The 144179-nt window shown below is 34.6% G+C and overlaps 4 protein-coding genes and 2 long non-coding RNA genes across 6 annotated transcripts in view; all 6 read left to right on the forward strand.

Annotated features, from left to right (window-relative positions):
- Positions 1-3274: 3274 nt before the first annotated feature.
- LOC129255435 (glycerol-3-phosphate dehydrogenase [NAD(+)], cytoplasmic-like) lies at positions 3275-17735 on the forward strand. The gene is made up of 4 exons (XM_064096043.1): positions 3275-3408; positions 9386-9563; positions 11244-11384; positions 17703-17735. The coding sequence occupies exons 1-4, from the start codon at positions 3275-3277 to the stop codon at positions 17712-17714; spliced, it is 465 nt and encodes a 154-aa protein (XP_063952113.1). The 3' UTR covers positions 17715-17735.
- A 5667-nt stretch (positions 17736-23402) lies between these two features.
- LOC129255434 (glycerol-3-phosphate dehydrogenase 1-like protein) lies at positions 23403-40376 on the forward strand. The gene is made up of 6 exons (XM_054893788.2): positions 23403-23551; positions 24814-24926; positions 25433-25663; positions 26516-26622; positions 32304-32396; positions 37301-40376. The coding sequence occupies exons 1-6, from the start codon at positions 23452-23454 to the stop codon at positions 37332-37334; spliced, it is 678 nt and encodes a 225-aa protein (XP_054749763.2). The 5' UTR covers positions 23403-23451; the 3' UTR covers positions 37335-40376.
- A 3721-nt stretch (positions 40377-44097) lies between these two features.
- On the forward strand, positions 44098-75797 carry LOC129256846 (transmembrane protein 245-like). The gene is made up of 15 exons (XM_054895039.2): positions 44098-44788; positions 50500-50716; positions 53902-54287; positions 54795-54905; positions 55232-55336; positions 61076-61158; positions 61754-61844; positions 62703-62792; positions 63639-63809; positions 64339-64461; positions 64973-65112; positions 65865-65965; positions 66285-66456; positions 66825-67043; positions 71694-75797. The coding sequence occupies exons 1-15, from the start codon at positions 44291-44293 to the stop codon at positions 71707-71709; spliced, it is 2523 nt and encodes an 840-aa protein (XP_054751014.1). The 5' UTR covers positions 44098-44290; the 3' UTR covers positions 71710-75797.
- A 1192-nt stretch (positions 75798-76989) lies between these two features.
- On the forward strand, positions 76990-95540 carry LOC129256845 (dnaJ homolog subfamily A member 1-like). The gene is made up of 6 exons (XM_054895037.2): positions 76990-77256; positions 85096-85286; positions 85600-85885; positions 86555-86782; positions 87539-87772; positions 89530-95540. Exons 2-6 carry the CDS (start codon positions 85155-85157, stop codon positions 89853-89855), a joined length of 1206 nt encoding a protein of 401 aa, XP_054751012.1. The 5' UTR covers positions 76990-77256; positions 85096-85154; the 3' UTR covers positions 89856-95540.
- A 1779-nt stretch (positions 95541-97319) lies between these two features.
- LOC135153770 (uncharacterized) lies at positions 97320-110717 on the forward strand. Its single transcript, XR_010293276.1, has 3 exons — positions 97320-97488; positions 107113-107191; positions 108017-110717. It is a non-coding gene; the product is annotated as an uncharacterized LOC135153770 (long non-coding RNA).
- Positions 110718-142539: 31822 nt separating this feature from the next.
- The window catches only part of LOC129256171 (uncharacterized), a 13416-nt gene continuing 11776 nt past the window's right edge, over positions 142540-144179 (forward strand). The window contains exons 1-2 of the long non-coding RNA XR_008583940.2: positions 142540-142679; positions 143819-144007. This is a non-coding gene — a long non-coding RNA (uncharacterized LOC129256171). The remainder of the gene's footprint in view (positions 142680-143818; positions 144008-144179) is intronic.

A 144179-nucleotide genomic window follows, 5' to 3' on the forward strand; every position in this document is an offset into this window, starting at 1 on the left:
TTGTCCAACATTACTGGCCCCTCCCCCTATCATGACCTTATTTTTTTTTTAGCTACCTTGACCTTTGTCCAACCCTACCGGCCCCTTGCCCCCCCCCCCCATCCCGACCCCATTTTTTTTAAATTTTATTTTTTAGGTACCTTGACCTTTGTCCACTCCTACCGGCCCCTGGCCCCCCCATCCCGACCCCATTTTTTTTTTTTTTTTTTTGTAGAGCTACCTTGACCTTTGTCCAACCCATTCTGCATGAGCGGCAGACATTTTTGTCTCACCTGCATAGCAGAGTGAGACTATAGGCGCCGCTTTTCCGACGGCGGCGGCGACGGGGTCAACACCAAATCTTAACCTGAGGTTAAGTTTTTGAAATGACAGCATAACTTAGAAAGTATATGGACCTAGTTCATGAAACTTGGCCATAAGGTTAATCAAGTATTACTGAACATCCTGCCTGAGTTTCATGTCACATGACCAAGGTCAAAGGTCATTTAGGGTCAATGAACTTAGACCATGTTGGGGGAATCAACATCAAAATCTTAACCTAAGGTTAAGTTTTTGAAATGTCATCATAACTTAGAAAATATATGGACCTAGTTCAGGAAACTTATACATAAGGTTAATCAAGTATCACTGAACATCCTGCATGAGTTTCACGTCACATGACCAAGGTCAAAGGTCATTTAGGGTCAATGAACTTTGGCCGAATTGGGGGTATCTGTTGAATTACCATCATATAACTTTGAAAGTTTATGGATCTGATTCATGAAACTTGGACATAATAGTAATCAAGTATTACTGAACATCCTGTGCAAGTTTCAGGTCACATGATCAAGGTCAAAGGTCATTTAGGGTCAATGAACTTTGGCCAAATTGGGGTATTTGTTGAATTACAGCCATAAATTTGAAAGTGTGTTGGTCTAGTTCATAAAACTTGGACATAATAGTAATCAAGTATCACTGAACATCCTGTGCGAGTTTCAGGTCACATGATCAAGGTCAAAGGTCATGTAAGGTCAAAGAACTTTGGCCACGTTGGGGGTATTTGTTGAATTGCCATCATATCTCTATTTAAGTGTATTGGTCTAGTTCATAAAACGTGGAAATAAGAGTAACCAAGTATCACTGAACATCTTGTGCGAGTTATAGTAGTTTTCAAAATCAGCACTGCTGCTATATTGAATCGCGTGATGCAGGTGAGACGGCCAGAGGCATTCCACTTGTTAATGATATGCGTGCATATGTAATTAGATATTTGCCTAATTTGCATAAATTAAGAAAAAACGTAGTCTTATTGCGAAGAGCAGGTCAAAAGCTTCAAAATGAATGGTCACAACATATGTATACAGTAAATATTTTAAAATGATGTGGCGTCGCTAGCATAGGTAGGGAGTTCGCAGACCAAAAGCTTCGGTCTCTGTTAATTGTTCAGCTGAACTCCGTTGGCTTCACTCACCAAATACAGAGACCGAAGTTCTAACGCGATCTGTACAGGGGACTCAATGGCCATATATTTATGTACTACTAAGTCTAAGTTCGTATAAAACATGGAAGTAAAGTTGCGTGACAGCCGAGGTAAGTCACTGTTTTTGTTCCTTTTAACTTGATTTTTTCTCTGTTTTTTGGCAATTAATGCCAAGAGGGAATTTTAATTTGCATTTCGGTCGCATTAATTTTCAAAAGTTTGATTCATTAAAGACAAAAATTGAAGAGCCCCGACGGGGGGATTTGGCATTGTTAGTCCCCTAAGTGGCTGCACGATAGCGAGCCGTCTGTGTACGAGGAGAAATTTTAAAAAAAATTAAAAACTCCTCGAAACAGACGGCTGCCAGCTGTCTAGGGAGTTCGGTGACTTTTTTGAAATCTAAAAGGAATCCCAACAAATTTGATATCATTGGAAAGCTTGTGAAATAAGAAAAATAATGGTGCTTCAATCATTACTTCAATCAACTCATTGTCTGATATATTGACGGAGATATTCCAATTTACAGGGGAAAATATGCAGATTTTGTTCTGTCAAAAAAAACATTAAGGCTGGTTTGAGTGGGGGAGACTGGCTTTTTAAAATCTTGAAGGAATCCCAACAAATTTGGTACCATTGGAAAGCTTGTGAAATAAGAAAATGAATGGTGCATAAATCAACTCATGATATTTCTGTTTAAAGGGGAGTATGTGCAGATTTTTTTTACAGCAAAAGTAGATTTTCATAACTTACATAAAATGCAATGAATGGGACTGTGTAATACTTTTTTTAAAAGTGCAAATCGCTGCTATGCGCGGCAAGGCATGCCCTTGAATTATACATAATTCTATCCATAAAACTTCAAAGTTTCTCATGGTATAGCTTTCGATAGGGTTTTTCCTCCTTTAATGGATTCATACTTGTTTTATACATGGGTGCACAGACAGATACAAATTCAGAAAGTGGCATTTCAGCGAACTCCCTAATAAGGGCGCGCTCTTTTTGCTGACTCAAAATCGGGCATGGAAAAGTGTGATGAAATTTGTTGCATGACACTGCATCAAAATTTGCTTGCTGCTCTCTGTCCTTTCCCCTCGGTGATCGGGTGTCGTCATTTTCTAAAAATAGATCATTGGCCGGTTCTGTCGATACCAAACACACTCGGCGATGTAACCCAGGTAGCGCCTGCCCGCAAAGCGGGCCGGCGCCCAGGAGCTCACCTTGTATTTACCCATACTCACGGGACAAGGGTAGATTATGGTCAAAATATCTAGCAAGATAAATTGTGAAAACATAAATTATGCACTTACCAGTGTTGAAATTACTTTTTATTTTTAGGGAGCCATTTTTAAAAATAAGAGAGCCACTTTTCATTTTACGAGAGCCATTTTCAGTTTTCGAGAGCCATTTAAAAAAAAATGATTCAGCGCATGGTTTCGCATCGCTTTTTTTCCTGCTTGTTTACAAATTTATTTAATGTTGAACATTGTTTATTTAATTGCTATTTACTTTTTCTTCATTGTTATTAATTGTTGAATTATTATTTTCTTTATTGTTGTCCATTTACATGTAGATCTAATGTTTATTGTTTGTATCTCATTACTTCTCGTATATTAAATTAAATGGACGTTTGTCGTTCTAACCTCTTTTTTTTAATATACAATTTTGTCCATCAAATTGAAAAGGATGAAGCTTATCAAATTTGAACAGAATTTGTATTCAGAGGAATCATTTTCATAAATACTTTTTGACTAAAACTCACTTAAAAATTAGTTAATGAAATATTGAACGCATCACAGCCTGACAGCTAACGTCACCATGTCAACTATTTCTCAAGCTAGGCTACGCTATGCCTACGCTAGCGCAGCTCAGCCACTGAACATAGCATGGCGCTCAGTCAATGATGACAGCAACACACAGCTCACAGTCAATCATCACCGCAACACAGGCGGGTATGAAACTGCATTAGCGCCAATACATGTATACACTCGGGCACTGACCGTTACTCGCCAAAAATCCCCACAGAAAATGGTAATTTCGGTCTGAAAATTTTGGGATCTGCGCCAAATTTCCAGAGCACCAAGTGGCTTAGTTCAGATTTGAGAAGTGGAGTCCCCGAAAATTACTCTAAAATAAAAAAACTGTGATTTTCTTCAGAGCTCACGATCTTATTTTCTTGCAAATTTAGGATGGTATCTTATAAAATTAATCCAATAGAAAAGGAATTTTTTTGCTATCAAAGTTACGGCGAGACCTGGTGCCGCGCAGCGTTTTGAAAAATAGTACAAGGGATATCGAGAGTTTGAAACTCGATACGCATTTTTCTGAAGCGCCGCGCCAGTGATTCTACAAAATCTACTCAGTTACACGTCAAAATGCGACGATGCATGTAAGTAAAAACTGCTGCTACGCTGACCTGGCTGTCTGACTGCTAATACATGTATATGCAGTCGTAAATGGGAGACTGGATGGGCGTGGACGGGAGCGATTTTCATGTTGGGAGTCGCTTGGTACTTGGCAGTTTTAGGCAGTTGCGAGAGCGATTCCAAAGCACACGAGGGCGGAATCGCTCGTCGCTCCCGTGTATTTTCAACCCTGGCACTTACCACGATTATATGGATGAAGGTCTATCGAGTGGTAGAATCCTGACATAGAGGCACAGACTGGAACCTCAAAAAACCGAAAAGTTCTCTCCTTCTACCCCAGTCTTGATCGGCCATTTTGTTATGATTCATAACAAAAATGGCCGATCCAGATTAGGCCTACTCTATAATTGTATTCCCCAACAGGTGATACTGGACAATACTTTAGGTTCTGCATAGTCACGCTGCTACGTCATATTGTCATCAAATTTGGTACCCACAGGCAAAATGTAGGCAGGGTCATTGTCGCCATGATAATTGTATTTATTTGTCAAATTTCTGTGTGAGCTCTATCGCAATGACGGATGATGCGGTGGGTTCGGGGGATACATGTGCTCTGCCGCGCGACCCGCCGAGCATCTCTAGTTTTATTTGTATTTTTTACTCACCCATGAAATACCCGGTAATGATCATGAGCGTGAGAAATGTTTCTAGTCATTCATACATGTATATAATGAATACTTAACACAAATTTTGTTGTTCTTATCAGTTACGATTTAAAATATGTTTTGAAAGTAGCTCGGCAGGTAAGCAGAATTCTTTATACATACTACACTGATGTACCAAATTACAGCATGTGTGAAAGAGGGGGGGGGGGGGGGTCGAAGGGAGAGAGCAAAGGGGGTGGGGGTCATTGGCAATGAATAGGGGAGGGGGTGTTGAGTTATAGTAGTTGAGATCGTGGGGAAAATTGATGAAAAGTTAGAAGCGAATGAAATCAATGTTAGAAGGGAATGAAATCAATACCGGTACATATTTATGGATATGTCTACTGCTGATTTTCATGATGACAGAATAATCTTTCTTTTCATGTTATTTTGGCGATTTAAAAAATGTTTTCTTTGCACCATGGGTATGGAGAGTAGTGCTATAGCCAAACTGCTGAACGGAAGTTCGCCGAACTTGGCCAGGGGTATTTCTAAAGTACCATTAATCAAAAATTACTTTCAATTGGGACTCCATATATTTAAATATAAAATAAAAAATTTTATTGGTTAGTGATTAGAATGCCATACAAAATATGTTTTGAATTTAATACGAAAGCATCGGCCTCGTCTTTGATACAAATCTTATCAATTTCAAAAATTTTATAAACATGAATTAATTTTTTGTTCTTCATAAAATGGGAGGACATTGGAAACTAAACTCGGTATACAAGTGTGGGTGAATACGTATGGCCATAATCGATCGTAGTTGTAATCAGTCATAATGGTTAATTCTAAATAACAGAAAAGATACTATGATCGCGTTAGGGAAATAGTTGATCTGGAAAGTTGAAACAAAACACCTGCACTCAGCTGCTGTTATACTGGTAAAATTCATATTCTGAATATGAAGTGTTCTTCCAAAGTCAATATTTTCTGGTTTAATCTTGTCAATTACTAAAAAGTAAAAGATAAATCATGAGTTCCGTCTTGGTCCTGAATGATCGACGCCTGGTGATTTCACACCAAAATACTCAGTACAGTCCCATGTACTCATTTTCGTGTTTGAAATAAGTTTGAAGCCACTTTAGGTAGTGTCAATCTTTTAGGACCAAGAATGGACTGATAATTTATCTTTTTAGTTTAATCAGCTGACCATATTAATCCACTTTTAAGAAAATATGGACTTTTCATGTTCTTTGGAATATGAATTTTACCAGTTTAATAGCAGTTGAGTGGAGGTTGTCTGTCTTGTGTTTCAACATTCCAGATCAACACTCTCTGATCGGGGTAGCTGTGTTTTTTGACGTAATTGATTACATGAAATAATCCTGAAAAACTATTCTGTTCAACAAAATTCTGTTCCTGTTCTCATCTCATTTCCATTTTTTTTTTCTTTGGTAATTGTTATTTTATTTAATTTGAAATGAAGAGAGAAAGAAAGTTAAGTAAAAGAAATTTATACAACATTTTTATAACCATTCTTTTTAAAAACAAATTTGTTTCAATGTAACAAACATTGGTTATGACGAATGTTACGTGGTTCAGGGCTAGTGATCTTTTTTATTATAGTGTTTTTGTAATTTATTTAGTCGTACATTGCCGAACCCTGAACCAAACCAAAGTTCAGAAAAAAATTCTCGAACTCTACCGAGCCGAACCAAACTCGAACATGCCGCCTGACTTGCAGCACTAGGGGATATGTACGTGATTCAATAAATTTCAATAGAAGTCCAGTTTTAATGTTATAGAATTTCATAAACAGATTATTTAAAATGAAAAAGGGGGTGAGTCCGAAAGATTTGAATTTATAGCCCCCCCCCCCCTTCCAGCGGAATCAAAATGGAGAAAATTTGAGGTTACAAAATCATGAAGCTGATTCGAACTCAACAGGTTTACAGGTCATGCATGTGGCACACACCGAGCAAGGGCAGGGATTCACGGAAACCCATTTTCAAGCACAATGATTGGCTCTTCCAGGGAATTAGGAGTAATTTGATCATGTACCACCGGTTTGGGGCGTTCTCATTCACATTCCAACTCTTTTTATAATTAGGCCGACTTCGTTGTAAAGGATAACTCTTTATGAAGCATAATTCCAATTGATATAAAATATATAAATTGAAATTGAACAATATTTTATTTATCCAACGATATTCAAATAATATTGATTTCGACTCATGTGGACGTGAACAAACGAAATACATCCTCCAAAACGTTCAAACAATCAACTTTAACCGCCATATATTATTTGTAGTTTTGAAATGAATATCTTCGGATGGATTGTTCAATTATATTTGTACAATGTATCAGAACTATGTTTCATAAATGTTGATTGTGTACTTCTATTGAAATCTATTGAATCACGTACCCCTCCCAACCTAAGGTGTATTTCCCAATCGCCATAAAGAAAGATTATTCAGCCACCATCACATTAGCAGTAGACCCATCCATCCATCAATATTAATTTAATTCGCTCTGAATATTTGACTTCTTTTCGCCAATACCAACCCCCCCCCCACACACACACACACACAAATAAAGGGTTAAGGACTAAGGAATGATGTGTTCGATGATATATTTAATGTACAAATAAAATCACTTTTAATTTTTTGAGAAAATTGCATTTTGGGGAAGCAATATATGGTCACATGACCGATGGAGGAGCTGCTCGAGTGCTCGTACATGTACACATATGTGATGTCATAAGATCAAATTTAAAAGAAAATCATGACTTTTCTTTTATGGATTTTCATCAAACCTTCAATATTTTTTTCTTTTTTTTCTTTTATTAAAACCAACTTATAGTCGGGATTCAATTTCCCCTTTAAAACTAAATTTTGCAGTTAAATATTTGAAGTCTACTTCATGACCATTGCTACATGTATTTGCCGTTTGATCACAAACCTGTGTGTTACGACGCCCTGCTGTTTTAAACTTGAGTATGTTTTTTTTTTTTGGGGGGGGGTGGGCAAATTATTGTTGGCTATTACAATGTAGGTGGACAGTCACATACATAGAATTGTACATAATTAGATTAACAGATCTATAGCAGTGACATGATAAAAAATAAAAACTCATTACAACACTTCAAATTAACATTGTTTCTAAAGGCTTAAAATTTCACCCATCTCAAACAAAAAATGGACGTTACATGTAAAATTTTCATCTTTGAGTAAAATATCTTTTGGAAATCTTTTCTAAATTTCTCTGTTTGAATCTGAAAACTACTATTATTTTGTATTCTGTTGCTCTGGAAACAGTTGTGCCCGGGGATCAAAGCAAAATATTTCCAGGACCCCACTGGTTTCAAGTCTGTCATTGGTTAATGCTATTTATGCCATCTCCTGTCGATCACCCCCCCCCCCCTCTCTTTCTACCATGTCTACAGGTAATTCAGTTTGTCTTGTATTTAGTTTTGAAGAAGTTTGTTTCCTTTGAAAAAGGTAGGATGAAAAAAAAGGAATTAGTAGGCCTAGTGTTATTGAGTACTGTACATGTAGGTGTTATAGTTAATACAGTCTTGTTATCTTTAAATAATGTTCTCTGGGCCATTGAACAAAACATTTTTTTTAATTGTGTGTTTGCGATACAAGTTAGAGTAAATCGGATTTTCTTTAGCATTCCTGGTATTGTGATTATGAATGAAACAGTTCGAAGTGAACAAGCGATTATAATGTTTGGTAAAAAAGTTATGAGATGTACATGTACATGTAGATTGAACTGCATGAACATTGCTGTTCACGTTCATTGTGAAAATATCTTTTATCTTGTTCTGTCTATTCTGATAATATGCAATAAAACTATGAGACACTACATGTACATATCTATTACATACATGTACATGTATGTCATTCCATCCATGATTCCTTGGATTTCTGCTACATTATAGGTCAGATAGTTTGTAATTGTATGCAATAATTTAATATTTTGATGTACAATATTCTTATATCTTGTCTTGATCTAGAATTTCAAATTCCTGGTTGGATGGTTGAAAAGTCTTGAGTACAGTATACATGTTCAAAGGGGTGGTTTCATGCAATTTGCTGATGTCATTAACAAGTGTTATTTATATTTCAGAGTTTATTGCATTCTATTTTTCTCATCACTTTAATTTTTCATTGAATATTTTTGGTAATTTATACCTATTTTCAATGATTGTGGAGATTTGAATTGCAATGATATGAAGTTACCTGAGATGTCAAGGTAGTTTAATACATCTCCCAGATCTTTAAAGGTCAAGTCCACCCCAGGGAAATGCTGACTTTAATAAATAGAGAAAAATCAAACTAGCATAGTGCTGAAAATTTCATCAAAATCGGATGTAAAATAGAAAGTTATGACATTTTAAAGTTTCGCTTATTTTTCACAAACAGTGATATGCACAACTAGGTGAGTCAGTCGATGATGTCCATCACTCACTATTTCTTTTGTTTTTTATTGTTTGAATTATACAATATTTCATTTTTTATAGATTTGACAATAAGGACCAACTTGACTAAACCATATAGTATTAAGCAATGCTGATTCCACATGTTCAGGGAGGAAATAATTGTTGTATCACTTGACAATGAGGAGAAAATTACAATACCGGTATTTCATATTTCATATAATAAAATCCAAAAGAAATAGTGAGTGGATGACGTCAGAGTCTCCTCATTTGCATACCAGCCAGGATGTGCATATAACTGATTTGTGAAATCAAGCAACACTTTAAAATGTCATAACTTTTTTATTTTACATCCGATTTTGATGAAATTTTCAGTGTTATGCTTGTTGGATTTTTCTCTTTTTATTCAAATCAACTTTTTGTTGGGGTGGACTTGTCCTTTAATATTTCAATGATGTCTATTTTGTTATAGGGGCTCAGCCATTGCCAGGATTGTTGGTAAGAATGCTAAGAAGCATCCTGAGTTTGAAGATGTTGTCTCTATGTGGGTATTTGAAGAGATGGTGAATGGAAAAAAATTGACAGAGATCATCAATACTACCCATGTTAATGAGAAATATCTTCCAGGCCACACTCTGCCAGATAATGTGGTAAGTGGAAACACTTCAAGAACATATCAGATTTGAATACATGTATGTACATCATGAAATGTACCTGTCCCCCTCCTTCCCACCCTCCCCCCCCCAAAAAAAAAAAAAAAAAAACAATCATGATCTTCATTACATGTATGATACCTATCTTTTTTAATGACAACAAGTAACTCCAAGTTTTTACTGGGGAATTATTTTATGAATTAAACCAGTGACTTCGGGAATAGAAGCCGTGATTGTGAACTAGTAAACAGCACTTTCATCATTGAGTACCTTTAAATGTAATTGATTATTCGTGTTGGCATCCATGGGTTAGTAGTTTCAGGTTACATTGTAAGCAAACATGTACATGTACATGTGTAGGCATGTGCATGAACATATTGTGGGAGCTACATGTATTTCATCAAATATAGAAAAAATAATATGAAGATACACAAGGTTGATTGCCATAGTTTGATTCCAGATAACCTTTTCAATCTTTTTGATAACTTCACATGCATGCATGTACATACTAACCCTTTTTCAGATATGTATGACCAGTTATCTCTTGATATATCTACCCATACATGTATATCTGTTATGAATGATTGATGTACAGCCTGTGTGTATTGAAGGCATGTTGTAGTCAAAACATAGAGACTACATATGTATATGATCTTTTATTTCAAAGTACTGGTATATTGATACTGTCAGACTTCTGGATCAGTGGCCAATTTTCTAGCCAGTGTTTTCAAAAAGAGAACTGAACTTGTCTTTATTCAAAATAAATTAATGTTGATTTTAGCAGCATGATAGAATAAGTCCCTGCATAGTCATAGTAGATCAGGGATTGTATTCAGATTTTTTGGTAAAACTAAAGGTCAAAGTCAGATATTTTGATTTATTTGTGAGAGGCTTTTTTTTAAATTATTTATGAATGATTTGTTCATTACAACTCCACATTTACTTTTAAGTTTTTACTGTTTTTTTATTTCTTATTACAATAACTTCCGTTGATATTAATTGTACATTTTGCAGCACAAGCTCAAATACTGCCTATAATAGAGACAGGGGTTTTACTGTATGAAGAGTCATCAATGGCGGTATAAAGCCAGAATAATACCCCCCACAAAAAAAATCTTCACTTGTCTCACTGTTAAAGATAAATGCATGTATTTTTGTGGAGCAGTTTAACAGTAACACAAAAAAGGACTAGAAACTTTGCAGATAAATTACTTACTGCTGACATCAATGTAATTTGTAAACTACATGTAAACAACTGACAGTTCATAAAAGTTACTTTTTCATAAACTTACTTAAATTAATTAGTTTTATTACAAGGAACACCATCCAATTTACCTGACCTATCAGACATTTCTATGGATTTTTCATATAGTCAGGTTACATGATTTCCCAATTATTCATTTCAAGTAAGACATAGGAAAGCTTTTATTAATGCTATAGCCTAAACAGCCAAAAAGTTGTACATTTGAACAAGATGACGAGAAGCTTAATGTCCTCCTTGAGGTACACGAATATAGAGGATCAATGCCTTAATAAGTGACACAAATTTTTGGACTCTGATTACAAAACTATTGCCCCACCTCCTGAATCAAATGTGTATCTCATAGCGATAAAAGAAATATGTGTTTTATTTCATTAAAAAATTTTGTTCTCCATTTCTTTTCTCATCATTATTAGGTTGCTATTCCTGAAGTAGCTGAAGCGGCCAAGGGAGCCAGGTTACTAATCTTTGTACTACCTCATCAATTTGTACCTAAAGTTTGTGAGTCATTGAAGGGGAAGATAGACCCAGATACCATTGCAATCTCTCTTATTAAGGTGAGTCAGTTTTTTTTATACGCCGTCCTACGGGAAGTATTGGAGACTAAGCCTGAGTCATATCGATTATTTTGAAAACCGGTGTTCGACAGCTTTAATTCGATCGAACATCGATGAATCAAATTTTGAAGGCGCGGCGGGAAAATCGAGTCCATATTTTTTTTGATCCGGCCGTCGCGTCAATGCGCTATGCACGCATTGCATGCACTGACGGTATGCGCTGGCTGGGTGAGCGTTGCACAAGCAGATGACAGAGCAAAGTTCGTTTGTATTTTCCATGATCACAAAACACAAAAAAGCCGGGGACCAATGCAGAATTCTTCGCAAAATATCATCAACAATGATATTTGCAGATGACAATATATAAGTTTAAAATGAAACAATATCAAAGACATGAATCACGCAGAGTCGATCCGAACGATTTTCGGTCAACTAGCATTCGCGGTCCAGACTCGCACACACCAGCCCCGCCCGCAGCCCCGGCCAGCGCCAGCAAAAAAGTGCAACCAGCGGGAGCACTGTAACTTGCCTGAGATTGTGTAGTTATAGATCCAAAATGAGCTCCAAATTGACGGGAATAAATACGTAATTTTCTATGGATGGTCATTTGAATTGGTATTCAATGCTGATATAACGATTGTGAGGAAAGATTGTGGAATATGAATAATGACGATGTTCGAGAATTAATCCTGATATGATAATCCATAGTTTCTTAATTTTAGACACAAGACAAGATCAGAGCATGCGATCGAAATAAATATGTCTCGGATCGAGCACTAAATTCATATTAATTATTATTGGATGTTAAATAATTACGATTTAATAAGATTTTATGGCCATACAATGTCAGCAAAGCATGTCATGTTCATATGTATTTATAAGTATAAGTATTTATAGTATTATACTGGCATTATTTTTTATTTTTATTCCATCTCTGGCCTGGACGTCTCTGGAGCTAGCTAGCTCCGAGAAAAAGAAGCACAATGCGCATGCGCGTTCGTTGACGTAGGACATATTTTCCATTCATGAAAATCAGAGCCCGAAGTTGGGCACAAAATTAGCTTCAAATTGATGGAAAAAAATATCACGCAATTTACTCTGTTTTGTCATGTAAAATGTTATTATATGGAGATATTACGATCTTGAAAAAGTTTCTGCATGTTGACAATGTTCGAGAATCAATCCTGACGTGATAATTTTTTTTTTTAGACCAGTGCACTCGCTCAAGTTGATCGTCATGTGATGTCCATCATTGAAAATTGAAACAAAATACAAACGTTTCACATCAAGCTCTAAATTCATATTAATGATTATCATATGCAAATTATTGTCAAATATTACGATTAAATAATGTTCTATGGTCATGATATTAATATTGTTCATGACAGCAAGGTTTATTTTATGTTGATTGCGTCAATTTTCCGGCCATTTTCTGTTTTGATTAAAGCACAGTACAGCGCATGTGCTGCACGATCGATGACTTCCATTCATGAATTCATCGTGCATAAATTATCTCGGCACGAGCAGACGAGTAAGACTCGAACTATGATCGAAATAAACTTCAAATTAATGGTGAATAGGCATCATAATTACACAATCGGTTTCATTTTGGGGGGAATACAAATCAAGTAAGTAGTAGTCAAGTTGGACATTTCTGTTTATTTTGATGATTGATTGTGGGATCCAAACGAATCGGCCGGCCGACGTATTTTTATTATTTTTTTTCGATGCACCGATTTTGCAAAATCTGCACTGGCGCTCGATGACATCGATCGAACACCGATTTTAAAATCGATTCGACTCAGGCTTATTGGAGACCTTTCGTTTTCTATGACGAGCCATGTGGACGTACGAGATTAAGGAATTTTGGGAGCGCTGCGCATGCGCGAAGTAATCTGTGACGAGCCTTCTCGTTAACTGCCCAAATTTGTGACTCGTATTTGAGGGTTTTGACGTTCGGTGTCATAGTGCTCGAACGAGCGCTAGTTCGTACATGATGACGTCATCCAAGCTTAGCAAAAATGAATGAAGCCGCATCAACATTCGAGTTTTGTTGATTCAGCAGGGCTGTTAAACTGCAAATTACTGCTTGTTAGTGTTACCAGCTTTTCCATTACATTTAGTGTGTCCTGTTTTCAGACACTACATATCCGATAGGTAATTGATGTTCTATTTCCAAACAACTGTGTTTTTTTTTTTTTGCTTTTTGCGCAAGAGTGCAAATGTTGCACCCACAGTCGCCCCACTGGTTCGTACGTGATGCTACGCCTGATTCTCCGGCCGAGCATTGGCCCACGGCCCGCTCGCTATCACGCTGGTATTATGCTGTGGCCTGGTACGGGTACGTCGACTTAAATCGAAACTGTTTTCATCAATGTACGAACGTGATACTGAACGAGCGGTGTCACCACTTCCGGTGAACTAGGACTACGTTGCAGTCGCAGACAATCGCGAAAGCTCCTTATTGTATCATGCTCGGTGTCCGTCCGTTCATCTGTCCGTTAACTTTTCCTTGTAAACGCAGAGCTGCCAAGTAGTACGATTTTTGTCTCGCCTGCATAGCAGAGCGAGACTATAGGCGCCACTTTTCCGACGGCGACGGCGTCAACATCAAATCTTAACCTAAGGTTAAGTTTTTGAAATGACATCATAACTTAGAAAGTATATGGACCTAGTTCATGAAACTTGGACATAAGGTTAATCAAGTATTACTGAACATCCTGCCTGAGTTTCAGGTCACATGACCAAGGTCAAAGGTCATTTAGGGTCAATGAACTTAGACCATGTTGGGAAAATTATTTTCAAAATCTTAACCGAAGGTTAAGTTTTTAAATGACATCATAACTTAGAAAGTATATGGACCTAGTTCATGAAACTTAGGCATAAGGTTAATCAAGTATTAGTGAACATCCTGCCTGAGTTTCAGGTCACATGGCCAAGGTCAAAAGTCATTTAGGGTCAATGAACTTTGGCCAAGTTGGGGGTATTTGTTGAATTACCATCATAACTTTGAAAGTTTATGGATCTAGTTCATAAAACTTGGGATATAAGAGTAATCAAGCATCACTGAACATCCCCTGTGAGTTTCAGGTCACAGAACCAAGTCAAAGGTCAGTTAAGGTCAATAAACTTAGGCCATGTTGGGGTAATTGTTGAAGTGCCATCATAACTTTGAAAGTTTATGGATAGAGTGAATGAAATGTGGACATGGGTGTAGTTGACAGTCTTAAGTCTCCGTTCAAATGTCATTTATGGTCAATGAACGTGGTATTATGTCATTATATGAATGATGTTTTTGTGAATGATTATTTTATAGTAGTTTTCAAAGTTAGCACTGCTGCTATATTAAATTGCGTAATGCAGGCGAGACTGCCAGAGGCGTTCCACTTGTTCCGTATTTAGTACGTTTTTGCAACCAAAATACGGCAGTACGTTTTTTCTTTAAAAAATACGTTTTTTGTATTTAAAAAAAAAAAAAAAAAAATCAAAATTTATTGAGAAAATCATCTCTATATGTCTCTATTTCATAAAACGTACACAAATATGGTTATTAGATCAATGTAATTTCAGGTAACTTGTTTTTTTTTCAATCATTTTGTAAAAACCAGGGTGAGATATACACAAGTTTCAATGTTTTTTTTTTTTTTCATCTGCAAGAGCAGTGCACATTTTAGCTTGCATGCAGCTTGAGCGCCGTGATGGGCGAGTGCGCCAAGCATTTTATTATGAAATACACTTTTTCGGAGAAAAATACAAAATATTTATCTCACACGGTAAAAATACTGATTTTTTTGTCAAAATACCGATTTTTGGGGATAAGAATACTGAAAATGCAAAATACAACTTGGCAGCTCTGTTAAAACGCAATAACTACAGTTTGACTTAATAAAGCTCATATAATTCAGTGTGTATGATACTAGCATGGATCCCAGGAAGCCTATTGACAAAATCATATAGATTTTTTCATTTTAGTGCATTTTTTGGCAACCCCGCTTTTTAAATCTGAAGTAAGCCACCGCATGCTCTTGAAATAGGGCACTGATCCCGCAATTTGAAGAGTGAAATTAGGGTTTTCAGCTGGGATTTTTGGTGAGTGACAGTGCCTGAGTATATTGTATTTGGTGCGTGTTGTAGTGGTAATTGACTGTGCTGCACTCAGTGGCTGTGCTAGCGTGCTTGACGTTAGCTGTCGGGCTGCGATGCATTCAAATTTTCATAAAATAATTTTTAGTGAGTTTTTGTCTCACCCACCAGAGGTGAAGGCGAGACTTAGGGATCCAAATGTCGTCCGTCGTCCGTCTGTCACAAACCTTATGACACATAACTCCACAACCGTAAGTCGCTTTTCAACCAAACTTGGATGGTAGATGGACTTGGGGGACCTGCATGTTATGCTGCAGTCGGAGGTCACAGGGTAAGGTCAAAGGTCATTTTCAGGTCAACGTTAAAGTTTACATGCAAGACTCTCTTATGACACCTAACTCCGTAACCATAAGTCACTTTTCAACCAAACTTGGATGGTAGATGGACTTGGGGGACCTGCATGTTAGGCTGCAGTCAGAGGTCACATGGTAAGGTCATAGGTCATTTTCAGGTCAACGTTAAAGTTTACATGCAAGACTCTTATGACACCTAACTCCGCAACCGTAAGTCACTTTTCAACCAAACTTGGATGGTAGATGGACTTAGGCGACCTGCATGTTATGCTGCAGTCGGAGGTCACATGGTAAGGTCAAAGGTCATTTTCAGGTCAACATTAAAGTTTACGTGCAAGGCTCTTATGACAAGTGTTATTCCATCCCAGTCATTTCACAATGAAGTTTCGATACAATTCTGTTGCGTGCCCTCGCAAATCACAATATTTCTGGTTATTTTCATAAGTGGACGAGACACAAAATCGCTTTTGCCTTGTTATCAAATAAAAATTTAAAATAGAAATTATGAAAAGGATTCTTAAGTACAATTTTTTTTTCAAATTTGATAAATTACATCCTGCCTTATAAAGCTCTTCAATTTGATGGACAAAATTAATGTCCAGTTAAGTTAATACCTGAGATACAATTTAGACAATAAGCATTAAATGACCAATAATCATTTAACAATAACAATGAAGAAAAATAAATAGCAATTGAATAAACAATGTTAAACATTGAATTAATTTGTAAATAAGCAGGACAAACTGCGATGCAAAACCATGTGCTGAATCATAAAAAAAAATGGCTCTTGAAAACTGAAAATAGCTCTGGTAAAATGAAAAATGGCTCTCAAATTTGTTTTCAAAATGGCTCCCTGAAAATAAAAAGTAATTTCAGCACTGATCTGCCAGGGTAAAAAATAGTCAACAAGTAACATCTTAAGAATACTCTGGGAAGAATTTTCCACTTTCCCTGAAACTGGTGATATGTGATTCTTAGTATTAATTTGAAATATATGTATTGTAAAGAAAATGCTAAAAAGTACTGAGTTTTATACCAGATAAAGTGTTTTCACATTTCTCAGAGGGCTGTACAGGACTTCAATTAATCCAAGGCCATCAAAAGCCATGATCGTTGATTTTCTTTTGATTGACCTCATTGTCTCTCTTATTGGCCTTTGAATTTTTTTTTTTTCAATTACTACTATAATCAAGAAATGTGGAAAAGTGGCCTTATAAATCCTAAAAGTAGTGATAGTTAAGGCCATCTCTGTGGTGTTATTTTCAGGGTCTAATGCCCCCTGATAATTCAGACACAGAAATCATCATGGAGGTCAATTTAATACTGTACAGGAATTATTACCCCATGGAATGTATTTTTTTTTAGATTCATAGACACTTACTACATGTATCTAATTCTGCAGTGTTTTTCAACTCTGAGAAGAAAAAAAGAATGCATTACAAATAAACATTATACAGTAGGTTTCAAAGTGAATCATTTTGTAATTTAAATTGCTGTTCATTGTTTTCATGGGTATTCCATTCATGTATGTTATAGGATGAACATATTTGTTGAAGAAAAGCTTATATCATGAATGATATGGGGGGGGGGGGTGTGTCATTATGAAATTTTATAATAGTACAAGCTCTCAAACTTGTACTCATATGCATATTTTCTTGGAGGTATATTTTCCTTGAATATGGATGCTCATGTCCATAATCCAACAATTGCTTTAAGAGCTAAAATGGACTTCAGACTTGCATACAAAGTTATAATTATCATTTTAGCATACTCTGATTTTCCATTATTTGACTTTGATCACATCTGTTGGTACCATATTCACACAAACAAATATGCATAATGGTTTTGTCTGTTTTATTTTTCCTTTACATGTGTTCTGCAGATGATAATTTGAAATGAAAAAGTGAAAAAACAGGTACTCCATAGCATTCATATGGTGTTTTGTTTGTTTTTTGTTTTTTTTACATGAAAATAATTCATACATGTAGGTTGGTTATAATAAACTCCATCTGCAAGTTGAATCTTTTGTATGAATCAATCCATTGACTTCATGAAATTAGATAAATTAGAAACTCAGTTAAAGTCAGTGAATATATTGATAAACATTTCTTGCATACATCATTACCATTAGCAGTATTTATGTAGTACTTAGCCAGTTTAAATCCTTTGAAAATGGAAGTAAGGCACTATGACATTCTTTACATTTTAAAAGAGAAAAAAAAATCAGAAGTAGGCCCATGTAATTATTTTTCTAATAAATTGTACACTTGCATAATATGAAAGCACTGAGTGGAAAGTTTGATTTACATGTAATACTTCATGTAAAATGCAAGGAAATTGACATTATGTTCAAGTAAAACATATATACATATATGTTGATATTATGGGAGTAGAATATTGTCATTCATGAATTTTAGGAAGTGTATTTGAAGTAATGATAACTTTGATAGTTGATGTTTGGGTTTTATATGGGCATTTTCACGGTAACTGACATTACACGGCACAATGTTTTCACACCTTTCATTGTGTGTATCTCTAAAACAACAAATGATGGGAGTTTGCTTTTGATAGAGTTAATAAAGTGAACCTTGCTGTTAAGCCTGAGTCATATCGATTATTTTGAAAACCGGTGTTTGACAGCTTTAATTCGATCGAACATCGATGCATCGAAATTTGAAGGCGGGGAAAATCGAGTCATTTTTTTTGCTCCGGCCGGCCGTCGATGCATGCGCTATGCATGCACTACATGCACTGACAGTCTGCGCTGGCCGCGCCGGGTGAGCGTTGCAAAAGCAGATGACAGAGCAAAGTTCGTTTGTATTTTCCATGATCACAAAACACAAAAAAGGCCGGGGGCAATGCAGAATTCTTCCCAAAATATCTTCAACAATGATATTTGCAGATGATAACATATAAGTTTAAAATGAAACAATATTAAAGACATGAATCACGCAGAGTCGATCCGAATGATTTTCGGTCAACTAGCATTCGCAGTCCAGCCTCGCACAAACCAGCCCCGTCCGCAGCCCCGTTCACTCACTCTCCCGAAACGACAGGCATGCTTGCCAGCGCCATCTAACAAGTGCAAACAGCGGGGAGAGCGCTGTAACTTGCCTGAGATTGTGTAGTTGGCGGGGTAGTTGGATCCAAAATTAGCTCCAAATAAATTGATGGAAATAAATACGTAATTTTCTCTGGATGGTCATTTGAATTGGTATTCAATGCTGATATATAACGATTGTGAGGAAAGATTGGAAAATATGAGTTCTGACGATGTTCGAGACTTAATCCTGATAATGATAATCCATTTATTTTAGACACAAGAGCTTGTGATCGAAATAAATACGAATGTCTCGAATCGAGCTCTAACTTCATATAAATTATTATTGGATGTAAAATAATTACGATTTAATAAGATTTTATGGCCATACTAAAAATATTGACGATGTCAGCAAAGTATGTTATGTTCATATGGAAGAATTAATAGTATTATACTGGCATTTTTATTTTTTATTCCATCTCTGGACGTCTCCGAGCTCCGAGAAAAGAAGCACAATGCGCATGCGCGTTCGATGACGTCTGACATATTTTCCATTCATGAAATCAGAGCCCAAAGTTGGGCACAAACAAGCTTCAAATTGATGGGAAAAAATATCAAATGTAATTTTTCTCTGTTGTGTCATGTTAAATATTATTATATGGTGATATTACGATCATCAAAAGAGTTTCTACATGTTGACAATGTTCGATAATCAATCCTGACGTGTAATTATTTTTTTAGGCAAGTGCGATTCCACTCACTCAAGTCGATCGTCATGTGATGTCCGCCATTGAAAATTGAAACGAAATACAAACGTTTCACATCAAGCTCTAAATTCATATTAATGATTATCATATGCAAATTATTGTTAAATATTACGATTAAATCATGTTCTATGGTCATGATATTAATATTGTTCATGAAAGCAAGATTTACTTTTATACGTTGATCGCATCCATTTTCCGGCCATTTTCTGATTTGATTAAAGCACAGTATAGTACTGCGCATGCACGAACAATGGCGACTTCCATTCATAAATTCATCGTGCATAAATTATCTCGGCACGAGCAGACGAGCCGTGCAGACGAGTAAGACTCGAACTATGATCGAAATAAACTTCAAATTAATGGTGAATAGGCATCATAATTACACAATCCGTTTCATTTTGGGGGCAATATAAATGAAGTAAGTAGTAGTCGAGACGGATATTACTGTTTATTTTGATGTTTGACTGTGTGAACCAAATGAATCGGCCGGCCGACGTATTTTTATTTTTTTTCGATGCACCGATTTTGCAAAATCTGCATCGGCGTTCGATGACATCGATCGAAAACCGATTTTAAAATCGATTCGACTCAGGCTTACTTGCTGTATAACCTGATACTAAGTTTTCCTATGTAACCACATATTTTTACGCATCAGCAAGCAAAAATGTGTCGGTAACTGACATTACGCAAAAGGACATGCAATTTCAGGGTGTTCATTAAAATTGAAATATCTCATGTCCCTGAGTAGATAGAGTAATAATTTGAATATGTAAATATACCTCTGTTAATACTAGGTTAAGATGTGTCAAAATATTAAACAATTCGTTTTTGTTTTTTGGGGGCTATGATAATTTTTCCACAACCATGCTGGTAACTGACATTACACTTAATTTGCCATAGAGATAACACATGGAAGTCAAATGTGTGGAATCATTGCATTGTATCTTCTGTGCAGAGCTTCACATGAAAGTGAGCTTGATGTGGAAGTATACCAGAGTTTCTAGGAACATTTCAATGAAAAAACTTTTTCTTTTTCTTAATTCCTTTCTTTGATTTGAACATTTTTATCATTACTTGTCGGTAACTGACAATACACATTAACATTTACCAGTGCTATATGATTTTCAAAGGCATAATTTTCTTGGTACTTATATGTAAGGCTTTTTAAAATCATAAAAGTTTCATAATACTTCACATTTTTAATTATCAAAAGATAAGAAATGTATGTTTTACTTACTCGGGGGGGGGGGGGGGGGGTCATAGCAGCTACATGTTTTCCTTTATTTTATAATAATTTAATATTGCATTGACTGTACACATGGATTTTTCTGACTATACACCCATAATATATTCATCAGTTTTATATTGACTTTTTAAACCTTTTCCTTCTTCAACCTCCCCCTCCCCTCAAAAAAGGCAAAATGAATAAGGGTCTCCTCCCCTAGGCTACATGTACCCCTCCCCTGAATCTCATGCAGCCATGTAGTTTTATTGATTTCTATTCTGGTCAGTGCAAGCGATGCTTGTTCATATCTGTCGGATTTCAATTCTCTTCATAATTTGTTTAATCATTTTCTTTGCTAATTTCTTTTTTAAGCTGTCCACAAAAAATAAACTCCAGCTTCTAAACTGAAACTGAACTATTTGTAAATTAGAAAAAAAAAAAAAGTTTTAGTAGATCCATGCAACATTGATCAGAACTGTCAAATTTCACTTTTCATCTATACTTGTAAACCAAAAACAAAATTGTATCACACATCTACACTACTACTGTAACAGGTATAAAAACCAGGAATTTACTTTTAGCGAGGCAATGCTCAAAAGAATCCTAGAAACTAAAAAAAGGGACCCTGGAAATCCCCTTCATCACAATGTTAAGCTTATAAAATGTTGCAGATTTAAGCAATAGGTTGGGAAAAGTACCCCCTACCCCCCCCCCCCCCCCCCGAAAACCAAACAAAAAATTGTCTGATACAATTAGGTACTTGGTAAGTGCATGTAAAAAAAAATTTCATAGTAATTTTTTTTTGCCTGATGGGAATGCAACTTCCTTCATAATTTCATATAGTATTCCTTGTGAACTATACCTTTTAAAAGTCAATAGCAAGCTCCTTCTGGTGTGACTTTTAAAGTGAAAGACTTAAATAACAGGTATACAATATTTCTTCACCATAAAATTGACCACATATTTGCATTTCAATATTGGTAACCAACGTTTTATCATGGTAACTGACATTACATCTCGGTAACTGACATTACATTTTCCACTTGGTAACTGACATTACATATATTTATGCATCAACCCCGACCTGCTTACAAGCCAGGAGAATTACATTGGTAACCTATTGCCTAAATCTGCAACATTTTTTAAGCTTAACATTGTGATGAAGGGGATTTCCAGGGTCCCTTTTTTTAGTTTCTAGGATTCTTTTGAGCATTGCCTGAAATTGTCTGATACAATTAGGTACTTGGTAAGTGCATGTACAAAACAATTTCATAGTAATTTTTTTTTGCCTGATGGGAATGCAACTTCCTTCATAATTTCATATAGTATTCCTTGTGAACTATACCTTTTAAAAGTCAATAGCAAGCTCCTTCTGGTGTGACTTTTAAAGTGAAAGACTTAAATAACAAGTATACAATATTTCTTCACCATAAAATTGACCACATATTTGCATTTCAATATTGGTAACCAACGTTTTATCATGGTAACTGACATTACATCTCGGTAACTGACATTACATTTTCCACTTGGTAACTGATATTACATATATTTAATGGTACCCTATGGCTTCATTGTTAATTGGTAATCTTTAATTTTGGTGTAGAAGGGAGGGGTGTTACCTAGAGAGGAAATCTACCAAGTTTCATTTGATATATACTCTTTTCCAGGAAATTAGAAAAAAAAGTTCATGTTTTCGGTAACTGACATTACATACCATATCACATACTTCATCAATGTTTTTTTAGCAGATGAATGAATTAATGGTGTTCCTTTCTGTGGGATTTTAAAAAGTGTTATAATAGCAAGCTAAATCACAGGCGAAAACATCATGATCAAACCTGTTCTTTAAAAATCTGTCAAAACAAAATATGTATCAATATACTATTTTCAACACTAATTTGTATCCATACTTTGGCAGCCATTTTGAAATAAAAAATGGCTGCCAGAGTCGGAATTTTTTTTGTCTCGGAAACTTCAGGTCTTGTTTTATTAAAAAACATAAAGCATTTGACATGAATATCAACTTGATTTTTTTGCCTCTGTGTCCATCTGTGGTGAAAATGCCCATATGATGAAAAAACATAAATAACCATCTTTATTCCTTCCTGAATGGATCTATCCATCAACTAAGATTCAATTTTAATCATACATCCTACACCTGCATGTATGCAACTTTGGTTTTCAAATGAGCACTGTGCATTTCATTATTTTTTAGAAGAAATTTCTCTTAATGTGCAGTGACTTTCAATACATGCATGTGCATCTCTTGAAGAATATAAATTGTTTCATAATTACATTACATGTATGTGTGAGAAGTTAGGGTGCTTGAGATTCCAATGCCCCAATTATGTTTCTATTGGCTTTTTGTTAATAGATTTTTTTTTAATTCAATGGACATAAATTAACATTGGTGGAACAAATTCCTTAGTAAAAATTTGTTGAATTAAGACACTGTTACAATCAATTTCTATCCTAGGTATCTTATTTTCTTGTTAAATTTTAAATTTTTGAAAAATATAACTTTTACTATATTGATATATTTTCCACCTTTAATCAGGGTGTACATATCAAGGATAATGGATTAGAATTAATCTCAGAGATGATTTCATCCTACCTTGGAGGAGTAAATTGTCATGTTCTGATGGGAGCTAATCTGGCACCAGAGGTAGCTGCTGAGAAGTTCTGTGAGACAACAATTGGTAAGATGCACATGTATGATTGTATTATACATTATATCCACATTCCAGTTGGGACTCTGTTTAATATATTGTGTGGGTCACATCAAATTCATATTAAAGGGGTACTTAATGCTGAAACTATATGTATGTAAATGGATAGAGTTAAATTCACAGAGCAAAATGCTGAAAATTTCATCAAAATCTTATAACAAATAACAAAGTTATTGAATTTTAAATTTTAGCAATATTTTGTTAAAACAGTTTACATGCACATTGTCATGAATATTCATTGGATGGGCTGATGTCACATCCCCACTTTTCTTTTAACTCATGTTATTACATATCATGATTTTTCATATATTTAATGATTTGTCTCCCTTATGATAAAGTATGTTGCAGCAATGAATATCTAATGCATTATTTAGTTGTCAATCCAACATTTTTAGTTCAAGGGGGGGGGGGGGGGGTGGGGGATGTAATAAGCATAATTTCATATAATAAAATGCAAAAGAACAAGTGGGGATAGGACATCATCAGTTTGCTCATTGAATATTCATGAAGACATGCACAGAATTGTTTCACCGAAATAATGCAAATCTTTAACATGTCATAACTTTCTTATTCCTTGTCCGATTTTGATCAAATTTTCAATGCTTTGTCTGTCTGATTTTCTTTATCTGTTCAAATTATACCCCTTCAAGCTTACATTGACTAGGATTATTATATCCACAATGTGCATTATCATTGGGGCTTTTTCATAAAGCTGTAATTTTTCATGACTTTGTGGCTGACTTTGCTAAAGGAGATGACCAAAGTTTCTGTGGAGTTTTAAATCCTGATCAGATTTGGTTATATGATAAAACTTGCATCATAATACTCCTTATCAACAAGATCTTCACTCTGCAAAGATCACAATAATACAGAGAAGCCACTTAAAACAATTGTGAATAGGATTGCGTCAATGTGAACAGCTTTATTTACTACTAGAAGGCAGAATGGTATACTAACTTCAAGCCTTTGTCCAACCATGGGTGAAGGGTGACTCATTTCTAGGAGTTCCATTGCCATGAGGTATTACTACCAAATCAAAGATGATATTTTGGATGAATTCACTATTCATACATGTACTTCATCCTTCACCATGACACTTGTTCAGGGGAATACCGGTAGTTAAATTGTTATAAGGATTTCGATTAAATCATATCCCACCTTTGCTTACGGTACTCTTAATCTCCAATTGTCAGTAGAGCTAGAAAGATATTTTGTCTTTGTTATTGTCACAGGTTGCAAAGATAAAGCAAAGGGTATTCTGCTTAAGAAACTCTTTGAAGCAGATTATTTCAGAGTGGTAGTTGTGGAAGATGAAAACACAGTGGAACTGTGTGGAGCATTAAAGGTAAATAATCATTTTTAAATACAAATTATCTTCAATCTGATGAAAAGATTTTTCTTTAGAAAGGAGCTAGATAATTCCATTTTAACTAATTCTCAAGCATTGAATGGGGTGTTGGGAGTATAAATCAACTTCATAAACATTTCCTTCCTTTCTTCTCTGACATAGAAAACTAATTAAATGTAATTTTGCATACAATAATTGTGGTGTTGGTTGGTTTCATTAATATCAAGAATAAATTTAAAGGTCCGGGAGCCCAGCCTTCGAAAGGCCATTGGCCTGTGTGTGCTGGCTCCCCCACATTCTTATACCTCCTCGCTATATATCTTTCTTTATTTGTATACAGTGTATATTGATTTTCCAGTTTAGATTGTAATATGTTGTGTATTTAATGAGAATGTAAAACATGAATGAATGAGTGAATAATTAGTTTTGTTGATATATCTGCAAATATAATATCATTTTTGAAACCCAGAGGAAAATAAAGATAATCCTTTGTATTTTGGTAGAATATTGTAGCAGTAGGTGCTGGTATAATTGATGGTCTGAAGCTAGGTGATAACACTAAAGCTGCTATTATCCGTCTTGGTCTAATGGAGATGGTATCCTTTGCTGAGACGTTCTATAAAAATGTTGACAAGGCAACCTTCCTTGAAAGCTGTGGTGTTGCTGATCTCATTACAACATGCTATGGAGGCAGGAATAGAAGGGTTTCTGAAGCTTTTGTCTTGACAGGAAAGGTATTGAATCCACAACAAGATACTATTTATGCCATATCCTGTAGTATGTAAAGTTTCACAAATATTTCATGATTTTACTTTACAATTGGCGTGTTTTTACAGAGAATCGTTAAACGGTATTACCTGCGTAAGTATCAGTAATCCGGAAAACTTCCCTGTCTAAACAGACGCGAATATGGTTTATCATAACCACCTCTGGGAGGTGGTTGTTCCCGTGCTAATCCATTTATTTGTGACGCGGAATGTGAGTTAATCAGATTATTCGCTCTGTAGAAAAAGGTTGGTTTAAGGGCGAAACGGTTTTTCGATTCCAGAAGAGATAAACCATTTTTTACGATTCTCTGTAGAAACACGCCGAATGAGAAACCACAAGAGTCATTAACTTTATAGTATGGAATGAAGTAAACATTTTCCAGGTTTTTTAGTAAAAAAAAATTGTGAAAAATATCATGAAAATGTTTAGCTGATAGATTTCTTTTTGTTGATATCACTGACAAAAAATATAGGACTGAAGATGTCACTTGCAACATTTAGAGATATCATTTTGTTTGCAAATCTTTACATGTATTTTCTATGATGATTGTAAGAGATCAATTTTATATTTTTTATAGAAATATATCATCATTGAGTAAAACTTAGTCTGTATGAATGGTATGATGTTTTTTTAACTGCAGTGTAAGATTAAAACTTGCTCTTTCATTGGTATTATCACTGGAATAGAAAGACAATGTCCCATTAACTTTCAATATTCTTGATAAGTAGTAAAAATATTAGTATTCAAGAACCTTTATTTACTCTTTATATGATATTATGATATTGTTACTTTCTGATTTGTTCCTTTTCATTCTGCAGACAATCGAGGAGCTTGAGAAGGAGATGTTGAATGGTCAGAAGCTTCAAGGACCTCAAACAGCTTTTGAAGTTCATCAGATGCTGAAAGAAAAGAATCTAACCGACCAGTAAGTTTAGCCATGATTCTATGAGACAGGCAGTATATGAAATTCTAGTAGTTGGCTGTTTGAATGAAAGGAATGAGAAGACAGAACATGTGGGAAAATCAATATTTGAGAAACCTGTTGCCCTGTATTAAGATTGTAATATTATACATGACCAATATGATGTTGTCACTTCATAATTTATCCTTCCCAAGGATACCCAATATCTCTGCTGTAATGTTATATATTTAATTGTATTTAATTTAATAGATTTATTTAATTAATTGCAAATCATTTGGAAACAGGACTGACCTTTATAGTGCTTGGCAATATTTCATTATTCTGAAAAATGCAATATTCAATATTTAATAATATATGGAATATTCAATAATGGTTTCATTATTATGTTGATATATCCCAGTAACATTATATGCCCAAAGTATTGTTGATTATGAACAGTTAATCACTATTTATTGACCACAAATGCTGCTCTTTATTACTTTACACCAACTCAGAACTTTGTAAGTTGGTACCCAAATGCCAACATTTTATGGACAAGTACTAATGAAAGTCTTTCTGTCATATACCCCTTTCCTGCTCTACGGAATTGCAGCTTGTAATGATCGTATATATTTCAGACTCGATAGCCATAATCGACTCTTGAAATCAAATATAGACCAGTAGAACTTTTTGATCAATATATTGTTTGTATCTCATTTGTGTCCTACAGTTTTATGCTAAAATAATGTGGGTCCATTACAAAGTCTTCAATTTTCTGCAATCTGGAAAATCATGCTTAGCAAATTACTGTGAGACTTGGCAAACAAATTGTTTTTTTAGTGAACATGTGCAAAATATTTTTTTCTATTGTGACGGGTACTGTGTTGTCATTTTGATGACATATTCAGACCTGCCAACCAGTACAATTTTCCCGTATTTAGTACGATTTTTTAATTAAAATACGGGCATACGATTTTTCAAGTTAAAAAATATATGTTTTTTACGTTTTAAAAAAGATATTTGCGATTTTGGCTTTCCATACTATAAAGCGATTTCGAAGCTCAGTGACACTGGCATAGATCAGCACTTCCGCAAACTGACACGCAAAACGCCCCACAGTCCCTGACGCCGCAAATAAACGGTTTTGTGTCATAAAAACACACGTGGCTGCTGTAATTGTTGTTCCAACATAATGTATACGGCGATGCATTGTGGGATAACAAGATGGCGGATAATGGTGATCGAGGCGCGCACAATATCCATTCAATTAGATAAGACTTCAGTGGTTGAACGGGCGAAGCGTGAGTGCTGGTGCCCGGTGGCCTAGCGCTAGCAAGCGGGGGGCGCTGGCCTGGTGCTTCGTGTTTACGTTGTTCGCTATGGGCGGCCAAAAGTGCCAAAATTAACGGTTTGAGAAATAAAGACATTTTCAGAAATATAGGCAGCCATCAGAGAAATAAAGACAACCTCAGAACTGAAGAAAACTTCAGAAACATAAACAACAACAGAAATAAAGGCAACTTCAGAAATACAGACAACTGCAAAATTAAACAAAACGACTGAATGATAGTCCATCGCGAATAGCGCTAGCTCGTCAAAAATAGAGAACACATAAATTCTGTAGAGCACAGAAATTCTGTAGAGCTCAGAAATAAAGTACAGCTCGTCAAACAAACTGTTAATGAGTGGGCGAGATTTTTGGAAGTCAGCCGGGCACCCTGGACTGAACTTTAGGTGGTCATCACATGCATTATTGAAAATATTGTATCATGACAAATTGTAAAGTGTATCAACTCTGTATGTGTAAGTTTGCTGCAAAACACTACATTACTGGTGGAACCTTTCTGTGGATTAAAAAGGACAAACTCGAGCCTTTGTTTCAAAGGAGATAAAAAAAATTACTCATGATCCTTTCACAGAAAGAGTGGGAACAAAACCACAAGTGGCCAGTGGCTTAGATGAGGCAAAACATAAACAAGTGATCATGTCGTCGTCCATTCCCCAACATCACAAAATGTGTCCTCAATCACCAAATTACACACAAGCTCACCACACGTTGAATTTGATACTATAATGAAAGGACTTAACTTTATTCAAGTTCAATGGGCCGTGGGCTAGCCGAACCGTCAGTGGGTTGATCAACTTACATGCCGCGAAATAATGAAGGGTATTGAATATGCGGTCATATTGAGAGTGTACGGTAGTGCCGCACAATACCTAAGTGGTGGGATCACCAGTCTGTTGAATGATACCATATACCGCGGCATAAGAGTGTGTGCGTCATACACACAAAATTTACAAAACTAGGTACCAGTCTTGCTCAGTGTGTGCATGCACTTTTGATCACGGGAGTGAGATTGATTGCATGCGTGGGACTAGACTAAGTGTGACTGTCTTTGATGTGCGATGTGGATTGAATCTACAATGAAGTCGGGGAGAATTGTAAAAAGAATGGAATAATCAGTGCAGAATTCGTCTAAACGGATTTCGAAATTTCTAAACGTAAGCAACAAAATATAAGTTTAAACGCTCTGCATGAGAGAAGTTTCATTCGTTTTAGACCTACTCATTTTCGGTTTTCTACATTTATTTTTTCTGGTGGTCAGCCCCGGGCACTATTACCCGAATTTTAGGGTGCCCGACGGAGCTTTAGGCGGTCAATGGCCCCCGGACCGCCACCAATTTCGAGCCCTGCTAAGGGGGGGCAGGGGGCAGAATCCCCCCCCCCCCCCCTGACGAGTCACAAAGCAAAAAAAAGGAAAGAGAAAAGAAAAGAGAGAAAAAAGGGGAAGGGGAAAAAGAAGAAAGAGTTTAAGAGAAAGGGGAAATAAAAAACTGGACTGCAGACTGTCGGAAAAAATATTAAACTGTCGGGCACACGGGGCTGTTCCAACTGATTCGGTTTTTTAGTTCCATCATCTTTGTCGGTAAATGTCAATTGAACTGTACACTTTTATTGGTAAATTGTGATTTTTACGCAATGCGACTTTCACAGCTCTCTGTACCGATCGTGAGTACGGACTGGGCTGGCCAAGGACAGGAAAAAGGTACAGAACAACTTTTAGGTAATGTAATCAAAACAATAAAAATTTCGCTCGCGCTAAGCGCTCACATCAATTATTTAGTTGGATACCTAAAATAAATGTCTAGTTTTCAGGTTAAAATATTTAAAAAATTTCAGCGTGCTCTATGCGCTCGCATCAATTATTCAGTTATGAACCAATTTGTTCATGGTTACTAAAAGTGCTTAGAATATCAAGTTCTTAAGTCGGAAGTTTTAGCTCACAATTCGCGCCCGCACGACTATTCAGATACCTGTAAAACTGCTTAGAATGTCTAGTGTCCAGTTAGGAATATCACATTTTTTAGCTCGCGCTTCGCGCTCGCATAATTAAATAAGGAAGATACCAATCGTATTCATAAATAAGTGCACAAAATGTATCGTTTTAGGTCTAATTTTTAACTGATTTTAATGTCAATAACGTCTCCAAATCAGCAGAATTGGGAACATAATGTAAACACCTTTAAAAGAGGAATAAAAGAAGTATATTAATATAAACATTGCAATTACCACTTGATTAGAAAAATATCGATCACGATCCAATACATTTCATTTCTGGAATGAAATACAAAAACATAATTAATTTCGACAATTAAGTGCAATCGCCCGATAGCAAATATCAGTAGTAGCAAGATCCCAACTGTTTTATTGCGCACCCCCATGGTAACATTTCCCACCTTCAGTGCCACTGCCAGACCTACACATCCAAACGTGTATGGGGGGGGGGGGGGTGGGCTGCAAAATGCAGGGCAACGAGGACTGCGAGGTGCCCAAATATCCTCGTGTATTGGTAATTTTAATGACCGAATGTATAAGTTCTGCACGTTTCACATCATGTAAAAAGGCTAAATAATAGTTGGAAAAAAAAAATTAATTGGGCAATGATTATCAGCCCCCCTTGAAAAAAAAATGCCTATATACGTCCATGCCTACTATACCCCCCCCCCCACCTTGCTCATTCTTGTCGCTTACCCCCCCCCCCTGACGAAAAATACCACGCCACTGAGTATGGTACGGTATTCATCGCAGCGCTAGTTAAAGTTAGTACCTACTACTTACTTATACTTCAGTTTTCTACTGGAAGTTGAATTGCCAAGATGTCAAATGCACGAAGCCATATCGTAATTTTGTTACTACGCCCTCTCTCACCCTCTCATTAACAGTGTGTTTGACGTGCTGTACTTTATTTCTTAGCTCTACAGAATTTGTGTTCTCTATTTTTGACGAGCTAGCGCTTTTCGCGATGGACTAAAATTCAGTTGTTTTGTTTAATTTTGTGGTTGTCTGTATTTTTGAAGTTGCCTTTATTTCTGTTGTTGTTTATGTTTCTGAAGTTTTCTTTAGTTCTGAGGTTGTCTATATTTATGAGGTTGTCTTTATTTCTCTGATGGCTGCCTATATTTCTGAAAATGTCTTTATTTCTCAAACTGTTAATTTTTGCACTTTTGGCCGCCCATAGTTCGTGGTTCATGTGTGTGTGTGGTGCATTTAATTGCCGCGGAGTTTGCTTGAACTCTCGATATTTTCATCTCGGATAATGGATTCATACTATAGAAAAAGGAGAGTAACAGAGGCGATTCTTCCTCTGGACCATCCAAAAGATGGAGAATGAGTAGCGGTGATAAGTAAGTTTGTCAAAATGCAAACTCCCGGCCCAGCGGATTAGGCTCTTGGGGATGTGCCAGGCCGGCCGCGGCCTGCCCTGATGATCGCGCTGCACTGCACTGGCTCCGCGGCCATGTTGTGCATAAGTCTAGCGTAAGCTACATGTGGATCACAATTTATATGAAGGCAGTACTTGATTGACTCTTCAGAATATCTGAAAAATTTTCAAAAATCTTTTAAGTTTTTGAAATGTCATAACTTTGAAAGTAAAAAAGTTAGTTCTTTATTGGTTCATGAAACTTGGACATTATTACTATCAATTATCACTCATAATTTTGCACGAGTTTCAGGCCATCTGATTAAGGTCTAAGGATATTTTAAGGTCAATGAACTTATTATTTTTATTGTATGATATTATTATTAGTTTTTGATTGACATGTGTGGAAGAAATGACAAGACATGCAGGAAATGGCCCTTTTTCCAGCTTAAAAAAAAAGGTCCCTACTGTGGGAGGGGAGGACACCCCCCCCAACTTTGCGCGTTGCGCGCATTAAAAAAAATAGAATACAGTTTTTTGGGGGGAAACACAGTATTTGTTATCACAGAATACAATTTTTCATTTCCAGAGGTTGGCAGGTCTGCATATTATGACTATAAATTAGGGGATAATTTTGCAGGGCTATTCCTCAGTGTTCACCCAATACTCATGAGATTTGGTACACCCATTGGTTGTGTTGTGAAGACATGCAAGACACATTCGTTGCCATGTTAACTCCATATCATGGCTACAATTAAGGGTAAAACCTCTGAGCTATTTGATGAATATCTACCAAAATCTTCATTTAATTTAATACAAACTAACTTTTGGATTAAAAAAAAGTTTACCATACCTGGGTTCCACGTTTACATCCAAAAGATGAGGAATGATTCTTATGAAAGAAATTTGTGGGAGATTGGAATGGGGGATGTTCACAGCTTGTTTGAGTCACCTGTTGATATTGAGCTGTAATTAAATAAATCTTTTTCTGTTTTCTTGCAGATACCCTCTGTTTACCGCCATCTACAATATTTGTTACGAAGGCCTTTCAGCAACTAAGCTGATAGAATCTCTTCATGATCATCCAGAGCATATGTAATGATAATCACTATTCATAATTATTATCCACCTTATTTCATACCCCAAACCAGCTTTTATTCTTCAATCCATACCCATATCCTGACTAGTTTTGCCATTCAAAACAGACCTGCTTTTGTATTTCAAGTTCAGATATATTTCACACATGACATCAAGTAGAAAAAAAGAACTTCATTATATTGCTTCTCAAACAAGAATCTTTGAATGCAGCTAATTCCACAAGGTTTCACATGTGGTCCAGTTTTGCCATTTTCTGCTTTCATTTTCATTAAAGTGGGTACCATCAACATTTTAGAGAACAATAAAATTTGGGGATTATAGGCAGATGGCTTCCTGCTATAAATCAGGGTGTTTTTTTCTTCTTTTTGTCCCTTGCATTGGATTCCCCCTTTAATGATCTTTACAGTCTGTATTCATCATTAATCTGAATAGGATGACATAACAAATAGAACAGATAATTTTTTATTATTACTGAAATAGGGATTGGTGATGTTTTGAATAAATCACTAATTTAACAATTGTGTGAACATTTAAAGAGTAATTTACCTCCAAAGGAATTTGCTTCCCTCTACCCAACCCATTTAATGAACTTTCCACACATTTTTTTGGAGATTGTCTAATATTTAATGTTCACCTTTACTTGATTCTTTTCATTTGTAGTTAGAATACAAGAGGTGTAATTACACCTGGAAAGAATTTTAATCCTAAGGTGATGTTACACATAGTAATATTTATTCTTGAGAACGTGACAATCTGTAGTGACCGCACAGAAACGTTGTTAGCGCTAACAGAGGCTCTTTTACAATCGGTGATGTGGCAGTGATGCCTAATGTTACAACCATGCATTACTTTCACATTGAAATAAATGTTTTGACTTAACAATCTGAAATATGTGACTGGGCTTACTGTTAGCACTCTGTTAGTCTAACACCGTTTCTGTGCGGCCAGCACTGGTGTTTGGAATGTTTGTGGTGTTTTCCCATGGCCGACTAATGAATAGTAACAAGTCTTTATGAATCATCAACTGGTCTATATGTTTCTAGTTTGTGACTTTACTTTGAATCAGGAATTTTTTGATGGTAGAGTCATTGCAGTGAATACAGCATACCAGTATGTCAGATTCAAATCTCAAGATCACTGGTCACTAGATTCTATAATTAATTTTTTAATTTACATTAAACTTCTTTTTTTTTCCAGTATTATTTGTACTAAACAAATAAAGGATATTACTTGATATTTAGACATCTTAATTAAATAATTATGATTATAGGATCATTTATATAGTGCAGCTTTTATTCATTTACTCTACTGCGATTAATATGGTATGATAACATCTTGATATAAGGTAATGAAAATTTGGAAGATTACTTAATGAAATATTTTAATACCCTGACAAAAAGACACATTTGCTTATCGGGGGGGGGGGGGGCTGTTTTATCAGTGCAAGTTGAGTTTTTTTCCCTTTTTTATATTCTCTGATGCTAGCCATTGTGGATCCATATTGTGTGCAGTTATCATTCCTGTTAATGTATGAAGCATTATTTACCCCTCCTTCAGCTACCAGTGTATATGCAGTGTTTCATTTTTATCAGATCAGAAATACCCTTGTAATGGGAACTTAATAAAAAAACACCCTCAAATGTTATTTTATTCTTTTCAAAACATCAAACAGAGTTATGCCTTGCTTGTATGATGCTTTTGGAATTCGAATTCTGATGATATAATATTATATGTTCTTAAATATCCTTGTGAACCTTAAGATTTATTTGATATTTCCACTTTCCAGCATGTTGTTTTGTATTCACTGTGTTGCTATTTTTGTAATTTTAAAAACAAGTTACAAAGCTTTTGTAATCCATTACCAAAACTCTTTGTAAGTTATGGTACTCATTACTTTGAGAACAACTCGAATATGATCTTGTGCCCAAATTAGCCCAGGGGAGGTGTTTCACAAAGATTTAAGTATGACTTAGAGTCGCACTCAAATGTTGTTGTGGATACAATAGGAAACGCAAAATCTTATTTATCGATGCGCAGTAGTACGCATCCTTTTGGCATGATCAGACCAATGCGGTGATGCCTTCTATATCAATTGCAACTAGGCATTTAAGTCACACTCAACTATGTGAAACACCCCCTGGTTTTATAATTAAATAGCAAGAAGGATTGAATTTTGATAAATTTACATTAAATGCTTTATAACAATAATAATAATCTTCAAATATTCTAATACAACTTTAGCTGATGGAAATTAGATTAGAAAGAATGATCTTGTGGCAAAGAACATATTCCAGCTGTTTGTAAGGTCATGCAATGAAAAGTTATCAGGATGGAGTTTGCATGGCATTACTTTTTGCAGTACTGGTAGCCCTTTATAACCTTTCAGAAGATTCTGTCTTATGCACAAATACTTATTATGAAATTGAACTGTTTTATACGATTGTGAATGTGTGTATAAACAATACAATACAAGGTGACCAAATTAATTCATTTTGAAGGTTATATGTAAATCTCTGAAGAGTGATAAAGTTTGAACAATAATAACATTAGTTTTCATTTAAAGCAGAATATGCAATTTACAATGCAATTCTTCTCAAACTAGAAGATTCTTACTGATTCATATTGAATGTCTTTACGACTTTTATAAGTGTGAATTTTAAATGATTTTGTTTTTATTTGAAGTTCAATTCAGATGTGAAGACAGGTTGTTGGAGTTTTTCTCTGTCATCTTTTCCTTTAGCATGATTTTCCAATGGTTGCCATATATAGGTTTATCCCATTTAACTATGTAAATATTTAAAAAAATACGATATCTTCTAATTTGTTAAACAAGAATAATTATTCTTTGAAATTTAAAAGGGGATCATGCATTGTCAGTGGTAATCAGAGACACATTTGGAATCAAGATTGAACAAAAAATGAAAGCCATATTTATTAGAGGACTATAATTCTTCAAAACACATTGCAAATATCAAGAGTTGGAGACCATATCAATGTACTTCATTCAGCTACTGTCTCTATTTTTTTTACTGTCTATATGAAGTGTGTTTTTGTAACACAAAAGTGTGAAGAGTATTATTGGAGATAGAAACGAGTAATGCAAGTTTGATTAGTGTGAGTTGGAAGGCTTTTTAAATATCTTACTTAGAAATGATTTAAGTACCGGGTAATTTTTTTTACTGTTATTTTTTTTTTACTGATATTTCTAAAATTCTGAATCTTGTATGTAGTAACAGTTCAGTATCTTTAAGTTCAAAAAGTAAATTTATGGAAGAAACTTCCTGCTTATCGTAAGTAATTTTGTTTCCAAATTTAAATAATGATTTAAATTCATACCATGCTCTGAAAGAGCATACCTTGACATGATTTTGAAATTTTCACAGAATTTGTTAAACAAATTAGTGTGTTTCGAAATATGAATTGATTTATTTTGTACTGCTCATGGATAAATGATTTTTTTGAAATGTGTATTCATATTAGGAGACTTATGAATTAAAAGACACATTATGGTATGAATGAGACATGGGTGTTTTTATTTGTGGAGTCATTGTAAAATGATCACTAATTGTTCATATGACAATCGCACTGCAGTAATTCCTCACACTGTACTAACACACCCTTAGACCATTCATTAAATCTACTCTTAAACCTTACCATAACCCAAACTGATAGGTACATCATCATGACTGTAGTTTCGATTGTATGCCACCCTGACTATTTCTAGTTATCAGAGGATGTATGTGATCATTTGTTTGAATGAGATATTAACCATAAATCATTCTATCAAGGCTTGTAAAAGGCATGGAGTGATCATGTGATAAATATACATTATCAGGTAAGGCATATCTTTATATCAATTTTTCTTTCAGCAGAAATCAAATTTCACATTTGCATTTTGTAAATCTGCTCTTCAGCTGAAAATATGTCTTGTAATATCACTAGTTATTATTGCATGGCGACTTCCAAATCATGTCAAATTTCCAATATAACCATTCCTTATATGTGTGCCTTTCATTCCTTCACACCTTTACCCATTTCTTTTCATCTTTGTTTATATATCCTAATATCATTCAATATTCCATGTAAGTTATATTTTTTTCTTTCTTTCACTGGATATAATGTAACCATAATTTGCACTTGAAAGATAGAATTAATCTTTGTTTTTATTTATAAATTTGTGGTAATAGGTATTTACAGGCAAGGAAATAAACAATGACAAGTATTGAAATTGTTGTAGTAGCCCATAAAAAGCAGATCAATGGCCTGTTATATCATGAGCTTAGCTACCAAGCATTGTACTACATGTAGATTATGTGCATGGCAAATGATTTAAATTATCTAAAGGGTGTTTCTGTTTCACTGAGACAGGAAGTCTGAGGTCAAAAACACCTTGAGGATGGATAGTCCAGTAATAAAAGATAAATTATTAGTCAAGTAACTTGCAATGATCATAAATTCATGACTTTACAATAGGGAATTTTACCTTAATGTCTGAGAAAAGGAAATATAGGTAAATCACATGGACCATGATTTTTCTTCTTAAAATAGTACCATTTTCTCTCAGAAATATAGCAATAATAAACAAATTCCCTTTTTATTAATATGGGATTGTGCCTATAGAAATCAACATATTGCACTTTTCTGCAATTATAACAAGATATTGGCATGTCACATAATGCAAATCTGAGAAATCACAGCATGGATTGATGCTAGTGCATGCCTTCTTATAGGTATGCTAAGAGATTTGTGGGCTTTCATTTTGTTGGGTTGCTCTTATATCCTTGTCATTTTGGATATCCCTTCTCCCATTAGTATATATACAAGTATTTTAAAAATTACAAAAGTATAATTTAATTTTGACGCTAAAGTTTTTCTTTTTAATTTTTATTTGTGTTTGTTAGGTTTGAACCGAAGAAGTCTGGAGCTCGCCTGTAAAGCTGATGACAGACTCAAGCCACTTGTGCTTTCACTCAATAATTTTGGACACATTATATTGATCTCTATTTTTTTCTTCACTTGGAAGAACATATTAGTTGATTATTCTCAATGCGAATATGAGGTTATAGCAGTAAACCTGATGGTGAATTTTTTAGACAGGTATATTGAATGAGTAATGAGTGGTGTTCTTGTATCCATTTTAGAAAGTGAAAATAAAAACTGGTTCTGGAAAATTTGGTTAATCTTTGATTTTTCTTTATGTTTGAACTGAAATGTGTTGGTTTGGAAAAGAATAATATCAATAGATCTGTCTAGCAGATTGGATTTGATGAGATTAATAATGGATTGCTGTATTTTCTATATGAGGAAATATATACAAGCACGATGATTCCCATTATTCTATAGATTTTACTCACTTTAAGAAATGCAAAGATACTTTGCTTTTTTTATCTTTCAATAATTGCTCTTTGTTTATAGCTTTGATTACTCTTATTGTTATCTTTTTCTTTTTAGTCTTGTGTTTTGTCCTAATTTTCTGAGTGTTCTTGTATTCACTGGAGAATATGAATTATAATTTAAGGTTTTAATGTTGGTTGGTAGAGGGCATAAATCAGACTGCAACTGCACTCCAAAACCTTTCGTAGGATGATAGATATAAACTGAATGACATTAATGTTAACAATGTCCTCATTGTAAATTGGGATTTGTAACTAGGATTTCATTTACCCTTAAAACCAAACATAATCAGCATTCTACATTGTACATGAAATAACCAATATTTATTTTTTTAAATTATTGTTAATCAGTATTACCTCCCAGTCTTCCTGCAAGAGTAATAATATTGTAACTTCTGAATTCTGATCTTTAGAAAATTTATAAGAAAGGTAGATAGTTAGGGAATAAGATGATGATCATTCGATTTAAATTTTACATTGCTTTTGAAAACATGAAATATAATAAGTTTGAGTTTTGTTGAAAGTAGCTTGTATCGATATTTAGAAGAACAGCAATTATTTTATCAATATGAAATCAATATTGAACTCCTCAATTTATTTGATAAAATAATGGAATCCGTTAGTTATATACCAACTATAGTTACTGAAGGTTAACCAAGGGCAGCGTTACTTGGGTTAGGGCTCTCTACACATTCCCCTTTTTTTTCAAGAGATGAAAAAAAAAAGAGAAATTTGAAAGAAGAAGTATGCAAGAGATTTCCCTATTTCTTATTCCAACAAAAGGTAATCAGCTCACCTTTATGTCAAAAGTACAGTCTACTATAACTCGTATTTTATGAAGGCATAGCAGATATTAAGAATCATATCGAGTGTAAATACAATATCATGTCTCTTGATTAAGATAAAAAGTTATATTTCACAATGATTTCAGGTATTGGATAAAATATAATGAAATTTGTAAAGATGGTTGTCAAATGTTAAATCGGATCATTGTAGAATTACAGGTTGCATAGTCAAGGTCAACTGTCACTTTGTTATGGTCAATAAACTTTGATCTTGAAACGTCATTTCTAAAGTATATTATTAATTTTTAGATTCCATTGAAATTGTATATAAGCGCAATCAATATCAGAAACTAATATCCAGATCAAATTCAAAATGAAAGGTCATTTCAGGTGAAAGAAATATGATTATGTAATTTCTTGCAATGTGTATACAAGTGTGCACATGTAAATTTGAAGAAAAAAAACTTTTACAGAAGTGACTTTTTCTGTTTTATATTCATATTTAGTGCTCATGTTTCTCTTATTTGACTATTCATGTGCTCCAATAATTTTGGTGTTTGACCAAGCTTCTTTTATCTTTCAGCATTTCAAGAAACTAAATCATTTTCTTTGTGGTAATAACAATCGTTGTTAATACTAAACAAGTGAAGTAAAAATGGTTACATTTTCTTTTGTATTATTTCACTTTTTCATCTTCAGGGTATTCAATATATATTGAACATTTATTCATACACCATCTTTTAGGAATTTGTTGTAGTTATTTCCTTGATAATGGGGGGGGGGGGGACTGAAATTACATTACATTCATTCATAAAATATTGAATTATGTTACTGCAAGGAACAATACCCTAATTTCTGTATGGTGCCCTTTGTTGAAAGTGTACTCTATGTTGACAAAAAGCACAAACAATGCATGATTTAGAAAACTTTATCCAAAAGTTTATATATATGACATTTTAAGTGTTTTACTTATTAACAAAGGGTTTTACTTTTTTGTCGGAATAAGTTTGTATTCTTCATCCAACCTCATGGCAAAAAAAAATGTATTCACAAATTTCTAGAATTTTCATTTTTTATGACTAATAGTGTATAAATCAATTTCAAACAATATTTTTAATTATTTGTATATAATTACTCTATGATTTATAGATTTGACTTTTATAAGATTTGTAATTATTTTGATGTGATGTTTTCTTGCCAAAATTACAGACCATGATTATATTCCAATTCATAGAAGACATTGATTTGTATGATAGCATATGATTTCATTAAATAGTAGTGTGTGAACCATATATCCTGTGAAATCTGTCCTCCATCATGTGATGTACTTATGATTCAGATAGATATCTTGAATATTTTGTTGAATAATTGATTGGTTAATGGATGGGATAATGGAATGTTGATTGGTTGAATGTTGTATTGGTGTTTGATTAGATATTTTGTTGAATGTGTGATATTTGATTAAATATGTTGTTAAAGATAAATACCAGTTGTGGTAATGATCTCAAAATGAGTTTAAACAGATTCCAATAAAATGACCACCAAAGTGTTTGTATGTATATAAATAAAATATATGTGCCAAATCACTCGGGAAGAAAATGTGTAATTGCTGAGATATAAGCAAAGTAAGCACAGAATTTCATCAAATGTTGGGTATTTTTCCAAGCAATAGGTTTTCAGCTAAGATTTCATGATCTCACAAAGATCATCTTATTTCAATGTACCAGATCTATACCAATGAAAATATTGTGACAATATTGATTTTAATGTCTTTCTGATGAAATAAATGTTTGCTGCAACTACTTTCTTTTACCTTTAACTATTTATTTGAATGTTTGGTTAAATGTTAATTTGTCATGACGAAAAACCTCCATTTGAGAACACTATACCCCAGTTTCCCTTGCAATAAATTCTCTTCTCCAAGTACGACAAACCCTACTGCCCCAAGCATGCAATGTAAGTATCAAAACACCTGTTTCTTGACCTCGGTCCGAAGATAACACAACAGCCCGGCATATACAGTCACAGCAGGGGGCCACACACGATGGGATTCATGCGCAGCGCTGAGTGCGGACCCGATAAGCATGCCGTCATTTCTATTCGCTTACTTTCCTTATTTCGAGGTCGATTTTCTTCGTTCGAAATTAAAAATGGACTAACATTGAATTTCTGAATACAATATGCCTTTGAAAACGTGATTAAATATCGAATACAATAATTTCATTCAGAAGGTCCTACTACAGGCAGAGAAGTCTTATGTAATAGCACAGCTGTTGTTTATCATTTCGTCCTTGGCTCAACGCTCATAATCTGGCCTGTGGAGGTGAAATTGAGACAGCGGGTATTACCTGGCCAAGCGGGGTTGATCAGGCGGGTGTTTCATAAAGCTGTTCGTAAGTTAAGAGCGACTGGTGATCTTGTATTGCGGTAAATGGTACACACCATTGGCGATAATCACCAGTCACTCTTTAAGTCGCTCTTAACTTACGAACAGCTTTATGAAACGGCCCCCTGGGCTTGGAAATGATGTTTTAGATTTTCGTATGCAAAATGGGGTGAAATACCGCAGTTTGCAATCTGAACTGCGGTACGTTCTCAAACGGGGGTTTGACGTAATGTTAAATTGAATGTTAGAATGAATTTATGATTGATTGATTGAATTTTTTTTTTAAATTGGTTGATTGAATGTTTTTTTTATTTTTATTTTTGATTAGTTTATTGAATGATTGATTAAATATATTGATTGAATGTTTGGTTCAAATTGATCGCAATTTGTTTGAATGCATGTTGTACATTTGCCTGATGGACCCTATTTGTACACTGTAATTCACACTTGATAATAATACTCCTGCTTTGAATGATGGCTCAAGAAATGTGAAAAGAGAATAAGAGATTGATCCCCGGGATTGATCAGTCGTTATAGGACCTAATTATTTCATAATTATGTTCTTCACTATGTTTCCTATTTATGTTCATGCCAATTACATTTTGTTATGAATATTCAAGGGCCAGTTTGTAATTATTTTGTTGGTTCTCCTGAACAAAGTTCGGCAGGGACCTAGTAATCACTTTTCTTGTTGGTCTGTTACAAAAACTAAATGTTAAAGTTTTTGTTCAACTTGCTCTCATTTCTTTAGCTTTGCATCAATTATGTTCATACTTGGTACATATGACCCTTGGGTAATACCACATGTGAACCAATGAGAATGATAGGGTCAAAGGTCATCTAGGGATCAAATGGTATGAGGTCATGTCCATCCTATTATGAAGTTTTTGTGCAACTTGTTCCCATTTCTCTATTTCTGCATCAACTTCAATCACACTTGGTTCAAATGATCATTGGGTAATGCCACATGTGTGATGTTGAGGAGGGTGGGGTCAAAGGTCACCTAGGGATCAAAAGGTCAAGTTTTTGTTCAGACTGCTCTCATTTCTGTATCTGCATCAATTATGTTTACACTTGGTACAAATGATCCTTTCGTAATACCACATGTGTCTAATGAGGATGATGGGGTGAAATGATATGAGGTCATTTCCCATCCTTTTTTTTGTCTCCCCCACCAGAGGTGAAGGCGAGACTAAGGGATCCAAATGTCGTCCGTCCGTCACAAACATGACAAATAGCTCTGCAACCGTTTTAGTTACTTTTCAACCAAACTTGGTTGGTAGATGTACTTAGGGGACCTGCATGTAATGCTGCAGTCAGAGGTCATATGGTAAAGTCAGAGGTCATTTTCAGGTCAACGTTAAGTTTATGTGCAAGACTCTCTTATGACAAATAACTCCAAAACCGTAAGTCACTTTTCAACCAAACTTGGATGGTAGATGTAGTTAGGAGACCTGCACGTTATGCTGCAGTCGGAGGTCACATGGTAAGGTCATAGGTCATTTTCAGGTCAACGCTTAAGTTTACGTGCAAGACTTATGACACATAACTACGCAACCGTAATTCATTTTTCTCCCAAATGTCAACATTATATGTAAGACTCTTATGACACACAACCCTGCAACCGCAAGTCACTTTTTTACCCAAACTTGGGTTGCAGATGTACTTAGGAGACCTGTATATCATGGTGCAGTCAGAGATCACATGGTAAGGTCAACTTAGGGTCATTTTCAGGTTAACGTTACAGTTTACGTGCAAGACTTTTATGACGCATAACTCTGCAACCATAATTCATTTTTCACCAAACTTAAGTTGTAGATGAACCTAGGAGACCTGCATATCATGGCGCAATCAGAGATCATAAAGGTCATATTGAGGTCACTGTTATGACATAACTCCGCAACCGTCGGTCACTTTTGAACCTGCATGTTATTGTGTTCAGAGGTCACATGGTATAAATGAAGGTCAAAGGTCATTTTGAGATCAACATAAAAGTTTATGTGCAAGACTCTTATGTTATTCAATCCCAGTTATTTTATAATAAACTTTTGATACAATTCTGTTGCGTGCCCTCGCAAATCACAATATTTCTGGTTACTGTCACAAGTGGGCGAAGCAGTGCACAACATCCTTTATGCCTTGTTTCAACATTTTGTACAATTTGCTGTCATTTTTTTTATATCTGCAGCAATTGTGTTTAGGTTTGGGTAATTACACACATGTTCTTGAGGATGATAAGGTCAAAGATCATTTAGGGGTTAAAAGATCACATTTTATTATCAGACGAGACTTGTGGTTCATGACCACCATGTTATAATTATTTTGGGTTGAACCATATACTTTTATTTCTTCAAGATTGATGTTGATGTTGGAATCACAATTCTGATTGCATTTCCTAGCTGTATCTGATACCTGTGATGTGGCATGGACGTCCACGATCACGTCCATGACGCTTGTTTAGGGGGTCAATTCAGGGAATACTTGTCAAGGGTACCGTTCATTGTTTCCAATACTTCTAAGGGTAGGGTTTCACACGCCATACTTGTTAAGGGGTGCATTTTCAGAACATGGAAAATACTTGTTTAGGGTGCTTTTCGAAACCTCATGGTCACGCATGGTATCCACTCGTCAATGAAAGTGGCCCCCTGGGCAAAAAGTAGCAACATATAGCTAACTACATGGTGAGATTTTGTCCAAGGACCAGCATCATTATAAGATTGGTGCTATGTGCAGCTAGCTACACCAAAAGCTTCAGTCTCTGTACATTGGTCGTTTCACGGAAGTATATTATTAGCTATCCTTATTGGGGACCTTGTCTTGACAAGCCTAGCTTTTTTAAGGTCTCTCGATCTTACAAAATGTGAAATTTTGTGTAACTTTTGTCTCTGGAATCCTACTCTGTAAATGATATGATTTATGTAACATCCTCAATGTATGTTTAGCGCTGACTATCTATTTTTTTCATCTTGCTATTTATTTTATTATCATTTTTTATTGAACTACCATGTATGAATGTTTTTGTGAAAGGAAGAAATAAATGAACTATGAACTTATACACTGGAGATGATAGTAAAATGTCAGAAATTGTTTAATAAATCCCCAGAAAAGACATAAATTCCTTTCTACTGCTGGGCGTTGTGCAGGTGTAAGAATATCAATTTAACACCAATAACTAACTGTCAATACAGAGCATGAAATAACACAAAAACAGTATAGATGAGAAGCTGAAAAAATGACTAGTATCATTTACGGTACGCTATAAAATACAGACGTCTCGGATGCCCAGACTACGAGAAATGTAAACAAAGAATTTTGCTGCTCGGAAAGATGGCGACTCCCGGGGACCGATCTCCTCTGGATAGTGTGCTAAACTTTGTGCCCCAAGGCCATGAAAAGCACCTCAAGCAGGCTTTTTACAATGCTGCTACTTTTATTCTGATAGTTATCTTAGGAGCTGCTGTTGTTTCAGTTTATTATGTATTCGAAATCTTCATCAAACCTTTGATGTGGGCTACGCTATGCGGCACGGTTTTGTACCCGTTCAAATACACACTTCATAGCACCGCGGCCGGCTGGCTTCAGGGGTTGGAGGACTCCAGCACTCCGCTGATGGTCGGGGCGGTCGCAATCCCGTTGACGTTCCTGAACTTTGCTTCGGAGCAGCTGGGAAGTTTAATTTCTCGCCGATTTAAGATGCTGATCGCCGTCGGAGCTGGATTACCTGCAGCGTACGTCGTCTATTGGTTCCTTGATTACATATTTCCAGCTGTAAAATTGTTTTTTACTTCTTTGTACAATGGCCTGAATATTTTCAGTTCTTTGTGGGTAAGTTTTGATGCAACATTTATTTAAACAAGTCAAAGAAAAAGATTGTAAAAAGCCCAATATTCATTTGTATTTTTAGCACATTTTTCTGAAAATAAAGGGGGAAAAAGGAAATTAAAGAAAGAAGAAATTATAAAAAATAATGAGCGAAAGAAAGAATATTAAGAAAGGGAGGAAAAGAATGAATGAAACTTGAAAGAAGGAAGGGGGAAAAAAAAGAAGAATTAAAGTAGGCCTATACCTAGACAGCTGGCAGCCGTCCGTTTCGAGGAGTTTTTAAACTTTTTAAAAAAAAAAAATTTCCTCGTACACAGACGGCTCGCTAGCGTGCAGCCACCATTAGGGGACTTGCAATGCAAAATCCCCCCGTCGGGGCTCTTCAATTTTTGTCTTAAATGAATAAAAATTTTGAAAATTAAAGCGACCAAAATGCAAATTGATATTCCCTCTTGTCAGTAATTGCCAAAAAACGGAGAAAACTCAAGTTAAAAGGAACAAAAACAGTGACTTACCTCGGCTGTCGCGCAAATTCACTTCCCCGTTTTATCCGATCTTAAGTACATAAACATATTGCCATTAAGTCCCCTGTACAGATCGCGCTAGAACTTCGGTCTCTGTATTTGGTGAGTGAAGCCAACGGAGTTCAGCTGAACAACCAACATAACAGAGACCGAAGCTTTTGGTTTAGCCTATACCCAGTTGTGTGTCCGGACGATCAATTTTAGAAAGTCATTTGGAAAAAATTACAAGCGAAGTTTCATCAATTTTTGGTACAAAATGTTAAGAAATTTTATAAAGAACAAAATAGAAGATGATTACAAGTATTGAATTCATATTTTTAGTGTAATCCAAAGACAAAAAAGAAGGCTTCCAAAAGATAAACTGTCCGGACACCCGACCCCCCATCCTAGGGCCTAGCCCTAGATCTAAAGAAAAAAAAAAAAAAGGTGAATGGATGGATGGAAGGAGATGGATTATAATCCCCTTATTAATTACCAATGGCAAGAAATAATGCGGCCATCACCCTTTTAGTATGTTCCACAGTTAAAATGAAATCCATGTCATTTTCACCAAATTTATATCTAAGTAAAGCAAAGGTCTATTCCAGTTAAATGCAAAAATTAGCGTAGGTTCTTTGAATCCTTGATTTTTTTTGCTATCGAGTTTTGAAGTTCACCCATTTCAAAGATCTCGAGATCACAATGTAGACAGCTGGCAACCGTCTGTTTCAAGGAGTTTTTTTTAAACATTTTTAATTTTTTAAAGAATTTCTCTTGTATTTGGTGAGTGGAGCCAACGGAGTTCAGCGGAACAACCAACATAACAGACAGAAGCTTTTGGTCTATCACAATGTTGAGTTTATGCCTCTATTCTTCAGTCAAAATCCATCTAAATTTCACCAAATTTTACATTATAGACTAGACCTAGTTCAAATTTAAAGCAGTAGCCATCTGCAATTTTTGTCTCAGCTGCATAGCAGAGTGAGATTATAGGCGCCGCTTTTCCGACGGCGGCGGCGGCATCAACACCAAATCTTAACGAAGGTTAAGTTTTTTAAATGACAGCATAACTTAGAAAATATATGGACCTAGTTCATGAAACTTGGACATAAGAGTCATCAAGTATCACTGAACATCTCTTGGGAGTTTCAGGTCACATGACCAAAGTCAAAGGTCATTTAAGGTCATTGAACTTTGGCCATTTTAGAGGAATTATTAGATTGCTGTCATAACTTTCAAAGTTCATAGATATAGTGTATAAAATGTGGATATAGGGGTAATCAAGTATCACTGACAAGTTTTAGGTCACATGATCAAGGTCAAATGTCAATGAACGTAGTATTGTATCATTATATGAATGGTGTTTTTTGTGAATAATTATTTTATAGTAATTTTTCAAAGTCAGCACTGCTGCTATAACGAATCGCGTGATGCAGGTGAGACAGCCAGAGGCATTCCACTTGTTTTAAATATCAGGAGGTTCCTGGGGCTCTGCCCCAGACCAGTGGCGGCACCAAGGGGAAGGCACGGGGGGGGGGGGCATTTGTCCCCAGTGAGTTGGCCCCACCCTGAAATTTTGAAAAATAAAAGAATATAAAATGTCATTTATAAGCATCGTACTAAAGCTGCAAAGTTGGCCCCACCCTGAAATTTTGAAAAATAAAAGAATATAAAATGTCATTTATAAGCATCGTACTAAAGCTGCAAAGTGTTCCAAAACAGTTTTTTTGTTCTTTAAATTTTTAAATATTCTCATCAATTCACTGTTAGATCCCAACAATTTTTTTCACGAACATAAGTCTTTCAGGTCATTATATAAAATTCAAAATTTCGCTCGCGCTACGTGATCGCAGTATTAAACTGTTGACTAAGATAAGTAAATTATCTGTTCACATGGGGCTTAAAATTCCAATGTTCAAGTCAATATGCCTCGCGATTAAGAGATTTCATTATTCGTTTTAGCGAGAAACACTTCCTGCGTATTCATAATTTTCATAAATCAAAAATTTTCAGCTCGCGCTGTGCGCTCACATCAATTGTTTAGATTGATTAGATAGCCATCCAGTTCATGATTACAAAAAGTGTTTAGAACGTCCAGTTATCATCTCCGGATATCAAATATTTTCAGCTCGCACTTCGAGCTCGCATTATTTACTTGATGAGATAGGCCTATCATCTTTATGACCCAATGCAAATAACTAGTCCTTAACAGGTCCCTTTTCAAGTTAGTAAGTAGGGTCTATATAAAAATTAGCTCACGCTTCTTGCTCCATTTTGAGAAATAGGCAAAATATCTGTGTGTTGCCCCCCCCCCTCCCCCATGTTTTTTTGCCTCCCCCGAGTTTAAAAATCCTGGGGCCCGTTTCTCAACACATGGACATGTTAGTCATATCTTTATCCACCAACCACGGAGTTCCAATCTTACTAAACCTGTTTCTCGGAGGCTTCCTAACTAGAATACCTAGATATCGATACTATCGGGAAAAAGAGCAGACGAGACGTAGCCTTAGTCACAAAATAGCATAATATTAAAATTAAAAAAAATTATGACAAAATTACAAATATTGTGATAAATTGGGAAATAAATCTTTTCAAAATAATAGCACAGGTGAATTATGCATCATACATACTTAGACCATGAAGACTTGAGCATTCAATTGCAGAGAAAATTAAATTATAAAGTCAAAAAGGGGCCTAAGCTTTCGATCCTAGCAGAATCTTCGTCGGAGGCAAAATTAAATTATGAATAATTCATTTCATGACTAAAAAATCACTTGTGGACGTTGAGATTGGGTACCCCCGGGATATCCAATTTTAATAGTTTACGAAAGTAAACCATAACGGTTTTCTTTGTAAAATGATGATAATTATGCAGTCTTTTACGATTCCGAACGTCATCAAAATGTAGTTCAACGAAACATTTTTAACCATTGATACCGAAACATACGATATTTGACAAATTATATGCATAAATTAGAGATAGAATTTATCCAGCTGTTAATAGGGGTCTGAAAACAACAAATACGAGTTCAGTTATGGATGGCCTGACGTGGTAGAATATTTATCGATTAAATCATTTTACTATTTCAAAATGAATGGTTTTGTGGTGTTTTACCAATAGTTTTTATAGTTTCTTTGTATTACAATTATCATTGAATGCATTAACCCACTTGTTTTGTGATGTAATTTCAACCTCTATGATTGATTACGTAAGATTATAATTTTGCATGTCATAGTCTACCCACGTGATGCCACTACGTCATTAAGAAAGAAGTTATGTCAGGTTTGGAAGTGTCATAAATATTTAGTGAGGTTGTTGTACCCGATCTTGGTAAAGAGGGCTTCGTGAAACGGTTAGCGGACAAGTAGCTCACTATCTCCGATTTAGTCAAGAAGTTAGACTTATGACGGTGTTGAGAAACGGGCCCCTGGTGCCTCCATTGCCCCTGGACCCGATCCGCCCCAAAAGTTCTACAACCGAGAACAAAAAAGAAAAGATGAAAGAAAAGGAAGATGTAAGATATGACGTTATTTTCTTAATACCATGTCAAAATCAAACTTTGATTCTCATGAAATTGTGATTTTTTTTCTCGCTCGCTTCGTTCGCTCTGGACTTATATTAAGTAGCTTTTTGCTGCGTGCACCATGCTGTGCCCCTTCTTTTTTTACTTATCACGCAATATGCTTCGCCCTAATGCTCGGGTCACAATCATAAAAAAAAATCCTGTTCATACCATGATATGACCAGGAAATTTTTGGCTCTTGCCCCCCCCTGGCCATCGACCCCTGTTACGCCCCTGTGTGAAATCTGTAAAAATATTGTATAATTCAAACAATAGTGAGTGAGGGACATCATCGACTGTCTCATTTGCATGTCATTGAGTTGTGCATATCACTGTTTTGTGAAAAATAAGCAAAACTTTAATATAACTTTCTTATTTTACATCCAATTTTAATGAAATTTTCAGCATTATGCTAGTTTGATATTTCTCTATTTATTTGAATCAACATTTTTCTGGGGTGGACTTGACCTTTAAAGAGTAGCAGCAAGCACCTTCAATTTCAAAAATAAGTTGTAAAAGACGACAAAAGTTCTATTAAAAAAAAATCGAAATGTAGGCCTGTATAACAAATTTAAGAAGTACAATAATAAATGCTGCACTTTATTCAAAATCCAGGTCATTTTCACAAAATTTTGCATGGTTGTAGAGAAAGGTACAGATATGTACTAAAAAGGTGTGTACATTAAAAATTGGGGATTCAATGTGCTTGCTTTCAAACTGTCAGCACTTTTGTTGGAGCAAATGTTCTTTTAAAAACACTAGAAATGTGTTAAAGGCTTAAGGTTAACGTCTACATAAAGGAAAATGCTACACCACTATCCCATTCAATTAAACTCAAGGTCATATTTGTTATACTAGTACTTCGCAGTAGTGCAGAGTAAAGTATTGTGAAGAGGTAGAGGCATTTACAAATTTTGTCCAAACACTATTTTCTGCTAAAAGCTTTGTAAAATAGCACACCAAGATTTGGTAATGAGTACCGGTACTGATGAGTGGAAAATCAGCTGATATCTGTAGCTGATTAATCACCTGTTAGAATGGTGTAAATAATGCATAGATCCATGTGCACAATTATAAATTGGAAAAGTCCTTTAATAGTTTCCACTTTTATCAGATTTAAATTTCTTGGTTGTACATGTAGGTCTTGCCATTGTAAATAATAAATAGACCTATAATACATACCATGGAAGATAAGATAAAAGAAAATATTTTCAGAATACATTCATGCATACATCTATTAGTGCGCTGGATTGTTAAATTATTAGAAATTTACATGCTCAATATACGTTGTAAAGCTAGAAAAGATAGAAAAAATATATGAACATGTTTAAAATGCCAATTTGAGACTGTGATGTAGATGAGATCGCAACCTTTTCAGAATACCGCCCCTGAAGTATTCAATTAATTTCCATCTCCAGGCAGCATGTCCATTTGATTTTGTGTACAAAGTTTCACATTGTACCCATTTTTTTTTTCAGGAAGGGGACAGAAATCTAAACATCTGGAACTGATGTATAACAACAAGGCACTTAAAACATCTCTTTGATTGTATATCTTAAGAATTAAATACACTTTGGGTGTTTCAACAGTTTGTTGAATATAAGTTTGGTTAAATGCTTAATATGATTTGTATTTGTTTTTCTCTCAGGTATGGACAATCATTATTGCCTACATGTTAGCTTTGATCTTCTGGTGGACACCGCAGTCTCGTTCTCTACTAACAACCTTGTCGGTACCAGTCTGGATTCTTCTACTTCTACATCTCTCGACCGTTGCTGGCTGGTATCGTATCCCTATCTTCTTCCTCTTTGTTATCCTGGTTGCCCTTGGTTATACAACTCATCGCAAAGAACAGATTGCAAGGGGTAAAATATATTTTCCTAAATTTTTGTTTCAGGGCTATGTTATTGACGTTATTTATCCACAAAGCTCAAATGTATGAGTTTTCAATTTTTGTCCCAGGCCCTACGTGTATTTAGGTTCTTGATAACAGCTTTTATTTCAGAAGCTAGCTATGTTAAACAAATCTATTCTGTAAATTGGAGTATTCTATTCACATACCTGCCAACTACTACGATTTTGGTATAATTATTACGATTTTTGTTTTAAATTACGCCTTAAGCTTTTTATGTCACAAAATTACGATTTTCTGATATTCTGACTATTATATATAAAATGTCTACGATGACTGGACTTCAAGTCTAACAGCGCAGCCGATTTGTAATTCCAACGTTTGCCCTCTACATTCAACTAGTGCTTTTATCAAGGCTTTCCGATTAAAATTTTCGATATCCCGAACGCACATCTACAAGCATCTACAAGCGCAAAGCAGCGGCACAAATCGCGATATATAGCGACTGGTAAATATGTCTATAAGGATGATGACGTCATCCAAGATGGCAACTTACGTTGACCAACGAAAGGATCGAAGATGACTCTGTTTTGCTCATCATTTGAAAGGAAATAGCGGTAACTGCGGTCTAAGGTACAATATTTCTGAATTTTATATATATTTTTCGTAAACTTTATGTAATTTTTTTTATAATGTGACATTCTATGTCCAAAAAACGATCAGAAAATCAGGTTTCCGCCGAATGTTAGATCTAACGTTACTGCTCATACGTTGACTGTACGTACGGGCCAACAACTCTTCAGTCTATGTATTGGTGAGTGGAGCCAACGCAGTTCAGCGGAACAACCAAAATACAGAGACTGAAGCTTTTGGTCTATTTGACAAGAAGAATGGACCTGCAATCGAGGAACAAGCCATGCCATTCTACTGTGCACTCCAAGGAGCTACTCAAAAAAGCTAAACAGGCAACGTCCTCATGCCTTAGTGCTTGAGGCCTGATGGGTAGACTTTGTGCGATCAGTAAAGGTGAGGTGGAAAATCTGAGAGCGTTAAGTGTAATTATGTATGAATTAATTTTTCTCCTCAAGGGTCTATTTCATCAGAGGAATTTTTTAGCTTTTAGTCCTTGTTTTGGTTTGTTTTTTTGTGGAGGAGGGGTTGCATAAGTGTTGAAAAATGAGTTTAAAGTGAAGGAAAAGGGCATTCCTCCATGTTGAAAGTACCAAGAGCTCCGTACCGTGGGAGGGGGGATACCCCCTCCCACACCCATCCCCGCTCGGTCGCTTCGCTCCCTCAGTTCGGTGTACGCTCCCTCATAGTCCACATAAAAAAGGATTACTATTTTTAGTTTTCAAAGGTTGGCAGGTATGTATTCATTGATAAAGCAGTGGAATATCTTAAGATAACTTTGATAAAATGTTTAAAGTGATTTCTTCTACCTGATTAATTCTTTTTGTTTATAAGAGTCACTAATTCTAGTTTAGTTTTCTGTATGAACTGCCAAATGGATTACCTAATCAAATTGTAAATATAATATCAAGTTAGGTAGCATCATTGATTTAAAGTGGTTGAAGGTAAGGTTGATTTTTGTCTCGCCTGCGTAGCGGAGCGAGACATAGGTATCACTATGTCGGCGTTGTCGTCGTCAACAATTGTGTTGTACACCCAATAACTTTCTATATCTTCGAGGTGGGATCACCAAATTCATACCAGAGGTCCATCTCCTGAAGGCACAGGTCAAGTTCGAATATGAGTCGAAATGTGAATAAGGTCAAAGGTCAATGAACTTTCCATGACTGGCACTGTGCTGTGTTGTACACACAATAACTTTCTATAGCTTCGAGGTGGGATCACCAAATTCATACCAGAGGTCCATCTCCTGAAGGCACAGGTCAAGTTCGAATATGAGTCGAATGTGAATAAGGTCAAAGGTCAATGAACTTTCCATGACTGGCACTGTGCTGTGTTGTACACACAATAACTTTCTATAGCTTCGAGGTGGGATCACCAAATTCATACCAGAGGTCCATCTCCTGAAGGCACAGGTCAAGTTCGAATATGAGTCGAATGTGAATAAGGTCAAAGGTCAATGAACTTTCCATGACTGGCACTGTGCTGTGTTGTACACACAATAACTTTCTATAGCTTCGAGGTGGGATCGCCAAATTCATAACAGAGGTCCATCTCCTGAAGGCACAGGTCAAGTTCGAATATGAGTCGAATGTGAATAAGGTCAAAGGTCAATGAACTTTCCATGACTGGCACTGTGCTGTGTTGTACACACAATAACTTTCTATAGCTTCGAGGTAGGATTGCCAAATTCATAACAGGTCCATCTCTTGAAGGTGCAGGTCAAGTTCAAATGTGAGCCGAATTTGAATAAGGTCAAAGGTCAATGAACTTTCCATGACTGGCACTGTGCTGTGCTGTACACATCATAACTTTCTAAATCTTCGAGGTAGGATTGCCAAATTCATACAAGAGGTCCATCTTTTGAAGGTGCAGGTCAAGTTCGAATGTGAGTTGAATTTGATTAAGGTCAAAGGTCAATGAACTTTCCATGACTGGCACTGTGCTGTGTTGTACACATCATAACTTTTTATATCTTCGAGGTAGGATTGCCAAATTCATACAAGAGGTCCATCTCTTGAAGGTGCAGGTCAAGTTCAAATGTGAGTTGAATTTGATTAAGGTCAAAGGTCAATGAACTTTCCATGACTGGCACTGTGCTATTTTGTACACACAATAACTTTCTATAGCTTCGAGGTGGGATCGCCAAACTTGTAACAGAGGTCCATCTCTTGAAGGTGCAGGTCAGGTTCGAATGTGAGTTGAATTTGATTAAGGTCAAAGGTCAATGAACTTTCAAACTACTTTGTTCCTCTAGTGACATGAACTTTATAATTTTATACTTTTTAACACTAACATTTTACTTCAGAACTCAGTACTCTCTATACCTGAACCAGATTTTGTATTTTACTTGTTTATTCTTTAAAAACTGTTCTTGGCACCATTTATAATATTCACACAAATTTGCCAATGGTACAATAGAAAAGCTGTCAAAGTTTCTTAAATGTTACCCTTCAGATTTGACATGCAGTCTCTTCATGACTGCAATATGCAGGCGAGACAACGCTTGGCGTTTGCCTTGTTTTTACAAGAAAGATTAATTTGTATATTTTCTGCTCTTTCATACAGAGAGCATGTCCAGTAGTGACCTGGATTCATCTTCGACTAGAGATCAGTCAGAGACTACTGAACAAAGCACTTCATCACCCCCTGAAGCAGGTACTGACGATGCTGACATTGGGCGCCCTGCCCGTCTGGATGTCCCTCCCCTTAACATCCCCACAGCAACCTCTACCCCCCAGACAGGAGGAGGCGGAGGCTCTCGACGTAGAAGAGTCAGATCAGAGTCAGAGGAAGTCAGTGGGCAGAGTGTACGCTACATCTATGGTGTCATCTGGGCCTGTGTGGTGTTGAGGCTGTGGATTCATATGGGTCTCATCTTCAAGCTTGTTCCAATCTTTCTTGGTTTTTGGCTGATCAAGAAGGTTATGCAGCATATCGGAGCATGGGATCAGGTAAAGCTAGAAAAAGGTCACTTGAAACATACAGTGGTGCACAAAAGCTAGTGAACCCCACCAAAAAATGAACATATTCAAAGTGTTTTAATTCTGCCATGTTTTATATTTAATTGTGCAGTTAGGTGTAAAATATTACATTCAATAAAGTTTGTTTCTCTTGACTTGCCGAAATTTGTAGTGTTGTTGTCTACATTCAACACTCAGTATGAAGGAGTGTATTTTGTGTTGGGGTTCACTAACTTTTGAGCACAACTGTACATTATCATGATAAAAAGAAAGAAGTTATCAAGAACACACATTACACCAAATGAAAACTTGACTAATTTGAAAACCTACATGTAGATCAGAAAAAATGATAAAGGAAAATTTTGAATGGGACAGAAAATGTTATGAATTTAATTAATCTATGTTGGAAGAATGTATTTATTTTGTAGATTTGTTTGCAGTAACTGATTGAATCATGATAGACTTACATTTATTTCTGACCTTTTCTTTTAAATTCAGGTGAAATACAGATATAAGAGTGCCAATGAAGCTATCACTGGAAGAATGGATGCCCTCATTCCTTCTTACATCAGAGGACTGGGCAGTCTTTTCCTAGCTGGTGATCGCAAAGTATGTTGATCTATTATATACTGTGCATATTATCAAACTTTGATTATAATTTGCTTAGTCTAGAAAATTGCATGTTTTTTCTTTGCTGGGAATGGCAAGGTATGTTTATCAGTCATATGATGAGGGTATTCCGTTGTAATATTTTGAATTATTTTTACAGCATTTTAGGAAAGGATTTAAGTTTATTATTAATATCAATTTCTCATTTGTTTAGTGTTCTTTTTGTTTGTTCCGGATTTTAATGAATTACTGATAACTTCTGAAGCTAAAGCTTTTCACTCAGTTTAAATCATCATCTGTGCATTCTCTCCTTTCTTCCGTTGTAGGTTATTGGATGGTTAAAGAATTCTCTTGATATGGTGATCAGTGTCTTCATCATTCTGGCAATGTTTATAGCAATGATATCACTCACTGTCATGATGGCTGTTCAGGTAATTTATTCTTTTGATCAAATAATGTCATTTGTTTAAAGTTGAATTAAGAAGGGGGTGAGTTTCCATAAATATAGGTTCTACATACAATATATAGTATATATAAGTTGTTCAAACACATAGCATGTCACAATAATCCTCTGCCTTCTCGATATTTTGCTTTGAAAGTCTATGAAATTAGCCACCTGTCAGAGCCCGAGAGACGAGTGTACAGAAAAGTCACTCGGAGTGTGACGTCACCGGGGGGAATTTAGTATAAGAGGTGCCTGAATGTCATACAGAAATGCTATGCAGAGAGAGAAAGATATTTTACAATTTTTTTTCAAAGCAACTCAAATCAAATAAATAGGACTGATATGTACAAATCTTTACTTTCCCTGTATAAAAAACAGTATGAATAACCACCATGAACTCTTCAATCATGATGTAAGATAGCAAACAGTGAGTTATTGAATGATATTTTCACTATTTCTCATTTATTTTATCACGATGTTCAATCAAGTGAGTAGCTGGAAAGTAATTCCGGCGGCTAGCTCAGCGCACGCTGAACGCATAATACTAGTACACACAACACCCAGGCATTGAGTGTACTGTTATGGTCTGGTATGTCGACTTAGTTCATGGCCGTGCAGCGATCCCCTGGCGTTTTTGTCTCACCTGCATAGCAGAGTGAGACTATAGGCGCCGCTTTTCCGACGGCGACGGCGGCGGCGACGGCGGCGTCAACACCAAATCTTAACCTGAGGTTAAGTTTTTGAAATGACAGCATAACTTAGAAAGTATATGGACCTAGTTCATGAAACTTGGCCATAAGGTTAATCAAGTATTACTGAACATCCTGCCTGAGTTTCATGTCACATGACCGAGGTCAAAGGTCATTTAGGGTCAATGAACTTAGACCATGTTGGGGGAATCAACATCAAAATCTTAACCTAAGGTTAAGTTTTTGAAATGTCATCATAACTTAGAAAATATATGGACCTAGTTCATGAAACTTATACATAAGGTTAATCAAGTATCACTAAACATCCTGCATGAGTTTCACGTCACATGACCAAGGTCAAAGGTCATTTAGGGTCAATGAACTTTGGCCGAATTGGGGGTATCTGTTGAATTACCATCATAACTTTGAAAGTTTATGGATCTGATTCATGAAACTTGGCCATAATAGTAATCAAGTATTACTGAACACCCTGTGCAAGTTTCAGGTCACATGATCAAGGTCAAAGGTCATTTAGGGTCAATGAACTTTGGCCAAATTGGGGTATTTGTTGAATTACAGCCATAAATTTGAAAGTGTGTTGGTCTAGTTCATAAAACTTGGACATAAGAGTAATCAAGTATCACTGAACATCCTGTGCGAGTTTCAGGTCACATGATCAAGGTCAAAGGTCATGTAAGGTCAAAGAACTTTGGCCACGTTGGGGGTATTTGTTGAATTGCCATCATATCTCTATAAGTGTATTGGTCTAGTTCATAAAACGTGGAAATAAGAGTAACCAAGTATCACTGAACATCTTGTGCGAGTTATAGTAGTTTTCAAAATCAGCACTGCTGCTATATTGAATCGCGTGATGCAGGTGAGACGGCCAGAGGCATTCCACTTGTTTCTTCTTTTCTTTTGTCTTTGACTCCACTTTTATATCCTCTGGATCATTTCCACTCATAGCTCATTCCACAGAACAATCTTGAACCAAACGTATAGTATTCTTTCTCGGCCTTCTGAGTTGTTTTCTATATTTAATTACGCTAGGGGTCACCGTCACACATACAAACGCAATTCGGAAGTGAGTTGAAGACAGAAAGATATATAGTAATTAGTATACATCTCTATGGTTGAAGACAACAAGAACGGTACGGTAGCTCGACAGCTAGCTGCGCCGGAGCGGGCTGCCGGTCGGCACAAAGCAATTCCGCAACCAACTGTGTTTTTTTGCAAGAGCCGCGTCACACGCGGATAAATATGTCATAATAACACGTCTGCTACGTTATCGACTGGTGAGAAGATCTCGATCAAATTTCATATTATTCACCTTGAAATTATTCCTTTAGGGTCTATGGTATCATTCTGAGGGAATTCACATATTTGGAATAATAGTACGGCCACAAATATTTTAATCATTTCCTCTTTGCAAGTTCTATGGCTCGCAGATACAACTTCAACTGCAGTTATTCCATATGAAGGAGTACGTGCATAGTACACAAAACGGCACTGCCTTGATTACTACACCGGGACCGAATACCCCCCGGTGACGTCACACTCAAAGAACACCCGTCTCGGTAGGCATTGCAGGAGCGAACTCAGGGAAAATGGGTAGGGATAAATCGTTCAAATTCACTATTTTGAAAAAAGAAAATGGGGGGTCGAATCACCTATTAGTGTTTGGGGGGTTGTAAGGTTGCTATTAATGTAAATATCTCAATATTTGGAATCGTCTTCTTAATTCAACTTTAAAAACTGTATTTTGTTAAAGTTTGAATGTAGGCCTATGCTGAAATATTTAGGAAATATGATAATTAGTCTTTCTTTGTGGCAAGTCTAACTTTTATTTCAAGTCGGTGCTGCAATTTTAGGGAACCTTTTTTAAAGTAATTCTGCAGTGGGATTCTCTTGATATGGGGATCATTTCTGGTATCTGCAAACTGGGACCTGGCACATACAAAAGAATTATGTAAGTGTAAATCTTCAGCAACCTGAATGATAGTCCAGAATGTGTGCTTCTGATGGGCTGATAGTTATACTGGTATTATTGCATTATAAACACAAAATTTAGCAAAAGAACCCCAGGGGCCCGTTGCATAAAACTTTTTACCTGAGAAAACTCAGGTTGTTTTTACCGGAGTTTTTGCCCTGTGTTAAAGTCAATGGCAGAAATCAGACTAACCTTAGTTTCAATTTTTACCAGAGTTTTCTCAGGTAAAAAGTTTTATACAACAGGCCCCAGTTGTGAACTTGGCATACAATTTCTGGCTTTAAAATATTTATCACTTGCTTCTATAAAACCCACTCTACCAAAAAAAAAAAAAAAAAAAAAAAAAAAAATCATTTAACATTCACTAAGTTATCAGATTTTCATTGACATTTTTTAATATAAGTGTAAATTGCCATTGATATTTCAATTTAATCTTAAAAGGTGCATGTGAATAAAAATCTATTGTTTTGTTCACTTAATCTTCATTCAAGAAAAATAACCGATAAAATCACTAAAGAGTAAAAACAGTCTTGGATGGTATTCATAAACAAAGACACAAAAATCTGAGAGTAATAAAAGGACACACACATTTTATTAATCTGACATGATATGCAGGTATACACACAGGATTCGTTCCATTGTGGTATGGATTTTTATGATACATGCTTAGTAGTACTTTGTGTGTAATCAGGTATTACAGATAACATCAACATTATGCTGGTAGGGTCATCTACTGTACTTTTCTATGCTATAATAATGTGAAAAGGCTGTCGGCTGTCAAGATTGTGAACAGTAGTTCAATAATGATGATATACATTTTTGTCCTGAATATTGTCATATTCAAATTGTCTTTAAATGCAAGTGTATATACAATTATATCTCATAAATACTAAAAGCATTTGAATGCCATGCAGGGTGCGACCTAAGCGCCTTCCTGATTGCCCGGGGCAAGTAAAAGTTAGAGTCGGGCAAGTGTTTTGAAGTAAAGACAAAAACTACTTGCCCGAATCGGGCAAGCAAAATTCTCACTGTGAAATGAAATTTTACAAAGTTTCCCCATACTTCACATGCAAAAATACAGAAGAGAGAGAGATCAAACAAATCAATTCAAATTGCAAGCCAGTTTGCAACATTTTTTGTGATCTACACACAAAAACACACACACCATGCACACAGAGTCAGCATACATGTGGCTGGTGCGCCCAGCCTCCAGCCTGTGTGGCAGGCATGCATGGATCTCCATGCTGCTGTGCACACCCGTACTATCCCCGATCAAACTCCGAATCAAAGTGAACAAGCTCACATGAAAAATAGTTTTTCCAACAAAATAATCACAAAATCGGCGGGAATCTTTTTATACTTATATGGATTCTCATATTACTGATTTGGTGATGTGATCGGAGGAGCAAGTTATTGAGTTTTCATAACTAGTTTCAGCCGTTATTTTGAGTGTTGTTGTGATCGGTGTAGTGGGAAGAAAGATGCATGCAAGTCCACGATGCCGTGATGGTTCATTTGATGTTTGTCAATGTTTCTCTGTGAAATTTTATTCATTTCTAAAACATTTATTTTCCAACAATAAAAAAAAAAAAAAAAAATCAAAATATCAGCAAGATTTTTGTTAGATGATTGCATTTTTGTTTTGTTTCAAATTTGAGCTCTCTTACTTTCTTTTCCTTCCTTCTTTAATCCTTACTTGCTACCTTCTTTCCTTCCTTCTTCTCTATCCTTTCTTCATCCTTTTTTCTATCCTTTCTTCATCCTTTTTTCTATCTTTCCCGCTTGCCTTTTTTTGTTCCATCTATCTTTCGTTTCAATCTTTCCTAGCTTTCTTTCCTGATCTTTTTTTTCTCTCTCTCTCTGTTCATTTTTCTTTCTTTCCTTCGTTTTCTTACATGTATTTTCCTTTTTTTTTAACTTCTTCATTTTATTTTTCCTCAAAATTGTCTTCACTTCCTTCTCCCTTCGTCTCCTTTTTCTTTTTGTTCTTTCTTTCCTTCTTCCATTATTATTTTTTTTTTAATTTTCCCTTCACTTCATTCTTTCCTTCCACTAAAGTTTCATCCTTTCTTTCATTCTTTATTTTCTTCTTTCCTTCTCTTTTTCCAAATTCTTTCTTTGCTTTTTTGCTATTTCCTTCCTTCCTTGATCCTGTTTTCCCCCTTTCTTTCTTTATTTCTTTCTTTTCTTTTCTTTCAAAAAATGAAGGAAACCTTTTTTCTTCATTTTCTCTTTCATCCCTTTTTCTTACTTTTCCCCCTTTTTCATTTCTTTCAATTCTTTCTTTCACCCATAATTAATTTTTGCTTCCTTTCCTGTTCTTTTCTTTCCCTTTTTCTTTATTAATTTCAAAGAATGGAGGAAACCTTTTTTTTTCTTTCCTTTATTCTTTTTTTCTTCTCCATTCATCTCTTTTCTTTCCTTTTTTTTCTTTCTCTCCTTCATTCTTTCCTTCACCCATTCGTTCACCTTCCCTTTATCTTTCTTTCTTCCTTTCTTCCTTTCTTCCTTCCTTTCTTCCTTCCTTCCTTCCTTCCTTTCTTCCTTTCCTTCTTTCTTTAGTTATTTTCAGTGATTCCCCTTTTTATTTTGTGTCACAGTCATATACAAAAGCACATGAAAATATATGAGAGAGAAAATTAATCAAATGGCATATTAACACCAATTTCGGTCATAGGAGGTAAAATAACTTTGAAAAAAAAATATTACAAAGCACAATAGTTCACGTTAAAAGAGGGGAAAGGGGCAATGGTATATAACACCGTAGTACTTTTTTTTGAAGCGGTAAAACATTATTTTGAAGGAGTTTTTTATGGCGAGTGAAATGTATTTTCGGGCAAGTATTTTCCAACTATTTAGAAATTCACTTGCCCGACTGGGCAAGTACTTCTAAAAAGTTATATAGCACCCTGCTATGTATATGAATTTCACATTGCTGTGGATAAGAATCATTATTGTTAAAAGGTAATGAAATCAACATTTTAGCAATAAATCTTGAAATTTAATATATTTCTCCCCAATTTATTTTTAATTTTAATTCCTTAAGATCCAGTCTGAGAGTATGACTTTGATACAGGTAACGGGAGATCTTGTAAATGATACAGTATCACAGCATCCTGAACTACAAGAGTAAGTATTTCAATATCTTTTTATTAGTGAATTATAATAATAATTATATTAATTCACTTGCTTATATAGCACTTAATTTATCAGTAGTCTGCATTAAGTGCCCTACAGTTATGCAGCATAATTACCCTGGTTTTAGCGGAGCAGCTGTTATGCGCACTGCATTTCAAGGAATACATCCCTGCCAGGTACCAATTTACCTCACTTGGGTTTAGTGCAACACAATAATATTCTTGCTGAAGGAAATTTATGCCTGTCTGTGATATAGTTTGAACCAACAACCCTCAGATTAAGAGATGGTATGATAAATGGATCAAAATAGGAATAAAGTTTATCAATTACTATTGATATTTGATTTCAAATTCATTATTTCAAAGTATGATTTTAAATTTATGTTTGCATCATTGACTTAGTACAAATGCCTCCCACCATTTATTCTTCTTCAAACATGTTGTAATTTTATGTTTACAATTCTTATGTTGACTGATATAAACAGTTCTGCTTTGGTTGAATTGAAAAAAAGGACAACAAACAATACCCTGTAGTTTTGTTAATGACATTTGATTTCTATACAGTAGTTTGTTTTTCTTCCAAACAGGTGGCTTCCTGAAACAGATGAAATGCATGAAGCAATGAGTTCAATGTTAAACAATGCATATTTGTATGGACGAGAATGGTTGGCTGAACAGGTAAGGATTTGTACCTTCATCAGTAGAGATGAATCGGTTGTCTCACAATGTAGACAAACCGAAAACTTCTGAAAGTTGTGACATTTTGGCTGCTGTGCTGCTAGCCTTCATCAGTGCATGAGTTTCGAGTGCTGCTGCTCACATCCATATCCCTCCCGCCAACCGACGCAACCAAGGCATTTGATTGGCTTGTTGCACAGACTTTCCCTCAGAATATAGCAAATGCTTTAAAATGCACCTGTAGCAGTACTCTGTCAACATTGCCTGATGAAGTATAGCCACTTCGCATCTGAAACGTTTCACATTTGCTAAAATCGTGAAACAACTTTTCTATCACTTCTGATCTTCATCCAATCATCACAATGATTAACATCTCCTGCACTACAAAGCTAGTTCTCTTCAATTTTTTTTTATGTTTTTAATATTCCCAGATTAGTCACAGATAACGCTAGAATGGGTTAAAATTTTAGAGTAGCAACTTTAGCAACAATTCACAACATGTTTTATGGATGGGCTTGGAATTAAAGGGTGTTTGATCATATTCTTATCATCTTGAGCTATACTTCATTCCGTAAATAATGTTTTTAAAAACTTAAGTCAAAGGAGACATGAAAAGTCAGTCAAAAGTGTGTCTCCAGTTTACAGCCAAACACATTAAAAAATATTTGCAAATGGAATAAATGTTGCAATAGTTGCTTATGACCTGTTTTTGTGGGATAAGGTCTGACATAGTAGAAAGTGAAGGGGCTCTAGAATTTTTAGCCTGTTCATAATGTATTTGCTAAGGTATTTACTGCCAAGCTTTTAAAGCTTAATTTTTAAAATATGTGAGCGTCATCTGTTTTGTTTTATTCACAGATACGCAACACCATTGGTGGTGACAATGAGAATATAGAAAAGCAGGTTCTGGAGATTTGGGATCAGCTTTATGTGCAATGGGTCATAAAGGTAATAACATTCTCTGTTGTTTTTTTACCACATACACATTTTTAGGAAGATATTTATTAGTCTTAGCATCTATATGTAACATAGTCAATATTGAATTGCATTGCAGTATAAGATTAGTTAGCAGTTATTATTGAGATGAGCATGCATATTTATTAAGCAGAATCAATTCCCAGCATTACAGTATGGGATCAGATCGTTGAAAGCCAGAATTTAAAAGTGATTTCCCCACAAATAAACAATATTCAAACATCAAAGAGTAAATGAATTTTGATTTTTTTTTTTTTACATTTCTTTTTCAGTGCATTTATCTAATTGTGCAATAAGAAAATTGAAAGTAGGATCTTATATGTTTAATGAGAAACCACAGGGTTTATCTAGAAGATGTTGGAAACTTGTTTGATATCTTAATATCAATAGATTGTTGTACCATTTTTTTTTCTTGTGACATATTTTTATTGTTAGTCTTTCTACTCATTTATATCTGTCAATGAAAGGTGGTTTATATTTGTCACCAGTGCTATTTCATGCTTCATCATAGGTGTTGTTATTTCTCTGTCAAATTTCTAATTGAATTTTGTTTTCTTCACATGTAACCTTTCACCTCCCTTGGTCAAGTCAGAAAATTGTGATTGAAGTTAAAGGAACATGTGTACATGTGTTCCTAGAAAGGTCAAATCAGGTCACATCGATAGTATAAGGCTGCAGTAGATAGCCAAATATTTTTATATAATATATAATGTGTTGAGATAAAAAGTTGAATTCTAAATATAATCTAGCAATACTGAACTTCTTTCATGATTGTACAGGTATCATTAAAGTTTGATACTGTATCTATTGATGTTATAGAATGGAACAGAAGAAGACTCTCCTTTGATTGATTCTCATGAATCATTATCTCTGAGAAGCAATGTTAATCTATCAATGGACAGTGTATATGACATGCTTGGAAAAGTGGATGGTATCGACCTCTCTGGTTTTATGACAGCATTTCAAGAGAACATAGAGACTGTGAAATCAGTAAGTAGGTCCACTATTCTAACAAGATTTTTTAAAAGAGGTAGAGCTGCTATGCTGACTGATAGTGGTTTTAACAGCATTATGACAAGCAGAACAGTAATATAGTGACCAATGGAATCATGCACTCGTTCTCTCTTGTATAAGAAAATCCTTGTGTCATATTATATGATGTAAAACTTAAAACTGTTTCATGTTTTTTTCATGAGTAAATGAACTTTCAGTTTTCAGTAAATGAATGTGATAATTTGTAATTCCAATATTTGAGTTTTATGAAAGCAATTAGCACATTATTTACTGAATCACATATCTGATTTGAATTGATAGACCTGTAGACAAAAATATATTTCAAAAGGCATGAACATGTTTTTGAATCTTTTGTGAGGAATAAACAATTTTCTGAAAACAATAAAATCATTGAGTGCACTAGTTATTTTTGGAACATGATTATTCTATTAAATGTTCTTGTTTTATGTGAAGGAAATGAATATCTCCTAATTTGATGTATAAAATTATTCCATTTTACCCATAGATCCTAGAGTCTGTATGGCTAGTGTTGAAAGGAAATATGAATCTGATTGCATCTCTTTTGACTACAATTCTCTACATGATTCTCGAAGGAGGAACAGCCATTCTCAATTTTGTTATCTCATTTGTAAGTTTGTTTTCTAATTAGATATATGTAACATATATTGAGAATATCACATAGTTTTTCATGTGTTATTGATAATAACAATAGCATAAATGTATATAACAAAGAAAAAAATGTACAAATAAAATTATGGTGGAATACAATTGAAAGTTAGATAATTCTTTATCATTTAGTACACACAGGATGATTTGTGACTTGATAGCTAAAATATTTGAACTCTTATTTTGAATAACCTAGTTGTATAAAGAGAAAATATTTGATATAGGATTATAGTAATTTTAGTTGTTGAATTAAGTAAACATGATGTATCAACACTTATTTTCATCAACCTTTTAAAATGAATGTGTAGTGCAATTTGGTGATGAAATATTCTCATAAAGTGGAATGCAAGACTTATTGATTCTCTATAAATTTTACAAACTATTTTAGAAAAAATAAATGGTAAATATTATGTATTCATTTGGAGTATAAAATGTATGATTTGAAACTGAATGTTATTTTTGTATTTATATAGGTTGTGTTCATGACAACATTATTCTACTTGTTGAGTTTTAGTGATAAACAATATCTTCCAATGAAATGGATCTCTAGTCTTACACCTGTCAATGATTCTACATCCAACAAGTATGGCCAGGCTGTAGAAAATTCTATCAGGTTAGCAATTTGATTATCATATTTAGTTTCTACATGACATATATTTTATAAGAATTCTGAATTTGATTACCTGATGAACCTCCTTTTATATGAATGTGTGTTTGTATTCTTGTGTGAGATATGAGAGACATCTCACAGATGTAACAGTTTCCTTGACAAAGTTAACAAAATGAAACCATTGAAAGAGAATGAAACCCTTCAAACCAAATGTATTGTATAAAAAAGAAATTAAACAGATCATTGTAATTTTGAAAAAAAAATATATAAAAATGTCATTAGCATTGATTCTTCAGATATCTAATGCCATGGAGTTCCCTCCTTTCGTCATTAAGAACAAATTGATTGAAATGAAGTGGGAAAAAAATATATTTCTCAAATTTGAGTTTATTTATGTCCATTAAAAACATATAAAATCAAGATAAAATACACAAATAGCTATGACACAAATTTAATATATCATACCGTAGTTTACAACAGTTCTTGTAAAAAGGACAATTGGATGCCCTTATCAGCTGTATGCTCATGATGTTGGGTCACCTTGGAACATCAATAGACCCAATTTGTATTGTCATATTTGAATATTAATTGTATTGAGTTCACTTTACTTCAAATGTCAAAATGTCAAAGATATTAAACATTTTTCACCAGTATATATAGATATGAATTGATGAAAGGATTGTGTAGAAACATGCTAATCAACTTTGCAATTTCAAATAGTAATTTGCTTGTTATTTGTTTTTTTTCTCTGTTAGAGGTGTATTTGGTGCTTCAATTAAGATGTCTACATTCTATGGTCTATATACATGGCTTACTCATACCATCTTTGGATTACAGATTGTATATGTACCATCAGGTAAGCTAAAAAATTACTTGGCTTGTATTCAAAGATCTGAATTTATTGTTAGGCATGAATTCTAGAAAATGTTAAGAGTCTACATTCAAGAAAACTATTTTGGTCTTATTTACTCTATTTATCCCCTTCATTTTGTCTTGTGATTCTCTCGTTATATTGAAATGATGCCATGTTTACATCTGGTAATATTAACATGTTTTTTATAGATTTTTTTTTCTTTTTGAGAAACAAACTTCACAACATTTAATGTGATATTTCAATGTTAAATAATACTTGTAGCCAGTATGTAACCTTTTTTAGTTATTATTGTTATTTTCAGCCTTGGCTGCTCTCTTTGGTGCTATCCCATTTGTTGGAACTTACTGGGCAGCTGTACCAGGGGTCATTGAACTATTAGTCCATGGTGAAAAGGTGTTAGCTGTTATGCTGTTTGTTGTTCAGATGCTTCCAATGTATGTTGTGGATACTGCTATCTACAGTGATATCAAAGGGTTAGTTGTGTGTTATACTTCTTTGATTGCTAATAATCTGTATTCTTCAAGCAGATCTATAATACAGTTGTGATATCATGATTACTTACATGCAAGTATCAGTAGAAAATGTAAAAAAATAATAACTTGATTTTCCTGTTAAAAAACTGGAGTTCGCTGTAAGTTTCAATGATTCGATGTGTTCAACAAGGTCAAGGACAGCAAGCACACTATGTTTTTCCTTTGATAAAAATCCATTAAAATCTCAATAATTATGCATTTATGCTCTTGTTCTACATACATGGGCTTCTTTGTATATTAATATGTTTTTTTTTTGTTTTTTTTAATGAGAGATTGTATTGAAAATTGCATTATTTGTTATTGTGCAGAGGTGGTCACCCCTACTTGACTGGCTTAGCTGTTGCTGGAGGGATCTACTGCTATGGATTAGAGGGTGCTATCATTGGACCCATCTTACTATGTGTTCTCTTGGTAGCAGTGAATATCTTTAGTACTATGATACAAGGTACCAGAGCTCTTCCAGCTACCCCTGCCTCACCTCTTGGATTAAGATCACAGCCAAGAGAAAGGAGACTCAGGTTTGAAAGGTAAATTAAACAAAAACTAGTAATTTCTCAATATTGCATATTATGTCATTTGATAGCATTAGTAAAGTGTTGAAAGCTGGCATTTGTGTACCAAATAGCAACAGAACACAATTGATACACCAGTCTTGAGACATTTGAAGTCTTAAAACAATTTTTGCATAGTTTTTGCAAAGTTTTTGCTGATAAACTACAGCTATTCAACATGCGCGAAAGACACAAAAATGCGAATGTGATCACACAAACAATATCATAAATGTTCCAAGAACTAGATTTTGCAAACTTTATGTGATCTGATTAGGTGTTAACAAAAAAATTGCGAAGCGGTTGTGAATATCGCACACATTTTCAATGTTTGTGCGCATATGATAGGATGTGGAAATGTTCGCAAGAAGTTTCAGATTGTATTCAGAAAACTCCTGCGAGCGATTTGCAAGAAATTAAATGTGTGTTAGACTTTGCCATTTGTTACATTATTTCCTTTGCGAAATGTTTGTGAGCCCTATGAAAACGGCACTTCAAACATCTCAAGCATCCCTTAGACTGTTGAAGTTCCTGTTTGACACCACATTATGTTCATAGAGCTCAGTTTACTCTGGCATGCTATGTATGGTGTAACATTTTGCTGCTCATGTTATTAAGTGTTATTTCTGTCATTTGCCTTTTATTTAATTATTCAGCCCATATTGAGGAGGGAGATTAAATGAGTTAGTATATTTACATTAAATAGAAATATTTGATTGTATTTGGAGCTGACAAATTTTCTCTAAAGCACATTTAATCACACTAACATCTTTGAGTGGATTTTGCTATTTATGTCCAGTCTTTTAGAAAAGTGATATGAATTTATTAATTTACTAATCATCAAAACACATTTTGCTCTCTGATGGATATAAAGGATTCAATTTGGCCTCCCTTTCTGAAATGGAGCTTGGTTGTTACATTATACATATTGGTTTCAATACATTAAAAAAAAAATCCCTGTTAAAAAGATGAGTGAACGTAATATATATATGCACTTAGAGTATGATCAATTATTTTTTGGAAATATTAGCTAAACATTTTTTGACTATCTGCACTTACAAATCATTCCAGTAAAAAAAAAAAGAGATTTAAATTAGGAGAATATTTTCACACAGATTTTTTCATGATCATCCCTTCCCAATATTTGTGAGTTGTTGTATTAATGACTCTGATTCTGCTGTGATTGATATGAATATATATGGGTAATTTCATAAAATAATCAATCTTCATTAATATCTTGTTCTTACTCTTACTTCACTTCCTGAATTGCTCAAAACATGATTAAAGTTTTTACACTCTGTATTATCATTGATAATACAGAGTGTAAAAACATTGAAATGTTCTCTGTCAAGGAAAAAAAATAATGAACAAAATAATTGAAGTAAATTCAAAATCTAAAATTTCACTTTTAACTAGTTTTAATTGTCTCGCCTGCATAGCAGAGCGAGACTATAGGCGTCGCTTTTCCGACGGTGGCGTTGTCAATAGTGAAATCTTTACCAAGTTTAAGTTTTTGAAGTGTCATCATAACTTAGAAAGTATATGGACCTAGTTCATGAAACTTAGACATAAGGGAAATCAAGTATTACTAAACATCCTGCTTGATTTTCAGGTCACATGACCAAGGTCAAAAGTCATTAAGGGTCAATGAAGTTAGACCATGTTGGGGAATCATTATCGAAATCTTAACCAAGGTTAAGTTTTGGAAATGTCATAACTTAAAAAGTATATGGACCTACTACATGAAACTTAGACATAAGGGTAATACCCCCATCTCATTAGATGGCGATTCCACTGCGATCGTCAAAAATCGACAAAGCGTGGTATAACGTAGCTTGATCGTGCCTTGATCTTTTCAATCTTCTCCGTCGTACCTTGATCTTTTCTGAAGCGGCAAGGATCGCCACCATCTTTATGGTCGCCACAAAATTTTGAACATGTTCAAAACTTACGTAGCGAGATCGCGGATGTGCTAAAGCGCATCACAATCGAGTCATGAGCGTATTACAAATGACATATTCGTAGCTGTAACGGAGCCCCAATGCATAAAGCGTAGTATAAGCGCATTAAAAGCGGCACCGATCGCCCGTGGTTTTCAGGCCCGTTCCCAAGACAATTCTGCTACGCTGCTTCCGTTTACAAGGCCTGCCTTGCGCTCGACGCTTCCTTCTTTGGGTGGCATGTGGCACACGTTCTCAGCCCGCTACAGGCGTTCGCGTTGCGCTTTTGCTGCGCCGCTGATGACTGGGCAGCGATTGCGCAACAACCGTCCGCGCTGCTATAAAACGCCGTGCCGATGGTGGCGGATTATCATATATTTGCAACAGATTACGAGGCAATACCACGGCGTTTTCAAACATACCTCCCAGAAAAAGGACCAGAAAAGGGAAAGCTGCCCAAGCTACCCCTCTTAGGCCGGCGGTCGAAGAGGAAGATCAAGGGGTTATGGTGGTGGTAGAGGAGGAGGAGGTAGAAGAGGAGGGGGTACAGGAGGAGGATGAAAATCTTACTGCTGAGCCAGCTGGAAAGAGAAAAAAGACGCTCACATGTCTTGATGACGAAATGGGTTACCTCTGCAGAAATAAATAAATTGATTGTGTTTTGAAAATAAATTGAATTCTAACCACAGTGACAGTAGACAATATCAAATTTTGTTAATGATTCGATCACTAATGTATTGATTGGGAAAGGCAATCTTTAGGAAGATTCTGGCATTGTGCCCCCCTCCCCCTCCCTTTTTATGAGTGCTCTCACATCAGTAGACTACTTCTTGTCAGCAAATTTGAAAGGAATTTACCAAATATTTTTGAGTGACAAACTTTGTGGAAAAAAATAAACAAAATATCAAAGATTTTTATGCTCTTTTATGAAATTCTGGATGCATCCCTCATATTAACTATTAGGCTCATTGACATCTTTTGAATGAAATTTTAAAAATATTGTATATTATGACTTAGGTGACAGCCAGGATCGGTCCCTGTATCTTTTTGGCCTCCTCCTTCTCCTGTCCTCGCATTCAACTTTTAACTGATGTTCTTTTAGAATGCCAAGATGTATAAGTCCAACCAAATTCTGGACATCCATGTTGGTCGGAGGTTGGCAATCGACTGAAAAATGTGTCATGTGCCGCGATTAGTATGCCGATTGCTTGAAATCGTTACAAGAGCCCATCATGAACGTAACATAATCGCTTCATTCGTAGCACCACCGTACCGAGGTCCTAATTAGCGTATGAGCCTCGTTGTACGATCGCTTTGATCGCAGAAGCAGCGCATCACATCTGCCTCGAATCGTCGCAAGAAAGTGGCATCGTCGTACTTTCAGCGTATTACCATCGCCTTCAGCGCAGGTCGGTCGCATAGAAGTTGCAGTGCAATCGTCTCGCAGGCTAAAAATAGAATTCGAGGAAGATTCTGCTACGATTTGCGGGATTTACACAGATCGTCATGGTCGCCACGATCGCCTTCCTAGTGAGATGGGGGTATAATGGTATATCACTGAGTATCCTGCCTGAGTTTCAGGTCACTTAGGGTCAACGAATTTTGTGGAATTGTCATCATAACTATGAAATTTTACGGATCTAGTTCATGAAAGTTGGACATAAGAGCAATCAAGTATCCCTGAACATCCTATGCGAGTTTCAGGTCACATGACCAAGGTCAAAGGTCATTTGTTGTCAACGAACCTTGGTAATGTTGGGGGTATTTTTGGAATTTTCATTGTAACTTTAAAAGTTTATGGATCTAGTTCATGAAACTTGGCATTAAGAGCAGCCATGTATCCCTGAATATCCTGTGCACGTTTCAGGAACATGATCAAGATCAAAGGTCATTTAAGATCAATGAACTCTGGCCATGTTGGTATTTTTATACCCTTGCCAAACAAATTTTGAAGGGGGTATATAGGAATCAGTGTACGGTCGGGCGGTCGGTCCATTGCAAATCTTGCGCATCGAACTTCTTTCTCAATTTTTAACCAATTCTCTTGAAATTTGGACCACACATTGGTCTTGGGATTAAGATGTGCAAGACACATTTTTTGTACGTGTTGAAAATTGCGTTGCCATGGTAATGGCATAAAATTCCCAAAATTAGGTGCAAATCTTGCGCATCGAACTACTTCAAAGGTCATGTTGGGTCAATGGACATATTATTTTATGATATGAATGTTTTATTATTCAATATTTTCAAAGTCAGCATTGCTGCTATATTGAATTGCGTAATGCAGGCGAGACTGCCAGAGGCGTTCCAAACTAGTTAAGGTGAAATTTTCTTTGCAAATTGTAGATCTTTTATAACATACTTTTTATGCAAAGGATGTGTAAAAATATGAAATAACTACAAATATTTTTGTAGTAAAATTGTTATTATATGCCAAACTTTTATAGCAAGAAAAAAGACATAAACATCTATTCTAATTTTTTTCTATATTTTCAACCAATTTTTAGTTATCAGCATCTACATTTTCCTCAGGTTTCTTGTGAAAATATTTTTGTATACATATTTGTCTTTCTTTTGTTTTTATAGACTTATCTGGTTCTTGATTATTTTGTGATTAAAAAATGCCTTCTTATGGTTATTTATTGATTTAATCTCAATTCTTTTTTATCTCTCCTCATTTTTTTCACAGATCTGACTCGGGATAGTGGAACTGAAATTGGAAAAAACATAAACATCTTAACCCTATTTCAACTGGGCTATTTCAGACCAGGATATACTGGGGGGTCAATTTGACCCCCCTCCTCAGATCTCGGCTGTTGATTGCGCGATCGCCGCAAAAATTTGCACTCGGGTAGAGCCGGATGTAAACTACAAAGTAGTATGTTTTGCCTTTAACTCAATTTATATAGCTGGTAGATTGCTAATTTTTGGTGAAAGTATCAATTTTTACATTTCTAACAAATATCTACAAAAAAATTGCAAAAATATAATTTCTTATGTCTTTATTGTTTTTTAAATTCTTATGTATTGCTTTATTTTTTCAAACTTTTTTTTTTATGAACTTTGTCGGGGACCCTTTTGCGATCATAAATAGCATAAAATAAATCCTTTTAAACCAATAAAAGTAAAAATAATCATACATTTATGATTTTTGGTTGAAAAACACAATTTGCATCGACTTAGTACACGGAATCACGTTTTTGAGGAATTTTGGGTCTGACATGCACTTACAAAATGTTACGTAATTTCGGAACTGCGTACCCGGGCGTCGCAAATTTGGTCTTAAAAGATGCGCAAGACTTGAAAGTAAAAAGTTGGCGAGCAGTGCGGTCAAAAAAATTCGCGTGACCGCGTAGTGCCGAAATTTGTTGAGGGGATATTAAAGGGTTAAACGTCTTTTGCTTTCTTAAACATAGAGTTTAGTTGTTTTATGATGTGAAAATAGTTTTAGTTTTTTTGTTCTTTTTAATTGTATTTTTTTATAGATTGGTTGCTGTTCATTGCATGCTAGATTCTAATAAGCATGTGTATATAATATATATCTTGCCAGGTTTCCTTTTTTTAATAATAATAATTTCAAACTGACCACTTATTCATAGAATAAGAATTTAGAAATTGAACATACTGGTATGTTGGAATATGATAGAAATTTGAATAATGATCTGTTTAACTCTTGACACATTTTTTGGATAAATAAGTTAAAACATACGAAGCAATCTTGTTATAAAGGATTCATAATATTTATAGAATATGTGTGACATATCACTTTGATGTTGTCAAAATATTGGGACTCATTTTTTATTGTAAAGTAATAAAAGTACTGCCATGTTCATTGTGCTATTTAATGTATACTTGTGTTTTGATTTTTTTTTAGGTACTATAACTATATTTTACAGGGTATATGTGGAGAGTCTAATCAAATTAGATGTTCATGTAATATACCTTGACTTGTTGGCAACTTGTTGTAAACTGTTTGACATTAATCCTTATTAAAACAAATATCTGCATACATGTATGTATATAAAATTATTTGCAATAAAAGAGGAAGCAGATAATATGTAACCAGGCGCCAATAAATCCACAGAAGTCTCCAGAAAATAGTGTGTAGTTAAAGATCTCTTCTCAGAGGAGACTGAGCTTTGAAATGATATATACTAACAACCATTGAATGTTCGTAACTCTCGTCTTTACAAAGAGGAGAACGTTCACAACCATGATAATACAGTGCATTAAGAATAGAGATCCTCTACATAGAAAACTATATCATAGCATTTATGCAGTAGAATTATAGATACTTTCAATTTAACAATTCTAAAAGACTACATCTATGCTGGATACATGGGAACTTTAAACTGTTTCTTAAATCTTTTATAAGATCTTTCAAGTCTGAGAATAATGGGTAGTTCATTCAAATTCCTTGCTGCATCATCTGTAAATGTACCATAGAATGTTACTTTTTAGGTGACTCTTAACCTCCACTGGTCATCATCATGCAAAGTGACAAAAAGAGGATTAGAACACAATAGAGTTTTCAAAGGAGAGTCGTCATATTGCTCCTGAAATTGGCACAAATTAGACACATCATGTTAATCATAAAAGGTACGACTGCAAAAGCGTTTCCACTTATTAAGTTAAAGGAAATTAAAGTAATGGGAATTGATTTTTCTTTTAGAATCCATGATGGACAAAATAAGGGTCCAATTAAAACTGTGAAATGTCACTTAGGGATTGATTGGTACATCAAAATGAGAAACATTTCACTGTATTAAAATAGCAAAATCTGAAATGTGACCATCCTGACCAGAAACCACTCTTGATGCCCTCCAACTAAAAATCACACATTGTGCTGAATTTTTTCTTTCTCTTGTTTTGCCTGGGCTCATAAATAAAGCCATGTGATTTCTATGATAAATTGCATTGATTATTGTGTATGATCAATCATTAAAGTAGGTCCCAGGACCAAGGCTAAGCTTCATGAATTAAGATTAAACCAGAATCTGCAAGTGTTTGTATATTTCTAAGATTTTTTATTTAGAAACAACTCACTTGATTTGGGGGTGACAAACACATAAGAGAAAATGATTCCTGAGAAAATGAAGTTTTAAATCAAATTTTGATATGTATTATTAAGAATGTGCAATGCTTATAAGTCATTTTAATGTGTACAATTCATAACTGGCCCTTCCTAGGAATGTTATATTTATTTATTTGTTAGGAATTGATGTTTGTATGTCTGACAGTTTCTTGGTCATGGAAATATGGTACAAAGCTCATTCTTGCTTCCAAGTTGCAACAATTTAAGGCACTGAAGAATTAAATTAAAATTGTCACCACTTGTTTAATAAAAGATATGGGGGATAAATTTATCAATGTGATCTGAACAGCTCAGAAATATAATTTTGAAACTCTGAAAAGTGTGATCAAGTAAAGTTGTACATATGTAACATTTGTATGTATTTTATAATTATACACTGAAATCATGTACTGATTACTAGTCTATTGGTAAAAATAATCAGATGAATCAGGATAATTCAGTAGTATTGAATTCACAAAACATTTAAGGGCAATGGTGATTACCTCAGATCTTCATTTGTTGTAGTTACAGGCTGTTTTTTTTTTACCAATAATAATCAGAAAATATGTGTTTAATGTTTTCTGAAGTCCTGAATTTCGTGAGAATTATTAAAGAAGAAAAGGTGTCCAACATCAAAGCAAAACAGGAATTCGGTCTATGAGAGGTTTTTGAAGTAATAAAGTAATATTTTTGGGACAATAGTGTAGAATAGAAAACAGAATATAAAATTGTATGTGGTTTGTTTTTGTTAAATGCAAATTAAACTTTTACTTTTCTACATTCACTGTTTTTCAGTTACCCATAATGGAAAAAGATTATGTAAAAATGTATACATCCATGGCAAATGCTCGAGTGTTGGCATGAATATTAAAGTTATGACTATTGTCAAAAGGATTGTTCATTTATGAAATTACTCTCTTTTTGTCTTTACTTTTTCAGTATAGAATGGTTTAGTACATTTTGGGGGTTTTCCGCTGTAAATTGGCAAATCTAATGACTCTCAATTTGAGTGTATTATCGCATTTTGTATTCTTCTAAATGTATTGGTGCTCAAACCTTTTCTCCGAGACAATCTTCCTCCAGTGTGAACTCCTCTATTTTGGATTGTCATAGAAATACATTCATTTCTATTTTTAGAATTAATTTGTTAGGATAACATCTTCTTTAATGATTTATCTATGTTTTAGCAATATGTAGTTCCATAGCTCTTTATATGCATTCTTTTCTATTTGCTTTATTTCCTGGGGGAAGGGACTGATTGTGTACATGACAGATCTGAATGATTTGGTAAAAGTTGAAATGGATCAAGAATATATTCTTATACTTTTGTATTATCTATGACCATTGAAATATAACTGATATAATGTATTTGAATGAATGTTGATTTTAATGGATGTGGTGCATTTTATAGATATTCAAATTTAATGATATCTATATGATTATGGTATTTACTTTTCATCCTTTGGAAAACAGCTCATCATAGTTCTGAAATAATTCCAGCAAACGTTTGTCCCAGTGTTACTGGTAGGTTAACATGTTCCAATTAATATATTTAAAAAAAAACTCCCCAAGAAATGGATCTACATGACAGAAAGGTATTGAAGACAGTGTATGAAACTCAGAATGATTAACAAAATCTTCATGATACTTTTATGTAAAGCTCTGATGTACTTGGTATTTATATTTTGATTCGGACTGTTGAATAAATGTAATAATTGACTTGAAGAGAATACAACTTTTGTTTTTTGTTTACTTTTAGAAGTTGTAAACCTAACCTGTGCATGCTGCATAAAAATACCTCACAACTCAAAACACTTAACTCTATACAACTGTTTGTTTCAAATTCCTAATGCATGAGAAGGAAACAAGGTCAGAGAAAGGAACTTGATTTCGAATTCATTGCAGTAATTATACATAATAGTGGAAAGAAAAACTTCTTTAAAAATGTAATTCCCCATTGTTAGAACTCATATTTTTACCACTTTACAGTGATTACACTGAAACACAAATAATGTGTTGTATTCTTTATGGATGAGGGCACCATTACCTATGGTGGACCATATGCCCTCACACTTCATTCATTTAAATTGAAAAGGTGATACATGTATGTTCTGTGCAAAGGGGATCAAGATTATATAAATCCTGAAAACCCCTTACAGCTTACTGTATGTAATCAAATTAACATAATCCCTTTCTAACACTTCAATGTTTTGGGGTAGCATTGCATTTTAGAGGTACAGGATATAGAATACAATAATCAAACATTCACACAAGTCATATGTGGGTTCTACTATAATAGAGTTTATTAGAAAGTAGTATATACAGGTGACAAATGTTATAAGCAGGCTATAGTCATAAAAAGTACCCCCCAAAAAAAAAAAAAAAAAAAATTATTTAAATTCTAATGGGTAAAAATGCATTGACTACTACACTTTTCAAATATTGTAATGTTTGAAGATATTCGACTAAAGGTCACATTTCTGACCTATTACCAAACCTTTAGACAAGCTTGAACATAGCATCTCATCTCCAATGGCACAGAAGTATAGCATATATATGAGACTCATATTAACCCTATGGTGTGAGGTTGGGGCTGGGTTCAAGAGGTACTTTCCCAGGCACTATTCAGATTCACAGGAGCACCTCCCCCCCCCCCCCCCCCCCCGCCCATGTGATTGCGCGTGGCCCCTCAAATGTTTTTAGGCCGAGTTGTAAAGTGAAATATGAATAGACCCAAATGCCCTACAGAAGGCAAAGGATGACTCACTGGCAATGCGTTGTTGCAACTGGATTTATTTTCTATCATATTCCGACTTTCCTTTCCGCCCGGGACTTTCGATTGTTCATACAACCTTCCCCCCCCCCCCCCCATCCCTCCTACGTGTATTACCCCTCCGGATTACCCTCTTCTGATAATACACCCACTACTCGGTGGCTGGCATATATGGGACAGTCCCTTTTGTGTATGAGTAGAATTCAAGATCGTTCGAGAACGAAAGAAATCTGACTGCGCCTGCGCAATTAGCTAGCCGGATATTGCTTAGCGATTGCTGGAAATACGGGTTGAAGGAAGAAATATTGAGAGGAAAATCTTTGATTTTCGACAGATTGTAACTTCCAGTTCAACAATAGGTTGAAATACTGACATCGATTCGTTATTAAAAGCAGTTATAAAGTGGTAAGTACCATCTAAATTCTATTCAATGGAGAGAATTTCCCGATTTTATTTCTTGCGTGTCGTGCATGTTGTTTGCCGAGTGAATGAATTGAATGAATGATGAGTAACCGGCGTTTGTTGTACGGAACTAGCTGCGTGACGTGAGTTGCATTGGCAGCCACCGGCTCACCGCTAAGCATGTGAGTGAATGAGCTGTGTCACGGTGTCAGTTTGTGGCTGTGCAGCGCAAGAAGAGACCGTCAAACAGTCAAAATCAGCTGTTACTTAAGTCATCTTTTGTTCAATGTGATTTTTAAATAAAACTCATACAAAAAAAAATCAGAATGAATTATTCAGTCGTAATCAGTTGACTTGGACAGAATTGATCAATATCCTGACTGAGCTGAGATATCCGCTCTTCGGAGGAGGATTTTTTTTACATTTTCTGATTTTTTTGGGAGTCCTCTTTACAGACGGATGTCGGCCATAGGGCTTGAATGGTGTAGGTTCGATAGACAGCTGGCAGCCGTCTGTTTCGAGGATTTTTTTATATATTTCTCCTACAGCCTACAGGCTACACAGATGACTTGCTATCGTGCAGCCGCCATTAGCCTAGGCTAGGGGTTAACAATGCAAAATCCCCCCGACGGGGCTCATCGATTCTTGTCTTTATTTCGCAAAAATATATAAAAAGAACTGGACCAAAATGATTATTATTCCGTTTTGGCCTGAAATACACCAAAACAGGAAAAAATAAACTTATAAGGAAAAAAAACAGTGACTTACTTCGGCTCCCGGGGGGGGTCACTCTCCACATGGACTGCTACCCACCTGTGTCCGACAACCTCAGAAATGCACCCTAAACGGCGTAACTACATGAACTAAATTTGCAACCCTAAACGGAGTAACCCATGAGAAAAGCCACCCTAAGTGGTGTGAACAGGGAAATCCCCTAATTTGATACCCTAAGTGGCCTAAAGATAAAAATCGATTAATGTTGTGGGCGTGTGGGTAACGCGTGCTGCCTAGCCCTAGTATAGAGCCAGGTGTAAGAGACTATCTAGAACTGTACGGGGGTAACTCTCATCATAGGTCCATGCTCTAAGTGCTGCGCTGGCCGCGCCAGTGTGTGGGAGGATTATTTTGTATCCCTTAAAATCGCCTTTCATGGTGTTTATGTCCGCTCCCGGGTCTCCTCAAATTTGCACCCCTAAATGGCGTAATTTTCATCACCAAATTAGCAACCCTAAACGGCGTGAAGAGAGAAAGAAAAGGCTACCCTTATCGGCGATTTACGAGCGAATGGTGCTGAAATGCAACCCCTTTTGCCAAAGACGTCGACGCCGCCCGAGTGCCTGAAACGGGACCCTTTTCAACGCTTTTTCTGGACGCGGGTGCGTAGCAGGCCATGTGGAGAGTGACCCCCCCGGGCTTCGGCTGTCGCGCAACTCCTACTTCCTGGTTTATCCAAACTTTAATACATAAATATACATGTATATATAGAGATTGAGTCCCTGTACAGATTGAGTTAGAACTTGGGTCTCTGTAATTGGTGATTTGATTAACCCTATGGAGCCAACAGATTTCAGCGGAACAACCAATTTAACAGAGACCGAGGCTTTTGGTCTAGAGGTTTGATGGACACTTAACTAGGAGCGTCTAAGGAGAAAAGGATGCGCTACCGCACCCTCTTCGATTACTCCTTCATTCCCCCTTTTCATCATCATCATCTGGTATACGGGAGTGAGGTAATCCTGTAGATGTCCCAGTCGTCAAAGTCATAATGGATAACAAATTGCAAACTGATACATGATGCGTGTGTGCGTGGATGTCGTCATGGTACATATCATGGTACATAGAACTGTTTGCTTTGCCAGAGTTTGTCCAAGCCAGTTTTGAAAGCTACAAGATTACGTGCAGATATATAAGTGATTCCGGCAAGGCATTCCATGAAGTAATAATACGAATGCTGAAGTAACTACTTCTAACATAATGTTTCCGATGTGTGCCACGGGTTGTATTATAATGGGACCTTTTGAAAAAGTAATCTGGGGCAAGTCTGTCTAAGCCATTAAGTATCTTGTAGACTTCAATCATATCAGCCCTTTCACGGCGGTAGTGAAGAGAGAAGAGTTGAAGCTTTTTCAACCTTTCAGTGTAGGTTAGAGAAGACATACCAGGAACCATTTTTGTAGCTCTCCTCTGCACTGCCTCAATTTTACGATCATCAGTTACAAAGCGTGGATTCCAAGACACAGTACAATATTCGAGATGCGGACGGACCAGAGTTTTATACAAAGGTATGAAGTCAATGAAGATATCCTGATTTGTATTTACAAAGGCTCGTTTAATGATCCCTAGCATATGGTTAGCCTTCTGTACCATTGCTGCGATGTGCTTATGGAAAGTTAGATTAATATTATTAACAATGACACCAGGATCTTTTTCAGAGTCAGAGTCAGAATGGTAACATTCAAAGCAATAAGCTTCTTGCGAACAATATCTGGTGTAATCAGTACATGATCCAAAACAGTATTATCGTTCAGGCGATATGGAATACATGGTAATTCTGACAAATCCTCTTTGATGAAAACTGAACTGAATTGTTCGTTAAGGATATCAGCTTTCTCTTGAGCAGTACAAGCAGTTGATCCGTCACTCCTAGTGAGGTTAGATACCTTGGATCTCGTTTTGGTTTTACTGTGAACATATTTCCAAAATACTTTCGGATTCACCTTTGATTGAGATGCAACATGCTGTTCAAAGTTACTACAGAGTTGCCTGGTCATGGACCTTAAATTGTCTCGTACATGCATATAAGGAATGTAGTCCCAAACACTATTAGAAGTCTGGTATTTCTTCCTCTGTCTGTGTTTCTTTTTTGACAGAGAAACCGCTTTATGAGTAATATACAAGTGTCTTTTCCTGTGTCTTTTACCAGATCTTTTAGGAATATGTCTCTTAAAAGATGCATGCAGCATATCTGAAAATAGCTTCCAAGATTCACTACATGACATGTCAGCAAAAAGACCATCCCAGTTTTGGAAAGCAAAATCTTCTCTCATAGTGTTATAATGTCCTTTGTCAAAACTATATACACTTGATTCAGCATCCGTGACAGTACTATCAAACATCAATTCATCTGACAAACATAAATGGTCACTTTTACCAAGAGGTGGTAAAAATTCAACATTATTTACTATATTCAGTTCATTTGTAAACATCAAATCCAAGACATTCCGTTTCTGTCCGTCCCTATGTAGAGTCGGATACAGGACATGTTGACCTAAGAAGACATCTTGGACTGTTGTCAGGAAATGCTGAGCTGGATGGTCGTCAGGACAGTTAGCATAACAGTTAGACCAGTCAATTTCTGGGTATTTAAAGTCTCCACTGAAGAATATATGCTGTTCATTTCTCGAAGATATCTTACATAACAATTCACAAAGTTTGTCATTGTTTGACTGGCTGGACGATGGACTACGGTATATACCTTCGAGCGAAAAGAGACGTACCATCAGGTAAAATCACCGAGCACCAGACGGACTCACAAAAATCTGAATTCAAATTAATGTCAGTAGCTGATAGTGTTGTTTTAGTATAGATAATAACACTGCGTATTCCTAATTTGTCAAAGTTACAAAAAGTATCATATCCTTGAATATACACATACAGGTGACAATGAAAATGAAGAATTTTTTGAGCAAGCTTCAGTTACTATAATGCAGTCAGGATCAAGGTCACAAACATGTAAATTAAGTTCAGACATTTTATTCATTAAGGAGTCAGCATTTGTATACAATATCTTGGAACGCTGTTTTCTTATCCATAACATTCGTACATGTAGAATCAGCTTGAAGTCAATTGGTTGAAGACAAGGATGACTCATCCATATGAGACTGGGATGCTGATGGACTACCAGCAACTGACACATGCTCATCAGGAGAACCAGGAATGGATACCAGTATGAAACTTCCAAGCTTCAAGTCCCTGTTACGGTGTGTACGGGATACAATCTTCCCATTCTTTATCATCAGGTCTGATTCACCATTACTTCTCAGTTTCAACTCCTCATACGTAGCACGTCTTTCTCTGCGTTGGAAAGGAGTTAGGTCTGGATGAAGATAGGTTCTCTTCCATCTATCCGTTTTCTGTAGGTTACGAGCCGATGACAATATCTCTTCCCTTTGCAAGCTATCCTCTAATTGGACAAGCAGCACTCTAGGCCTTGGTTGAGAGCCATCTTCGTGGTGGCGCCGGCCACCAAGCCTGGTCACTTTTTGTATCTTGGTGCCAGTGATTTGGAGACCACTTGTAACCAGACTTTTAACACTATTGAAATCTTCCCTTTCACGATCAGCAGTAGAAGTGGCTGAAGATTCTTGGAGGTTATATATGACAATATTGTTCTTTCTCCTATCTCTGTCTATAATTTCCTCCATGACATTAACACTCTCCTGCAGATTCTGGGGCACTGGAGTAGAACTTTCTCTAGTAGGAAATTTGACACTAGTTTACCAGTTGCATCTGGGGTAGGGTCAGTGACACCATTGCCTGAAGGTGTAGACATGGCAGGGCTAGAAACACCTGCCACATGAGCATATGTCTTGGAAAAAGCTGTCTTTTGCATGCTTTTCAATTCATGAACTTCATTCTTCACTTCACCAATTTCTTCCTTACGTCAATGATCTCAACCAATCCAGACAGTTTAGGTGTAGGCTCACCGTCTCCACTATTGCAAACTGCTTCTTTAGCTGCCTCAATGGCACTGTGTTCACATTTCTTACAAAACCAGTGTAGGGTAGGTGTGTAGGACAGAACGTTATACACATCGACAGTAACATCTTGACAATGTAAGCATGACCATTTCATACACGCTTTACATTCAATCATCAGAGCCACTGCTTCTTTTTTACAGTACTCACATGTAAATTTGTTGGTGCACAATTCTGGACCATCACTTTGAGACCTGCTGTTCTGATCCTTCTTGGTCTTTGAACTCGAAGGCTTCCTGCTACTCTTTCGCTGAGGCTCATCCACAGTTCTCTCAAGTTGCCGTTTAGCCTTCGATGTGTTTGTCAAAGAAGACGAACGGCTACGAGTATCCGTGGCAGCAGACGATTGATCTGACGAGGGCATATTTCCTTTAACAACATTTTTTCCAAATGGGGATAATTTTGTTAAAGTTTTTTTCAGCTTTCCCATAGTGGAGGCATCTTGATTTGACTCATTATTGGCATCCATATTTATGTTGAAGCGAAGTCAAGATGGCGATCGCGAAAGATTCAGAGATGGGATCAGCGAAAAATCATGAAGTAGCGGAGATCTGGGGCAGCTAGCGAGTCGTCGCGTAACCACGCTGGCGATATAGTGGGCCACTACACCAGTGGAATCGATGTGTGCTCGCGTCAGTAGCGTAATCCAAATCCAGAATGATCGCGAAAAAATTCAATCAAAACATGAAAAATACGCTTCGAAGTAATGAAAAATGCTCAAGGTTGTGAAAAAGAACACTTGATTTAGGTAATCCACTGCATAGAAATCCATATAATTATCCGATTGAGGTGATTATAAACGATTTCGGAAGAGATTCTATGAGATACGTCCGACATCCACGCTCGCACGCAAATAAAATCGGCAGAGAAAACAAAGACAGCGTATGAATAAGAATCATGGTAACACGAACGTGATTTGGCTGGCGCATTCGGCGCACTGGTGTTGTTTCTTTTGTTTACAAAGCAAGTCTCCAATATGGGAGACAATCTCCTCCCTTTTTGAGAGAGTCCCCCATATTGGCTTTTTGCCTTACTGTTTTAATTATACATATGCCAACATTTGAGTCAATCTCATTTTCATAAGCCAACACATTCAACATACACAACAACCAAATGCTGGTGATTGCGCGTTACAGATAAAAATTCAATCACTAGAACACATATCAAACGCATTGTTAAACACACAGGAATTTCAAGGTACTATCACATGATCAGAAAAGTCTTATTCAATTTACTGATTCTGAAACTAAAAAAGTGAAACCTATTCTGATTTTGCTATTTTCAACAAAATATTGGTTTGTATCAGGAATAAATTTAATCCACTATTTGGAAAAAAAAAACATGTTATTCAAATTAGTCTACTGTTTTCTTTAAAAAAAACCTTTTTTCTCTGCATAAAGGAAATGTAACAACTTTTTAGACTTTGGTATTTTTGTTGTAAGAAAATTAGGACAATTAAACCCTTATTTGTAATCAGATTGTATTTTTTTCTTTGAACAAAAAAAACCTAATATAATTGAATGCCTCTGCTGATTTCCCTTTTCTGTTTTTGTCTCACCTGCATAGCAGAGTGAGACTATAGGCGCCGCTTTTCCGACGGCGACGGCGGCGGCGGCGTCAACACCAAATCTTAACCTGAGGTTAAGTTTTTGAAATGACAGCATAACTTAGAAAGTATATGGACCTAGTTCATGAAACTTGGCCATAAGGTTAATCAAGTATTACTGAACATCCTGCCTGAGTTTCATGTCACATGACCAAGGTCAAAGGTCATTTAGGGTCAATGAACTTAGACCATGTTGGGGGAATCAACATCAAAATCTTAACCTAAGGTTAAGTTTTTGAAATGTCATCATAACTTAGAAAATATATGGACCTAGTTCATGAAACTTATACATAAGGTTAATCAAGTATCACTGAACATCCTGCATGAGTTTCACATCACATGACCAAGGTCAAAGGTCATTTAGGGTCAATGAACTTTGGCCGAATTGGGGGTATCTGTTGAATTACCATCATAACTTTGAAAGTTTATGGATCTGATTCATGAAACTTGGACATAATAGTAATCAAGTATTACTGAACATCCTGTGCAAGTTTCAGGTCACATGATCAAGGTCAAAGGTCATGTAAGGTCAAAGAACTTTGGCCACGTCGGGGGTATTTGTTGAATTGCCATCATATCTCTATAAGTGTATTGGTCTAGTTCATAAAACGTGGAAATACGAGTAACCAAGTATCACTGAACATCTTGTGCGAGTTATAGTAGTTTTCAAAATCAGCACTGCTGCTATATTGAATCGCGTGATGCAGGTGAGACGGCCAGAGGCATTCCACTTGTTGTGTTTTTGCATCGACAAATTGATAGTTGAAGACTATCCTCTATGTTAGGCGTAAATATTCTTTTAGAATGCAAACACCGTTAAAATAAACACCTACCAACCATACATGCATGTGCAAGATACGGAGCTACATGTAGCTCAGAGCAGCAATGGCCTGCCATGTTACCATTAATTGATATAACCTTGATTCTAAACTGTGGCTCCTCAAAATGCAGCATTGGCTCTCTCTGTCTATGCCTCTGAAATTCAGTACATTGGTAGTGTGACATCTCATTTCTGTGCAGGAATTGAATCATATAGCCTAAACAATTATAACTTAGGGGTGGACAGTATTAACAAATAATCTATTCTACCATAATGCAGTAAATTCAATTTCTTATCCACACCAGTCAATTGATTGAACAAGCTACATGTATAACTCATGAAAGAAAATAGATTTACAAAATGATATTGAGGAATGTTTTGTCGACAGTAAGCCAGTAACAGGCTTTTTTTATCACCAACAACTAAATTGACGGTTGTAATTATGTTGAAATTTACACATTGTAAATTAGATTGAATGATTGATTCAGGTTACATACATGTACACTCCTTGGAAACATTCAAGTGGATGGGAAGTTAAAGCATAGACAAACAAGTGTAAAATTTGATTTAAAAAAAAGATGTAAACAGAATAGTACTCCTTCATTGTTTCTCCTTTCATTGTTTTTTTACATGTACTATGATTTCATTTTCTCTTACAGACTTCTACACCTGAGGTGTTAAATTCCCAATTGTCATTAAAAAACTGAATTGAAGCAAGATGGTGAAAGAAACTAAATACTATGATGTTCTTGGTGTAAGGCCTAATGCAACTGAGGCAGAATTAAAGAAAGCATACAGGAAACTTGCACTCAAGTATCATCCAGACAAGAACCCTGATGAACCAGAAAAGGTATCAAGATTTTTTTCATTCAATTATTGCTCTTTCATTTTTTTATATCAGTGTAAAATTAGTTGTATTACGACTCTTTACGAGTGTGAAAGGAAATTAAATCTTTGCAATGTATGTGATAAAAAAAAACAGGAAAAAGTGTGTTTCTGCAATGAGAGATTTAAGGCATTGGTGTTTGTGCAATTTATTATTATATAATATGGATTGATGTCAGATTTTAATTTGTTAATTTTGTTCTTAACAATGATTCAAACTTTTGCAATTCAAGTAATTTTTTGCTTTCTTGTGTTATTTTTGCCCTGTTTCAATCCAGTTCAAGGAAATCTCCCTCGCATATGAAACTTTGTCGGATCAAAAGAAGCGGAAAATATATGATGAAGGAGGGGAACAAGCTGTCAAAGAAGGAGGTTCAGGAGGGGGCATGCATGACCCCATGGACTTGTTTGATATGTTCTTTAAGTTTGGGGGTGGGTCAAGAGGTCGGGATAGGAGAGGCAAAGATGTGATCCATCAGCTAGGAGTTACTCTGGAAGAACTGTATAATGGATCTGTTAGAAAACTGGCTCTTCAAAAACAGGTTGTGTGTGACAAGTGTGAAGGTAGGCACTACTTTACTTCAATGATTTTTACTTGGATTTTAATATGATTAGAATGCATTATAAATTGAATAAGAATGATAAAAAGCTTTTCTTTTAAAAATCAAATTTTAGATATACAGTACATGTAATTATTTACTGATAAGGTGAAGAAAAGTTTGCACTTTGTGTTTTTAAAGAACATACTCATGACATTAAAAAGTAGTCATGAAACAAATTAATAAATTTGAGAATGTTTCATGATAATTTCAATACATGGATTTTGGAAATTTGAACACTATAACCCCTGACCATAAGAAATAATTGATTTTCGTGTTTCTTGTAAATATTGAACAAAATTGATTTCCAAACCTTAATCAATGAATTGAAAGCCGTCTCAAATCATCGATATCTTCAATGTCTCACACAAAAGAAGATGCCATATCATGCACTATTTGTTGCTGCAGAGGACAATTTGCAATTTCAATGTGGAAGTCAATCACGATTGACTGTAGGCCTTCATGTACATGTATACATAATACATTTACATAAAGATTGCTTGTGCCTGCTTTGGTGTAAAAGCATGCATAGAAGACTGGTACTTTCATTTCGAATTTTGAAATTACATGTACCTACATGTGATAAGTGCATCTGTAAATGCTACCATGTTCTTGGAATTACATTAACTTGCAGGAAGGGGAGGAAAGAAGGGAGCAGTAGAAAAGTGTGGAACATGTCATGGTACGGGTATGCAGGTTCATGTGCGACAACTACATCCAGGAATGGTTCAACAGATTCAGTCTATGTGCTCAGCATGTGAAGGACAGGGAGAGCGCATTAGTGCTAAGGATAGGTGTAAATCTTGTCATGGTCAAAAGGTCATTCGGGAACGCAAGATCCTAGAAGTACATATAGATAAAGGTATAGTATGTTTAACTTTTAAAGAACTTCAATATGACAATAATTTTGCCATAAAGCAAATGGTAAAGGTTATGGATTATTGCTGGTGGGGTTATTGAGTTTAAAGAACTTTCCCCAAGGATGGTATCAGTGGATTGTACAGCTATACAATTTTGTGATCACAATATCTTAAAGAACGAAAGGAAAGATTGTCTGAATCTGATTTTTTTGCCATATAGGGGTCAACAACTGGGATGTATCTCAAGGTCACAGGTCAATCTAACTGGAAATGATGCTTAACCTTTGCGCAAATAATGATGGACCGTTGTTGATGAAACTTGTAGCAAGGTTTGTTATTCAGATGACATGGGATCATTGCTGAAATAAATCATGAGACCAAAAGTCACAGCACTAGGACATTATCCATAACTTTAAACTCAATTTTTTAGTGATGTATACATAGTAGAAATCAATTTGACATTTTCATTTGTGAAGTAGTTTAAAAGTTTGGTAACATGGTTTTAAAGATGTATTAGAAGCTGTATTAGAAGATGTATTATTCAGTGTCAATGTAATTTCAACTAATGTGGGAATTGGATACCAGCTATTAGGATTCATAGACATGACATCACAATTTGAATTCTTCATTACCTGGATACCTGATTATTTGCTGCTCTATTTGCATGCTAAAATATGTTTTCATACTGAGTCTCCCTATTAACATATATCTAAACCAATTTTTTTTTTTTTTTTTTGCCTTTTAATTTGAACAATCAGGTATGAAAGATGGTCAGAAGATCACATTCCGTGGAGAAGGAGATCAGGAACCTGGACTGGAGCCTGGAGACATTATTATTATCCTTGATGAGAAACAACACGAGACCTTCAGGCGGCGAGGTAACGACCTCCTCATCATGTCCTTTAAGATTGACTTGGTAGAAGCACTCTGTGGATTCCAGAAGGTCATCAATACACTAGATAAGAGAGAGATTGTTGTCATGGCACATCCAGGTGAGATATCTTCTTCTGGTTATCATCCAAGTATTGTATTGCCTAAAATAAAGATGAATTCAAGACTGTAAGCTGAGGAAGACTAAAGATTCTTTCATAGAATGAGGGCATAAGATGGAGTTGTCCAGTCAGACGGCAGGTCCCAAGAAAGTGGCTTCTTCCATCCAAGTGATATTCATGACTTGAGATGTTTTGCATATTTAATGAGCTTGATGCGGACCAAAACACCTCTTTTCATTCGGTCATTGCTGCTCTAATTGTGCATCGAATTTCATGAATTTGGTATCATTGTAAAGAAGAAGAATCATTCTTTCAGGTCATGTGTTTGACTTTATTCAAAGATTTTGTAATATAGGTTAACATTTTGATCTAAAATATGCTACAAAATAATTATTTTCACCTGACAAAAGCTGCTATTTTCACACTTTATTTTTGTTTGAGCCCAAATGATTTTTAGATCATGATAAAGCTGAATATGTATGCTTCAAAATGATATAGGTTTCAAAATAAGAATTGGTTTAATCGGGTCAAGATCACACTTTTCATTTGCCAAGTACATAAAGCAGCTTGAAAACAAGAATACTGCACTCTGATTGGTCAAAGAGACCACACAGTGGCAAATTCCAACGGTTCCAGTGCCTGGGTTCATGGGAAGGTCACACTTCCCATGTGGTAATCTCCTCAAATACCCTGTATCTGTTGTTCTGTGAACCTTATCCAGCCAATCAGAAGTCTGGGTTTCATGCAAGTACAAAATTTCAGAAATCTCGTCTTGTACCTTGGTGGGAAAAGTGTGATCTTGACCCGATTAAAAGGTGCCGCATATCAAGAGTGGCATTGTGAGAAAGTACAGAAGTTCAGCTTTATGGTGATATAGATATCATTGAGGCTCAAAATAAAAAGTTTTGTACAATTTGAAAAAGAAAACAGAGGAAGAAAATTCCGTTTTGGGGCACATTTTCATGCCAGAAATTTACTTATTTAACAAAATATTGCATACAAAATAAATGACCAATATGAAAGAGTAACATTTACTCTATCTGATGGTGCAAAAATATTTAATTTAATTTGAGGTTAAAACAGGTAAATTCTTAGAGAAAGAAAATCTCACGAATCACAAGATTTTGCAAGGAGGAGGATTCAGCCACGAGATGATTTGGATGAATCTGGCCTTTTTGCTCATTAGCATAGGGACCTGCGGTCTGACTGTGTCTTTGAACATTCTTTCCAGTTTCACATATATTGCATATTTTGATAGAAGGTTGCCACTCTGTGATAGCACAAAGGACAATTGCAAGTTTGAACATATAAATTCTGCCATCTGGTATTGTGGTTCCTTTGTATGTGGCAGATTTATGGAAAGGAAATTATTTTTCAGAATGATTTACAAACACATTTAGTATTAGGCAGACTGAAAAGTAGATTGATCAGTCCAATTTAAGTGAATGATCATTTTAAATTTCTTATTTTTGTTGACTTTGAATTCCCTGTTACTAGATCCTTTCAAGATCTCAATAATAATGTAAAACTAAAAAATGAAGTACTTGTGAAAGTTAAAGATCTTTGATCCTAATTGTTTGTGTGAATACTCTTGTATCTCAGTCTTCTCAGACTATTAAATTGATTTGTTGCAGTGCTATTTTATCTGGGTTTTTTTTAGTGTACTTGGTATTTCTTTGAATGAAATCTATTTACCCAAAATAAAATACCCTGTCATGTTTGTCAACTAAATGATATTACTTTTATTCAACTTACAGGTGAAATCATCAAACCAGGTGACATCAAGATGGTTGTGGGTGAAGGAATGCCGCTCTATAAGAATCCCTTTGAGAAGGGGCGCCTCATAATTCAATTCCAAATTAACTTTCCAGAGAACGATGTTATCCAGGAGAGTAACCTTCTTAAACTAGAAACCATCTTGCCGCCCCGTGAGGAGTGTATTGTTACAGATGACATGGAGATGGTCAACCTTACAGAATACACTTTAGAACATGAATCACAACGTCACCGTGGAAGTGGGCATGCATATGAGGAAGACGATGAGGGTCACATGCCACGTGGCATGCAATGTCAATCACATTAATACTTGTCTAATGGTCCATAGAGCTGAATACATTTGCTAGTCATCTACCAGATGTGTGAATGTATAACCACCTGAAAATATTTAAAGAAAATCTTCTCTAAACAACGTTCCCGGTTTTGGATGCAACAGCTTAAATAAAGTTTCGAGCGCTGTGATGTATTGTCCCCTCATAATTTGGCATAAAACAAACACAGGACAAAAAATTTTATCCTCCACTGATATTAAAACATTAACTTTGTTGCAGATAAATTCAGTATAAACTAAATTCTGTCATCTGTATTTTCCAATTAGTATTCAACACAATGAAATTCCTTCTACCTGCCAATGTGAAATTATATGCTTATTGTACCCAATATACTTTCTACTTTGTCAAATAATGGGCATAGCTTAAAAGAATAGTGCTTTTCATAATTTTGTTTTTCTATCCCTTTTTTTTCCTTGGCAATTTATCCTCCCCCCTGTAAGAATGATGATTTCTTTATAGAAAACAGGAAATACAGTATGAGAATTACGAGAAGCATTATAACTCTGTTATGTCTTCACATACGTATATGCACCTGAGATCTTAAGTTCAGGTACACAACAGGTACATGCGTACAGAGATGTCAACTGTTGGTTTTTTGCAGTATTCTATACCTTTGAAAAAAAATGATGCCGGCTTCATTACAAAATTATTAGTTCTCCAGACTCATATTGTTCTAGGGCTATTGCAGAAAAGTTGAAACTATTGTTTTTCACCCAAAATACTTATTTTCATCCCTCGGAATACTGTCAATCTTTTGGTTATCATTCCTTGGTGTAGTAAATCTTTTGGTTTTGCACCGATAAGATTGTAATGCACAAATACATGTAACAGGAGGCTTGGCATATAAGTGGAGATGTAATTACAGTGCCTCCCAGATAAGAACATAATAGCTGACTTGAGTAAACAATGAATCCCAAATCCAATATTATTAGGTACTTTCTTTTGCACTGGTATTTGATGATGGCTCCCTTTATGACAATGTTATTATTTTACCTCATTTTCAATTGTAAAAAAGGTGGCATTTGTCTTGCAGATATTTTGTATGTAATTATATTTTCTTTTTATGCAAATATTTGGTGAAATAAGAATGTTAACTTGATTATTCAAATTATTTTGGCTATGCTGATGTCTATTCTGACATACAACATTGTTCAAAATATGTTACAGACATATCATAGCTGTGGATAGGTTTCATACTGTAAAGCACAAAGTTTAGGGTTCAAATGCTACCACAACACTTTGGTAAGACATTGATCTCTTTTTTGCTGCAGTTAACCCAGGTGATGTCAAGGGATATACTGACAGGAATTCATGCTTTGGATTGCATAAGAGCAATATCTATGCTAAAGCTAGGGTAATAATTATTACTCTAGCACTCTTAAAACACCAAAAGAGTGTCAGTGTTATATTCCAGCAGTCATCAGAGATAGTGTTTTGATTTGGAAAATAAAGGTGATTGTTATTAATACAGTATTATTATTGAATAAAAATTCTATGACATTTTGATCTCTGCATATTTGTATATATGTGTTCATGATCTTTAAGTACGAGTATGTATTTTAGAACTAGTATTCCTATTACATGAATGTATGGAAGGATCATGGTGCAGTGGTTCTCACCCTGTCAATTAGTGGGTTGTGGGTTCTAATTTAACACACTGTATAGTTGATATACTTTAGACACATTCGGCGTGTTACTACAGAGACTTGGTAAACGGTATTACCCGCGTAAGTATCCAGACTTCTGAAAACTTTCCTGTTGAAATAGATGCGATGCAGTTTATTGATAAACCGCATTGGGCAAAATACGATTTCTCATTTCCGCGACGCGCAATGTGAGTTAATCAGATTACCCGCTCTGTAGACACAGGTTGGTTTAAGGGCGATACGGTTTTTCGATTCCGGAAAAGATTAAGAGTTTTAAACAATTCTCTATAGAAACACGCCGATGGTGTTGTTATTGAGTCAGGTAGAGTGAATGAGTGACCTGTAGTATTTATTTGTGGAATACACAAATCACTACAGTTGCTTGAGGTAAATGCTGCTATTAGTGATGTATGCTTTATGAGAGTGGCATGATAAAGTTATAAGCTATGAATTTATGATATTTAGAGGAGGCAAACAAATTTTTTTTTCTTTTAGTAATGGTCATTTGTAGAATATGTGCATATTAAAATCACCATTAGAATTTGTTTATTATTGAATGATGTACATAAGTTTCAATGTGATATGTAAAGGAGATAACATGAGTGAGTAATGAGAAGGAAACGTATATGCAAGATACTTGCTCAATGAGATAGCATAAAGCAGGTAAGACTTCATTTTCATGTACATTAAGGTGGCTTCAATGTTTGATTCAAATGATCTTGGAAGTATTTGTGCAATTATGATTGTTTTGTGAAATGTCTATCAAAATGTACGTAAAAAGGTCTCCTTACCCATACAATAATTTTTTTTAATTCTCCCAGAAAGAGAAAATATATATATGTGTAGTAATTATTTATTTCTTTGCATTATGAAAAGCGACATGTAGGCATACCCATGGATTTTACATTTGTTTCCTAATAAAACTAAGAAAGAATAATCTTTATTACTTTGAATATTTTAATCATTTCCTATTAAATAAAGGGGATCCCATATGTATTCAAATACTGATACTTGAAATGTGTACTTCATATACATGTAAGATGGCTCAACATTTGAATGTATTTAACAAACAATGAGATATTCCAAATGTTATTATGATGTTGTATATCTATTCATCATTATGAACAACAAAACCATTGCATTTATTGCATATTTTACCATTTTTGGCCTTTTAATGGTGAATACCAAAATAAAGGCAGCTGTACCTTACATTGGTTTTAAAAAAAAGAAGAAAATACTCCAAAGGATTTGTTGCTTTATTGAACTGGAAACTGCATTACTGACTATCCTGCATTGAAGTGAAAATTGATGAACACTAGAATTGAATTATTAGTATGTGTATTACCTGTTATATTTGAATTGACCAATTCCATGTCCTTGAAATCATTCCATCAGTTCACAATTGGCATTTTGCATGATATATTGAAATGAGATTTGTTAAGTTAAAAGTTGAAAATATAAACAAGAAACACAAGCATTCAACAAATTTTACAAGTCAGAGTCATTAATTTATGGTCTCAAGATCAAGTGGTGACAGATTCAATAATTCAAACTTACCGTATGAATTGATGTCTCTAGACTTTCATGCAATACACCCAGCATTGTGAGTCTGTGGGGGAATAAATTTGAAGAATTGTCACATGATCACTCAGAAAATCAGCCATAATTACTGTCACTGATGCAGTTTTTCACCTAAAACCTTTGCACATATGTCATACTTTTTTTCTTTTTTTTGAAAGCATTACTTATCAAAGTGATAGTTGTTGGTGTGTCAGAACACCAATATGCTATTATTTGCATTAAGAACAAATGGATAAGTGTTACAATGCCAATAGATCTTTGCTACCTGTTCAGCATAGAAAGCAGTATGCTATGATTGTTATGATGAAAAAAATCATGGTTTATAAAATAAATGATACAAATGTAAAGATGCATGAAAATATATGAACTGCACCTGAGGAATATCTTGTGATTCCTCTATTTTCAAGTTGTTATATGAAAAATAGTATTGTCTTTAGCAGGGATGTTGAATTCTTTTCATGACCAGGGAAGGGGGGAATAGGTGTGGGGTTTGAAATGACACCTGAAAAACAAGTTTAATAAAAGAACATCTTAAAAGATTGAGCTGTGTTTGAAATGTACTATTTTTCAACATGTTTAAAATGGAAAGGGGCTTAGTATTTCAAACCTAAAACATGGTGTACAAGTGGGCTCTGCAGTGGTTGGAACTTGTGAAATAAATCTTCAAAAAATGAACTTGCTTTGTTCATTTTATTGTAAGTGAAACTTTGCCCGATGTCAAACTGAAATTGAAAGTGGAAGGCCTACACTAGCATTTTTTTAAATTAAATCTAGTTGTATTTTTACTAGTTTAGTTACAGTTATATAGAGATAGTGATATGACCATATCATGAACAAAGACTTCCAGCATTTTCATTGATAACAGGCAAATCCCAAGTTTACCTAGGTATATGTGGAGCATTGTGGCCCAGTGGATTAGTCTCCGGACTTTGAAACAGAGGGTCGTGGGTTCGAATCCCAGCCATGGCGTACTTTCCTTCAGCAAGAAATTTAGCCACATTGTGCTGCACTCAACCCAGGTGAGGTGAATGGGTACCTGGCAGGAATTTATTCCTTGAAATGCCGAGCGCTGGAAAGGCTGCTTGAGCTACAGCTGGGGTAATAATATTCAAGTCCTTTGGAAGGGCATAGAGACGTTATTCAGTATGTGTTATGCGCTATACAAGAACTGAATATTATTATTATGTATTTTGGTCTGTGGAGAAGGGCGTATGGCACAACTTGAATATTAGTTCTTCTTCTGATATACTATAACAAGGGCTCTATATTTTCCAGTGGAATGCATAGAAAGTTTTTGCATTCCCAGTACCCATGTTTTAGAGTCGCGAGGAAACGGCATCTATCAAAGAATAAAAATGAGAAAATTGACAAGTGTTTATAATGAGAGTAGATTTCATAGCACTTGACAGCCCAAACTGGATGCTATGGTAGCATTTCCCTCATTATTTTGTTAATAAACTTTTTTTTCTGGTCTCAAGGAAATGATGGATATACACCCCTCCTTCCTAATTTGATCACCTACCCTGGTCATTGTCATATAAATACAAGAGTATTCAGATGATTTTTATTTGTTTTGTTAGGTTTGCAATAACTTTCTTTTAAGAACAACATATTTGTTGGACATTATAAGCTCTTTATATTTGTCCCCTTTTACAATATTTTTTTTCTGATCATCATTAATGTGCATTTTGGAGCATTTGCTGTGAGAGAAGATAAAGTCATTGTTTGTACATTAAACTCTTTCAGGTTTCTTATATGTGCCAAATGGATACAATGAGAATTTCAAATCTAATTATTTTTTGCTTTGCTTGTCTCATGTTCATAATTTCCTGAAAAATCAGTAGCATGTTCATTTTACATTTGAATACAAAGTCAAATGTAATTGAAGGAGTAGCTGAAATTTAATAAAAGAAAGATATAACTTCTGAATTCTTCCATGGTGATGACAAGGGTTTGTCTGGCTCTAAAAAAGAGTTCGCTCAACCTATTAATGAGAGAATAAAAAAAAAAAACATGTGAAACCTTTAGGATATTTAGTCTGAAATTGTAAGCAATTTTAAATGTCTTTATAATTATTTGTAACATTCTCCAATGATGAAATATATTTGATTTTTGATACACTAGTCTAAAAAGGTTTCATGAGGAGCATATTCTGGTGAGCTTCAATGCAATTTTTTTTTCATGCCTTTTCAGTTGAACATGTTGAATTTCTCCAGCCTTGACAAGTATGCAAGTTTGTAAAGAAATGAAAACATTGCTTTTCTCAGACATTGTGTTATATACTATATGAATAATTTGACTCTGACAAATGTAGGAGAATCTTGTATATTTATTCTTGTGTGAATAAATTCTACAAAGGTTTTTATCTGTATTTATGAGCTATAATGCAAGAGTTGTGATGTCTGAATACCAGAATAAATAATATCCAAGTTAGATTGAGACTTGTGTTTGTTTTTTCCATGTATGAGGTAAGAGTTTGTCAAGAAAAGACAATATGCAAGAACAGATTATCTGCCGTATTACTGTGGGGAACATGTAAAAAAAAAAAAGGGGGGGGGGCTTTGTTTTACAGTGAATACAGATTTTAAAAGGTTAATTGTAATTGGATGACCTTTTTTTAGAGTATTGTAATTTCTTTCAAAAAGAAATGGAATGATACTTTCATAATGACAATATGAATCCAATGCTCAGATTTGTTGATAGATGGTATAAATGGGAAAGGAGAGAGAGAGAAATGAAGAGAGTGTGGTAGATGATGTGATAGGGAAAGAGAGGGGGAGTATAGAAGAGAGAATGGTGGATAAATGCTTCTTCAGACATGATGCATCAAAGCTCCAATCTAAATTAAAGGGGTTTTTTAAAAGAAATTTAGAGAACAAAAAGCTGCAGAGGCTAACTTTTCTTCCCAATCAAATTTCTTTACAAAAAAAAAAAAAGTGTCCATAATTGCACAGAAAAACTCATGACATCTTTCAAAATGACTTGTCATACAAAACCATTATGAATATTACAATGCCATCACAAATTTGTCATGATACCTATGGACAAATTTGGAGACTTGAATCATTTAATGCATGTTTATTAGCATTAGGAGGTAGATTTGTCTGTATATATCTAGTATATTCATATCTATTTGAGTACATCAATTATAACAATAGCAACCCTATGAATTTAATAGTTTGTCACTCATTTGCATGTTCTTTCAAAAATGAAAAACTTTAGAAAGTATCTGTAAATTTTGTTACCATGGCAAAACATTACATGCTTTTTCATTCCCAAAACTTTGCTCACAATAATATCTGATCTTCATATTTTCCAAATATTTATAGTTGGCTGTACATTCCTATATTCAGAATCATGAAGTATGGTCTTGATTATTTCCTTTTCATTTTAATGAAACATTAATGAAGATGTTAAGTACTTAAAGGGGAAGTTCACCCTGACAAAAAGTTTATTGTAAAAATAGCAGAAAAAATAATAAAAAATATTGCCGAAGATTTGAGAAAAATTCATCAAATAATTAAAAAGTTATTAGAATTTCAATTATTTGATTTGTGACGTCATGTGCGAGCAGCATTCCTACATAGCGAATGGTAAAAAATCAATGAAATGTCATTTTCTCAGAAAATTGAAAATGGTTTTCACTGTACCTTTTGTATATCAATAGACAAATCATTTCACACCCGATCATGAATAGAAAAAAAAATTAAGTCATCAGGAACCATACAAAATTTGAAATTCATGCATTTTATATTACATAACACATGGGGCAGCTGCTCGTTTATGACGTCACAAATCCAAAACTTTGAACTCTAATAACTTTCTTACTCTTTAACGGATTTTCATCAAACCTTCACCAATATTTTTTTACTATTTTTTCTGCTATTTTTACAACAAAGTTTTCTTCAGGGTGAACTTCCCCTTTAAGGACTGATAAGATATTTAGGGTTATATTACAATTCCTTGCCAAGTAAAGGGCTGTTTACCAAGGAAATTTGTGACAGCTGTGTCTGTGACACACAGTTTCTGTCATGGACATTTGCCCCGGGGACCTCGACACGTCTTTAGACGGTGTTCGGGCTGCCGCAGTAATCATGGACACCAACTAATTATCTCGCCAGTCATTAATTTTTATCACTGACCTCGTCCTGTATTCGTAATCTTTCTTATTTTGAAAGTACGCCATCATGTGGCGTACAAATTGTAGTTTGTCTGCTATGGTGGTCGTCGAGCATGGTGGCACAAAAGTATTCCAGAACTAAAATTAAAACTTTTCTTGGCATATTGTTTTGACAATAGTATGTAGTATTAGCCTGTTATACTCTCCTTGTAAGATGGCTTTGTGACTACACTGTTGTTCCAGTGACCCTTTGATGTAAAGGTAATGTTGAAATTAAGACAGATTTATTGAAATGCGTTTCAGTAAGTGAATGAATACCGCCTTTACTGGCCGTTTCCGTGCTTCGCTCGGGGTGTGGTCCCGATGGCGTCTCGCCCGTCTCGGTCCAGACTTTTGCTGTTCTCATTGGCATTGCCATGCCCAGGGCCAGGCCATGGGGCATGGCTCACAGTCACATACTCTGAAATTCTTGAACATTTTGTTTTTGCTTGCAATAAAAGCAATACTGTTTTGTCTTTGTCCTTTATTCTAACCTGACTCCCAAGTTTTCTCACCAAATCAGTCTTGCATATTAATTATGAAATAGACAGCTGGCAGCCGTCTGTTTTGAGGAGTTTTTTAAACATTTTTATTTTTTTTAATTTCTCCTCGTACACAGATGGCTCGCTATCGTGCAGCCACCATTAGAGGGTTAACAATGCAAAATCCCCCCGATGGGGCTCATCGATTTTTGTCTTTATTTCATAAAAATATATAAAAAGAACTGTACCCAAATAAATATTCCGTTTCGGCCTGAAATGCACCAAAACAGGGAAAAATAAACTTAAAAAGGGGAAAAAACAGTGACTTACTTCGGCTTTTGCGCAACTTCACTTCCCTGTTTTATCTGAACTTAATACATAAACATATGGCCATTGAGTCCCTGCACAGATCGAGCTAGAACTTCAGTCTCTGTATTTGTTGAGTGGGGCCAACGGAGTTCAGCGGAACAGCCAACATAACAGAGACCGAATCTTTTGGTCTAATTATGAAATAGCTAACCAGTAGATATCTAAGTTCTAACTATATCCTAGGGATACCTAGGGAAGTTTCTGAATGTAGGCATGTTATGCCTCTGTATTCAGTTCTAGGTTTTTCCTCCTCAAGATGGCTGGCTCACTTCCTGGAACAGGGCTTTCGTAGTCATATATATTTTATTGGCTCATTTTTCCAGCATCTCTCCAGGGCAGCTTCAAAACTGTGCACACTTGGGGCAGTGACAACTTCAATTCATTATTTAGGCTATTCCATGTCTTATGTATTCTAACATAAAAAGAATTCCTATATTTCTGGGTCTTTGTCCTTGGTATGAACAATTTTTTACTGTGACCTCTGGTATGTTTACTATATTTTTCTTCTAAATTAAGTTTTGTACATAGATCATAATTACAGTGTTTATATGTTTCAATCATGTTCAAAATTTCATGCGCATTCTATATCTAGCCTAACATTGCCTTCATTTCGATTGTAACTCTCTAAATAAGTAGACAGGAATAACCATCGTTTCTGGGGATTTATTTAACAATTTCTGACATTTTACTATGTATTGGTGAGAGAGGCCAACGTAGTTCAGTGGAACAACCAACAAACAGAGACTGAAGCTTTTGGTCTGTCTAAGAAACCCAGATCTAATTGTAGGCCTATTCTAGTTCTAATTAATGTGAGAAGGAGAGAGCTATTTGAACATACCTTAGAGTTTGGTGTGCCACAAGGATCTGTGGTTGGCCCAGGAATGTTTACATACTATACCTATCCACTTGGTAAAATAATCGAGAGTCACAACCTAAAATACCATATCTATGCAGATGACACTCAAATTTATATTGAATTCGATCCAAAAATACCTGGTGACACTGTCATTGCATTGCATAAGCTTCAAGTATGTATTAGAAAATTACAATCATGGATGTCTGTCAATAAACTGAAGTTAAATGAGGAAAAAACAGAGTTCTTTATAGCAGCTTCTACCCATAATATGAATTATCTTAATAATGTTTCCTTGGATGTTTGTGGTACACAAATAAAGCCTTCCAATTCTGTTCGTAATCTTGGTGTCTATTTTGATAATAACATGATTATGTCAAATCATGTTTGCTCTCTTGCACGCTCCTTGAATTTTAATTTGTACAATATTGGACGCATACGTCGCTATATCGATAAAAATACGTGTAATCATGTAGTTAGATCACTTGTTCTCTCACGTCTTGACTACTGTAATTCACTCCTATACAGCATTACTGTAAAAGACATGAAAAAATTGCAGACCATTCAAAATAGATCAGCTAGACTTATTTTTAAGGTAAATCGTAGGGAACATACTTCACCATTATTACTGCAGTTGCATTGGCTTCCAGTTTCTGAACGCATTGTTTTCAAGATTCTTACTCTTGTTTTTAAAGCACGTATGGGGGAAGCTCCTGGTTATCTATCAGACATAATCAGTAATTATATTCATATGGGCAATACTAGATTCCTTAGATCACATGCTGACCAATACCTCCTTAAACACAGAAGAAGTTTTAGTTCATATGGTGATAAAGCATTTGCTAATTTCGTGCCTAAATTATGGAATAAACTGCCTGTAACACTAAGATCTGCTGACAAGTTTAAAACTTTTAAATCTCTGCTTAAAACACATTTATTTGCTCATTGATTTTGTTTCTCCTTATATGATCTTTTTGGTGTAACTATTGGTTTAAAGATTTATGTTTAGTTCTCTCGTAAGTTAGTTTTTGTTAGGGTTTAGCTTAGGCCTGGTGTTTTTAGAGCCCTTGTGAGTTATGAACCTGCCGGGTTGCCTTCTGGGCAAGTTCCTTAAACTGCGGGTGAACAGGGCATAAAGATCAGGCATCAGTCCCCGTAGATAGATATTTTTAAGTGCTTTTTGATGTAATTTCCATTATTTGTATTATTAGTTATTCATTAATTGTAAAGCGCTTTGATCATATTTTTGGTAAAGCGCTATATAAGTACCTGTTATGTATGTATGTATGTATGTATGTATATGTCATAAATATTATCAACATGTAGTCACTGTCAGACCTTTAGCTCAGTATGCTTCCTCATTGCAATGGGCAAATTTATTCTAACATTAGCTGTTTTGTTCCTTTTACCTAGTGTATTCAATTATAGATTATGACCGTTGTGGTTAAATAATTGGGCCTACTCATTCAATAATTATTTAAATTCTACTGTGTGTATAAATTGTTGACAATAGCTGAGTTCAAAGAGGATGTAGAGGGGCAATAAGTCTTGAATACTATTCCAAACATTGAGGTAAATCAAGGTAAATGTGTAGTTACAAACTGAGCATTTAAAAAAAATTACTATGTTATATTATAAACAATATGTTATCATATTATGTATTGATTTTGTTATTTATAGTTTATTTACTTATCCATTTTGGTTTTGTTTGTTGATTTGTTTGTTTATTTATTTTTCACTCTATTGTTTAAGCCCCTGTTCCACTATGCCGATTTTGCTACGATTTGGCAAACCTTCAGATCGGGGAAAAATTAACCCTTTTACAGGCAGTCAGCAAAAAATAATTTGTGGTAATAAAAAATTTCCAAGGGAACGGGGGATCAATTATGTCTGCATGCCGCTGTTATTACATCAGGAAAGACCTGATTGTGCTCATCGCACGACTGCGCGCTGTGTTGCCTACGCTTTTCCCTCTTCCTCTACGATTAAAATGGTTGTTTTCTGATTGGCAAGATGGGCATGAAATTTTGAACATGTTCAACATTTTTTGCTGATCAAACTGATCTGAATAAATGCCCGCTATTACCTCGTCCTCACAATGTTGCTATTACGCTGCTCCCGATTTCAACCAAGATCCTATCCTTCCCTCTGCTGATCTAATTAACGGGATGGATCAGGCTTTCAGATCATGATAGTAGAATGGATCCTTTAGGAATCTAACTGATATTACAAGTGCCAAAATAGTCAAGCAGAGGAAGTTGAAATCTAGTGATGAAGTGGAATATTCTTTCTCAGGAAGTCATAGACCCCCCCTTAATAAAAAAGTAGATATATTAATGAATAAAAAATAAAGAAATGAGAGAAATAAAATACTAAATAAAGAAATAGAATTAAATTAATAAATAAATAAAAAGGAAATGATAAAAATAGATATAATAAATAAAATTAGATATTGCCAGATCTTTTATCACATTATGTTTCATAGATTAAATGAAAGAAAAGGTTCTAGGAAAGAAGAGAGGGAGAGAGGGGGGGATTAAGGGGTTCCTGAGCTAATTTTTTATGTAAGGGGTAGGTTATGGTCTCATATTTAAGCACAAGTTAGCACGAGTTAGTGATTTGATATTGATAATCTGAGTTCATTTCATTGCTAATGGTTAATATTTTTATCAAAGACACTTGAAGTAAGATTAAGAATATTTTGTTTAAGTGAATACAATTTCTTAAATTTAGCTATTGCAGATATTCTCTGTTAATAAGAAAGATAAATATCTGATTTGAAGGGCATCTGTACCCAATCATCTCACCTGGGTAGAGAGCAGCACAATTCAAATGAATTTCTTGCTGGAGAATAAACATTGTCTTGGGTAGGAATCAAACCCATGATCCACAAAGTGTGAGAGTCATAACCACTTCACCATGATACTTCCACTGAATCTCTGAAATATATCTCTTGATTGAAAGCATATATGTTTTTTTTTTCTAGAATGCATATAATGCTTTAAGAAGGGATATGGTAGAGAGACAGAGTATGCATGAAATCAATTTCCGTTCCTTGAAATAGCTGTGCATGCATGAAGGCTTCAAAACACAGTAGATATGAACAGCTTGCTTGAGGCACAAATGTGATTCACCCAAGCATCATCATCATGGTATACATTATTAAGAGTATAGAAGAGAGAGAAAGAGAGGGTGTGGGTGGGGTGATGATTCATGTACAGGAAAAGAGAAAGAGAGGTGTGCTCAAAGAGTAAAGGATGGAAGTAACAACAAGAAAATCAGTTAAGAAGTAAGAAGGATGGAATTTTGTCATAGAAGTAGTAATAAGATATTGATAATAATAAGAATTTAATAAAACAAGACAACAAATAAGGAAAACTAAGAAGGGATAGAAGATCAAAGATAAGTAATGGTATATTTCATCACTAAAAGGGAGATTATTGTATGACACAAGTCTACTTGCTTTGAACAACAGCATGCATACCAGATTCAAGGTTGGTGGAAGCCTCAAATTCTGCAATGTGTCATGAAGTTTTCTTTCAATTAATTTTGAGTGGATTAAAGAGATGGTTAAAAATAAAACCCTGATTAGAATTATTTATTTAGAGATAGAGAGAGAGAAAGAAAGAGAGAGCGATGAAGATGGAGTTAGGGATGAGTGAGCATAAATACAGACTCCAGCTTGGGGGAAAGAATGAAATGCTGTTAGCAAATGAAATAGAGCTCTGATGCTTTCCAGGCATTTGCAGTATTCTTGATATTAGTTCTCTCTGAATAGTAATGGTCCCTTAGGGGTACTGTACTACCCCTTGATCATACCAGCCCAGTGGCACCTTTCCGGACATTTTTTCCTGATGGTTTCACCTTTTTTAACATATTTTTCTTATATCTTTGTGCATTTAATGGAAGTGGGCATGGTTCCCATTTTTCAAAGATTATCCTTGTCAGTATTTCAAAACTTTGTTTTCAAAAAGTTCATGTGAGTCTTAAAACTTTACTGAATAAGTGATAATTTTTTTATTCCATTGACATTCATGATTACATATGGCATTTCATTTTCAAACAGCTTTGAAGTGATAAAAAGTCAATAGTAAAAAAAAAAAAAACACAGCATTATTCTCTCATTTGGATTTGATAATGCATGCTATTAGATTTTCAAAGATGACATGGGTTTTGTCTGAGGACTGTATTATAACATCTATAGTGTACATGTACCTTGCTCATTTTCATTTAAGAATATGAATGTGATACCATTGGTATTTGAAGTCTTGACTTGCTTATATCATTTCATTTTATGAATAAATTTTCCTTTATGTTTTAATGATGGAAGGCTGATTTTGTTAATAGCTATGAAGCTGTTGATTGCAAAAAAGGATACTTTTTGAAAGCATATAGCATTAAAGGGCAAATAAGTTATTGACTTTAACTGCCTACATCCAAGGTATAAAAGCTAACTGCAAAGCATAAACGTGATGCAAAACATAAACATGTAGTTTAATTTTATCTTAGTACTCATCATCCTCCCTAAAATCACCACTGAAATAAACACTAATGTGTTGTTTTGTTCATTGAACATGCCTTTGAATGAAGATATGGAGACATGTAACAAATTGTAAAAGGATAATTGAATCAATAACTGAAGAGTAACATAGGGGTGAGGATTGTACTTCTTGATCAAGGCACGTCTTCTAGTTTGTTCTTTAGAGTTTGAGTCAATGTCTCCTTGCATGTTAGAGATAGAGTCCACAAGATGAGAGACTGACACGTGTGCAGAGATGGATGGAGGATTGATGATGAAGCAACAATTAGAGTACTATTCATGCCTCTAGCTATACCCTCTTTTTCATGCCTATCTCACATGCATTCTCAAGTGCTCTCAAATTATCTCCAATCAATAAATACGGAGACAACTTTTAATATTTCATCCCATCACTCACATAATCAGATTCAAGGGTAGAAATGTGCAAATTTGCCCTGAAATCACACGTGGCTTCTCTACAAATTGCTGTGATGGAATTTGAACCCCAATTACGGCATAGCAATGGTGTTCTCCTCTGCTCCAACACATCTCTTCTTTCAAGGAAATGTTCCGTTGTGTTTACATACTGTCTGATGTTACCCAATACTCGTTTACGCCAAAAGGTATCGCAGCTGTGTATATCACTCATCAAAATGTTGGAAAACATTCCCTCATCGTGCTTCAGATAATTAAAACTTGCATGCTTTTATCTCTCTTGCAAAACTCTTAAATCTTGCCTTTAGGTTCTATCAGGGTGTACTATTTCAAGTTCAGTAAGCTCTCCTACAGTCAATTTATGGTGTTTCATTACCACTTGTGGATTTTTATGTTCAGTGTAGTCCAAGAAAATTTTCAAAATTATTAACATTAAGAACATTACCCCTGTGAAGTTTTTACAAAGTGAATTTCCATGATGATGAATGAATTTATGATGCAACCTTTTCATTTTGGTTGTATTAAACTCAAATTGTTCTCAGTATGTGCAGTTAAAAAGTATATGAAGTGTCATGTTTTTGTGTATAGCCATAATATCCATAAGGATCAGGGGATGTTTCACAAAAAGCCAAGTATGACTTAACTTGCATTCAAATCCCATTTGCAGTGTTGTACATCACTGCCTCAAACAATACTCTGTATTTATCAAGAAGATTAGACTTTTAAAAAATGGTGCATGGTGGCACTTACGATTGACTTTATATTTTACACTTTATAAGACCTCCCCCGATGAACCAATTAATAACTACAATAATTACTTATACATTAGATTTCACAATCTATCAGTGTTATGTGTGGATTTTGCAACCACTTTATTATCTTTGAAAATAATTTAAAAAGAAATAGAAAAAACCAGGGCCATCATCGCTATATACCTTATTACTCTTAGGAATAAGAAACTAGAAAAATAGAAAAGCTCACAGAAATCTTATTAATTCTTTCATCCATTATCCATGTTGACTTTAAACTTGAGGGAAAAAGATGGTAAACTACCATAGTAAGAAAGGGAATAAGACAAATACAAATCTCACTAATTGCAAGTAACCATTCCAACTCAGAGTCTGTTGATTGTGAGAGTAGATCATCTGTCAAACTAATTCTGTCATATTTTTGACAGATGATGCTTTTACCTAAACCAAAGTGATGATGGTCTGACCCAACTGCTCTCTAAAGAGATGTAAAATATAGGATTTCCTGTCAAAAAGGTCATCATCCATAGTAAACTTGAAGGACTGATGCAGTGTATCATTCATGTGAACAGAATATGTCACATTTGACGTGCTTTATAGATTACCAAGTATATGAAATAGGTTTGTTTTCTTGTTTGGATAGAAGATGTGGCATTTCCATTTCTTTGGAGACATATGCTTTTAAGGGTATTATAATGAAGAAAAAAATTCCTCTACTTTTGATATGAAGTTCATGTATTTCTTATAAAGTTATTCTACACAAAAACAAATTATACAGAAAATAAATACATAAAAAAGAATAGATTTGTTTTCATTTTCAGTGAGATTAATGGAACTAAGAATAATATGGATAAAAGCAAAACGTGCTAGTAGGATAATAAAGACATGTAACTAATGGAGGAATTTATGAGATTTAATTTTTATGTTTATAAAAAAGCGATGGGGTGTTGTAATTAATGGAAAACTTGAATGTTTGCAAGAAAACTTGAAGTATGAAGCAAATTTGATTGCTTGCTGTTATATTTTGTTTCTTATGAAAAAAATCAAAAAATTGGTTTGTTACTAGATTGTAGTTTATTGCTTACTATTTATACTAATAGATAAAGGGGTTAATAGTCAACTGACATTATGGTATCTATCATGGTATCACTATGATATTTGTATTTTTTAGCTCTTGCCTAATTTGGTCACCATAATTTTTTATTCTGAAGTGCTGTAAAAATTTAAATACATGGTGATGGAAGAATAATACCTTTCTCCATAAGGTATGATGAAGTCTACACATTACGCTGATGATGAATGATTCAGTACCCCCTCTATGGCAGATACGACTACATTGTCATATGAGGCAAACACATTGGCAAATCAAACAATTCTGGACAGGCTACATCATTAAAAATACTTGCTTTTGATTAGGGCACATAATACTTACTTCATTGGTGACTATGACATTGTATATAGCAAAACCTAAAGGTCATGTTTTCCATAATTAACATAATTTCTTGATGTAATATATATTTAACGAGTCAATAGTCCCACAGTATATTTGGGAGAAAAAGAATATCACAAATGAGTTTTAATGACATGCATTGCTATGTAGAAATATGTGATTTTTTTTCTCCATTATTACAAATACAAAAAAGTTTTAAAACAATTTGCACAGAATAGAAATAAACTAATCATATTAAATAACTGCTAAAGTGGATGAAATCCTGTAGCTCTTCATCATATGTCGTATTGAAACTTATTCTAGCAACATGCTGTGTATTACTTGATAGTAAGATAAACAATCTTTTTGCAGCTCATTGAGTATGCACTATGCTAATGACACTGCTCAGTAATAAGTGAGTAACTGATAAAAAAGAATGAATAAAAACACAAAGACTGACAAATTTGAAACAAGTTCACATCTTAAGAAGATATAAACTCTCTGCTAGTTTTGGAGTAAACTCTTAAAAAAAGAGAACTATGAAAAGATCAAGTGAATAAAGATATAGAATATGGAAAGGGGCACAGATGACAATGTATTCAATGAGTGATTCTCAAAATAAAGATGGGGGATGCTCCCCTCCACCCCTTCTGGATCTGTCACAGGGGCTTAAGGCCTGGTCCCATCGGCTGATGGACACAAAATGTATGCATGCAAAACTTAGGGGGTGGCTCCATCCATTTTCATCTGCTCCAGAAATTGACAAAATTTCGAAAATTTGTGAAAACAAAACAGAATAAAACAGACGTGGATAGTGTGTAGCAGGGATTTTAAATGGATGTTCATCAGAAGCATAGACGAAAGCGGATGGAAAGTGGAGTTACCGGACGTTTTAATATTTTATATACAAGTCAAGATGTATACACTTACATCCTTTCTATTTTTATGTGCTATCAATGATGTACAAACATTCCATGTACCTTTTCTTTCCTTCCTCTTTTCATTTTCAGCTGCAGTAGATGTGAGTTGCAAGGATGTAATGCCCAGAGGAAGCAAAGAGGATACAGCGGATGTTTAACGGATGATAACGTGCGTAGAACATTTGTTGCTCGTATATGTTGCGGATTTATGTCATACACGGTGGATAGTTCATCCCTTCTAAAAGTTTTGTGCAGCTCAAAAATGCTCGCGTTGATGAAATCACAGTGGGTGGATGCTCAATGGATAGAGTGTATGAAACATGTATGCAATCGGTACACAATGGATGCATAATGCTGCTATTACACTTGCACAATTTTGGGGCCTGAATGGTTTACGATTAGTTCATGCATCGAATCCTGCCATGTTCAATTCTGTGAAGTGTGCGGGCCAGTGGGGAACAATGCATGAAGTGTTGTGCCAAAATTGTAAAATTTTGAAAATCCTGGCGCAACAAATTTTGGGAATTATTTGCGTGAACTATTTGTAAACTGTGTTTAACCTTGTTTGGCCAAGTTGTGCTATGGCATGAGTGGCACGCATTTCATGACTAGTTCACAACTAATTTGTGACTAGTTTACGACTAGTTTGTGACTAGTTCACAATAGTTTGCGCATAGTTCAAGCTCACCTACAAATTGCTGGTGTACGTATGCGCAGTTTGGCTATAATGAACAGCAATTCATGGAGTTTGATTTTTTTATGCTCCAATGAATAATGATAAATTGAATGACGTGACAGTGTGCAAACTATTTGTAAATGCTGCGTGAACATGTCGTGCCTATCCGTAAGCTTGTCGTAAACTAGTCAGGACTGTGGCACAAAACATTTATGCATTTCGTGCCCTGCAATGTTGCGAACAGGTACAATAAAATCATGGCACTGCAGGCAACCCAAAATCGTGCAAGTGTAATAGCAGCATATCTTTTTTCAACAGATGGCAAGATTTTTTTAATGTTCGACATCCTGGTGTGACTCAAAACTTTTGTGCGGATGATATCACAGTGGACGGATGCTCGATGGACAGAGCATGTGAAATACGTATGCAGTGAGTACCCAACGGATGCATAGTGTTTTCCAATGCATGGCAAACAAAATTAATGTATTACATCCTCTTTGCATCCGTATGAAAATGCAGTGGTACCAGATTTTATATTCAAATTCTCAAGAAAGCATATCAAGACGAGCAAAATTTTCCCCTAAATTAAAAAAAAATCATTGTGAGCGCATAACGATCATTCAGTGACTCTAGGATTGGAGCTTCTTTGACAATACAGCAAAATTAGACATCTGCATATGTTAAAGGTTTGGGGAAGCTTTTGATTTTGAGATAATGATATACAAAGGAATTTATTTTTGAAGGGATAAATTAGATTAATCATATCAAAAAATCATTTTGGCTTTTAATGATGAAATTATTATTAGAGCTAAAATAATATAGATTGTGACTGGTCATTCAACTAGAAATGTAGTGCATGTTGCTCTCTCTTGAAGATGATGTCGCAAACTATAATACAAGCAAACCTAAGGCTATAGCAATGCCAAATGATAAATCAAATACCTCCATTCAATTTCCATCCCATCTTCCACAGTGTTCAAAATGGATTAGAGGTGCTAGGAGAGTAATTATCCAGCCATCAATATTTATTAGAGAGAGTGAATGCATATTTGCATTGGATCCCAATTCCCATAGAGAACAAAGTTGTTTTGCAGGAGCAAGAAAATTGGTTTAGAAGAAAAGGGGCTAAAAGAAGGTACTTCTAATTCAAATCATATCAACATTTTAAAAATCATTGAAATAGAAGCTGTGAAGACTCACTATTGGTAGCAAGGGTTTTTGAAAAAAAATTGGGAGGGAGATTAATGAAAAAAATTGTTTCTTGAAAAGAATTGGTGAGATATACACTTGTATAAAGTAAGTAGAATTAGCTAATAACAATGGTATATGCAACATGATATATTCAGTGTATGTTTTTAACTTCGTCTGGTATTCATTTTATGCCGACTCAAAGAGCACCCTATTCATGTGATGAACTTTCCTTACTTATTGCTAAATCTTTCAGTATGATTGTCATAAATTGTGGAATATTGCTATTCACTTTCACAATTATTTTGTTATCTGCACCTGATTTGATAGATCAACTATTAAGAGATGAGAGAGACCATAAATATTACATAAGAGGAAATGAATGTGAAATGGTAGGCATAGAGATCAGCTTAATTGTGTCAGTAATGAGATTTCCGATGCAGGTATTGACTGGAATATGGGATGATATTAGAGCACATTTGATGTAATTAGCAAACGGAAAATCCAATAGCGGTGTATAAAAGAGAGAGAGGGGAAAGAGATTGAGAGAGACAGTGAAAAGGGAGCAAATATTCAGGGATGTCTGTATTCATTATGTTCACCTCCCTAAACATGAACTAGAGAGTTCATTGCCCACTCAGCCAGTTTGAGAGATGAAAAGACTGATGGTGGGTGGTAGCTTGCTAAATAGGGAATGCTGGCGGTATCGGGTGCTGACTTTCAAATTGATACACCTCTCTCGATAAGTGTTTGTTTCAAGCAGTCTTAGAATGTGATGGTACATGTTGAAGTGAGGGGGTATGACAGGAGAAAATTTTGATTAAAAAAAAAAAAACAATTATATTAAATCGTATTTAGGAAAGTGCAACTTATGAAATGAAGGGAAATCACAACAAGACTATCTGGATTTATATTGTACTCGACTATATTGTGCTTTCTGAATTGTGTTCCTAAAGATCTGATAACATCTTCTCTATATCTTCCATAACATCAGATTTGGCAAATAGAATTTGCAGCTAATGTCAACAGCATACTAAGCAACCTACCTTTCATCAAGTTTTTAAAATAAATTTGTAAGCCTTGATAATGATATGAACATTTACATTTGGAAATTTGTATTGTAAAAATTTCTGGATTATAGTTCACACTTTGGTCAAGACTATTAAGACCTTCTAAAGGTGTCCTTATGCACACATTTAGGTATACGACCAAGATTTAATTCTGGCTTATCAGTAATTTCTTTATGGATATGAACTTCTATCTCTTTTCATCTCCTCTTGAAACTTTTTTTTGTACATCAACCACACCTGTATTAAGAAACCTGCCTTGAGTTGTATGGTATGTACATGCTTTCTTCAATTCATATTTTCACCACATCTTTATAGTAGATCTATTATGGTACTTGATAGAAGTGTAAATTTCAAAATGAAATTTTGATGTGAGATAATTTTATTGTGATGGATTAGGCAGTATGCAAGATGAGCTTCTTTGGGATATTGTCATGTACACATCACCTTCCATGAATATGTGCTGCAAAATAATGATATCAATGGTATAAATATACAAAGGGCGCATACCATCCAAAGCTCAGTAACAGTACAAAAGATTTTGAAATCATACATCTGATTCATATGTCATATATTTGATTTAGAACTCTATTTTGTATACATTCTGTTTGTCCATTGTAATTTTTAGGTCAATGGGGAATACATTTTGGAATAAAACTATATTTTAAGCTTTCATATCTAATGTTAGAAATACTTAATCCTCTTAGATTTGTCTGCCTCATTTGATGTATTAAACTCAGGTTAAATAACAGCCTCAAGATTGTAATTGATTAATTGCTTGTTTCTTTTCTGAATTTATTTCAAAAATTTATTTACTATTATTTTGATATCAAGATTGGAATGATAATAATAATGGAAAAATTGTCTTACAAACATGTTTGTATGCATGCATTGCATGATAAAAAAAAGTCAGGATAGGTTTTAGTGAACCAATGAGAGAAAACAACATAATAATGGCATGAAAAAGAAATCAAACAAAATACCAAGTTACCTAAAGATTAGAGAAATTAGGAGAAAGAGAGAATGGGATGGGGAGAGGCAGAACAAATAAGAAAAAGGACAGAGTCAGGAATAGGAAGAACTGGAGACAGAAAGGATTGATAAAGACATGAGTAAGAAAGGAAGGGGTACAATAAATACAGGTGTGCTTAGAAATGTGTCAAATTAATCTCATCCCACTAAAATGATTGGTAAGAGGTAAGGAATTCAATAGCAGCAGAAAATAGGATCTAAGAAGGTATTATTAAGAGGCAAAAATTAGATCAAAACCCTCTATGAAATCTAATGATTCCCTCCCCCCATCCCCGCCCCTCCGTGTAGTCACATAGTCCACCTGATGTTGTAAGGATGTCAGCATCTGGATGCATTTTTTCCTGAAGATGTTTTCAGGGGAATACCAAGGAAACAGTATCGCTGGCGCCATGGATTAGGTTTCCAATCACGTCCAAATTGATCACTGCTCAGTAGTGGCCGCTATGCAGGCAAACCCTGTATGTAGCATGTGTTTTAGAGGTGGGGAGAGGGAGGAGAAGGGAGGAATTCGAGGGGCAGAAAAGGTTTTGATTGGATTCAATAAAGAAAAAAAAAGAAGTTTAGTAGTGACTGAAGGAAGGGGGCTTCATAAGGAAGGATAAGAAGGTTTATTTATATTTGCAAGAATATGACTACATAGTGATGGACAGAGAGTGAGTGATGGTAAAAGGAGTGATGATGGAGATAAATGAGGAATAGAAATGATCAAAAGAAAAGCAATGAAAAGGAGTGAGAGAGTAATGTATATTAGTGGTAAATGAAAGGTTTAGGAGGGATGTAAACACAGTAGATACCATAAGGAAGGAGAGAGATGATGGGGATTGTGATCAGAAATATAGTTTTCAATATAATTAGATGGGATAAATGGGAGATATAGCTAATAAATGATCATTCAGATAGCCGTATGTTATGATGATGCATTTGGATGGCTATTAGCTACAGATAGTCTTATTCATTCATTACGATCACCAATATTGGCTATTAAATTCTCTTAGAGAGAATATCACTTTTCAATCAATATTAGGATGCAATCATGCTTTATAATGTGATGTTGTCTGTGTATCATTTTGTTTACTGCTGTGTATTGTTTGAGTCAAATTATATGAACAAAACATATATCCTTTGTTATTTTTCATTGGACTGAATAATTGAAATTTAATGATTGATTGATCAGTGAATTTGGAAGAGTATCGAAAAACACCATAAATTTAAATATTGTAGTGTTTTCAACACCTCGGGCATTTGTTGCTTCTCATAGAATTAAAGGAACATCAGATTAACCTTTGACCTGCAGTAGAAGGAATTTTGAGTGAATACTTGGAAGGTGGGCTTGAAGATAAAGGTGAATGGAAGCATACAGGTATATAGTGAGATGAATGAAAGTGCAGGAGGAAAAAGCTGTAACCCAAGCAGGGAAAGTAGTATTTAATCAATAAAATTATTTCTCAAAGTGATACAGAGATCTGCTCCACTTCCAAGGGCATTTCATTGCAAGCGAATTCCCAAATACCTTTTGCTGTATTTACAATAAGGGGCATACAATGTACCTTTCATGATTTTAGAGAACATATACCAGTCATGTTCTGTATGTCCTTCCATATTGGGGAAAATTGCTGCAGGGTGTAAATTCAAACTGGATTGATTAAATGTAAACACGTAGATTTAAGTATGTCAATATTTGCTCTTATGAGAATGATGTCTCCCATTTTTATTTTTGTCATAGATTTTTCCTTGTCTCTTTTTTGTATTATGTGTATTATTTTTTCTCAAGCATAGGAAAAACAGAAGAATATATTATAATTTTTACAAGAAATCCAGATGGTAGAATTCATAGCTATAGTCATAGTTTGTACACCTGATCAATTTATTTGTATTCATACATGATCAGAACAAAATTCTAGCTCTTGAAATAAAAAAAGGCTTCTTATAGGTATCTACTTGTGGTAATGTTCAGGCAAGTAATATTACAGGTGCATGAGGCTTCTGCATAATATGATTTACATAGATTATTTTGATATGACAAAAAGTGTTTTTGTTTATAGGCATACCAAGTAATCCTGCAATCCATCCCCTTGTAATTTGTCCAAACTGACACTAAGGCTGATTATCACTTTGTCCTTAGATGCCACTTTGATGAGGTAGTTACGGTACTTTAGTCCCAGTTGATTTATTTGGAATGATTGTTTTGGGCCATGGGCATGGGTATCTTTATTCATGAAGGTTTGATGTGCATTAATCAACCTAGCAATAAGAGTTCACAACCTTGCAAAACAAATTTGAATTAATTAACTGAATAGCTCTGACTTGTTTCTCACTATATAGCTATTGGAGTCTTGTCATTTACAGTGAATTATATGGAAATAAAAAACTAAAATAACATTTTATATGCCATATTATTCAACTAAATTTTAAGGTGATTTGATCAAGACAAATCCAGAAGGGATTTAAAATCTATGTTAGTTGATATGAATCAATGCCCTTCTGTCACTCATCAAATATATCATGGACCTACAACACAACTTAACATACCTCATACTCCTAACCTGATTTTCATTTAGACAGATGCATACAAATATCGCTATTTGGACCTCACATCCATTGCTTTTTCTCTATCTAAACCCAATTTTCTTTGTACGGCATTTTCCCATCGGCTAGTTGACCCACTTGGCAGCTCAATAATTCCTGATTATTGCAATTGACTAGAGGTATGGTTTATCTTTCTTAAACAGATTACTATCTCTGCACTGTGTGCTGAAATATAGGGCAAATGATTCATAATGGCTTCTTTTTAAAACATCACTTTTCTTTCAACTCAGTTTGAGTTAGCTTTTTGTCTGTGTCATGTTTGTGTACATGGGAAACAGAATTCAATTTTTTTTTAAACAAGGAGCAAATTCATCTAGGTACGTGATTTATCTGTTAAAAAACATAAGCAAAATAAGACAATATGATGAAGATGGAGATAAATAAGTAACTAATAGTGACACTGATCAGAGAAATAGTTAAAAATAAAATCAAGTGTCATTTAATTACGGATGGGATTTTTAATGAGCCATATCCACTCTGAGTGCCCAAAGCTCAATGAAAGAAAGAAGAGAGAGTAAAAAGTATACATTTTAAACATTGTGAAAAGGTGATAAATTAAACACAGAGTACTTGACAAATAAGGATAGAAAGAATGGAATAGGCCTTTTAGTTAAAATGTGTTTGTTTCTTAATAGTGAATTTATCAAGCTATAGTTACTTTAAGATGTCATGAGTTATCATATTCATAAATATAAACTGTAAGTCAACCTGTTCTCACTCATAACAAAAGATGACTTGGAGGAAAAGTTGGAAAATATGGTTTTGAAGAAAGCAATGATGAGCTAGACATTAGGTGGTTTCAAACCGCCTCGATCACAAGAATCCCTGTTAAATTACGAGAACTTTTTTAGGCTGAAAAATACCCGTTAATTATTCCTGCATTCACACCGCCCTGAAACATACCCTTCGGGATAAGTTCCTGAAGTTACGAGCATGCGCAGTATGGTCTGATAAGCAGGCAAGGCGCGAGATTCAAAATCACTAGCCCAGCAGCCACCCACGGCGCCGCACCCAACGACACGCTGGGCTAAAAGTTCCCGTAATTTGCTTTCACATCGCCAAAATACCTGCGACCTTGGAAAAATCCCCGCGAAAGTTCTTGTAATTACGCCAAGTACCTACTATTTAGCGGGTATTTTCTTTCGGGGAAATTACGCGTAGTTTGCTTTCACATTACCAAAATACCTGGTATTTTCTGATCGGGGTAAATTTCCCGATCAGAGAATACCTGGAACTGACGAACTTCGAGGCGGTCTGAAACCACCTAGAGAGCGGGAGAGGTCTTGTACTTTGGATTGAGTCCTGGAGGGATTGGTATTAAATCCTCACCCCTTGCTTCTACAAATCCTATCAACACCCATTATTGTTAAAAAAGATGCATATAATCCATCTACTGATACAACCAAGAGAGATCAGAGGAGGCGCGATGATAGCAATGCCCCAAGATACAAGCCAGATTATAAATGAGAATGAGGAAAGAGAGAGAGAGACAGGGACAGAAGGAAAAAATATGGGGAATTAGAGAAAGATGGAAAATATGAACCGTGGATTATGGAAGATGTGTTAAAAGTTGCCAAAGATGTGATATATGAAGGTTTTTCAAGGAGTCAGGATGTAGAGAAAGTGATAGACAATTTTTTTTATAGGATTTCAAAGGTAAAGTACAATGATGTAAAACAAGAAGGAGAGAGTGGGGGAGTGTGTGAGACAGAAAGAGAGAAGAGAGGGAGAGAGAGAGAAAGAGCGAGTTGTAAGTAGAGATTTGGGAATAGTCTAAAAATCAAAGGCATAATACTTGCCTCCTTGCATCTTTCTACTAACAAAAGGAGTATCATAAAGCCAAGAGGTATATGTATAATGTAATGCAAATTGGTTGTTTTGAGATAGGCTTGTGGATTAGCAATGAATACATCAGACAGGATGATATGATTCTTGGCCATCTGTTAATGCTTTCACCGTGCAATGTAGTCTTTTTAGACACATTCTTCCAAAAATTTGCAAGAAAATGTGATTATAGCACTCATATCTACCTTTCTGATATTAAACATTTTCAGTTCTTATGAGTCATTTACCTTTAATTTCCATATTAACTTTCTATGCTGATGTGAAAACTAATCACTGTATGAAGTAAGTTATATTTGCTATTGCATTGTGTTTTTATTTAAATTTTTAGCTTTCAATTAGTTAAAAATCAATGATTAAAATAATATTGCTTATATATACTGACAGCTTTCTTTAATTTAAATTTTTTTTTAAAGTTCAAATAGGTCTTATGGATGCAGTGAATACATAATGTCCTTTTGAATTGAGCTGAATGTAATATGACTGGCATATTATGACTATAACATGATCACATACTGTATAGAATGAATTGAAATTCTTGCATAAAATAATAAATAATTGCATCTATTTTCTTATTTTGTTCAAATATATAAAGGAATATATATGTTAATGCAGTAAATCCATACTATCCATTTGAAGTATACTGTAACTTCATGTGATATGATCTTTACAAGAGCGGCATATTATGATTATAATGTAATCACATATAGTATAGATCTAGATGAATAATCTAATTGCATTTTGTGTATATTGTGTAAACTTACAAAACACCACCTGTTAAAACTATCAGTCATTGCTGTTACAGAACACTGTCATTTAAATTCAATAACAGTTACATGTATCCATATAACCTTTGAAAAACTGTATCTACTGTACTTCTGTATATTTCATAGATCGTATTTTAATAACAAATTTCTAGCAGAAAACCAATAACATATAATAAAGTTAGATCTAGTGTTATTATGCTGCATATCTCAATTGTGTATAGGGTCAAGCTATCTTCAGACAAGGGAATACACTTGTTACATTTCTCTGCTTAGACATTGAAATGCTTAGGGATAAACCACTAACGAAAATTAAACCCATTATTGATTCATTATATGAGGTTTGGTGACAAAAGCAAAATCAAATTGATTAACCCTCTAGCTTAAAGACTTGCCTCTTTCCCTTCTGAATAAAAAAGTAGTAATCTCTCTACAAGATGACATCATATTTCCCCTTGAGCACAGTTCATTTACATGAAGGCTAATGAGGAAATATGTTATTTCATAGTTTTATGCAGAAAAATATTTGTCTGTTTTCATTTTGTCCTGGAAAGTGGATTTTATTTTGCATAATGTTTTTTAAGGTATAGTAAAATTTGAATTCAGACACAAATGTTGTGTATTGCTAATTCTTACACTCACAAATATTGATTGGCATACAAAACAAGCATTTGACTGTGATTAACCTATACAACAGTATGGGTTCATAGCATACTACTTTATCAAAGTGGACCATTTCACATTTAATAAATGAATGGGGATTTTAAAAGAAAGAGGCAAAGGAAATGATGATAAGGAAAGAATGAGCAAGAAAGAGAGAGAGAGAGAGGGAGGGGGTGGGTAACACGACATGACAGATATGGTTTAGGTATCAGTCTGAATTTGAAAGGGAGTCTAAGTGAAATGATAGATAGATTAATTTTCTATTGGAATAGGGTGATCCATGTACAAAGTCTATAGGAATATTATGATATTGATCAGAACTTGTTCAAATAGCTTTGCAGTTATAAATGAATTAAATATAGAAGAAAAAAAATAGATAGTGAAATAATGAAGGGATCAGAAAAGTTGAAGTGGAGAAAATGAGTGAAGGAAAGAAGAGGGAATGGTTAGAGGGAAGAGAATTAGAAAGAGAGAGAAAGGGGGTTATACACTATACTACTCTTACTATTCTCTCTTTAATAATCTAGATTATAAAAATATGACAGTTATGAAGTTTGCCATGTGAACAGCTTACTGGATGAAAATTGTGAATGAGTCTGTGAGATAGCACTGAAGGAATGCCCTGGGCCATATAGTACAGCCAGTACAGTACCCCCTCTCCCTTCTCCCAAGTCTCTATTACTCATCATTTTAATTAACAGAGTTGCCAAAATGAAAAAGATGATGAAAAGTAGATGACTCCATCCCCCATCTACCAACGTTTGGTATGCAAAACCTGTTATGGTTTTCAATATATGGAATGTACATATTAAATCACTAGACATTATAGATACTCATGATGATTTCATGAAATTGTTACCAGCCAAATAGAAATTAAACCATGAGCTTGAAGGAGAGATTCTTTTTTCCCCTTCAAATTTTAGAGACGTAGGTTAATTTGCTCGGTTTTTGATCTGTTTCTTATAAACATAAAAACACAAACAAAATTAGAGATCCTTTGAAATATTATAATTAATATACTTTTATTTATGCTTTATTTACTTTTATTCATGCTGGGAGACGATTGTTAAGTCAACAATGACATACACTCTAAAAAAGGTTTACCCAATATGGGTAAAATGGGAACATGTATGTTGGTTAGGTAAAAAGATATTTTGTAAATTTTACGCAATGTTGCGTTGAAATAGCCCAATATAGGGTTAAACAAATACACAGCAAATATGCATGTTCCCTTTTTACCCAATATTGGTTAAAATTTTACTCAGTGCTTTAGAGTGTATGGTTAATGATTTTAGAGATATATTGACATACACATGATTTTTAATCCATTTGGCTACTGAACTTTGCAATGGGCTTTGTATATAACCCACATGCTTAATTGGGACAATTGGTTAACTTAGTGTTCAAGAATATGGTGTAACAACCTTCTACCAAGAAAGAGACACATCTTCATTGTAAGCCATATTTTAACCCACCAAAATTAAGCTAAAGTTAGCAAAGCCGTTGTTCTTCATCCTTCTCACTTCATTAAATGCCCCTTTCATCTCGTTTGCCATATTTTTCATGATTTTTCTCAGCTCCAGGGAATTTGATTGTATTAATATAGACCCAGGTTATGAATGAGAGAACATTGATTGTCCTACAAAGATAAAAACAGCCCTCCTGCCATTTGTGCCTACATACTACCCGCTAGGGGGTGCAATCTTTTCCCTTTCCATCTCCCCAGGGGTGCAATCTTTCCCCCTTCCCATCCCTCTAGTGGTAACATCCTTCCCAGTGGAAATCAAGATGGTATTAATGGAGGGGAAGTTATGAGGGTGGACTGTTGTTCACCTCTGGTCAACCCAGATGCAATGAATGTTTATTTGCCAAAGCGATGTCTGAATTTATTATTGGAAAAAAGTGTGAAATTTATGAGATTTAAAGCCTGATTGACATTGGAAGATGAAATTAGAAGGAGCACAATTATAAATTAAGACATGCCCTCCCTGTATGTGAAAGCTTTAGAAAATGTATAATTTAGTCCCAAGGAAGCCAGAGGGGTATTAAGTCAATGTTATATGATACTAGTTATTGTCCTCCTGACTCTCAGCATACTAATCAGGATTAAAGAAGGCACTTGTTATCGGGTAGGTATTATTACATTGTAAGTTCATGATCTTGACATAAAAAATATGCATTAATTTAACACTCAAGTATGAACATCATCTGTAAGAAGAAAGTTGGGTCCTTGCTTAGTGCCCTATGCTTTTTTGTTCTCAACTATTTATAGAATGGCGACTTATTATTTTCCATTACTGATTTATGGAAATCCATCATATAGGGAATCTTAACTACTTTACTTAAGTGTATTTGCTAATATTGACCCATTTAAGAGTATTAAATGAAAGTATAATGTCTGTATTAGCTTTTTTGGGGTTACCTGTTAATTGAAATCCTTTAATTGGAAGTCAAAAAGACTTATCCTTTTCCCATACCAGTCCAGTAGTTATTTTCAGTGATGCCTTTATTCCAAGCTATCTTCTATATCATAGTAATATCTGGAAGTATTCAATGACCATTGCCATATAACACCTCACACTTCATGTCATGTGCCACCCAGTTATCATTATGATTATTGTTACGATATACTCACCATGATTTGTCTGCTCTCAATGTTTAATTTACAGAGGACCCTCTCTGGTTGTACATCTGTGAGCTGGTGAGAGATGGAGATAAAAAGAGTGGGAAATCGAGGAGGAGGAGAAAGGGGTTGGAGGTATGGGACAAGTAGAGGGGAGACAAGAAGGAGCGTAGCTGTAAAACAGGATATTTTCCATTTTGGTATCTTATGATTATCTTTAATAGATTTGGAAGAATTGCACTAAAAAGTAGCACTTTAAAAATTCTAATAATGTCTTGGGCCAGCCCCCCCCCCCTGTACAGCCACAGGAAGATAAGAGTAAAATGAAAGCCAGAGAAGAGAGTGGCAAGGGATGAAAAAAGGTGTGCAATGAAGGAAGAAGAAAGAGAGATTCAAGGGAGGGGGTTTGATATGAATTAAAAGGCCTGATTCTGTTGCCTGGAGTCATAATAATGATCTGAAACAGCCACCATTGTCCAACAAATGAAGGAGGAAGGATGGGTTTACTAGAAAGAGAAGGGGAGATATTAAATAAAAAAAATAGATCAGAAATATAGGGACTTATTTTGAAATTAAGGAGGATTTTTTGTGAGTAATTAAAAGACAGAAAATGAGAGGGATAGATAGAGAGAGAGAGGAGAGAATGAGGGAGAGGGGACGATTGAGAGAGATTTGATAGTTTTGATTGTTCATTAGTTTGTGCCATAAAAATTATGTACAGTTTTTGAATGATGCCATGCAGTGATGCAAGAATTCAATAGTTTGAAAATGTGCCAAAATGGCATTTGTCACTAGTGTCTTATTTTGAAAAAAAAGTTACAAATATTTGATAAGTAATGCTGTCTAAAAAAAAAAATCATAAGCAAAATCTTTTATCAGAGGCAAGATATTATATGTTAGAAGTTGAATTAATGTAAAGGAAGACGGGGGATAAGAAAGGGACAGTCTTAGGAAAGGACAAATGGAGATCAAGTTAGAGACAGGGATGGGAAGCACCCAAATTTTCATAAGCTGCTGCAGACAGGCGCTCTTTGGGGGAGGAATTTACTTCCATCAACAAGTCCAGCTTAACCTCAAGAAATAACTCTTCGGGGGTCGAACAATAAATGTAGGATCTCTCAACTAGACCGGTGATGATTCATTCTTCCACCGGAGTAGAGACTGGCAGAGAATCTTCACCCAACAAAATTGTCCACCCCAAGTCATTTTGTCGGCGATGAAAGTCCTCCAAGAGTTACAGTTGTCAGTCAGAGAGAAGGGCAATAATGAGACAGTTTATTTTGGGTTGCGTGTTTCCCCCAAATCTCATTTGGCCCCAAGTCTTTCATTTCGTAGAAACGTGGAGTGAAAAACCAGATTTAAAGTGAGAATTTGCACCCTTACACACTGCCCTTATCTATCAGATATACAAGTATACTAAATACAAGTACAATATTGGTTGTAAACAAAGAACTTTATAATACTCTCAATTAAAATATTGTTCATATAGGGTGAGAAATCTTGTTTAGCAAAATTGTGAGTCCAAAGTCGTTAGATAAAGAGGAAAGAAAATGTTGAAAAGGCAAGAAAATTTTATCTTAACTTCTTAATACAATTCTATCTGTGGAAATTTCGACAAATTTTGGAGGCTTGAGTCCGTTTAAGCGTTATCACTACACAATTATGAGGGGCAAGTTGTCTCAACATGTGTGAGCATCATTGCACCATGGCTGATCTAGGAAGCTGTGGAGAGTGTTTCACAAAGCATCCTGTTAGTGATTTCTACATACAAATCTGTTCTGAATCAATCAGATGTATGGATTTTAGTAGCTTATAACAGTTGCCAGTGCAGATCACTATTTGTTTCATAAAGTGCTCTCATGGTCTTTCAACCCCATGAGTACTATCTTAATAAGATATGAACATAGGGGTTCCATGTGTTCTCTGATTTCCTTTTTAAACTTTAATCCTGAGTGTGATAAAATAAAATTCATAACTGTTTATTCATTCTTGTTACTTGTTATTACCAAATCTATAGCACCATGCATATGAATCTGGTATAATGCATGATGATCTTCATGTATGTTGCATGTACAAACATACAGTTTCTTTTTCTTTTATTGATATTTCAATATTGACCACTTTTTTATTCTCTCATGCAATTTACTTTCCATCTTCTATCTATCTCACTGAATAGTGTACATGCAGTGATCATTATTTTAGATTAGTTCAAACACAATAATGATTCTTGATATCAGTCTTAGTAGATGAAACCGATAAATCAGCAATTCAGACTGAATATTTATCCTCTTTAAATTTGAATTGCAAATTTTTTTTATGATCATGACTCAGACCAGCTTTCTACTCTCTCCCTCTCTCTCGTATAGTCAGACCACATGCATCACTGACTACCTAATTGAAATCAAGCTGCACATACCATTGTTTTTATGCCCATTAGTTTATTATGGCAAGACAGCGCCACATAAAAACCTGCCGATTAGTAATATTTTTTTATGAACATGAATTTGCAAAAAATGATCATCACAACTAAATAAAAACCTTGTTTTTCTGATGCTTTGAACACAGACTTGTGCACTGTAGTAGAAAAAAATGAAATGGATTGTGCAATTCAGCATTTGTTATAAACTACTTTTATGGTAAAATATGTGCTTAAATTTACCCTTTTTTAATTAATTCATTTTACATAAAGTATATCTTTATATTATCACAAGAACAGTAGATTCAAATTAATTTTTCCACCCACTGATCCTTTTTTTCTTCAAATTTGTCTTGTAATATTAAAGACAGGGACTCTTGATTTTGCTTTTGGGAAAGTTATCACATACAATAATAATGGAAATTGATTTTCAGGATGGCAAGCTCCTAGGTAATGTTCCAGGCAGCCATGTGGAAAATTTGATCCAAAATGGAGCCTACCAGATAACGATGTAAAGAACATGAAAGTTGAGATGTACACGCTAGAAATCAATGCATAATCTCATAAAATAAACAGCAAGAATTGTCTAAAATATGGCTGCATATTGTGACTTGAGGCAGTTAGTGTACCCCTTACCTGTTAGGGGTTTTCTCTTTCTCTGTAAAAACACCTCCTAGGGATAGACATCTATTTCTCTCTACCCCCTATCTTTCTCCATCTTCATCTTCTTTCTTAAGGGGATAAATTAGCAAGACAAAGGGCGGTGTTAGATTACCTAGATGAGTGCTTAGTTTCAGCAGTCTCTCAATTAAGGCCAGAAGAGATGATGGTGAGGGTCGTTCACTAAATTGCGAGGATGATGTCATCATACATTTGCTTTATGGTCTGTGCAAATATTTGATCACTTGAAGAAAAAAAAATTGAAATTTAGCTTTAAAATATGTAGATTAACTCTTGTTTTTATCTTGTCTCTCATGTTTTGACCATAAAACATATTCCCTATTCTAGAAGTAAACTATATATGCTTTTTGTGTGTTCTGAAACCGTGATCAAAATATATCTATATAGTTATCATTTGTCATTGTAATCAAAATCAGTTATTTAACCATCTAAGATTAAATTTACACAAAGCTTACTTATATCTAACTTATGCTTCTTTTTTGAAAGGTAGAATGAGTGTTATAAAATGCTCATCATAAACACAATATCAAGGAATTACTGGTTATATGCTTCTCTTTCCCTAAAGCTGAGTATTGGAGCTCAAAACATGTTTTGACTAAAATAATAAACTTGCTTTAATGTGTTTAGAATAGATACACGTTTTCGCTTTCTAAGAACTGTTTACAATCAAAATTAAATGAAAGTGAGACAGAATACAGCTATGTTTTGAATTTATGCATCAAAAGCATAATTTGGTAGGTCTTAATATGGGAAGCATTAACACACCTAATGTAATTAATTTATTAGTACAACAAAGGCAAAATTTTACTTTTTTATTAAGGTCAATTATTTTTATGAAAATGTTTTTCCATAAATTACTAGATAAAAGATAAAAGTAATTAGTATGATCAAATTTTATGACAGTAACTCGGTGGACCATATCATTTTTATTTTGGGTTAAAGCCAATTTATTACAAAAGCATTAAATGTGTTGCATGTAATTTTGTTTGCAGATCTTTGTATATATAAATGAATAAAAATAGATAGATGGATAGATACATAGATGCATAGACAGATTGGTAGCATTTATGTGCATTGTTTTATAAATTAAATTTAAGAGCAATAAGATCTAATAAAATCTAAATTGCTTTTGGTATCACAGCTTACATCATCATTTTAGTTCAACAAATACAAATACAATAATTCTTTGAAATATAAAAGCATGGGACAAGAGTGGAAATTACTATTTAATATAGTTTTGCATTGTATTTAGACTTTGGGTGTAGTGCAAAGACACCCCTAGTCAAATTTGGTAAATGAGCAGAAGATCCTATTGGAAGTTCAAGAAATCATTGAATGTGTCTCACTTTGGGTCGGATAGATGATATTCAAGAAATGTACCAGATTCTCATTTCAGAAATGCATTCATTGAAATGGGATTGAGGTCCCATTCAAATATAATGATAGACACTGTAGATTCTACCATAGCTATGGTGTAAGTGCACTATGCTTAATACGACGGGTGACTAATCCCATCCCAATAAAGGCTCGTTATTTATTCATGCTGATTGCTGGCCATCCAAAGCTCTGGATGCCAATATCTAGCTACCTATTATCAGTTTTAAGACAATATCATGAGGTTAGAAAAAGGGATGGATAGTAGAAAGGAGAGAAATAAATTATAGATGATACAACTGGAGAAGTAGAAGGGGAAGAGAGAATGAAAATTTGTTATCTAATCTTGGGTAATATGTAGAGGATGTAGGTAATAGAGAGGAGGGGAATGAGAGATGAGAGGAGAGAAAAGGAGAGAGGCTGGAGGGAGAGGGTGAAAGAGTGAAAGAGAGAAATAAAGATAACAGGACAGTCAGAGAGGGAGGGAGAGAGGGGGGATAGACAGTCAGAGAGAGGAGAGAGAGGAGGAGAAGGGAAGCCATTGATGGTGATTTCGAAATAACCTAATTGGAAATGGATAGATGTGAAATTCCAACAGATATTAACAATTCACCCTCGAAGGTATTCTCTGTTTAAATTTTTTTATATGGTTACCCAAAAACCTCATTACAGTGTATCGTTATTGGTTTTAGTTATAAATTTATCTTGCATTTTCAATTTCTCCTTTTTTCCCCATTGAACACTGTTATGATTATGAATGAATTCAAATTCTAACAAAATCCATTGATTTTACAATTAATATGAAACTGAAAAAATGAATTTTGAAAAATTCAGAATACAGGATGTCAGACAAATACCTAATAATTGTTAGTGATCTATTTGTTATTAATTTTTCTGAGTAATGCCTTAGTAAATTGGAGACCTAGTCATAGTTATATCATCGACTTACACAAGTCAATCATCCTAAAATAACCAGCTACCAGTATAACAACCATGACGACAATGATGATGATGATAATGTAACAATACAGCCTTGGTGTAGTCTCTTGCAAGGGAATGCATCTATTCACTCAGTTCTAATCAAAACTTCATTAAATCTACCGAGCTGTTTTAGATTACCATGCTAGTGACCACAGGTATCGATCTGTTTAGAAGGAGTTGATATTGAATGTGTTATGGTGTGGATGTTGACCCAACAATGGTGTAGGTATTCAATAGCTATGTTCACATGGAACCACATTCATCTAATTTTGATATAATTCCCGAAGTTCTTATATTAATGCAAAAAAAAAGCATTTAAAGAAAAATTGTTTCTAACAGAAAATCATATAACTGTGACTCAAAGAATGGCAAGAGAGCATTAATTTTGAAGACTCAGAGCTTTGACCATTTCAACCAAGAGCAGACTCCAGTACCTAGCAACAATCAATTAAGATATTGCACAGATATATTTATAATCTTTTGAAGTTACAATCTGAATCTTTATTTGTCTGCCATTATTGTTCTAATCTTGAAGTTTATGATGCTTAACTTTAACAACATATTGCAGTGGTGTTATATACATGTACAATAAAATTTCATGGGAAATTTTGTTTGTGCACCATAGTTGGCGAAGCAAAACAATTGTGTCTAATCTGGCTCGACTCTCCCCTGTATTGGCATTTGGCAAAGTTTTAATTTGAGATAAAGTGTAAGCTATCAGGGGTTTGAATTATAAGCGGGGTTGGCAGGCAAATATAAGATGCTAAAAGATTTATGTAAGACTTTCAGTGTGAACATATACATTGTGAAGTTGATCCCATACCTTTTTGTAGGAATGTGCTTTAGGGCTGTACAAACTTGATGTAAACAGGATCTGGTATTCCCACATCATCAGGCTCATTTTATTGAATTTTCCTGCAGGGAAGGGAAGTAGCATGTTTCAAAATCTTCTGAATTTTTTTGTAATTCTGTTAGATTACAATATTTTTCAGAAGAAGAATTAAACCTGTTTTAGCAGTCATAAACATGTACACCACACTATTGTTTCTGAGAAGATTATATTTTTCATATCCTAAAAACATACCTGATATTTTATCCCAAGCATAGAACCTTGAAAACTTGATTTATTTTTTGTAAGTCACTTATAATCTACAAAATTAAAATATTAGTTGATAATTTCAATCTTACCATCTTTATGACAAATATTCTTTTTTAAGGTGATACTTACAATTTGATTTTCTTCCTTCATCAAACAAATGCTAGGTTAGATGAAACAAGTGTAAATGATATCACAATTAGCGGCACGTTGAAAGTTAAACCAAAGGACTTAAATCCTTTAGAATCCTTTTATTTAAGCAGAGGTATATTATTGTCTATGAATGCAGATTCATTGAGTGTTCAAGGTTAGAAGATAAGATGTTAGGTTTTGTTTATTCTATCTCTCTCTCTCTTTCTGCAACATTCTCAGAATGACGACATCTCACCTGGCCTAATAGCCGTACACTCTGACTCTTACACAACCTTTCACCATTCATGATTCATGTAACATGATAACGCTGTTTTTATTAAAAGTATTTTCATGATGCACTCCCACGATAGCGGGGTGTTGTATGAATGAGCCAAAACCGAAGGTCACTTGATAACGGGGAATAACCTTCTCCCGAGTCGCGTTTGAAATTGCGCTTACCTAGAGCTGTCTGATGGGTCCAGCCAGCCCCATTGATTTCTGACGGTTTCAGCTTCCAGAAGCTGGGCTAAGCGGATTAGTGCAGAGCTATTGATTACTACCATGGTGAGAAAAGGTAGAAGAGAAAGAGAAGCGAGTGTGAGAGATAGATTGATAGATAAATGAATAGATGGATAGATAGATAGGTATGTAGGTAGGTGGGTAGATGGATAGATAGATAGATAGAAAAATAGAGTGTTGGATTAATAGATAGAGAAATAGAGAGATGGGATGGAGAGAAAGAGAAAAGGGTAATGACAGAGACAGAATGAGAGAGAGAAAGGGAGATAGGTAGAGAGTGTAAGGAACGAGACAGTGGGTTTTAATAGATAAGAAGGGTAAGGGTAAATATGGAAATTAAAGGAAAATGGAAGATGCTTGCAAATGGATCAGAAAATATTGAGTTAGAGAGAAGAGGTAGAGTGTGAAAAATCAGTCTTTTAATCAATAAAGAGGAAAATAGCAAAAGAAAAGACAATAGTACAAATGATTGGTTTGTTGCTGATAATAAATGATACTCCAGGAAAAAAAGAAAAAGGTTTTAATATCATGTACACCCATATTATATTTAAACAACTAAATGAACTTGAATTGAAGACATTGATATTGAGCAATGAAAAGGAACTGAACAGATCAAACACTTAAGATGTGACAAATACAGCTTAACAATAATATTGAGTAAATTAATGGGTTTTGCCGATATAATTCATTAGATTTACATAAACAAAACATTTGTTTGAAATAAGTTGAGTGGATCAGTGTATGTTAATTGCAATAATGAATGAGTTTTTGATAGTCATATTTATTTAATCTCTGAAACTGACCAAAGCAAAGAAATCAGTGTCACTATACCAACAAATGCAAACAGCATAGACATGTCATTACCAGTTTAATCAATAAAAGGTGTGAAAATGTACTGCTAATTCCAAACATACTATGTAATCATTTCATACACACAAACCTACATGATAATTGATTTTACAATCCATGTCCAAAACATCTATTGATTTCTATTCTGCTCTGTTAATGGGATAGTTGAACTACTGCTCCAAGTGGTAATGTAGGGCAAATATTTGAAGTATGGATTTGAAAAGCTAAGTCCTATGTACATTAGATTGTATGTGCATGAGAGAAAGAAATTGTAAAAAGGTATTATTCATTTTTAATTTGGTATAGGCCTACCATTCCAAGGAGGATTGGTATCAGATTTCACCTGTATGAAGCACAGATTACAGTTTGACAAGATATACAAATAACCTCTTTAAACATATTCTACAGATCCTATAGAAGAGATGTTACCAGAACAAGAGTGTATGAAGAACTGATTGACAAGAGTTTGAGAGGACATACTATTTTCATATCTTCTTTAGATAGCACTAAGACAGCGGGATCTTCTACTTTAAAGTAGTTTGTTTCATTTCTTTGATGTTCAAATCTATTTATTTATTCAAAAGAGTTTACCACTTTTATAAGAGTCATGTTGATGATGATAGTTTTCTATAATTGCAAAACTGTTATTTTCTTTTAAAACCTGTATAATGAATTGTTTTCAGTATATAATCTATATTAGTCTGCCTTTTCAACAAAATAGTTGTCTTATTTGAAATCAATATTTGTGAAAATTTTAGACTTTAAATTAGGGAATATACAGTGTAGATAATTGTCAATTGTTAAAGACAATAGATAATTGCACTTTGTTTATTTTTATAGGAACTATATATATACAATAATCCTACATAATGCAATAATCCTTTTTAACATATATATTTTCAAAATCATAAATCACCTATTTTCAATGATTTTATTGGAAATTCATATATCAGGCTTGTACTTTCTAATTTAGATGACATATTCTGATGTCATTGGTAGTAGCCAAAAATTTATGAAAAAATGAGCACAGAAAAGACATTTAAACATTCTTTGAACTTTCAAACTGTGATAAAATAAAAGGGTTACTTCTATCAACTTTTCTTCATCGAGTGTTGGCTAGTCTTAATACTCAGACATCTTTCATAGAAACATCCATAACCTGTATCTCTGATTGGTTGTTGATTTCTCTCCATTTACACCAATCCTCATCCTGAACACCAACCTCTACCCGGATCCATCAAGTTCCTCTTCATTTCCTTCCATTAACAGAAGCCTTGTGTGCCTCAGACTAATTTTCACACGCGCTCGCGCTGAGAATTTTCCTCTCCCTATTTGTGTAGGTTATGAGTCATATGGAAGACAAACACATTCCATATTTTGCAATTACTATCCATTAGAATGATCGTGACGCTGATCTGAATTGCGGCGCGGGTCAGCTCGACCTCGAGAAAGGGGATTCAGAGGGTTTAAGCATCAAGAAGCCAGCTCGTGGGTTAGGTAACTAGGTGTTTGCTTTGGGATCACATTCAGTAATGGTTGGATGAATGGAGGGGTTGGATTCATACAGGAAACTACTGATTGGTGTGTGTTTAATGATAAAGTAAAGACTGTACATGTAGTGAGTTAATGTTCTTAGTCCCTATATCCAGGTTATATTATCATATGCTAATGAAATGGGTAATCAAACATGTAGTTTACAATTTTTGAATATTTGATGAACAAGTCAAAAAGGTCATATTTGCTCTCAATTTTTTTTTTATCCATCAGTAGTACCTCCATATTTGGGCTAGATTGATTTTTCCATTTGTGACAATGCAATTAATGCATCGGCAACAAAATATACTGAGAGTTTCAAGCCAAATATCAGCAACCTTCTTATATTAAAAACTTATTAATGACAAACTATGGTTTTTATGAGGCATTTTTCACCCATTCGTGTAAACTGGCTTAATTAAATTTGAAATTGATATTCAAGATATTTCTGTAGATTTTGTTCGATCATATAATCTTGAATATTGCAGGAGCGTGTACAATTTTTTAAAGATATATAATATGCATCAATACCTGCTTGATCTCCCCTAACAAAAAAAAAATATGGCATGACATTTACGAACAAAATAAAGGCAATGAAAAGAATTCAAATAACAATATTGCAATTACAACTCCTCCAAAATCCAGTCAGTTTGCCATTTCATATAGGAGATGAAAAGTTGCAGTCATTTGTTTTATAGTCATAAAAGTCATGTCTATCATACATTTGCAGTCAACATTCATTTCTGATATTTATTCACCCCCTTTCAAGGATCTCATTTCACTGCAGTTAATTAGCATTGATATGAATGAGTAATGATATGAATAAATAAGAAACCGCTTTTTGCCTATGACAACTATGACTACAAGTTTGCATACTACCATTGTCCACCTTACATCCATTGATTCAGTCTGTCCGTCATTCAGACAAGCAAACAAAGAAAGAAAGCTATCAGTAGCATGGGGCTTCTTGCATCCTGACACGCCAACACAAGTTGTTCTTCCGTCGATTGAAGCTATTGGGGTTGCCCTCCATAGATGCGATCACGCAGAACAAACATCTTCTCTATTCATTCTTATACCTGAGTCATGATATTATTCAATGCCTATCTTCTGTAATTACACCAGGGGATATTTTCACCCACCCTTCTTCCCCCTCCTACTACCACCAAATTAGACCTCCATCACCAACATTTCCATAATTGTTGTATCTCTTGGTCTTGTTGTTACACCTGTCCGTTGTTGTTTCTACCATTCTTTTAATGGTCCTTTGTTCACCTGGTAGTGTTTATTCTCGTCATTCATCAATCAATAGATGTCTGGGGTTCATTCAGACATTCATTGGTGCAGGTTATCCGGTTAGTGGGTCAATAGGGATAGGAGTGTTCATACCTTTTTATTTTACCTTTTTCCCAAGTTCAAAATTTGAAGGTTAACATAAAATCTGTATGAAATATTTCTGAAATCATCAAATTAAAGATTAAATCAATATGCGCACTTATGTGATGTTAATTGCATTAATAATTACTCATTGAAGTAAATTAGATATAAATCAATGTATGTATTGCCTATTGAACAAAGTTTTCTTTGTTTTGAAAATTTATCAAGAAGGTATTTTTAATAGATGTTACTGGCACCCAAAAGAATCAAATATGTAGATCTCATTTTATGTTAATCATTAAATCAAATGGTTTTTTTTCAGTTTGTAGATTAATTTGAACTTAAATTTTGATATAGCCAGTATGAATATTTTTTTACATAAGTTTTTTACAAGATATGTGTTTTTATCATCAATCTGTGAAAATAATTATACTCAGTATCAACCATAATGCTGTTATGAGAGCCATTTAGAAATGTTTTGAGCCACTTGTTTGTGTTTTTACTACCAATCAGAGCCAATGCCACTTTATTTTGTTATCAAGTTACCAAAGGTGTATAGGCCATTAAATGTGAACTGAGCTATTCCCTTGGTTTTCAAATCCCAGCCGAGGAGCCCCCCCCCCCCCCTCTTTCTAAATTGGGCTAAAATCACTGTGACTTCAGGGTAGGCCTCTTACCAACGTGACTCATTTCTTGAGCAAATGTCTGGGATAGATGTTCTTACTTTATTGTTTTAGGATATTCCCACATGGTCCTTGTGTACTTTGGCTTAAATTGTCTCAATATATCAGGGCTTTTTATCCCACACATGCCCTCAACTAGCTCCCTTTGGATTAATGTATTTTGTGTGAAGACTAAAATGTAAAATGCTCTGATATTGTGTTTTGAACTGTAAGAAAAATGTTTAATGATGTAAGCATGTGTATAGTGCTTTTTGTAGGTAAGTTTCAGTGTGACTTATTGTCAACCTCTGGTAACCCTTGAATGCTAAAAGTACCAGCAATTGGACAGTATAGCATGATATACTGAGTCTTCAATAGAGATTTGTTATTGTAGATGATTTGCTCTCGTAACATATTTGGGGGAATATTTCATTTACTTATCAAAATACTTTTCTTACAAACGCACATAAGTTTTATTGCAATCAGTATGATGTTACTGTTTGTTGGGTTTCTCTCTAACCTCCCAAAAGGAAGTTAGGAAGCAGTATAAAACAGATGGTGACTTAAAAAAATCTTAAATCATTACTTTAATTGTTTAATAAAAGGAATGTTGGGAAACCCACCAACCTCTTTAATGTTTTATCTATATCATGCCTCCTATGTTCTAAGTAAAAGACCATCAAACAATTCTCAAACCCTTACCTCTTTAAAATGATAATTGTGGCTGCACCCAACGTTTGGTATTAATTAAAAGTTTGAACAGGCAAGAGAGACTGTAATAATTGTTGACATTGTTTTATATCTTGATACAGGTCTGACTGACATGGTCTCCTCAAAGTAAACACCTCAGGGAAATGAAGAGTTTGTCTGTCTTCACTAGGCATTTCATTGTGATACACACCATGCATACTCATACACAGGGAGGAGTTCACACCAGGCAGTAATGGTGCACTTAGGGGACTTCTTGATACATACCATGCATACTCATACACAGGGAGGAGTTCACACCAGGAGGTAATCATGAGTAATACAATAAACTTGTTTAGTGGTGTGTTACAGTATTCTACTATGGGGTCCCTATTATATATCATTCTCTAGAACTAACTTCAAGGCAGGGTCAGAGTTTACTTGTTTCTATTATTAATGAATGACGTTTAATATTCTTTAAAAGATGAAATAATTAAATTATGCAAATTGATCTAATTGAAATTGCCCTGGAATTCATGCTCAAGAGTATTTTGAAACGTATAGCAATTTTATGCATTTCATTATTACACTTATGCATATTGGAACCTTCCTGGATTGTGGTTAAAGCAGCAAAACTAAATTTATTATATCAATAACACCCTGATATATTTATAATTTTAGGCATATTGTCCCACTAGAAAGAAAAAAAAAACATATTGTACCTCTTTCTGATTTTGTAAGAATTAAAAAAAATCAAAATATAAGAATGTATAAAAAACATGTAGATTCTTCATTAAATTAAAAGAATGTCATTATTTTAGTATATTAGCCATGATTTCAATGTGAAATCTTAATGAATCATATATTAAACTCTCTTTTTAACTTAATTCTATTACCTAGCTCTCATAATATTTCATCACATGTCTCCAACTAACATATACAATATGACACATATCGTAGAAGAGACAATTAAATCAGAATAATCATACTACGTCATTCACATACACAGCTGCCAAATTTTCATTCCACTTTCTCTTAGTCATACCACCAAATCAATTTGTTATGGTACAGCAACACTGTATTAATTGTATTTATTCATCATTTTTACAAATTCATTTCATATAGATTGAGATTAGGCTCAAGCGTTGGGTGAATCAAATGTATCTGCATTGTTAATTGACTTTTCAGGATATTGTCATGTGAATAATAGTTAGGAGAGATTGCGATTTTCAGATTGTCAAAACTGCATAATAAGTATGTTATAGAATAATTTGTGAGTATGTTTTTATTGTTCTCTCTTTCTATCACTTTTTCTGTTGGCTAGATCGAAATTCCTCTTTCGTCTATTAATTGTCCTTTTTCCATCTCTATTAATTTTCAGCCTTTTGCAATTTTCCTTCCTCTATATGTGTTTCATTGTATTTCACTCTCTATTTCTCTTTGTTTTTAGCAGATTCCTCTTGCATAAAGCTGATGATGTATTCCTTTTTACTTTTTACTTACCTAATAGTGAAGTTTAGCTTGACTTTTGTTTTTGCATTTGATTAAAATTTCCAATGCAATTGGCCCCTCATCTTTATTAGTAAATAAACATAATTATTACAGGATATGACTGTTGCTTTTATTTTTTGGCTGTTTTGTTAAATACTTAATTTAAATTGAAAAAAAGGAATAGTTAGATGTTTCTTTAAACCTCAAATTCTTTTAAATTTCAAATCTAACATTTTATGTAATGAAGCTATGTATCATTTGTTACCATTCTCCCCCTTCAACTCCTCCTCATACTTTCTTCCCCTTTATATATCTATCTCAATTACTCTTCTGTTTTGACCACCCTCCATCATACCACCCTCTTTCTATTTCATCTACCTCACACCAAGCCCTGATCTCTCCCTTCCTTTCCTCACTCTATCCAAGAATGTGCCCCAGGCTAAAAATCTTCTCCACTGATTTCCCCTTCATTGCTATGATGAATACTCTCGTATTTAGCAAAGGGATACACTGACAATTGAATATGGGCATTTCACTACCTCGTTAGGCCCTGCAAAATGAGAAATGAATACAAATATTGAAATGGATATGGAAGTATCATGCCATGGAAAGGGGCATTAAAGGGATGCAGCCAGATAGTTCTCTTTGCTGTATAGTCAATGATTTTAGTGGATATTTTGCCTCTTTTTTCTGATTGCTTATGAGAAGGTTGTTGGATTGCTTGGTCTTGAAATAATTTTTACGTTCATTAATTATCAGACAATAATTTACAAAATGCTACAACTCTTTCGGTGTCGCAAAGCAACTTATCTGGAATGGACCAATTCATTTTGTTAAAAACTTTGCATAAGTTGAAACAAATTTGGTGCAAAATAATCACTTTGAAGTTGCACAGACAGAATCATATCACTTAACATAATTTGTCATGTGATAATGACATCATTGTGACATTAGATGACAAGAAACATGATTTAGTGAATTTTGTCAATTTAGACAATTTATTAAGACTTGAAGCAAATAATTTGTGCATATAAGCATTTGAGTTAATTTGTCTCACCATGTAGCAACATTTCAATGATAATTATAATAATAATTGTAGGGTACTTTGCACAGATGTTTCAAATTATGGGTGGGCAGACAAACTAATAAAAAAAAGAATTACTCCATTATTGACAAAAAAATATACTAGTAATGACAAAAATGATTTTTAGTAACAATTTGAAAATTTTCACAGAGGGAGCATTTTGGATATAGAACTAATTGCTGAGATTTGTTGTGTCATATCTGAACGAGGCTAAAGAAGAGAAGAGAAAGAAAAAGGAGAAGAAAAGGGAAAATAATGGAAGAAATGGAGGGGAATTAGAAAAGATGGAAAGTGAGGAAATGTACTTCGAGGAAGATAAACAAATCTAGAATCTATGTATGCAGTGATCATGACATTAATTACACCATGAAGCTGTTAACCTTTGCTGAGGTCGTCAGTCTAATTATATGCAATAAACTATAATTATCTCCTTCTTATAAAGCCAAATATGCCATCTACTGAATGCTGTATCTCTGCTATTGCCTGACTGATTGTGTCAAATAAAATTGATGCTCAATTGAAAATACATTCATCTAAATACTAGAAATCCCCATGAGGTATATGGCCATGATAGTGACTGAATTTATGATCATATTTTTATCATTGACATTCCTAAAGCCTACTTCACACTTGATTTATAAAACTGCAGCCACTGTTTCAAAATCAAAATATCCAACATGCATTTGCATGGAAGTTAAATTCAAGTAATTGCACTAAAATTGGTGTGTGTTAACCGTTATTTACTCATCAATTAGTAGGCTACATTTCTTTTCAATGCTTAGGGTGCATACAGTATATGTCAGTGATAGTTTGCAATAGTCATTTGTGAAGGCTTCCTCAAAAAAAAATCTATAAATGTGTTGTGTGCATAGATTCATATATTTGGTAGAAAATGAGTTAATTCTCAGTAACTATTGAGAAATAACAACACATTCCATTAGCAGATGGGTCATTTTACCATTTATAACTGAATGTTCATTCCAATGTGTGCTTATTTGTTTTGGTGATTCACAGCTTACTTGGTCTTTAGGTAATTGAAAAACATTTTATTTCACTTTTATCCTACAGAAAATGATTGTTTTAGCTTTGAAGAATTTCTGTTAAAATTATTGCTCACTGGACTACTCAAGTTTAGCTAGTAAAGTGTCACATGTGAACAGATCTTCATGAATGGTTTGTTTATTGTAAAGTGTTGGTTGGCAAGGATTTGTTAAAGTGTGAAGAAGAATTCCATGATTTATTCATTGACCTTTCTTCGTGAAAATGAAGGAAAAACAATAACTAATTAGATGATAGCTGAGCAATATCATGTATGTATTGACTGAGATGTTATTCTAATATAGCATAATTGCTTTGAATGATAACACTAACATACACTTATATAAGTGTGCTGCAGATCAGATGATTTGGTGGGAATATATCTGAAGCCCTAAAAGAAAAGGTTGAAATTCCTCATTAGCTAGTACGTTTGAACATTAAGTAACATTTTTCGCTTTCAAGCCTGATCAGGAAGAAGAATTTATGTTGGGAATTGATGATTGTTGAGGAGCTTGCAGCAGGCAATATGATATTTTCAATTTTCATCAATAAACATGCTATTTTTCCTGAATATTGTTGAATATATAATTCTTAATGGACCTTTCTTTCTGACTATTGTTGTCCTTCCAGTGTATAAGAATTTATGAGAAATTGCAGAGTGGAATCAATGGACTCCATACAGTATATTGTGCATCAAATTAATTTTACAATGATTAATTGGACCTAATTGAACTTAAATTCATAAAAATCACATTGTTATTTAACAAGTAAAGATTGGATTGAAGAAGCAAATCTAAAGATGAAAAAGATAAATATTCATAATTGATATCTGAAGAAACACTGAATGGGAAGTGATTATCGTAATGATTCAAATATCCACGATTAGTCAAAACAAGAAATGTAATACAAAATTATTTGATGAGGTCATATATCAATATGATAAAAATGAAGGTATAATAGGAATAAATATGTTGTTATTATGGTTATTCATTAATTTTTTAATGCCCAGTGATTCAGGTCCAAGTTTCTTAATAACTGACCATGAGCCGCTCTGACTTCAAAAGGACTTTAACCCTTTGAATCTAATCCCTCTTCCTAATCACATATCACCTATCTAGATTTATCACCAAGATGACCCATTTTGAGGAAGCAATGGGTTAGATTTCTATATTCCTTCATAAATGAATGAATCAGATATATGACTAATCATTGGCGGTATGAATGAGAAAAGTTGTGCGATTAGATCATTGTTCCATCTCTTTCGGTGGTCTAGGTGAATGGTTCCATCTGCTCTCATGCCTGGCTGAGAGATCATTAATTAGGGTGTAAGTGATATGGGGGCATTTAGAGGTGTTCTTTTGGAGCTAGGATGGTGCAACTATCAATAGATTAAGAGTGAAATCAGAACCATTCTATCACAGCTATGTTGCACTATTTGATCACTGTCAGTGTCTTATATCTCAGGGTAATCTAGAAATCATGAATAAAGACAATGAGGGGGTTCTTATTACCAGTTTCTTTGATAAAAACTGGTATCATGTGGATAAACCATATGCCATGAAATTTGGGGGGAAGTTCCAAATTAATTGGATATTTAGCCCCCTCACTGATAACAGCAATCACTGATAGAAACATTGAACATCTTTTTAGTGAGTGTTCTTTTGAATTCAATTCCAAATGCATAAAGTATTTAAATGTAAGACACAAAATGATATTTACTGTAATTTAGCATGAAAGATTTATATAAAACTTGAGACATCATTTGTATTATTGATGATCTTCTGGACATGTGAAGAAATATATTTTTATTTCAGTATTTTTTTGCCCACAATAAAATGTCAATTCCAGGCCAAAATTTGATGAAATTAGCCATTTTGCTGGCTTGATACTGTTTGTTACCGCCACTGACCAGAATCAAACAGTTCTAACTTCATATCTTCACTAGATCTGGATGTCACTCTACATTCAAACAGGTAACCATGACCCTTAAAACTTTCATGTAGAACAGGATTTAATTAGGATGTCCACGAACATGAAATGTATTCAATTTTGAAAAAGAGGTTTTCATGAGCATGTACTCAAAATTGAAGACAGGGTAACTAAAATAAGAATAAATATAAGTGTGTAAAATGAAAGAAGCGTGTAGAGAAAATAGGGTTAAATATCACAAGGTGATATATACAAATGATAAAAAATACATCATTTAAAGAGATTAGGAACAAAAAGAGAAAAAAGATAGACAGAAAGCCAGGGGAGGGTGGGAGCAGATACAGACAGACAAAGAGTGAGAGAGTGTTAGAGCACATACGACATTGACACTATATGACTCATATATTGTAAAATTATCCATGTGCAGTAATATTATATTAGATATTATTTTTACCTAAGTGTATTTCAAGGCCTTTACATGACAACCATTGGCTTTGGAGGCAAAAAAGATATTTCACATTAATTATGAATTTGATTTTTCAAAAGAATTTAGTTTGATGGTATTCCATGGTACGCTGTGGCATTTTGTATTTTGTTAATTCATTCAAAGATTTCCTCTTTAAGAACTTCAAATCCTATGTTGGGGCTTGCTTGATTTATCTTTCAGACAAATTGCAATATTTCTTTATTAATAAATCAAATTTGAGAAATTCAAGGCATTCTTATGATGATAAAAAGTGAAAGTAATAAACATTAATCAATATTACTTATATTAAATCAGTAAAATGTTTGTAAAATCTCATATTTCTATTAATTACACTCTCCATCAGATTTTCTATGGTATTATTCAATACAAATTAAACAAAAAACAATCTATGACTATACCATTCATTACAACTTGATATCAAGTTTTTTTTCATCATATTTAGCCACTATGATCTCTGAATAATGTAAAACCAAGGACAAAGTAGCTCTACCAAAGCTACTGTCTATCATATGTAATCATATCACCTGCTTGTGAGGGAGCAGCCATGAAACACTGAAGTTCAGTCCATTTATCTGCCGGGGTAAAAGGTGCAAGTCTCTGATGTGTCGGACGGTCTTGAGGGAAAGATGGAAAACTGATAGTCGTCTTTCATGTTCTTCACATGGTACCTGAGACGATGAGGAACAAGAAATGCCTCAAGATCTGCGGATAGGGTGACGGTCTGAGGTATATGTGGAAGTTCAAATCCTGTATCTAGGAGCAGATGTCTGCCATGTTTATTAAGGAGACCTTGTCCCCTGGAGTAATGATGTGTAATTGAGGATATGATGGTCCTGTGGTTTGTGGTGTGGTATCCTAGTTATCTAATTCTTGATTCAAGTAACAAAATTTGCAGCCGAAAGAAGTTTTTTGCATGTGATGAATTTTATGTGGTCATAGTTTACTAATCATTTCAAAATTTTAAATTTGTCTAAAATGGTTCTTCACTTCAACTTGTAATTATATTTGTAACTCTGTTGCTTATTAACACGTTAATTTTTGAATTCTATGACTTCCATAAACTTAGAACAGCTAGGACAACATTGTTCCAGTAGATAACTTGTTCAGAAGGTAATGCTATACTCCGTTTCCATTATCATAACTAGATTTATGATGGCTCTTGTCACTTTAAATACATTCTGAAAACAATTTTGAAAAGATTAATACTGGTAATGATTTTTTGCCAATATGTGAAGTTTTTCAGAAATAATAAAGCCAGTGAGATATTTTGATGTATGTTAATCATGAAATTTTCAAGCAAAATTCATCAGCCAGATCAAATTCGATCTGTACGTTTCTGAGGAAATTACCCACTTGTCAAGTATAGTACTCGTAAAAGTAAAAGATTTCCATGTGAAATTCAAACATTTCACATCTTGATTGATTTTATATTTTCTAAAAATAAGATTAGTGTTGTCTATGCCCATTGTCACCTAGATACAAATTATGAAAAAAAATGAGTGAAAATGAAATGATTTAACTTTTTTATGGGTAGTAGAACTTACTAATCTCAAGGACAATCAAATATTTTTTTATTTTTCTAAAGTATTCATTGATTTTTTTTCATGTATTGAAATTTAATTCCACATCAAGTCAATATGTGTAAAGATAGGAAAGCATGAAGCCATACCACCCATGTATGGCCCCACATGAGATAATTTGTGTCATGCATTGAGAAATTACAAAGTGCAATTTAATGGTTAACTCCACCTCGCTGGGCACAAAATCCTCTTACAACGTTTTTTACTCCACGCTTTCTGATCAGCGGAGTGATGTATTAAAGTGACATATTGCTTGGATGATTACAAGATTGGCTATTCCCTAAAGATAGGATTTCTTAACAAAAATTGCAGCTCTTGCTACTTGAATGCAGAAGACTTGAATTGTGTATTAAATCTGTTGTGTGCAGACATCATGTTCAAAATCAATTTAAATATTAAACTCTTCAAATACATAATTGATACAAGAATTGTCTTTTCATATTGAAATGTAGTCTATTGAATGAATTGGATATTCCTTGTTCCATTGATCTTTTTATCCCTGGAATTGGAACTTAATTTCTGATTCTTTACAGAATAAAATGATATTCTGTGGAAGTATATTATATTCCTTGTTACAAAATACATTGTACATCAATATCATGATATCATACTATTGTAAATTCACTTCTGAATAATAATTTAATTCTTCTAGTTCTAAACATACTATTTCTGATAAATTAAAAGAAAAATGAAGATATTTGTTACATAACAACATAATTCTTCTAAGCTCTTTGATGACAAAAATTGTAGTAAAATAGCTATCTAACTTTAAGATCGTTAGCAAGGACATTGATGACTATGGGCCATGGCAAGTTGATGAAGGTGATACGTGCTTTACAATGCATGGTGCCAATTCATACCGTCAGACACACGATACATCATAGGCCGCTAGCCCCAGTAACATGATACTCTCAGTTTTAAGTGGATTTTCTCACCTTATGGTAGATTTCTACTACCAGTTTGTATTGTATGTGTGTCATAGGTAGTTATCTAGTTAAGTCTGACTTGTCTGTCATTTTATTTTAATCAACTAACTACTTTGCTTTGAAAATGTGATTTTTGCTCATGAGTCAGTTGTATTTTATGAAACTGAATGTATTGAAATGTTTATCTCTGTTCTGCTCAATACCTTAATATGACTTAATATCAAGTGAGGTCTAATCAGTTAACTGATTCAATACATGATTTGATTTATTTTCAGAAAAATTATTCATTAAACTATGGACTGCTCCTTTTGTTAAAGTTTATTGTGTCTCTGGAGGTATCAATTATCAGATCTACAAATTAGGCAATAAATTATTTAAAAAGTTAGAAAGTCAAATAATTGGATAATTATTCTTAAATGAAAGATTTTTAATGAGTATTTTTTATATAACTAAATATATTATTTTCTGAGTGCGTTCTATCGAGACGTTTAAATCTGACCAAGTTGACAAAAATATTGAAGATTGGATTTTTTTCTTGGTTTATAAATATATTGCTTTCCAGTTTTCCAAATCTTAGTCACATTCAGACATTGGCTATGTCATAAAAACATTTTATTCAATTTCTTCCATTTTTTCAGTACTTTCAAGATATATGATAACCCCAAGCTGTGCTATATATTGATTGTACCTCCCAGCTAAGAACATGTTCAAATATCTCTGCAAGATTCCACTTTCATGTACCTGCCATTTGAGCATACGTAGGTCATACCTGGCTTATTATACTCTCATGCTAGCCTGCAATCCATAAGTTTTGTGAATTCCTTTGGTTCATGCTAGTATAGGCTTTAACATATTAGATCTAAATTTGTTTTTATATTTAAAAAGATGCATAGATTTAAAATAAAAATATGAATTTAGAGTTGAGTAAAAAAAAAAAAATTCTAATGTATTAAGACAGACACAGGTTTTATTATGAAGTTAAAGAGTGAAACTTTGCAATGTAATTTTAATTCTGTTATTAATCAAGTTCTCATTTTTTTATCATTTTTAATTATTGCTCAAAATCACCTTAGACCGTGCAACTAAAGACATTCTTTCAGTATATTAAATTCACTTATAGTATGATATAAATTAGTTAACCTGTTGCCTACTAGAACCAAGTAGTCCCTGTACAAAGCATGTGGAAACTACAGGATCCAGCATTCAACCACTTAATATGATTACAAACTTTGTTTTCATAGATGTGGTTATTAGTTCATCTGAATTATTTTTTTATTTTTATTTTCTAAATTGTATCAATGTCCATAATGGTCATGCATATCATAAAAGAGGGACAATGGAATATGTTTTTTCCTATTAATTGGGGGAAATATATAGAATATTATGATATCAATACAATGTTGAAGTCAACAAAAAGAGAATGAATGTTAAGACATAAAAGGTTATGCATGGGAAAAGTAGAAAAAAAGGTGAATTGGGTTATGAGGAATAAGTACGTGAAAAGAGAGTGGATGCAATAATCATATGCATTGATATAGAAAGATAAGGACAAGGAAAGATGTGAATGTTTGTAGATGGAAGGTGGAGAGAAAGTGAAAGTGAAAGGAGAGCTGAAAGGAATCTGAATATGGTAAACACAAGATGATACAGCACTGCAATAAGAACTGCCACTCTTTCTCTCAATTTGCCACAAATAAAAAGCAAACATTTGCGTGAGGGACAAAATTTGTGATGTGTTTTACTTTTTTTTTAGGTATAGAGAGGAACTCCCATTTAGACCCACAGTTTCCTTGCACTTGTATGGAATATAATATTCTCATTTTTTTTTTCATTCTACATGAGCATTGTAAAACATTCTAATATATTTCAGGTTACATGTATTGACTAACTTTACCATGTATTGTAAATAAAGTCAGTTTAGATATTAAAAATCTATTTGATAAAAAGAACCAGTACCCACAGGAAGCTATTGGCTCAAATATTGTACGCAAGTGTAGCCTGTAAGTTACTGGGTCGAACAAAGCATAATGTTGCTATGTCAGGCTTGAGCTATTTCATTTCTATTATATCATGCATACAATTTACAAGCTGAACTTCATATAATAGTTATAGATGTCTTCCTTATTCACTGTGTACTGCCCATTGACTTTTATTTTGTCAGCCTATACTGATTTCATTGTATCATAACTCTATTTCCCTCATAGATGTTATATATATTTTTTTTCTGTAGTGTGAATGACCAATGGATGCACTAAGATTTGATTTCTGAATGAATAGAAGGTCTCCGAGGGGCCCTGATGTATGGTGAGCAAAGATTGGCAGCTGTCTCAAAGTTTTTCTCACATCTCATCAAAGTTGACAAAGGAATTACTCGGTAGGTAACGATACATATATTTGATCTTTGTCACTGGAAAGAGATCATATAGCATGTATCAAAAAGTGTTTTCAGAAAGATTGTCTCGTTTCAGTTTGTATGGCATGATGACTCAGAAATATTTTGTTTCAGCTCAAAGATGTTACAGAAGCATTAATTTATTGGATTTGAAATTATGGATTTCATTTTTATGTAAGGAGCTTGATTGACAAGGAAAGTATAATATTTTCTCTTAGCCTGCAACATGTTGAATAAATAAGAATGTTGTAAATGCAGTTTCATATATGTCAGGTACAGGTCAATATTTTAATCATGTGTTTAAAAAATTGATTTAAGTGTGATCTGTTATATTTTTACAGCTGTGTATGAGATTTTGTAACCAATTCCAATTTGCATGATTTTCAATATATAAATTCTATCTCTGTCAATGTTATGCTGCTTTATTTTACGATATTATTTTTTAACACTTGTTGATGAATATTTACATTATTGTTAAATCTCTTTTATAAAGATAAATACTGATTACAATTACAAAAACAAGATGATTTCTAATAGTCTAACAAATAATAGGCATACTAGTTGTATGAATAGATATATTTATTTATTAATAATAGAATCTATAGGTCATAATATCCTGGTAAGAATGAGAAATTTCTAAGTATTTTTTAAAAGTAAAATAAGCAAGATATTCTGTAAATGGACATGACTTTCTCCTAGTAATGATATAACATGTGACCACCTGTGCTTATTTTTGTTAGTGAATTTCAGTGTTTTCAAGCAATACTCTGTTTCAGCGAATATTCTTTATTTCTTTGGGGGTTGCTTCCTGAAATATGATATTAGTTCCTCACTGCAGACTTTGCCTATGAACACCTTCACTAATTCTAGAATTGACATATTATTTAATTCAAAAGAATAAAACCAGTTGTATATCATCTTCATTGCTTATCAAGTATCTACCTGTTGTAGAGTTATACTATGATTCTTTTTGATAGGTTTTATAGGATGTACATTTTCTTGTCTTCAATATCAGAATGGAACTTTAAGTATTATTAAACTCTACCTACGTGTGTTAAAAGAGCTGTGACTTTTAGCCATCAATTCTTTGCCCCTTTATCTCCCCCCTCTGTCTCTCTCAGGTGAGATGGAAAGTAAAACTGCTAGGGGAGATCGGTTCAGATGGGAACTCCCAAAAGTGATTGCCAGAATGCTGAATGAAGTTAAGAAGACCTTTCACTCATCTTAATTCCTTGTACCTTCTAAATTGATCTTTGCTAAGTCAAGGAATCAATGAGGGGATGTTGGATTCTACAGCTACTATGAAAAAAGTAGGTTAACAAAATTAAAAGGAGGAATTTCTTTTGTGAATGGGAGTGGTGTATTTGCATAACCATTGAAAATTAATTGTAGAGGTACTTCAATTTGAAATTTAACATGGAAATGTCTGAATGGAATTTGTAGTGTTGAATTTGTTTAAGATGAGTTTGTGCAGTCTATATA

The sequence above is a fragment of the Lytechinus pictus genome, chromosome 3, assembly GCF_037042905.1.
Source record: "Lytechinus pictus isolate F3 Inbred chromosome 3, Lp3.0, whole genome shotgun sequence".
Lineage (NCBI taxonomy): Eukaryota > Metazoa > Echinodermata > Echinoidea > Temnopleuroida > Toxopneustidae > Lytechinus > Lytechinus pictus.

Coding starts and splice junctions, on each gene's coding strand:
- LOC129255435 (XM_064096043.1), top strand. CDS start 3,275: ATGTCAACTATTTCTCAAGCTAGGCTACGCTATGCCTACGCTAGCGCA. Junction 3,409..9,385: donor CATCACCGCAACACAGGCGG/GTATGAAACTGC, acceptor ATTTTGTTATAG/GGGCTCAGCCATTGCCAGGA. Junction 9,564..11,243: donor ACACTCTGCCAGATAATGTG/GTAAGTGGAAAC, acceptor CATCATTATTAG/GTTGCTATTCCTGAAGTAGC.
- LOC129256845 (XM_054895037.2), top strand. CDS start 85,155: ATGGTGAAAGAAACTAAATACTATGATGTTCTTGGTGTAAGGCCTAAT. Junction 85,287..85,599: donor ACCCTGATGAACCAGAAAAG/GTATCAAGATTT, acceptor GTTTCAATCCAG/TTCAAGGAAATCTCCCTCGC. Junction 87,773..89,529: donor TGTTGTCATGGCACATCCAG/GTGAGATATCTT, acceptor TTCAACTTACAG/GTGAAATCATCAAACCAGGT.
- LOC129255434 (XM_054893788.2), top strand. CDS start 23,452: ATGATTTCATCCTACCTTGGAGGAGTAAATTGTCATGTTCTGATGGGA. Junction 25,664..26,515: donor CTTTTGTCTTGACAGGAAAG/GTATTGAATCCA, acceptor TTCATTCTGCAG/ACAATCGAGGAGCTTGAGAA. Junction 26,623..32,303: donor GAAAAGAATCTAACCGACCA/GTAAGTTTAGCC, acceptor GTTTTCTTGCAG/ATACCCTCTGTTTACCGCCA.
- LOC129256846 (XM_054895039.2), top strand. CDS start 44,291: ATGGCGACTCCCGGGGACCGATCTCCTCTGGATAGTGTGCTAAACTTT. Junction 54,288..54,794: donor ATATCGGAGCATGGGATCAG/GTAAAGCTAGAA, acceptor TTTTAAATTCAG/GTGAAATACAGATATAAGAG. Junction 55,337..61,075: donor CTGTCATGATGGCTGTTCAG/GTAATTTATTCT, acceptor TAATTCCTTAAG/ATCCAGTCTGAGAGTATGAC.